At 44.2% G+C, this 144,179-nt stretch overlaps 3 protein-coding genes across 10 annotated transcripts in view; 2 read left to right on the top strand and 1 right to left on the bottom strand.

Moving 5' to 3' along the window:
- The window catches only part of LOC116823200 (mitochondrial uncoupling protein 4-like), a 42,130-nt gene extending 434 nt beyond the window's left edge, over nt 1-41,696 (bottom strand). Inside the window, exons 1-11 of one of the 7 annotated variants that reach the window (XM_032777612.2) lie at nt 41,343-41,694; nt 38,274-38,465; nt 34,140-34,224; nt 29,215-29,337; nt 27,392-27,504; nt 23,758-23,842; nt 19,464-19,556; nt 18,896-18,998; nt 3,855-3,944; nt 2,917-2,962; nt 1-324 (exon numbers count right to left, since the gene is read on the bottom strand). The exon at nt 1-324 is cut by the window's left edge and continues 434 nt beyond it. In XM_032777612.2, coding sequence (XP_032633503.1) covers nt 245-324; nt 2,917-2,962; nt 3,855-3,944; nt 18,896-18,998; nt 19,464-19,556; nt 23,758-23,842; nt 27,392-27,504; nt 29,215-29,337; nt 34,140-34,224; nt 38,274-38,465; nt 41,343-41,457 — 1,125 coding nt within the window. In that variant the 5' untranslated portion in view covers nt 41,458-41,694 and the 3' untranslated portion in view covers nt 1-244. Of the gene's footprint in view, nt 325-1,990; nt 2,140-2,809; nt 2,963-3,854; nt 3,945-4,812; nt 4,932-5,465; nt 12,244-16,955; nt 17,085-18,895; nt 18,999-19,463; nt 19,557-23,757; nt 23,843-27,391; nt 27,505-29,214; nt 29,338-34,139; nt 34,225-38,273; nt 38,466-41,342 lie in introns of those variants that run through there. The other 6 variants (XM_032777613.2, XM_075063625.1, XM_075063626.1 and 3 more) reach the window with 6 other exon arrangements.
- Nucleotides 12,989-66,981, top strand: LOC116823201 (24-hydroxycholesterol 7-alpha-hydroxylase-like). Its single transcript, XM_075063631.1, is given in 14 exon segments — nt 12,989-13,006; nt 17,056-17,142; nt 47,349-47,459; nt 51,168-51,303; nt 54,582-54,756; nt 55,246-55,383; nt 55,462-55,555; nt 56,151-56,246; nt 59,758-59,848; nt 60,821-60,954; nt 63,086-63,181; nt 63,582-63,670; nt 64,425-64,512; nt 66,882-66,981. Coding segments are annotated over 14 exon segments (1,425 nt in total). The 3' UTR covers nt 66,954-66,981.
- A 6,570-nt stretch (nt 66,982-73,551) lies between these two features.
- LOC116823202 (24-hydroxycholesterol 7-alpha-hydroxylase-like) lies at nt 73,552-122,744 on the top strand. 2 transcript variants are annotated; one of them, XM_032777615.2, is made up of 12 exons: nt 73,552-73,842; nt 91,064-91,199; nt 94,227-94,401; nt 96,826-96,975; nt 97,838-97,931; nt 99,130-99,228; nt 102,303-102,393; nt 106,416-106,549; nt 107,382-107,477; nt 109,740-109,828; nt 118,789-118,876; nt 120,434-122,744. In XM_032777615.2, the coding sequence occupies exons 1-12, from the start codon at nt 73,660-73,662 to the stop codon at nt 120,503-120,505; spliced, it is 1,407 nt and encodes a 468-aa protein (XP_032633506.1). In that variant the 5' UTR covers nt 73,552-73,659; the 3' UTR covers nt 120,506-122,744. The 2 variants fall into 2 exon arrangements, with proteins under 2 accessions (XP_032633506.1, XP_032633507.1); XM_032777616.2 differs by lacking the exon at nt 99,130-99,228.
- Nucleotides 122,745-144,179: the final 21,435 nt, after the last annotated feature.

Genomic DNA, 144,179 nt, shown 5'->3' with positions numbered 1-144,179 from the left:
CAATTTTAAGAAGCTAGATGCCAGCACTATCAAAATATCTACAAATTCCATGTAGGCATTTTGTTGTCTTACACAAGTGTGAAGTGCTATTATAGAAATATGGCATACAAGTTAGACATTATTTGCTCAGCTGCTTGAAAACGATGCTCAAAATACTTTTACAATGTATAACTCCATAATCTCGGGAAAGTCACGTTCATAAGACTTTGCTTCTCCAACACGTGATGCTAGTGAACTAGAAGCCTTACTCGGTGGCATTTTCAGGACTGCCGGACAACATATATGGATCAACCATTACATCTGAGCCACAACTAGCCCTTTTTTCTAGGAAAAGAGGAAAAAGACAGACAGAGGTAAGAATAGGACCATGAAGATCCAAAAACATACTTACGCAGTAACAGTCACTAAAGAGTGTGACCTGTATGTTTTTTGGTAGTCTGAAAGACTGTAGTACAATTTCAGACCAACTTTATCTACTTCATGGTCCTGTACTAAGTTTACCCTAACGATTACACGTTTGAAAGACTCTTGTGTACAATGAATAACTATTAACTAAGGCAGCTGGAACTTTAGTCAAAGGTGAAGTGATTCAGCTGGACGCAAGTGTGCAACGTTTACAAGACAGTCTCCACTTGTGTTGTATTGTTCAGTTTAAGAGCTAACCCGTTCTACCTGCAGATGGAACATGACAGTCATAGTAGGTATTTTAAAATGTAGTTTAAGATAGTGTTTTATCGATAAAACGTTGATTCTGGTAACATGTACAGTTTATAGCAGACATTCAAATACTGTGACATTCTGCGGATAGATCAGTTTGTATCTGAAGGTTTTTTAAAGTTAAAACAGTCATTAACAGGACTGAGTGAAAGAGAATCAGCCACCATTTGCAGACTTATACACATTTGACTTTAAGATATCCTGATCAGAGCTTGCTTGCTCTCTCATATGCACATGCATAATTTTTTGTAAACACAGAAGAACTATTAATAGAACATTACAGTTACAAAGTCAAGCACTCGACAGTCAGGAAATACCAGCATGATGGTTATCTGTGCACTTTCTGCATATGCATTCCGATGGTCTAATTACATGATAACAGGACCTTTGCTTCATTCTATGCACAGGATGGATGGTGCTCAGTGATCAGATATTCAATATTTTATCTTATCCTTATATAATGCACACTATTCATACCCTGCTCTGAAGACAGGATTATTAATTCCTCTATGGTACTCTCGGGGAGGTGGTAATATCCCCATTTTACACATGGGAAGTTGAGACAGAGAATAAGGTCAAAGGTATCAGCTAGTTTTGGGTGCCCTCAGCCACCTAGGATCTGATTTTTCAGAATACTTAGCATTATATAGCACTCTACAAGTTGAAAGCACAGCTCCTATTGAGCATTCACATCTCCTACTGAAATCAACACATGAGAAACCAGGGCCTCAGTTTGGGCACCCAGAAAATGAGGACCACAATTAGTGACTGCCTGTGGAAAGCTTGGTTTAAGAGCATCCCAGTGTAACCCCAGCATCACATATAGGAACTCTATGGCACAGGCAAAGATAGAATCTGGTTCTTCAGGGTAGCATTCACTTCTCTCGACCACCAGACCCACTTTCTCTTCCTGCAATGCACTGCTTCATTCACTACACACCTTTCAACTTCTGCAACAAATAATGCAGGACCTTACAGACAACAGTCTCCTTTACCACACAATCCTAATTCATCCCCAGAGCAAGACCATCCTGTACACTGAATGAGGCAAAGGATCTGTAGAAAAAATAATCTGTGATCATGTAATTAAAGACCGTCAGAATGCATATGCACAAGGGGGCCAAATTAAGGTTGCACCTTAATCATGGCATTGCCTCACTTTTGGGGGCTTGACAGTGTAGACTCAATAATTTTTTCAATGTAGCTGTGTGTGTAATTTCTTGGGTTTTCAGAAAACAAACTAAAAAAAAAAAAAAGGCAGAAAAGCCTTCACATGGCATGTGACGCATCTAGGTGTCAATAAGCAGTGTTGGAACCTTTCAATCCACCACAGATCTCTGTCACTTGAACTAATGGAGTGCCTGATAGCAGTAGTAGGTTGCCATCCTCAATGTGTACATTACAGTACTGAAAAAAAGAATCCTGGCAATAAACCAGACAAACTTAAGTAAACCAGTGCTAGTTGTAAGAAGGTCTATTACACACCTTTGACTCAAATGCGAAAAGCAGATTAGCTAATAGCTTTTTCAGGCACTGTAAAAAGGCAGGAAGAAAGTATCACCAGCTAAGCTTTTTATTTCTAGTATCAGTCTACAGGTTGGCAAGTTAAACCCCATCATCTCAGAGAAAAAACAGAACATAAAAGTTTTCTTGTACTCTTTTTTGTAAGAACGAACAAAAATAAGAGAAGAGCTACAAAGAGACCACATGCCTCAGGTGATCAGTAATGGATACAAAGACTTTCATGTGACAGTCACTACCACTTTACAAAGATTTGGGGGCCTACAAGACCTGACTTGATGATCACAGTTCAATTCTCCAAGTGGAAAAGTACTGAAGAGATGAGCCACAACTGGTACAACTCAGCAGAAAGGCCAAGGATTTGACCAGGCATGAAAACAGAACTATTATTTCCCCTTAGGGATAGTCCTTCCAGACAAGGCAATATGGGGCGTCTTGCACTGTTACTGCCTGTGCTGTACCTGCTAGTGAAGAACCCAAAAAGTTATTCTATTGTTACTGGTTAATCCAATTGCATTTTACAGCTGGAAATTATTCTGTTTATAATATACTTTATTTTATATATAATATACTATATCATGCTTTTAGCCTTTTGAAGCAAAAGACAGCTACTTAACATCCAACTAACAACGAACTCTTCAAATGGTAGGAGTTTAGAAAGTAAAATTGAAGTTCTACCTTTCAATTCTGAGCCCTCCGCTGATAAGGAGTGCAAGTTATCTGCCTAAAACAAAAACAAAAAATACAGGTTCTGTTGAAACGGACGAAAGCACAACTGCTGAAAGACTTCTTGTATCTGCATCTGATTTAAAAAAGTAGACTCATTTTTACATTAACATTCAGATATTCACTCATGCTCAGTATGAACATAATTTTCCTATCTCAACCCACTAGAACTGGCTTTGTGTCCATCTTATTTCTTCAAGCCAGGCTTCTGTTGCAGGAATGAAGAAGAAGAAGAAGAAAATTGATTCCACCACCTTCTTCACAATAATCAGCATCTGTGACAAATTACTCTGGCATAATTCAAGATTAGCTTCCTGGACGTAATGCCATAACAGCACTGTCCTCAAAGCAAAATACAAATGCAAGACCTCTTTAAGATCATTTCTATTACTAAATAGTTACGAAATATTTCACATTGTTCCTTGTGCAATGTTTCTTTACGTTCTTTGTTAGCACTATATTGTCAGAACTGATGCACCAATAGCATTACTCAAAACTGCCAAGTCTGACAGCAATAAGCAGCTTTCTGCACTTGCTGATATTTCTTCTGCCTAAGACTGTGTTTATTCACTTCAATATCACCTGTTTTCTGGAACTGGATTTCACACAACCCAAAACACTATTCCTAATCAAAATAACTAGCTGAGGGCTAGCCAGTTATACTCCACTCTTCAGGTTTTAAAAAAGGAGGGCCACAGAGGTCACGAAGACACTACAATGTATCAGGCAGTTTGATGAACTTTAACATTCAGATATTCCAGATAAAGATTGGATGGGTGAGGGTGTCATCCCTCATGGTCACACAAAGATTACAACTCATAATTCCAGACACTCGATATTTTATCTCCACTAGGTTTCCCCAATATTTACCAAGAGCTATAACACCGTACCTCATATGGACTCTTAGTCACTTCAGGAATGCCATTCCAAACATTCTCAGGATTCACTATCTCCTCATGACCAGTAGAGAGATTCAAAACCTGTACAGATAAGACATTAACCTTAGTCTAGCAGACATTACCCGTTAAACAGAATACAGAGAACACAAACACAACACATTAGTGGAAAAAAGTCCACAACTCGCATATCATGTAAAACACTAAGCAGACAATCCCTGTAAAATGAAAGGGAGAAAAGAGTATGTAGTGTTCGGTTCCTGGTTTAGACATTTATTCGTCTAAAGCGTATAATCAGATATCTGCAGCTACTCTTCCAAACCATTCAAAAATCAAACTAGGAACAAAGATTGAATAGAAAGTTCTTGAAAACCTTTACACGGCACCTCCTGGCATCCACTTACCAAGTGAATTTCCATTAAGTCAATCTCCCAACACAAGAGGCAACTGTAACTCTGTATTCTAAAAGTCCAGAAGGAGCAAGCAATGCTAACTACAGTAAAACCTCAGTTACACTGAGAACAGAGGTCATTTGTGTTTGTAACTCTGAAAAATCGTTATGGTTCTTTCAAAAGTTTACAGCTGAACATTGACTTAATACAGCTTTGCAGCTTTTCTATGCAGAGGAAAAATGCTGCTTTCCCTTTATCTTTTAGTAGTTTGCGTTTAACCCAGTTCTGTACTGTATTTGCTATGGTTTTTTTGTTTTGGTTTCTGCTGCAGCCTGATTGTGTATTTCCAGTGCCAAAAGAGGTGTGTGGCTGACTGATCAGTTCCTAACATTGGTGTTCGTAACTCTGAGGTTCTACTGTAGCTGTTTTAATCTCTGTAACTGGAACCCCACTAGTAATCTGAGTCTGGAGAACATGGGATGCACGTGGAGCAACCAAAGCATTTCTAACATACTTGGAATCTTTTCTACACATGGAGAGAGCTTTGAAGTCCTACTTACCTTGGTGCCCTCATCAGATATCTCCAAAATCCGAGCCTCACACCACTTCAGACATGTCCACACCATACATTTGGAGCCAACAGCAAACCCCTCTAGATTACAGGCATGCTCACTTTGCTCTACAAGATTTGAAATGTCACCAAAATTTGCTGTAATAGTTTTAGACTTGATTAAAAACTGTCAGTGTATTTAGCTGCCTGTCTGCCTGCTGCCTTTTCTGTCTCTGTTTGCAGGTAAGAAACTACTCCTATTTGTCAGAGTTAGTAATGGACAAATTTTACAGGAGACATTTGCAGTGTTAACTCATTACTAAAACCCAGGAACTTGAGAGATTTTAAGGGTGGAACAAATCTAAATCAAGAGTGTCTCATGGACCACAAGACACTGTTCAAATATTATTTCTTTAGCAACTATAGCACTTTTTATGCACCTTACCTCACAGTCCTCATTTCCCAATCCCCTCCCCACATCTAATCTTAAAATGTAGACTTAACATTACAATTAATTTCTTTTCCAAAATACACCCCAAGTCAAATATTTTATGCAAAATTTAGCTTAATTTTGCATGTGCAACTGATTTTTTTAAAACTTAAAATGTTACCGTGCTGTACAGTTTGAGTCTATAGCTCTTTAAAATAATTAAAGGTACATACCTGCACCATGACCAGCTAAAGTCACATCCTGCTTTTCTCTTATTTCAATTTCTTCTTCATCTGATGGTTTATGCCTCAAGGACTCCCCAATCACAAGAGTAGTTTTATACTCTCTGAACATTTCATGCAAGTCTGGTTTCATCTGTTCTGCACAACTCTTCTCTTGCAATGTTAGCCATTTCTTACATTTTTCACCTCTGCTATCAGCTTTTCCTACACCACACAGCTCTACAGGGCAAGCAGACACTTGCTTTTTTAAGTCAGTTTTGAGGAATGAAAGCTGATCTGCACTATCTACAGAAAGCTCTAAAATAGATGGTTCCAACTCTAACGGGTCCTTCCTTGTTTTATCACTAAGAGAAGCCTGCACTTCCGATGGCACCAGTTCCAATACCTCTTTTCTTTCCGCACCAAGCAAAGACTGGACTTTGTGCATCTCTGGTTTGTGCATCTCTGGTTCCAGCTCCTTCCTGGCTCCATTACTAAGTAAAGTTTTTACTAAGGAAGACTCCACTTCTAACTCAGTTGGTGCAGCTTTCATTTGATGAACTTCAAGCAAGTCCAAGTCCCAATCCACTCTCTCCTTTGTTTCTTCTCCCAAGGAAATCTGTACCTCACATGGTATCAGTTCAAATAGCTTCCCTCTTTCATCTTCGCATACAGGCTGTATTTCAAGTGATGACTCCATTTCCAACCAATTCTGTCTATTACTAAATGAAGGTGACACTTCAAGTGATTTCAGGTTCATTACCTCCCCCGTTTCATCGTCCAAAAGCTGTACTTGGAGTGATTCCAGTTCTGACAATTTTTCCTTTGTTTCATCAGTCCAGGAAGTCTGCATTTCTAGTGACTCCAGTTCCAGCACCTCTTCTTTTGTTTTGTCACCCAAGGAAGGGTGCCCTTCGAGTGACTCTAGCTCCAGTAAGAGCTTTTTTAGTTCATCAAGTGAAGAGTGCATTTGTAACTGCTTCAATTCCAACAGCTTCACATTCTCATCCAGGAAAGGCTGCACCTCAGCTGATGGAAGTTTCAAGAGCTCTTTTCTTTCTTCACCCAGGAAAGACTGTACTTCAGGTGATAATTCTAACATCTCTGCTTTGAGTTCATCATCCTCCAAGAACTGTGCTTCAAATGGCTCAAGATCTAAGCCCTTTGTTTCACTACTGGCAAGAAGCTGTGGTTCAGATGTTTTTGGTTCTACATATATCTTTGTTTTGCTATCACTCTCTTTTTTCAATAAAGGAGTCTCTGCTTTATTAAGTATTTCAAAATTGGTCTGTTGCTCATTAGCAGTTTTGAGAATCACTTTTTCTTCAATTTCTGCAGTATTTTGACATCCATTGTCTGTCAGGTGGAATGGTTCTGCACAAAGTAAAGCATCCTGCAGAGTACTATTTTCCTGCTTGGCATCTCCAGTAGAAGCCACAGCTTTTTCAAGGCAAATGGCATCTATATTATCTGTCCCTGGACCCTCATTCTTTTCACTTAAATCGTTCTGAACATTTGCCAAAGTCATGTCAGTGTTATACTTCCAAAAACATTTCATCTCCTCATTGATGTTTTTTCCGTTACATTCCACTTTAACAACAGATAAGGGAATTTCAGAAGAGTTATCCTTTTGTATTTCCATTACTGTGACCGCTACTAAATATTCTGCAGTCATGTCATAGAACTTGTCTTTTGCTTCATTACTCCATGAACCCTCTGGGGAATTAAATCCAGATAGACAGCATGGAAAAGCTTGCATAGGTATTGTAAGCAACAGATCAGGAATTTGTCTAATCATCTCCCTGCCAACAAGTTCCTCAGATCCATAATCCACATGTCTGACAGTTAGGTTGTTATCTTTTATGCTGCTAACTTTTGCTCTGTAAAATTTTCCATCTTCACTATACTTTGCTATGCAAATATCACCACTTCTAATACTAGATCTGAAGTCATCCACATTGCTTATTTCAAGTTCTCCAGCTTCCTGTAGTTTTTTTTCTAAGTAGTTTATATTTTCTGGGTCAGCCATCTGACACCAAAAGTATTCTGGGCCCTTTACAACAGTAACATATGTTTCTACAGTCTGAGCTACCTCTGGAGTCTTCCAGAAGAATGATTTAGTGTCAATTATACTAGAAGCTTTATTGTTCTCATCAAAAGGCAGAGGTTCACACTGATTTGTCACATCAGCACCACTCTCTCTTCTGTCAAGTGCTTCTGTTGACTGAGATTCTTCTCTCATTCCAAAGGTTTCATTAATCAAATCCACTGCTATCACACCTTTCTCGTCATAGAGAACAATTTCCCATCTGTCTCTGAGTTTCTCTACAAATTCACAGTTTATTTGAACTTCACTTGTTCTTTCTGAAAAATAACTCACTGCTTCCTGCGTCCAATTTGTAAACTGTTTAGACTGAACTCCAGCCAACGAGGAATTAATACTCATCATTGGAACTGACGAATATTTTTCAAGCAGTCTACTTGTTTCACAAATATTAACTACCGAAGTGTTGCCATAATCTATATATTGTACACTTATCTGTTCATCAGATAGTTTCTCTTTTACTACAGCTCGATACCACAAACCATCTTCTGAAAAAACTGCACAAATTAAGTCTCCTACTTGCACCTGTTGTTGACCGAGACCCTCTGTTCCTGTTTTATTGTTTAATCCTTCTGAAATACTGTTAAGTTGAGGCTCATCACTTGCTAATTGAATATAAAAATCTGAAGGGTTATTTACATGAGAAATGTATACTAAAGTTTTCAGACCAGGCACTAAGTTCCTTGCAGGCAAGTCACATAAGCTTTTAAGTGGAAAAAGTGTACTATTTTCTCCTTGATTTCTAGTTTTAACAGTATCAGCTTTAACAGTATCAGACTTTATCTCTTTCTTTATAAAGAGCAAAGATTTATTTTCACCTACTTTTTTATCTACTAAGGGAGTACTTGCTGATGGAAAAACGTTGTTACTATTAAATCTTTCCACAGATCCTAGAAACTTGGTTGATAACTCTCTTTTTGCAGCAGGTTGGAAGTGTTTTACATCCTTACATACAAAACTAGTCTTGGTATTGCACTCTTCTCCTTGGAGTTCAGACCTCCAAGTTTTATTCTCAGATTGTTTCATGTACGGTGCTGATGACTTCATGTTTTCATTCCTCTCTTCTTTGGCATTTATGTTTTTAGAGTGTAGAGTTTCATTTTCTACATAATTGTTAGACTCTCTATTTCTTGGTAAGCTTAAACCCTCTTTCATTTTTGCATTAATTTGAATATTGCCATCATACAGTTCAATTATCAGCTTTCCATCAGATTCTTTTGCTACCACTATCATCTTTAAAGGCTTATCCAAGACAGCGGTTTCAAACCATGTGGTAGCTTCTTTTGGTACGTTAGAGATATCAGATAGTGAACATTTTATGGCTTGCATTGGCAAAAGCAAGATATCATATGCATCATTGGGTACAGGAATCAAATCTTCTTTCTTTACCACCTGTGTATTCCCAAAATCTACAAAGAAGACTTCTTTATTAGGCTTGGTTTTCAAAACTGCTCCTCTGTACCAGTGATTGTCAGTATACCTTGCAAGATATAGGTTTCCAGGGTTTTGTGACATTTTTAAACTGTGCAGTACTTTGCTTAGTCGACCAATGTTATTTGTGAGCTGTTCTAGGACATCTGCACTTCTGGCAAGTTGGCAGTAAAATTTCCATGGATTGTCAACATGTGTTACATAAATCTCTTCTTCACTTCCAATTTTGATGTCATGTGAAGAATAATAGTAAGAGTGCAGCTGAATGGAGGATGCCAGAGGTTTTTGAGGTGGTACAGGTCTGGCCAACCCTTTCTCGGTTAAAAAATGGCACACACTCTGAAAAGGCGTAATTAAGTCCACAACATTAAACAGCTCTTTATTGTTTATGGCAGCTAGAGCAAATATTGTACACTTCAGTTCCAAATGATCTGCTCTGCGATCAACAAACTCCTGAAAAGCTAGGATTGCTTTTTCATCCCAAACAAAAGGATCCGGACCATTTGGTTGGATTAAATTGTAAAGGCTGCATCGGAAAGCCTGAGCCTTTAATTTCAGAAAGTTTGCATTAATTGAGCAGAGATTCTCTACAGAAACCAGCTCCTTGTTCCCATAGTCAACATATATTACTTCTACCTGTTCTGCAGAACACTCTCCACTAATAATCAAAGCTCTGTACCATTGCTCATCCTCTGAATATTTAGCTAAACACACTGGACTTGCCCAATGATGTGGCTGTGCTGAAGTCTTGCAATAATCCTGAATTTCAGCCATTAATGACTTAAGTTCTTGATTGTTTCTACTCAACTGACACCAAAAGTAGCCAGGACTTTCAGCATAGGATATTACCACCTGAACTGTACTACCAACTTCCAGCTGACCTTCATAAGAAGATCCTGGTTTTATTTCCAAGTAGTACTGTATAAGAGAGGAGGGCAGATTTAGGTTTCCCTTAATTTTTTTTCCATTGGGAGCTGAGTCACTTGATAAATGGCAAGTTTCTGCAGTAGGCTGGTCTTTGACTGTCAAAGGCACAGAGGGATTCAGCACTATATTGTCTCTTACTGTTTTGGTTTGCACTCCACTCTTCCTGGCTGTTGAACTCACTAGCTCCCCCTCACCAGCATGTTCTTTGGGATCCTGCCTCAGAGACTGAGCAGATAACTTCTGAAGAGTCTCTGGAACATCAGCCCCTTGGAATTTTGCATAGCCTCCTTGAGACAAAATTTTGCTTATATTTTTCTCCCCTGTTTGAGACTGATCAAAAACTTCAATCACATGCTTGTCACCCTGCGTACCCAACACCTGGATCACCAGCTCTTTGCTCTGCACTGTCCTTTTAAAGTGAGCCACCGCCTCTTTACTCCATGTCTCTCCCAGGGGACAGACATCTGCCAAACAGCACTTCAGAGCTACAGCAGGCAGCTCCCTGAACTGAGGTAGCAGCTCCTTCACCTCATACCAGTCCAAGATCTCCCTGTTGCCTCTATCCACCAGGTGCACTTCCACCCCGTTCCCCAGCACACTGGTGATAACGGCCCGACAGTAGGCATTCTCCTTCCACTTGGCGCAGCACAGGGCTCTCGGCTGAGGCTCCAGGACAATGACGTCCAGCTTCTGGGCTCGGGAGTAAAAGTCGCTCATGCTCCGCATCAGCTGGCTGAAGGGCAGGAGGTGCTCCTTCAGCCGCAGCCAGAACTCGGACGGGTCTCTGATGAAGGACACCCGGGCATGGTAGAACACTCCCACCTTCACCCGCACGCCCGGCAGGTGGGCAGCAGCTGGGTCCCTCGGAGCCGCAGTTGCAGGGAGCGTGTCCGGTGGTGGCCCCAACTCCTTAGGAGGGATGGCGTCCTCCTCTTCCGGCCGCTCCTGCGCTCCCTGGCCGCCCTGCAACAACCGGTGGGCCAGACAGCGGGTCTGCACGCCATAGAGGCAGTTCAGGTTGAGGCCGTTCTCCCCGTACAGGTTCACGTAGTAGAGGTGCTCGAAGGGACTGTAGGCTTCGATGCGGGCGCTCACCGCCTTGCCCAGCAGCAGCGCCTTGAGCCCACTGAGCTGGGAGCGGGACCAGCCGCAGCCCCCGTCCGAGATGCCCTGCAGGGAGCACGGGTAGGTCACTACTGGCATGCGGAAACACTCCAGGGGTAGGCAGCGGAGGTTAGCCCCGGTGACGAATTCATTCCTGCCGTAGTCCACGCAGATCACCTGGGCCACCAGCCGACTCTGCTCCCCGGGGAAGATCTCCAGCAACAGCGCGCGGTACCAGCGCCCATCTATGCCGCGTGCGGCGCAAGGGGAGCCCGGCTTGGGGAGCGGATCCTGCTCCTGCCTGGCCGCCATCTCATAGATCTGGTGCAAGGAGTCCGAGAGGCGCTGGATCTCCTGAGAAAGACTCTGCAGCTGGCAATAGATGCGGTGGGGGTCAGAGATCTGGGTCACCAGCACCGGCTCAGTCACCCCCAGTTGCAGCCGTGGGTAGAAGAAATCCAGGGCGGCTGGGCCCGGCTGGGGAGTGGTAGCAACAGGATATTGCTGAGCCGAAGTAGGGCCGGGGGGCTCCGGCTTGGGCTGGCGGGGCATTGCCAGGCAGCGCTTGGCCAGGGCTCGGAAGCAGCTGGGAGTGACCTGCTTGGCCAGGCCCAGGTGGTGCATCTGGGCCAGCAGCCAAGGCAGCTCAAGCAGGACCAGGCGCTGCGGCATCAGCACCTCTCGGACCAGCCCCGACACCTCCTTGGCGTTCAGGTAGCTCAGGAACTCCAGGGCACCCACCGACCAGCTGGCAGCCGGCTGCTCCCCGCCACCTGCCCCAGCCGCCCCGGCCCCCGGCGGCACCAGGTCGGCCAGCAGGCAGCCCAGCACCTCCGAGGGCAGGTGGAAGAATTCGTCCCTGCCCCGGGCCAAGTAGTAGGCGTCGGCCGCCACCGTGCGACCCTCGTCCAGCAGGAAGACTCGGCAGTGCTGGCCTTGGCGGCTCACGACCCGGCAGCGGTGCCAACGGTCCCCTAGTTCCACCAGGCACAGATCCCCGGAGCACAGCTCGGCCCCCGCCGCCGGCCAGACGGCTCCCGGGGCGCCGACCAGGCGCGGCCCGGCCTTACCCTGGATGTCCTGGTGCAGCCGGGCATACTCCTCCCGGCGCTCGCCCAGCAGGCCCCACAGCCGCACCAGCGGCACCTCCGGGTGAACGTCTACGAAGGAGACCCTCAGGCTGATGGTGGTGCCGGGGCTGGGGATCCCCTGCACGGAGCACATCCCGCAGCGCGGCCGCCCTGGGACAGGAGCTAGCGGCCGTTCCTCAGGTATAGAAACACCTGACCTCCCCCAACTGCCCCGCACGAAGCCGACCGGCTACGCCTATAGCGCTGCACGGTCATAGGCTGTTCTTCCTCACGTGACCCTTCCCGCCGCCGCCGCAGCCGCCGGGTGGACCGTGTGCTTCGCTGGAAGGAAAGTCCGTTAAACGAACGAGGTTTGTGTGAGGAGGGAGGTCGCGTTGGTCCGGTCCATTTTGCCTGGGAGGGGGCTAAGAACAGGCTGACGGCCCTTGTTGTTAGCAGGGGGCGGGGAGGAAGGGTGTCAGGGCCAGGAATACCCCTTGGTGCGGGATGGGTGGGGTAGGTCTGCGCCTGGCAGCTGTACTCCCCAGGCTCCGGGTCACACACAGCCTGCTGGGCTCTGTCTCAACCTGTCACCTTCATGGGCTGCACCTGGATGCTCAGGGTGACGCATTTAATGCCGAGGTGTGAAACGTGACACGTGGGTCTTGTTTACATGCTACTTGACGTCTGGGGAGAGCATTGCATGCTGGGAGGGACCTGCTTTTACAGGCTGTTTGGGCTGAGGAGCAAGCATTGCATTCTGGGAGCTATCTCTACAGGTAGCTCAGCCTCAGGATGAAGCATTACTCAATGGGACTTGCCTACAGACTACTTGAGGCCAAGCTGAAGTGTTGGATGCTGGGACCTGGCACTGCATACTGCTCAGGGTGAAGCATTTCATGCTGGGACCTGTCTCTGTAAGTTGCAGCTTGGGCTCAGTGTTAAGTGCTGGGAATTGTCTGTGGGCTGCACCCAGGTGCTCAGTTCAAACAGTGGTTGTGATGCCAGTGCACAGGTGGGAGCACGTTTCTGTGTGGATGCAATCTGTATTACACCTTTACTAGCAGGATCACATGGTTAGCATGTAAAATTTCTCTAAAGCACACAAGATAAGGGCTGGGTGCTAAGCTCAGCTCCCCAAAAACACAGGACAATAAGATCCTAAAATTAGCCATTAGTTGTCATAAAGTAGTTTTGCAAATTAGCAGGATAGGGACAGCTGTAATTTAAACAGCTTCCCACATCTGTCTCTGGGCCACTGCAACAGCCCAGAATAGCCAATGCACAAAACAAACTGTCTGTACCCCAGAGCTGATACACCCCTGCAGCAGGGCTGAACTGGGGCAAGTGAGTATAAGGGTATTACACCATGCCTATGATCTCCAGGGAGTCATCCTTAACCTGGGGAATTCCCAGATAGGATGATCTATCTGCATTTCTGTGGCATAAAGGAGAGGGAATGCAGCTCAGAAATGAGGCCAGCAGGTCTAAACACATTTTAAAATGTACTGTTTCAAGAAATTTGATACACTACATAATTGGCAATGTTGACCAAGTAATACGAATAAACAAAGTTAAGATTTTGTCACAGATATTTTTAGTAAAAGTCATGGGCAATAAAGAAAAAATAATGGAAGCCTGTGTCCTGTCCATAACTTTTTCTAAAAATATTCGGTAGGGGTTCGGAGTTCCAGGATCCCCCTGCCACTCAGCAGCTCTGGGGTACTCCCACTGTCTGCAGTGACCCAAGGGTTCTGGGGGGCCCCCACTGCCTGCATTTCCCTGCAGGCAGGGGGACCTTGCAGCTCCAGGCTGCTATGGGCTGATCATGGAGGTTGCTGGAAGTCAACAGATTCCATGACTTCCACGACCTCTGTGAAAAAATCGTAGCCTCACATATAAAGGTACACCAAAAAAATCAAACGTAGGTGTTTAAAACAAAACACCTAAATAAGAGTGGCCTGATTTTCAGAGATGCTTAGTTTCCCACTGAAGTAAGAATTATGGTCACTTTACATGGCTGAACATCAGCAGTTTATTCAGATGTCTAATGGATTTAAGTGTCTAACTTTGGGAACCTACGTTTGAACATTGTGGCCTGGGTGTTTATTACTATGCATTAGTGTATTTGACACTTAATGTACTTACAACTTTTAATACTTACACTTTAATTTATTTGTAAACATAAAGTATCCCAGATTCCTGCCATCAATATTAAACTTTATTAAGCATTATGCTTCTTCCTTAAATATTTCTTCCCTAGGTACAGCTTTAGTAAGAGCCAAACAGTGCTTTCATCAAAATGCTGTAATACACTGAAAAGTGACTGTAAACATAGCATCTGAAGAGATAGCTACCTATGTGTATCCACAGATACGTCTATTTGGGTGGCCAGACTTGCAGGGCCATTGAAGGTGAGGGCAGAATTTTCCTGCAGATTTATTATTGATTGTGATGATGTGTGAGAAATAAGGAACTCAGGTTGAGTTTTCAGGACAGTTAGGAAAAAAAATTCTACTTATGAACAGAAAACATTTGACATCAAAGACACTGAGACATGAACACAGGACCTTACATTTTTACAGAGCAATATTTCAGAGCAGGCTTGCACTTCGTGTTCCAGCACACTGTCCAAATGTTGGCCAGTATCAGCTGGTTGTATCCTCCCCTCTCCTCTGCAATCCAGACAGCATTTGGAGGATGTCTGGTTAGACAGGCTATAGTTTTCATCCTCCAGTTGCAGGATGTTGTTCAGTTTCCATCCGCCCTGATTAAGATACTCAAAATGTTCATAACATCATTGAACAATTTGTAGATTGAAAACATTTTGTGTTTCTGATCGAGAATCCAGAAACATGTAGGCCAGAGGTGGGAAAATGTGGCCCGCAGGACCCTCCTGCCCAGCCCCTGAGCTCTTGCCCTGGGAGGCTTGCCCCCAGTCTCTCCCCTGCTGTTCCCCCTCCCCCTCAGCCTCAGCTCGCCCCACCGCTGGCACAGTGCTCTGGGTGGCGGGGCTGCAAGCTCCTAGGGCAGCGCAGCTGCAGAGCCGCAGCCTGACCTGGTGCTCTGTGCTGCGCAGTAATGTGGCTGGCTCCAGCCGGGTGGTGCGGTGGCTGCCTGTTCTGCTACTCTAAGTGGCACAGCTGTAGCACCGCCAGCCACCGGTGCTCCAGGCAGTGTGGTAAGGGGGCAGAGAGCGGGGGGGTTGGATAGCGGGCAAGGGAATTTGGGGTCGTGGTCGCGGGGGTGTGGATGGGGTCGGAGTGGTCAGAGGGTGGGGAACAGGGGAGTTGAATGGGGGCAGGGGTCCCGGGAGGGCAGTCAGGAAGGAGAGAGGGGGTGGATGGAGCAGCGGGGGGCAGTCAGGAAGGAGACGGGGGGTTGGATGGGGCGGCAGAGGGTCCGGGGGCTGTTGGGACAGGGAATGGGGAGGGTTGGATGGGGCATGAGTCCTAGGGGGCCGTCAGGGGGCAAGAAGCGGGGGGGGATCGGATAGGGGGCAGGGACCAGGCCACGCCTGGCTGTTTGGAGAGGTACAAACTCCCCTAACCGGCCCTCCATAGAATTTTGGAAACCAGATGCGGCCCTCAGGCCAAAAAGTTTGCCCGCCCCTGATCGAGGCAGACTGAGGGCAGGTACTATACATGTTTTTACACAAAGTTCTGCTGGTATAAATTAGTTCTGACCTGCTAACTTACCACTGGAGTTCTCAAAAGACATCTCCGTCCAAAAGACCTGCTGTGGGCCTTAAGCAGTCTCTAGTCATTGTGATTCCCTCTGTACTGGTGAATTTCATCAATAGCACAGTAGTGTGTCCAAACAGGTAGTGGTGGTTTGAAATGGGTATACATCCATTGAGAAATAAGTTGAGCCTATCAATTTCTTTCACGTGTTATATCAAACGTATCTGAGGCCAGGTCTGCACAGCTGAATTTACTGTATTAACCTATTACAGCACCTAGTACTTAATGCTTGGTTTGCTAAGAAATGACAGACTTCTAATGAAGAGGTAGCTACACAAGATTTTCCTTTATTGTGTGTGTGTCTTATTCTAATGAAAGGCTCCAAAATTTACACTCGAGTCTTTTATTTATCCACAGAACATGTATAATGCACAATTAAAAAAGTACATGTTCTATAGAACTACCTAGAGCTCAGTCATGTCTCATGCTCAGCTACAGGAACTCTCTCTAGGATTAAAAAAGTAATTTGTTTTGCCTCTGCTGAAACTTCCAGCACAGTTGGTACTTATTGCTAGTTGGGAGTAGTGCTTTTTATGATGGACACTTATGCCATGGAAACCACCAACTCTATATACTGCTTTAGCAACCACCTCTGAAGAGAGACCACCTGTCACATGTGACCACTTGCAGAGGCCACAGAAAGTTTTTCCCCTATAATTTAACTGCAAAGAAACTGTAAAGAGGGATGACCTGTCATCTGCAACCAGCAACCACATTTTCTTTACTCCCATTCATAAACACAAACCTGTAGGAGAAACTGATCTTCACTTATCAGTCGGAGTCTAGTGTACCATACCAGGCCACCCTTACTTCTGCACTTTGTTGGTGATGGCACTGCTGGTGAGAATAGCCAAGTAGGGCACCCAGCCAGCAGCCAATGCTCTCCTGTGTGCAAACCTCTGAAGAGTGACCACCTCTTACAAGAGACCACTTTTGATAACTCCCATGAGTGATTGCTCTTGGCAGGTTTTACTGTACTATAGTCTGTCAAGTGGCAATCAGAAGGTAATATTAAATCACTATCACCAAGACTGAATTTGAAGTGATGACCTAAAGGGGAGAGAATATTGCCAGCTCCTAAAATAACCATTTTCCTTAGGGATGGGGTGTTTTATTGATCTACTGGATTTCCAATTCTGTTTTATTTGTTATGTGATTATTAATATATGCTTTCAAGATCTTAAAAAGAACTAACTCCGCAGATCCTTCTGATTTGTTCATAGGTAAGCCAGAATACCAGTGACCAAGGAGCCTGCAAAAGTAACCACACAAATGATTACAAACTTAGAACAGAGGAAACATTTTAGTAAGTATTCATTAGCTAGTTTAACAGGGATAAATACATAACTATATTGAAGTGTTTGTCTTAGCTAGATTATAAGAAGTTTATGGAGGGTGTCGCATTGTATGTTGCCTATAGTTAAAGTTGCCCAGCCTTTCCAATAAAGACCCTCTTTCCAATTTATTTTGCTAAAATGTAACCCTTTGGGCTGAAATCTTCCATGCCAGGCATCTGCTGCAAGCTGATTTTTTTCAGGAAGTTTCAGCAAAAATTGTTCAGGTGTTTCCAAAAATGAAATTAGGGGAAAATACATAGTTTTGTCCATGTCAAAGAAATTCTTACAACTGTTTAGATGAGCAGCTCTAAACCAACATACTTTGGAGAAAGGAACTGAAATCTGACAGGGTGCTTGTCTGTGTCAGAGATGTGCTTTTGGTTTTTTCTATGAAAAACTACCCAAAATTGGCCAAATTATAAACCTTTGAAAAAAATCTCAGTTGGCACATGCTCAATAGAGACTTGTTAGAGTTTGGTTACTAAATTCTCTGAAGATTCCATCTGTACTGGGCATAGTCTAGCCCAGGGATACAGTAGCTGAGCAGGACTTTCTTTGCAATTGTTCTTTCTAGCTCCTGTGATACCAGACACAGGAACTGAGAGCAGAAAGATCTTCTTTCCTGTGCTCTCTTTGCTGGTGCCCAGGTACCCTGAAAGAAGAAACTGCTTGACTTGAATGCAGAGAACAAGAGTCAGACTGGGTGGGAAAGGAAATGGGGGGAGCAGATTGGTGCCAGTGGGACTGGGACTAGTTGGCAAAGGAGACTGGGAGCTGGGGAAAAGGAACCAGGGGATTGAGAATAAGTGGGTGGGTAGAAGACTGACATTGGTAAAGGACCCAGAAGAGGGGGAGACTGGAACAAGGAGCCTGGGGGAGGTGAGGAGGTGAGAATGGTTGGGCAAGAAGACTGGGGCAATCAGAATAATAAAATCACATTTGTTTTGGAATATAGTATCCACACAGAGAGTTACACTGAGATGGCTTTAGCAGAATCATTATCACACTATAGCTATGCCTGTCTGCTTCCCTGTGTAGACAAGCACATGGCTTATAAGATTTGAGAACTTGACAATTCAGGATGGGTGAAGGCAGGCATATAACCAGACACAAAGCTCTGTCAGTACACATCAATCTCGATCTGCAACATCCCTTATTCCAGGCCTGGAACCTCTTCTGAGCAAACACTAATGGTCATGTCAGCCAATGTGGTTGGTTGATGGAGTGGACAAATGAGAACTCTAATCTAGCGAAGGCGTTTTTATGGTGCCTGTTATGAAGGTATTTAAACACAGAGACCAGTCTTTCCCATGTAACCATAAGCAAGGCTTGGGTTCATGCCTCCATGACTAGTAAATGACTAGTGTACTAAGAATGCACACTAATTCACTTTATTTTAAAAACCTCATATTAATATTTTCCAAGTTTAATGATATTGTAAATGCAACAAAGGACTATGAAATACATATTTTAATATCAGTATTGCTATAAGACGTTCTTTGTAGTTCTCTTAATTGTTTTAGGACCCAATCCTGCAGGGTGCTGAGTGCCTCCTACAAAACGCTCCAACTTCAGTTCCCAGCAAAGTCAATGGGAATTGAAGGCATTCAGCACCTGGCAGGATAAGACTCTTAACGCATCGAAGGAACCCCTGTAGTTGTACAACACTGCATTACAAACTATCTAGTTGTAAAGAATTTATACTAAAAGAGGAAAAGTCATTTACCATTCGCATCCAGGTTGGTAAAAAGCCTTTGTATAGAGACATGAATCCTTCACCTTGTATGGCCTGAATCAAGCAGTCTGCAGAAGACTTATACAGCAGTCCTCTAGAAATGAGGAAGGAGAACAAAATGAAGTTGGTGTTACAAATACACAAGTAGACTGTAGGAAATGAAAGTATTTCAGCACCATCATCCCCGCCCAATATAACACCCCCACATCTTCCATCAGGGTAGTTCCTATGAAAGGTTACATTTAGAAACAAGATCCCTGGCGTAGACTCACTGAAGTCAATGAAGCTATACCAGAGATTAATTCAGCCCAAAAAGTAAATTATATGTAAAGTTCTCACTTAGTTTAAAGTATAATTATGGACCATTACTACAAAAATATCTTTTAAATGCAAAAATAAACACCAAGACTAAAGCAGAATGATAAGAGTAGATTAGAGATCCAAGGCCTGATGTATCGAAGAAATCAGTGTGAATATTTCCATTGACTTCATAGGGAGTTCAGTTCGGGTCTCAAATTACTACTGAAGTTGGGAAATATCCTCTCAGAAATATCCATACCTTCCCTGTTTATCTCTTGGTTGGTTCATTATCCGTGTTTTGACAACATCAGCAGGAGTTCCCAGGATAGCAGCTACCAGGCCAGAACATGCACTATCAGTAAAAAACACTATTTGAAGGAAAAACATATCAAGGTTTATCATCCCAATTCAACCACCTAGATCTCAGTTTCAAAAATAAAGACATTTTCAGGGCTGTTGTCATTAAACCATGATTAATGCCTCATAACTTAATGTGGGTTTCCCAGTTAGGACAGAGCTGGGAAAAATTGCCTCAGCTCTGGCACTCGTGTATCTCCACTCAGAATCAGTTGCCCTGGCTTCACTGGCACAATGTGAGGCATGCACAATGTGTAGGGGGCTATGCGGGGTCAAGTGCCCCCCTAGATTTCTGCTTGGCCTGCTTGGTGGAGGAAGGGAGAGGGGCTCCCTTCTCTTGCTGTGCCTGCGCCCCGGCAAGCTCCACCCCTGTCCCTGGCAGCCGAGCCTGGGCGGGGAGCAGAAAGAGCAGGACCAGCAATTCTGTGCAGCACAGCAGCTGCCTGTGAGAGAGCCTGGCTAGGGCAGTGGCCTGCCCTGTCCCCTCTGCTCCCCACTGGGCTAGGCTACCAGGGACTGGGCCCAAGCAAGCCAGAAATGTGATGGGGGAGGGAGGGCTCCAGCTTCCTCAACCCTTGTCTTGGGCAGCCAGGCTGGGTAGGGAGCAGAGGGGGTCAGCCAGCCTGGGCTGCCGCCCCAGCCAGGTTCTCTTTGGCAGCCACTGTACTGCACAGAGTCAGCGATCCGGAGTGGCCAGTTTCAGCTGCTGTGAGAAGCAGGTCCATCCCGCTCCCTGCCTGGGCCCAGCTGCCAGGGACAGGTTCTGAACATGCTTGGGGAGGTGCACCAGGAGAAGGACCGAGCCCCTTACGTCCCCACAAATAACTGTTGGGGTGGGGAGAGCAGGGTGGCCCCAGGTAGGGTGCAGGGCAGGGAGGTCGCTGGGCAGAGGAAGCACATGGGGTGGTCATGTGTCCTCCCTTTAGATTGTGCCCCCTCCCCCCACAGTATCAGGAGGCACATGTCATCATGAGGTAGTACATATCCTTGAAGTACAGCTGGAAATCTTGTGGAGCATGAGACCTCCTTAAGGGAACTACATGCACAAATACTCAAACACCAGGAAACTCTCTCTGGGAAAATAGTGTGTGTAGGTACTGTAGAATCACACCATAATAGTTCTATGGAGCCAAGAATACAACAGAATAGAACAGTAGGTTATACTGGGACAGAGGAAAAATGAATATAAAGATCAGATGGGATAATGGAAGGAAACTGGTACAAATTAGCATTGCTTCACTGACTTTAATGGATCTATACTGATTTACAGTAGCCAAGGATCTGGCCCAAAATGCAAGACTAATCCATTTAAAGTCTTGTAGTTTTGGATATGTGCGACTAGTGAAATTAAGGCAACCATCGGGATTACAGTGCATCACAAACTGAATGAGCCAAAAATGTCATGCAGTTGTGAAAAAAGCTATTATTTGTTCAAGTGTATTAACAGAGTGTCATGTGTAAGACACATAGGAGGTAATTGTTCCGCTCTACTTAGAATTGATGAGGCCTCAGCTGCAGTACTGTGTCCACTTTTGGGCACCACACTTTAAGAAAGAAGTGGAAAAACTGGAAAGCCTCTGAAGGAGAGCCACAAAAATCATAAAAGATTTAGAACACCTGACCTATGAGGGAAGGTTAAAAAAAGAACTGGACATGTTTAGTCTTGAGAAAAGAAGACAAAAGGGGGCCCTGGTAAGTCTTCAGATATGTTAAGGGGCTGTCACAGAGGACAGTGATCAATTGTGTTCCCTGTCCACTGAAGGTAAGACAAGAAGTAATCAGCTTAATCTGCATCAGGGGAGATCTAGTTAGAATTTTTCTCCTAATATAGTTAAATACTGGAATAGGTGACCAAGGGAGGTCGTGTAATCCATCATTGGAGGTTTTTAAGAACAGGTTAGACAAACACCTGTCAGGGATGGTTTATGTATACTTGGGCTCACCTCAGTGTAGGGGGAGACGGGAAGAGACTAGATAACCTCTCTAGTTCCCCCCTCTATGATTCTGTCAGTCAAAGTGGAAAACACCAGAAGTGAGATACTCTGTGAAACTGATGGTCTTTCTAGTTTAGGAGCCAATCTTTGACAGGGCCAGATACTTCAAAGGGAAATATAAAAGCACCATAATGGACAATTATGGAATATCATGCCTGAAGGAGAAGTTTCTTCCTAGTCCCAGGGAATTAGTGTTTGTTTTATATCCTGACATATTAGGGTTGGTATTCTTCTGTCTCACTGTTCGGCACATATAAAATTAGACTGAACAAAGCACTAGAAAAATCTAGAAAAGGGAACAATCCTGCACTGGCAGAGATGAGGGGACAGATAATCTTTTTTTTTTTAATGTTATGGGCCATATTCTTTGCTGGTTTAAATTGTCATAGCCACTGATGTCAATGTAGCTATACCAGTTTTCCCCAGCTGCAGATCTGATCCTATGGCCAGGTCTACACGACGAGATAAAATCGATTTTAGATACGCAATTTCAGCTACGAGAATAGCGTAGCTGAAATCGAATATCTAAAATCGATTTACTCATCCGTCTTCACCGCGCGGGATCGATGTCCACGGCTCGCCATGTTGAATCCGGAACTCCGTTCGTCTTGCTGGAGTTCAGGAATCGATCTAAGCGTGCTCTGGGATCGATATATTGCGTCTAGATGAGACGCGATATATCGATCCTCGAGCAATCGATTTTAACGCGCCGATACGGCGCGTCGTATAGACGTGGCCTATGATTCTAGGACCTAAATTGTGCCAGGACTGAAAAAAAAACACAATTTAAGGACCAAATAAAATCAACTGGAAAGAGAGTTATCTGCATGATACATTCACGATTTCTATAACTGGGGGGAACATGCTGCTACTGAACCTGTTAATACCCGGGTCACGAATTGATTACATATACATATATAACGCAATTCTGCTTAGGTCAGCCACAGCACTGAATGTAAGAACTGGGGATGAATCCCCGCCAAGGAGAATTTCAAGGTGGGTAAAACAGTAAGCAAAAGAAACCACAAATTTCCTAAGCCCTGGAGGGGGCTCATGTCCCAGAAATAAAACCCTGTGTGCTTATTATGAAGAGTTGCCATGTACATGTAGAGGGCAGAAGACGAAATGCAGATAAAGTAGCTTAGGACCTAACCCTACCAGACCTAATTTTTCCATACACACAGATATGTTGGTCTCCAGAGAAGCAGCATATGTGCATAGTTAAAAACAGCCTATGGAGAGAGGCCCAGAGAGCCATCTGCAGTGTGTCTGATTTTAATATTCCTTCCATTGAGCAGATGGAATGGGATGGGGAGAAATAGATTTCCTGAGTCCCTGACCATTGTTTAAACTGCAAGACTATCCCTTCTTTCCTCTCCCCTTAGGATCATTTCGGATACTGACACCTTTATTGGAATATTATTTGTCTTGGTGTTCAAGAGGCAGTATACCATCCTATTCTCTACATCAGTGGTCTCCAAACTTTTTTGATCGCGTACCCCTATCAGGAAAAAAAATTTGAGCATGCACCCCCTGCTGCGCCAGCTCTACCATTTTTGCCAAAGCCAAAAAAAAGGCGCTCGGACTCCTGCCCGAACTGACGAAGCAAAAAAAAATAAAAAATACTCCTCCTCCTGTGTACCCCCAAGGATCGTCTTGCGCACCCCAGTTTGGAGACCACTGCTCTACATCTGGCCCACTTCTGCCTAGGATCAAGTTCTTCACCATGGAGACACCTATCAACACTAGGTGCATCTCCTGTTCTAATAGTTCCCTTTCAGTTCTTGCTTTTTGGTTACTGGTCAGCTACTGACTGTTCTCTGTCTGCTTGTGCTCTACCTCCAGGTGGAGTACTTAGTCACAGAATTACAGATATAGTGTATAATTTAGCACTTTCATATGCAATCTCAAAGTGCTTTACAACACTGGGTAAGTACTACATGGGTAACTGAAGCAACAAGAAGCAAAGTGACTTGTCCACGCTTACACAGCAAGTTACTGGCAGAGCTGGGAATAGAACCCACGTTCCCAGGTCGCAGTTGAGTGCCCTGTTATGGTTACCTCTGAAGAAGCAATAATTGGATGACAGAGGAAAGCAGCAATGTGACTGTCCTGAAAATTATAACATCACTGAGTGATTAGCTTGTGGCTAAAAGTTATCTCCTTAGAGATGTGGGAAGAGATAATAAAATAATAAGGCACCTTGCAATGCTGTGAGTCACACTATTGTCCTGAAGGGATGTGTTCAGAAGTAAAAAGTGTTTCACTGAGTCATAAGTAGTCAGATCTGTAAAGAGAATAATTAGTGGAAATAAGCATAAATGAGAAGTTACATGGTATTCAGGCTCCTTGTTATTGATTTAGGTGATAAAGACCTGAGCTAAATAAATCCCTGGTGTAACCTATTGACTTGCACCAGGCTGGTATATACCCTGTTCCCCTTTACTACTGCCATCAGCTACATCCAGCACCTCCTCTCTGCTTTCCCACTGCCTCCATCACAAAACATATTATTGGAGTATGCATATAGAGTAACTGAACTCTCTCTCTTCCTGAAACCACCCACCTCTCCTGTTTAACGTGAAAACAGTAACTTGGAAAACAAAATTCCAAGGGGAAATTGGGCAAAAATGTTGTCAAACAAAATTGGAAACATTCACATAACTCTAAAAAGGATTTTTTTCCCCGCTTCTCTATCACTTTTCTTTCCCTGGGTAAGCACCATTATCTCCATTTTGCAAATGTCAAAAATGACAATAGAGGGCATAAGAGAGTCTAAATTGGGATAACTTGAGGGGTTGGAAGGAAGAGTAAGTTAAAGTGACTAAGGATTTAAATGAAGACCAGTAGTCTCCTAGAAAATTAATGGTAGATTTAGGAATAGAAGACAGGTGTCCTGACCTTAGATTTGGTGCTTTATCTACAGAACCATGCTGACTTCCTTAGTACTTTATAGTAGGGCTGTCAAGCAATTAAAAAAAATTAATTGCGATTAATCACACTTAAACAATAGAATATCATTTATTTAAATATTTTTAGATGTTTTCTACATTTTCAAATATATTGATTTCAGTTACAACACAGAATACAAAGTGTATAATGCTCACTTTATTTTTGATTACAAGTATATTTGCACTGTAAAATAAATAGTATTTTTCAATTCACCTTATATAAGTACTGTAGTGCAATCTCTTTATCATGAAAGCTGAACTTATGAATGTAAAATTATGTACAAAAAAACCTGCATTCAGAAATAAAACAATGTAAAATTTTAGAGTCTACAAGTCCACTCAGCACTACTTCTTGTTCAGCCAATCACTCAGACAAACAGGTTTGTTTACATTTTCAGGAGCTAATGCTGTCTGTTTCTTGTTTACAATATCACCTGAAAGTTAGAACAGGCGTTGGCATGGCACTGTTGTAGCCAGTGTCACAAGATATTTAGGTGCCAGATGTGCTAAAGATTCACATGTCCCTTCATGCTTCAACCACCATTTCAGTGGACATGTGTCCATGCTGATTGTGGGTTCTGCTTGATAACAATCCAAAGCAGTGCGGACCGATGCATGTTCATTTTCATCATCTGAGTCAGATGTCACCAGCAGAAGGTTGATTTTCTTTTTTGGTGGTTCGGGTTCTGTAGTTTCTCTTTAAAATGTCTCTTTTAAGGCTTCTTTAAGACTTGCTCTTTTAAGACTTCTGAAAGCATACTTCACACCTCATCCCTCTCAGATTTTGGATGGCACTTCAGACTCTTAAACCTTGGGTTGAGTGCTGTAGCTATCTTTCGAAATCTCACATTGATACTTTCTTTGTGTTTTGTCAAATCTGCAGTGAAAGTGTTCTTAAAATGAACATGTGCTGGGTCATCATCTGAGACTGCTATAACATGAAAAATATGGCAGACTGCAGGTAAAACAGAGATGGGGACATACAATTCTCCCCCAAGGAGTTCAGTCACAAATTTAATTAATGCATTCTTTTTTTAATAAGCATCATCAGCATGGAAGCATGTCCTCTGGAATGGTGGCCAGAGCATGAAAGGGCATGTGAATGTTTAGCATATCTGGCACGTAAATACTTTGCAATACCAGCTACAAAAGTGCCATGCAAATACCTGTTCTCACTTTCTGGTGACATTGTAAATAAGAAGAGGACGGCATTATCTCCTGCAAATGTAACCAGACTTGTTTGTCTTAGCGTCTGGCTGAACAAGAAGTACGATTGAGTGGACTTGCAGGTTATGAAGTTTTACACTGTTTTGGTTCTGAGTGCCATTGTGTGACAGAAAAAGAAATCTACGTTTGTAAGTTGCACTTGCAGGACAAAGACTGCACTACAGTACTTGTATGAGGTGAATTGAAAAATACTATTTTTCATGTCTACAGTGCAAATAGTTGTAATAAAAAATAATATACACTGATTTCAATTACATCACAGAATACAATATATATTTATATGAAAATACGGAAAAACATCCAAAATATTTAATAAATTTCAATTGGTATTCTGTTGTTTAACAGTGTGATTAAAACAGCAATTCATCACAATTAATTTTTTTAATCACAATTAATTTTTTTAAGTTAATCGTGTAAGTTAACTGCAAGTAATCAACAACCCTACTTTATAGTGTTTTTCAGGCCAAAATGTGTAAGGTGGTAGAAGTTACATGTTAGTAAACAGATGTAAGTAAATGTAAGGAAGTCTGAATTTGTATAGCTTTTGTTATGAGGGATGGAAAGACTAAGGTTAAAGTGTGTATGTGTGTGAGAGACAGAGAGAGAGCGCAATCCTAGACATGAGCACCCTCCAGTGACCAACCTCACCAACACAAGCATAAATTGCATAAAACATTTAACCACAGGTAAGGGTTTCTAGACAAGAATTCCACCACTCTTTAGCTGTTCTGACAACCAACCTGGTTGTCTTTATTGGCACAATTTTACCTTCTTACTCCCACAATCACAGGAGGATTTCCCAAATTCAAACACTCAGTGTACAGACACAACAACAGGCTCTTCTTCCCCAGAGAGTTCTTCCAGTCCAACCATTACTGGGCTCTTCTTCCTTAAAACTGTCTTAAACCCAGTCCTCAATAACTGTACTTCCAGACTCCCTCCACAAGGTGGTTCCTCTCAGGGCTTTCACCAGAGGCAGACTTCTTCCCTAAGCCCTGAGCACTTTTCTTTCCCCAATTCAGGGATTCTTGGTGCCCCTCACAAGGCCCACCCTGCTGGTCCTTCCAATATCATGCTAGCCTCCTTCTTCCTATTAACTATCACATGATCCCCCTTCTAAACTTAGAGGTAATTAGTTGGTCACAGGTGGACAAGGCCCACACATTCTTAAAGGACCAATTTAACCTGTGACACAATGGATACTTTAATACTTTCTTGTTAGTTGTTATCCTTTCCCTAGCCCTTACAACACCCTTAGTGATGTGTAACTTATGCCACCTCTGACACTGGCCCATCAATCTTAAAACTGGGATTTACATACATCAGCAACAAATACTTAAAATAGCCTTGGGCCAAGTAGCCTAGCAATTACCAGCCATTCTGCTAAGCAAATTCAGACAGGCCAATGAAAAAATGACGAAAGGTCAAAAGTAAACTGATGCAGAGAAAGAGGCCTTCTACTGAGCATTGGGACATTGAGGGACATGCTTCTGGAGGGAGTTCCTTAGGCAACATCCCTGAACCCAGAAGACCTCACCATCCTACAGATAAAACCTCAGGAAGGATGGCAAAGACAACACAACTTATCTCAATGGTCCTGGAAGGACAAAGGAAGAGAGAATCACTTAAGGAGCTCAGACCTACTTTATTATGTTTACCTCCCATGTTTACCAGAGCAGCTCTTTGGATATTTGGCACCCAACCTGCCCAAAGGCCCCGAATTCCCCCTTCAGACAGGATCTTCACAAATGCATGGTGCACTCCATGAAATCTGAAATAAATAATATTTGATATTTCTCTAGCATCTCACGTCTTTACAACCATTCATTCATTCATTCATTCAGCTAGTGAGTAGAGAATTCAGTTATGGACAAACTTCTGTTGTACATATACCAGGAGGACTTCTTGTGCTTTCTATAGCACACATTTAAAAAAAAATTCTTAGGAATGTTTAATGCTAGTAAAGGTTATTGACTTAACAGCCCTGAAGACTGAAGTCCTCTATTTATCCACAGAAGAGATCCTTTACATTAAGGGCAGTGATAATGCAAGCTTCCCTACACTGTCCCACCAATGTGCCTCAACCATATCTTCAAGAAACTGTTTTGATGGGAGTTCAGTCTCCAGTCAGATCCTTAGCTCATATAAATAAGCACAGTTCCATTGATGGAGCTATGCTGAAATACACCAGCTGAGGATCTGGGCTTTGTGTCCATTTAATCAGTTAAGCTCTGTGTAACAATGTTCTCCTCTGTAAAAAACAAACAAACAAAAACAAAACACCTTACCTAACCATAGGGTTTTGTGCAGTAATGGTGTGTATAAATTAGGTGCATATATTTTTTGCACATACAGTAACTCCTTGCTTAATGTTGTAGTTATAGTCCTGAAAAATGCAACTTTAAGCGAAACGATGTTAAGCAAATCCAATTTCCCCATAAGAATTAATGTAAATGGGGAGCGGGGGGGTTAAGTTCCAGGAAAAAAAAATTTCATCACACAAAAAACTATATATTATATAGCTATACACACAGTATATGTTTTAAACAAACAATTTAATACTGTTCACAGCTATGATGATTGTGAAGGTTGGTGGAGGTGGTGAAGTTAGAGGGTGGAAGAGGGAGGGATATTTCCGAGGGAATGCCTTGCTGCTAAATGATGAACTAGCACTCAGCTGAGCCCTCAAGGGTTAACACGTTGTTAATGTAGCCTCTCACACAAGGCAGAACGAACAGGAGGGAGGGGAGACAGCACAGCAGACAAAGACAGACACACCTTGTGTGTGGGAGAGCAAGAGAGATGCACACTGCCCCTTTAAGTCAGCTGACCCACTTTTAAGTACATCGTCTTTTTAAGTGGATCAGGAAGTTGAGACAGCAGCGGCTGCCCCAAGCTCTCTCTGTCTCTCTTCGTCCATCCGTGTCCCCTCCCTGCTCTATATGGAGAAGGGGTAAGCAGGGTGCAGGAGCAGGGGGGGGAGGGGGACACCTGACATTAGCCCCTCTCCCCCTTCCTCCCCACACAGCAAGCAGGAGTCTCTGGGAGCAGCTCCAAGGCAGAGAGCAGGAGAAGCACATGGCAATTGGGGGGAGGGACAGCTGAACTGCCTTGATAGCCTGCTGAGCAGCAGCAGCACACGGAACTTAGGGGAGCAGGGAGCTGATAGGAGGGCTGCCGGTCCTGGTTACAAGTCCTCACCAGCTAGCTGCAACGGGCTGCCCTTCCTGCAAGCAACAGACAAAGCAGGCGGCTGCCAAATGACGTTAGAAGGCACGGCACGACTTTAAACAAGCATGTTCCCTAATTGATCAGCAACATAACAACAAAACAACGTTAACCCGGGACGACTTTAAGTAATGAGTTACTGTACAAAGTCCTAAAAATCTGTCCCACACTGCATGACAATTGTCAACATCCACAGAATGACCACTGACAACAAAAAAAATGCCAATTAAAATTAGCTTACTTGAGAACTCACCGTAATGGTTTCCCTTCTAGTCTCCTCTTTCCTTCCATTTGCATCTGCACCTTCACCAGATCAGTTGGACTGGCAAAAAACTGACCAATGGCACCAGCTGCCATCCCTCCAACTACAGATTTCCTGTACAAAAGTAAAGTGGGAACTAAGCTCTCATTTTTCTCCAGAATACATTCAAGATGTTAACAACTATGAAGCCACAATGCCTGTTTCCCCAGTGAAAATAAATGCCTGACCTAACAAGCTCTGTAGCATCTTCCAGGTGAAATGGAATCTTAAACAACCACTTCTCACATGAACAACCAGAGCTTAATCAGTGATTGTAGTAACTCCAGATGGCTAATATAGTCTGTAACGTTCTTCTCAGTTTTATACAGTGTTAAAGGTAACTTGAAAATAAAATATTTAATATACATCACCAATATGTGCTGGTTGCACTCAGGAACCATAGAAATAGCCAGAAGTTAGTTCCTTCCCCTTAACTGCACTTTCTCTTTGTGATTTCTCTTTTTTATTTGGGAAGAAATTGGTATCAAATACTTAAAGTCAATATAGTCTTTTTCTGTTTTTTGTAAAGTGAATTTGCACAGCAGTGGGATGTGGGGCTTAAGAATGGTCTTCTTGGCAACTCTTGCTATTCCCATTGCATTCCAAGTTGTTACTTTCATGGTTACACCATCTGCAGCAGCTCCTCAAGTTCTGAGATTTTTGGAGGTAGCCCCCAGAAGTCTGAGCTTAGGCAGGTAATGCAACTAGCCAGGCTGAAAGGGAGGGGCATTCAGCATATTAACACTTCAAAGGGAAAACAGTGAGGCATCCTTGTGGTACTTTAGAGACTAAAAATTTATTTGGGCATAAGCTTTCGTGGGCTATAATCCACTTCATCAGATGCATGGAGTGAAAAATACAGTAGGCAGGTACAAATATACAGCACATGGAAAGATGGGAGTTGCCTAACCAAGTTGGGGGGCAGTGCTAATGAGGCCAATTCAGTCAGGATGGCCTATTCCCAGCAGTTGACAAGAAGAGGTGAATATCAACAGAGGGAAAATTACTTTTTGCAGTGACCCAGCCACTCCCAGTCTTTATTCAGGCCTAATTTGATGTTTGCAAATTAATTCCAGTTCTGCAGTTTCTCGTTGAAGTCTGGTTTTGAAGTTTTTTTTTTTGAAGACAGGCCACTTTTAAGTCTGTTATTGAGTGTCCAGGGAGATTATAGTGCTCTCTTACTGGTTTTTGAATGTTACAATTCTTGATGTCTGATTTGTGACCATTTATTCTTTTGCATAGAGACTGTCCGGTTTGGCCAATGTACATAGCAGAGGGGCATTCCTGACACATGATGGCATATATCACATTGGTACATGTGCAATTGAACAAGCCCCTGATGGTGTGGCTGATGTGGTTAGATCCTATGATGGTGTCCCTTGAATAGATATGTGAACAGAGTTGGCAACGGGGTTTGTTGCAGGGATTGGTTCCTGGGTTAGTATTTTTGTTGTATGTTATGTAGTTGCTGGTGAGTATTTGCTTCAGGTTGCGGAGCTGTCTGTAAGCGAGGATTGGCCTGTATCCCAAGGTCTGTGAGAATGAACGATTGTCCTTCAGGATAGGTTGTAGATCCTTGATGATGTGTTGGACAGGTTTTTAGGGAGTCTTTGTTTGGCTGTTTGAACAGTCATCCTAACTTGTGCATCACTGAATCTAGTTCCATTGAGATACCCCTGAATGTTTCTACTGATTTTAATTGTGCTGAAGCATGAGAGATCAGGCATGTAGTGATTTTTAGCATATGATGCCCTTTTCTTTGTCTCAATAAAAATATTTTTATACCCATACTCCCACTTACAAAAGGAAGCTGGTTTCTGCGGTGGAGAGGAAATAAAATCCTCTGAAAAACCTCTTATATTTAGGGTTTTTCCCCCACTTACGATTTAAAGGCAAGATAAAAATGAACATATAATTTACAAATAAGTCCTTACTTGTGCTCCATATATTACTAGTATAACTGAAAGGTATTACTAAATCTAAATTACTCTTACCAGAAAAGGTGACCTTAACAGAGAGTTAAATGTTAGGGTGGGGGGAGACATGGAAAATTATAATAGGGTCAAAGGAGCAAGAAGAAAGAAATGAGTAGGGGAAAATATTGATATAGGGGGTGTGGCTTGTTCAGAAAGCACAGGCAGGAAAAAAGGGAGGAGGGTGGCATTATGCAAAAAGATAAGGTCCAGAACGTGGTGGGAAACGGACCAGTTGAGAGTCTGGATAAAGATAAAAGGATTAAAATAGGGGTAATGTCATGAGGGGGGAGGTCTCTACTATCAACCACCCAAACAGAAAGAGGAGGTGAACGAGGCATTTCTAAAAACAACAGAAATATCCAAAATACTGAACCTGGTAGTAATGGGGGACTTTAACTACCAAGACATCTGTTGGAAAAGTAATAATGGTAACATACACAACTTCCAACAAGTTCTTGAACTGCATCAGGGAAGTGGAGGAAGTAACCGGGGAGATGGCCATTTTAGACTTGATTCTGACCAACACAGAGGGATTGGTAGTGAATCTGAAGGTAAAAGGCAATTTGGGTGACAGTGATCATGAAATGACAGATCTTGTAATTCTAAGGAAAGAAGGGAGTGACAACAGCAGAATAAGGACAATGGACTTCAAAAAAGCAGACTTTAATAAGTGCAGAGAATTGTAACTAAGGTCCCATGGGAAGAAAATCGATGTGAAAAAGGAGTTCAGGACAGCTGGCAGTTCCTCAAGGAGACAATATTAAAGGAGCAACTGCAAACTATTCTGATGCAAAGAAAAGACAGGAAGTATAGTAAAAAGCCAATACAGCTCCATCAGGAGTTCTTTAGTGACCCAGAATCCTACAAAAAGTGGAAAGATGGTCAAACTGATAAGGAGAAGTATAAAAGGACACCACAAAGATGTAGTGACAAAATCAAAACAGCTAAGGCACAAAATGAGTTGTACCTGGCAAGGGACATAAAAGGCAATAGGAAGAGCTCATTTAAATACACTAGGAGCAAGAGAAAGACAAAGGGAAGTGTAGGTTGTCTACTTAGTGGGGAAGGAGAGCTGAAAACTCCGCAGCTCCCCATTTTGTCATGCCCCTTTTTAGTAAAAGTCATGGATAGGGAAAGCCCCTGGCAGTCCGGGCCGGTTTGTTTACCTTCCGCGTCTGCAGGTGCGGCCAATCGTGGCTCCCACTGGCCGCGGTTCGCCATCCCAGGCCAATGGGTCTGTGGAAAGGGTGGCCAGTACATCCCTTGGCCTGCGCTGCTTCCCACTGCCCCCATTGGCCTGGGACGGCGAACCGTGGCCAGTGGGAGCCGCAATCAGCCGAACCTGCAGACGCGGCAGGTAAACAAACTGGCCCGGACTGCCAGGGGCTTTCCCTGAACAAGCGGTGGCCCGACTTTGAGAAGCACTGGTCTAGATGAAATTACTATAAGGGAGGTGCACAACTGTTCGGAAGATAGTACTTGAAGAGTATCAGAGGGGTAGCCGTGTTAGTCTGGATCTGTAAAAGCAGCGAAGAGTCCTGTGGCACCTTATAGACTAACAGACGTATTGGAGCATGAGCTTTCGTGGGTGAATACCCACTTCGTTGGATGCATGTGAACTTCTTGAAGAGTAGTTATTAGTGGTTTGCCTTTAATTTGGGAGGACACACCAAGTGGGTTCTTGCAGGGTCTGTCCTCAGTCTGGTACTATTCAATATGTTCATTAATGACTTGGATAATCGAGTAGAGAGTATGCTTATAAAATTTGCCAATGACACCAAGGTGGGAGGGATTGCAAGCACTTTGGAGGACAGGTTTAAAATTGAAAATGACCTTGACAAATAGGAGAACTAATCTGAATTAAACCACATGAAATTCAATAAAGACAAGTTCAAAGTACTTCATTTAGGAAGGAAAAATCAAAAACCACAACTAAAAATGGGGAATAACTGGCTGTGCAGTAGTACTGAAGAAGAGGATCTGGGGGTCATTTAGCACTTCTGCCATTTCCACATTTTCTGTTATTGTTTCCCCTTGCTCCCCACCATTGAATAACAGGCCTACCCTGTCCTTGGTCTTCCTCTTCCTCATAATGTATGTGTAGAATGTTGTTATTCTTTATGTCTCTAGCTAGTTTAATCTCATTTTGTGCCTTGGCCTTTCTTATTTTGTCTTTACATGCTTGTGTTGTTTGCTTCTATTCATCCTCTGTAATTTGACCTAGTTTCCACTTTTTGTAGGACTCTTTTTGGAGTTTCAGATCCTTGAAGAGCTCTTGCTTAAGCCAGGGCTGTCTCTTGCCATGCTTCCTATCTTTCCTATGCAGTGGGATAGTTTTCTCTTGTGCCCTCAATAATGTCTCAATAATAAAATTGCCAACTCTCTTTAATAACAGAGAGATTCATTGCAAATTACTGACTCGCAAGTTAGTGATTTAGGGTGAAATTCACTCTGTACAAACAACCAATGCAAGGACTATGTACCACTTAAATCTTCAAAGTAGAGATCGAATAGTACCTTACATGTTGCAAAGGCCTTGTGTTAGCCAACTGCGTATGAATGAATTTCACTCCAGGCCCTAGTATACACAGGAAAGTTGCACAGGTTTTTAAACTAATTTGGTCAAACCTGTGGAAACCCCTGTGTGGACGCTCCTATTGCAGTTTTGCTCAAACCTGTTCCCAGTCAACTTAAACCAAGGGAAGCTGCTCTTCAACTGAAATAAGAGTTCCTCACAGATGTTTGTACTGGATTTATTAGATCAATTTAAATTCACACCTTAGTTAAACCAGTGCAGCTTTCTTCTAGACAAGCTGTGAGAGACATTTTTCCAGGGCCTACAGAACTGCTGTAACAACGACAACCCCAACAGTAAGCAGTAGCACATATATACAGAATTACCAAAGAGGAAAGCTCTCGTCTTCAGCTCTGCCAAGCACAGAGTCACGAATGTGCTCATATGTAACCATCCGCACTCCAGAATACACTACAGAAAACAAAACCACAAGAGAATTTTTAGAGCAGCCCTCTCTTTTGTTTGTACTATAATAGAAAACCAAGAGATTAATTGTAAAACACCTACCACAATGGGACCATTGGTCCTGACTGAGGCATTTGGTTGTTACTGTAATAATAAATAATCCAAAAGGGGAGGAAGAAGAGGCTGAGTGGAATATTTGCCCTAGCCATGAACTTATTAATGTAACGGAATCTCTTTTGCTAAGTGGTATTTCCTGTCACAGATACAAGGTGTCTCAGCACTTTAAGACACTTTACTTCACTGGCCATCTCACCACCAATCTGTGAGATTTGTTTCATTTTCAGCAAACTAGCCATTAATGAATCCTCTATGTGCGTTCCCTCTCACAGGTGGAATCCCTTTAAGATTTGCTGCTGTCAGTGTATTTGCAATTAAAAAAAATACAAACCAGCTATCTCTGAGAACCTCTTCCTGCTAACGAGAAAGGAATGTGGTATAATGGATGGGGCACTAGACTGCAGTTCGGATTGCATGGTTTGAAGTCCTGGCCCTGCCATGGACCTGCTGGGTGACCTTGGAGAAGTCACTTCCCTTCTGTAAATTGAGGGTAATGATACTGACCTCCTTTGTGAAGCACTTTGAGACCTACTGATGAAAAGTGCTGTATAACTATCCACTTCAAATTCCAACCTTTAGTTAATTTGGATTAATTTTCTTGGATGTCCCCATGTAGACAAGCCCTTTGAGTCCTGGACCTCAATAGAAAAATAGGGGGTTCCATTGAAAATGTTTGATTGTATGATTTGACTGCACATTCCAACTCAGGCAAGGATGTAAGTAACAGCAAAAAGGCTCAGAAATCGAGCGCTTGGGTCTCTCTACAGGCTATAATTAAAGCTGTGAGTCTGTCACGGAGATCCCGGATTCCGTGACTCTCCAGGACGTTCATGACTCCTGCAGCAGCTGGTATGGCTGACCCCTGGGGCCAACTGCACCGGCTGCTGCTCAGGTAACTGGCCCCAGGGGCCACCAGAGGAGCAGCAGTCCTAGGTGCTGCCCCGAAGCAGCAGCAGTGCCCTGAGCTGCCTCCCCTCTGGAGCAGCTGCAGCGCCCCTGAGCAGCAGTGGTGCCCCAGAGCAGGGCCGGCTTTAGGAGGTGCAGGGCCCAATTTGAACAGTTTCGATGGAGCCCCAGCAGGGATGACTATAAAAAAAAACAAACGTAAAAAAACACGTGGGGCTTGTACTCACTGGGTGGTGCTCCAAGTCTTTGGCGGCACTTCGGCGGCGGGTCCTTCACTCATTCCAGGTCTTGAGCAGCACTGAAGGACCCACCGCCAAAGTGCCGCTGAAGACCCGGAGTGCCGCCAGGTGAATAAAAATTAAAAAGGCGCCTCTAACTAGGGAAGGGATTTTCACTGGGCACGGGGCCCTCTTAGGCACAGGGCCTGATTCGGTGGAATTGGTGGAATAGGCCTAAAGCCGGCCCTGCCCACAGCCCTCCCCGCCCCTGAGGAGCAGTGACGCCCCAGGCGCACCTAAGATCTAGTCAGGGGTATCTATAGTACAAGTCATGGGCAAGTCACGGGCTGTGAATTTTTGTTTATTGCCCGTGATCTGTCTATGACTCTTACTAAAAATACCTGTGACTAAATCTTAGCCTTAATTATAATGTTGTTTACTCATAGTTCTACATACTGCATTGGAACGAGTTTATATTTTGATTGCATGAATGATAACACATTGTAAAACATGACAAGTAGTACAGTCTGATTAGGGAATGCAATTCAAGTTCAGCAAGGTAGGGTTGGGAGAACTCCACTCTAAAGACGAGGAGCTTTATGCCAGCAAGCACGACTCTGTCTCAGGGTCTAGTGTTCCTCTCCATTCCCTACCTGGAGATTCCAAACCCTGTGCAGAGTGATTCTGTAGGACTGGACTGATGGCAGTGGCAACGGCGATGAAGCCACACTGTAAGGCCCGACTAGACCAGCTGTGGCAAAGGTACCAGAACTGATTTCACAGGAACACCTCACCAAGACCATCTGTGACAGGTCTGCAGAACTGACTTCACAGTGAGGCCCAACTGGACAAACTGCGGTGGGGATGCAGAACTGACTTCATGGCAAGACCCAACCAGAGCAGTCATGTTAGGCAGGCCATTCATCCAGTTTTAGGTCAGACAGCCCTGTTTTTAAATTGTCGTCCCCTACCCTGTTCTGAGACAACACAGGATATGATTTTGTCTGGTTTTATGACTAGGGGATGCCATTTTGAAGAGCACACTGCCCCACCCCGCCTACATGACCTGACATGCACAATGCATGCCAGTCATTCTGATGAGGGTGGAGATATGCAAGCGGGGGAATGTCCCATCTTCTGGGGTTGTGTAAGTAGCATTCTTGGCACTCATTCAGGGCACATCTTCACTAGCAACATTAAAGTTGCTTTAACATGGCTTGTGTAGTTGCAGCAGAGCACTGGGAGAGAGCTCAGTGGTTTGAGCATCGGCCTGCTAAACCCAGGGTTGTGAGTTCAGTCCTTGAGGGGGCCACTTAGGGATCTGGGGCAAAATCAGTACTTGGTCCTGCTAGCAAAGGCAGGGGGCTGGATTTGATGACCTTTTGGGGTCCCTTCCAGTTCTAGGAGATAGGTATATCTCCATTAATTTAATTTAATTTAATTTAGCTCTCCCAGCACTATAAAAAACCCACCTCCACGTGAGGAACAGCTCCCAGCACTGGTGCACTGTCTACACTGGCACTTTACAGTGCTGAAACTTGCAGCACTCAGGGCAGTGTTTTTTCACACCCCTGAGCGAGAAAGTTGCAACACTGTAAAGTGCCAGTGTAGACAAGCCCTCAGACAAGCCCTAATTACAGCTGGGAGCGAGGTTTCAGGTGGGTGAGAACTGTTGTGCGATTAAGGGTCCTCAGTAAGCTGGGCAGTTACTGTCTCCAGGGTTGACTGAACAACTGACACACTAACTGGGTTTGGGTTGTTGTGTTGCATGTAAATATATGTGCAGTGATCATGCTTTAGGACTTTTTTCTTTCTCCCCCCAAATAAAAGGAACCAGTGGCTCCAGGATCCAAAGGATGCTGAGTGCCTGTGAGTGGGGAACAACAACCTGCAAAGGTAACTGGCGAAGTTTTACTTTAACTTCTCAGAGCCAGAAGTCAGAATACGGCTCTGGGTGATGGCTCAAGCCACAGTTTAAGAGGACCTCTAGGCACACTGAATGAGCCCTTGTGCTGCCATTGGCACTTGCCAGAAGGGTTACAAATAGACATGGCAGGATTATGACACAAGACAGTGTAGCTGTGGGATATAGCACACAGCAGTGGTTTTCAAACTGCGGGTCACAACCCAGTACTGAGTTGCTGAATGTAAGGCACTGGGTTGCAGTGGCTCTGGTCAGCACCGCCGACAGTGCCATTAAAAGTCCTGTCAGTGGTGCTGCCCGGCTAGGCAGGCAAGTTTCTACCTGTTCCAATGCCGCGCTGAGCACTGGAAGCAGCCAGCAGCAGGTCTGGCTCCTAGGTAGCGGGGCCACGGAGCTCTGCAGACTGTCCCCACCCTGAGCACCAATTCTGCACTCCCATTGACTGTGAACTGGCCAGGGGGAGCTGGGGGGCCGTGCCTGCAAGTGAGAGCTGCGTGGAGCTGCTTGCACGCCTCTGCCTAGGAACTGGACCTGCTGCTGGCCACTTCCAGGGTGCTGTGTGGTCTGCGGGTCCTCTGCACCAGCCCTGAGTCCCCCCAAACCCAGAACCCCCTCCTGCACCCCAAACCCCTCATCCCCGGCTCCACCCCAGAGCCTGCCACCCCAGCCCAGAGCCATGACCCCCTCCTGTACCCCACCCTGCAGTCCTCAGCCCTGCACCCCAACCCTCTGCCCTAGCCCTGAGCCCCTCCCACACTTCAAACCCCTCATCCCCAGCTCCGTTGGGTCGTGGGAATCAATAGTTTTCTTCAGCTGGGTCACCAGAAAAAAAGTTTGAAAATCACTGGCATATAGCATTCTGACTCATTGCTATGGGACAAGATAATCACCTATGTGTCTGTAGACAGCAGGTGTTGCTCCTTGCCAGAGTTTTAGTAAGCCTTCCTCTTGAACAATCCCTGCTGCAGTACGCAGCATGCCACGGTAGGGTACAGCTCTTCTGTCAGCAGCTCCATACCAACGAATGGCAGCTTCACCTTGGATCTGTAGTCGCGTTTTCGTGAGATCCAGGGGAAAAGTTACTAGCAGAAAATAACAGGGAACACAGCTGAACCAGGCCACATCCTGCAGAACACAATGTTGCAAAACGCAGGCTGGCAGCGTTTGATTTGCCACAAGCGCTGTTAGCAGGCGCTCATCCTGACTGAGGCAGGAGGATCATTATTCATGGCGCCTTTTGACAAGATAGCAAAAATATATCAATTGCTTTTCATTCTACCCCAAGTTCTTGTCATTCCAAATCCAATGCTTACCACCTGCCCTGCTTTTGAAGTTTCTTTGGAGAAGCATTTGGAGTTTCTGGAAGATGCTGGAGCATGTTAAATCCTTCTCAGTTACTTCCACCCTTTTACATACTCTGTGACAAGACTTTGGTGTGCACAATGCAGTGCACCTCATTCTCAAGTGGCCACTCTGAATTTCCAGAGGGAAAGCACACTTTGCAGAGCCAGTAATCTCCTCATCCCTACGCAGGGGAGCATGAAATGGGAGGATGTTTGACTGCTCCATCCCACAATGTGGGGGAGCTGCTTTGAGCAGAGGGGGAAGCAATCTTCTGTTGGCGTGAATCAGGGGTTGGCAACCTCTGGCACACAGCTTACCAGGGTAAGCACCCTGGCGGGCCAGGCCAGTTTGTTTACCTGCCACATCCTCAGGTTCGGCTGATTGTGGCTTCCGCTGGCTGCGGTTTGCCGCTCCAGGCCAATGGGGGCTGCAAGAAGCTGCGGCCAGCACATCCGTCAGCCCGCACCGCTTCCTGAAGCCCCTATTGGCCTGGAGCGGCGAACCGTGGCCAGTGGAAGCCGTGATTGGCCAAACCTGCGGATGCAGCAGGTAAACAAACCAGCCCGGCCTACCAGGGGGCTTACCCTGGCGAGTCGCATGCCAGAGGTTGCCAACCCCTGGCGTGGATTAATAGAAGATTACTTTTTCCCATTGGAACAAAGCAGAACCAGAGAAGAAAGTGTCCCTTAATCTATTCCCTGTGTTGCTTCTGGGGCAGTGCAGTTACACACTGCCCTTACATAAAAATAAACTTGACAACAGCCAGGCTGCTGGTGTGCTGAGACCACCGCCATTTGTGCTAACCAACACTGCCTTGTATTTCCCAGGCTGCCTATATCCATCGGTTGTCTCTTGTTTTATACTATATTGTAATGTCTGTGGAGTACGGACTATCTCTTGGTTCTGTGTTTGTACAGAGCCTAGCACAATGGGGTTCTGGCCCATGACTCGGGCTCCTAGGCACTACGTTATACAAATAATAAACAAAACTAATAATAATACTTAGAGATGCTGATAAAGTCACAGTATAATCTCATTATTATTTCTTGTATTGGATATCTTTAAACAATAAAGAGCCCTTAAATCACTAGGACATTGCACCAAGTTTGCATGTACAAATTAATCATTTACACTACACAGATATTACAAAATATCAAATTATTTATCACAGTGCAGCATTGTATAGGCATTCCCTCTTCCTTAAATATCTGCTATCTCTTTGTTGCACTGACACGTCTCTAAAGACAGCTCTGCTGTAATTAGAAACACGAGCTTCCCAACTAGATTAGATCTCTTTTTGGAGAGAAGGGGGAACGCTACTCTAAACTAACTGTAGAAGGCAAATTACTCACACAGTCAACTTCAACTGATTATTCTGCCTTTTTGATGTTCTATCAGAAATAAGAGTACGTTGCACATTTAAATCACTCAGAACTTGTCCTGATTCACTATTGCATCCCACTGTTCTCAACGGCAAAGATTTGAGGCTAGTCTACACTGGCAATGCTAAAGCGTTGCTCTCCCAGCACTATTAAAAAAACTCACCTTCACGAGGGGCATGGCTCCCAGCACTGATGCACTGTCTACACTGGCACTTTACAGTGCTGAAACTTGCTGCACTCGGGGGTGTTTTTTCACACCCCCAAGCAAGAAAGTTGCAGCGCTGTAAATTGCCAGTGTAGACAAGCCCTAGATCTGAAATACCTAACGCGGAGCAATACCAAGTTTGCAAAGCAGCAGACCCGGAGAAACCAAGTGATCAGCCAGTACTTCCAGACCAGCTTCCTAGAGCAGCCAGAGCCCCGGCCCTTTAAATCGCCTCCCAAACCCCAGGTAGTGGCGGCAGGGCTTCAGCAGTGATTTAGAGGGCCCAGGGCTCCAACAATGCAGGGAGCCCCGGGACCTTTAAATCACCGCCGGAGCCCTGCCGCCACTACCCTGGGGCTCCAGCAGTTGGACTCAGGCGGCACTTTAAAGGGCCCAGGACACCTCCTGCTGTGGGGAGCCCTGAGCCCTTTAAAGCGCCACCGAAGCCCGGCCGCCCAAGCCCTGGGGTAGCAGCAGCAGGGCTCCGGTGGTGATTTAAAGGGCCAGGGCTCCCCACAGCGGCTGGAGCCCCTGCCCCTTTAAAGCGCTGCCTGAGCCCCACTGCCGGAGCCCTGGGGTAGCGGCGTCAGGGCTCCATCAGCAGTTTAAAGGGCCTGGAGCTCCACTGCTGTAGTGGTGGCTGGAGCGCCAGGCCCTTTAAATCACCCCTGAGCCCCAGGGGCTCCCAGCCGCCTCTGCAGCTGGTGGCTCCTGGGGTGATTTAAAGGCCATGCCTCTTCCAGGTGAGGCCATATCTCTTCCACTTGTGGTCAGGACTCCAGCATGCTGGTAAGTCCTTTAAGTTACTTTCACTCCTGCATGTGATGTAATATATTTTGTAAGTTGCACTACACAGAAAAGTATAAAGAGGAGACACCAGTGTAACAAGTTCCCTGCGCCAGGAAGTTGTTGAATGTTAAAGCAGCAGTGAACAGAAAGCTGAGGGAATGGGGCTGAGCATTTTCCCTACCCCCCACCCCAGTGAACCACGACTCCCTTCCCTCTAATAAAATCAAAGTGGCTGGTACCTAGTTCTGCAACAGCCGCTGCACAGGCTGACAGCGCGAACTTGCTGGCTCGGGGCCATCTCTCTGGTAAAGGCAAACTTCTCTCCTCCTGGGGATAGCATTCAGCATGTAACATAACAGGCACACTCACCCACCCACCCAAAAGAATCTGGAAAGAATTAAAAGTCAGTGAGTCACTTTCTTGAGGTCATTTTCCTGAAGTTCCAGCAGCACCAGGGAGCACTCACTCCACACCGTCTCCCGATAAGCAGGCTCCAAAGTCTCTGCTCAGTGACATAACTAAGTCCTACAGAGAGGCTTCTGGGAAATGTAGTCTTTCATCCAATCGCTCTCACACATGCGGTAGTGAAAGTTGGTTTTAAGCAGTTATTTATTGCCAATAGCTGATATTCAAAAATTATTAGTCAGGTCCCCAAAGTCATGAGATCGGTTTACACATAATGAGACTTTTAAAAGATTATATTTGCCTTTAGCTATTTGAGTGGTTAAAGTTCATGTTTTCAAACTTTGCTCTGCAATCATAAGGGCTAGAAATTTTTTTTTTCTAACTGAAAGCTAAGATTCTCACATAGCCAGGACTCCAGGACAGGGGTGCCATTTCAGATTTTAACTGTAATTTCAGAGGCTACTTAGGCACCTGAAAGCTCTAGCTGTGGTTGTTTTGTTTTGCAGATAAGTTAGAAATTAACTGATGGGAACACTGTATCTAATTCCTATATAAAGAAAGAAAAAAACACTAATTAAAGACATATTTTAAGTTTATATGTAAATTTAGAACAATCAGGCGATAATACAAGATATTTCCAAACCCACGCATTGAGGTATCCATTTTGGAGCCTTAGCACAGATATCAGAAACACACGTTTGATACTTTGTACACCATCTTTAGTAGAGATAAATAAAAATAAATGCAATTTGCCTAATATTTGCTTACTTTCTCTGACACACTCTGTGTTACTGCCATTATCCACTCTGTTTTGGTCAATTGTTTTTTCACTCCACTAAAAACATATTTACTTAATTTTAACGTGCATGATTAAGTTCCTCCCCCCTTATTCAGAATGGGAATTTATTTGTTTAATTATTCTGGCATTTCTGTTTACTGAACACAAACATATATGTGACTCTAATATTTAAATTCATAATTACTATTAGTATCAGACTTGAAACTGCATTTATTTTCATATTAATTTTAAGTTATTTTACAGATATAATTAAAATATAATTTGAAAATAAGCAACCATCATCTGCACAGTGTTTAGCATTTTTTAAAAAAAAAAACAGGCATTCCTAAGGTGAGTACCAGCTAAATTTACATTCTGAAAGGATACTATTATTTGATTGTGTGTGTGTTGGGGAGAGTGTGTGGGAGACTGAAGGTGTGTGTTGGGGGAGTATGTGTGTGAGATTGTCTATGCTGAATGATTGTGTCAGCACACTGTCTCTTTAAGCCAAGCACACAGGAGTCTGAACACTTGTTCAATACAGCAGCAGCAGCAGCTCCCACTCCTGAGCCAGAGGCACCTGCACAGACAGGTGTCCTGTCCCCACCTCCCCAGCTCAGAGGAGACCCACTTTGGGCACGATATGTCCCCATATCTACTCTAGGACACCATCAGAGGACCGAGCCACGTCAGCCACACCATCAAGGACTCATTCACCTGCACATCTACTAATGTTATATATGCCATCATGTGCCAGCAATGCCCCTCTGCCATGTACATTGGCCAAACCGGACAGTCTTTACGTAAAAGAATAAATGGACACAAATCAGACATCAGGAATGGTAACATACAAAAGCCAGTAGGAGAAATCTTCAGTCTTTCTGGACATTCTATAACAGATTTAAAAGTAGCCATACTGGAACAAAAAAACTTCAGAAACAGACTTCAAAGAGAAACTGCAGAATTAAGGCCTGGTCTACGCTGCGGGGAGGGGGAGGGGGGGATCAATCTAAGTTATGCAACTGCAGCTACATGAATAACGTAGCTGAAGTCGATGTACTTAGATCGACTTACTGTGGTGTCTTCACTGCAGTGAGTCGACTGCTGACACTCCCCCGTCGACTCTGCCTGCGCCTCTCACCAAACTGGAGTACAGGAATTGATGGGAGAGTGCTCGGGGGGGGTCAATTTATCATGTCTAGACTAGACATAAACACGATAAATTTACCCTCGCTGGATCGATCTGGCAGGTAGTGCAGACATACCCTAAAATTCATTTGCAAATTTAACATCATTAATTTGGGCTTGAATAGGTTGAAGAAGTTGGGGTTGACTAGGGACTGGCTCATTACAAAAGCAGCTTTGCATCTCCTGGAATTGACACCTTCTCATCAATTATTGGGAGTGGACTACATCCACCCTGATCAAATTGGCCCTGTCAACACCGGTTCTCTGCTTGTGAGGTAACTATCTTCTCTTCATGCGTCAATATATTTTTGCCTGCATCTGTAATTTTCACTCTATGCATCTGAAGTGGGTTTTTTACCCACGAAAGCTTATGCCCAAATAAATCTGTTAGTCTTTAAGGTGCCACCGGACTCCTTGTTGTTTTCACTCGGGAACGGCCATCTCTATTATCAGACGAACTACTCCAATGCTGCACCAGCCATAGATCAACTTCCAAGAGAAGAGGAGACTGGCAGGGTGGCGGAAGCTGGGCAGCGGAGTGTGGCGGCTGCTGGCTGGGCAGCCAGCTCTGGGAGGGATGCTACGGGTGGGGCTGAGACAAATTTTGGGGTGGCTATAGTCCCCGCAAATATCCCCTTGCACCACCCCGTTTGTAAAATTATAATGTGGTATGAAACTCAGGGGAGGGGCCAGGTCCCCGCTTCCCTCCCTAAATGGTGCCCTGCTCCAGGAGCTGGGGCTTCAATAAAACGACCCAAAATTGCGAGGCTCATGAAAAAACTAACAAGAGTTGGCAACACTATTGGACCAAACTCTATAATGGAGATATGCAAAACAATAAACAGCCATACTTTGCCCTTTACAACCATAGATCTGAAAGTACTTTACACATAAGTATAAGTATTACTATTTGTATTTTAAAGATGGGGAAACTGAGGCACAGAGCAGGTGAGTGAATTGCCCAAGGTGACACAATAAGTCAGTAGCAGAACCAGGAAAACAACTCAGGGCTCTGACTCTCACAACCACATTCTTGTACTTCACCAAGCTGCTTCCCAGGAAGTAAGCATGCTACAGAAAGCATAAGATCTCTAGTTCCACTGACACCCCTTCCTGCCTCCAAAACTGGGCAGCCCCGCCTTGCAGAAATGATACAAGAGACCCAGAAAGGGGACATGTCATGGAACCGTTTCTCCCCTTCTATGCCCCCAACTGAGTTCTCCTTGCTTTGTATCCTTTCCTGCCATAGAAACACTGTGGAGAATCCTTCCCTTTGCGATTATGTGCCTTTGATTAAATAAAACATTCTGATGACATTAGGGTGTGGCTCTTACCAGCTGCCTTCTACACCCCTTACTTAAGATGAACCTGTATTTCGTATCACTGGAATTACATGGGTGGATAAGATGTTAGCATCAGTGGCAGAATAATAATTGTATTATTATTTATAATTTGTATTTATCATAGCCAAGCCAGCCAGTCTAGGATTCTAGTTATGGACCAGGACTCCATTGTGCTAGATGCTGTATACGCACAGAGCAAAAACACAGTCCCTGTCCTGAAGAGCTTACAATCTAAGTATAAAGTAGAAGCAACAGATGGATGCAGACAGATGGGGAGTACAAGGAAACAAATGAGACAGTACTGCCAGCATGATAGGCTGTCATCTCAGCACTCCAGCAGCCTAACCATTACCAATTTTTGGTAGGGATCTTGATCAAGGAGAGTTAAAGGGGTTTTGAAGGAGGACAATGAGTAAGTTTTACGGATGTTTACAGTGAGCTTCTCCCGAGGGTGAGGGGCAGCATGGGAGAAAGCACAAAAGTTGGCGGTTTGCCCTTACACCCAGTTCCTGCATGCACTTACACATACACCTCTACCCTGATATAACACTGTCCTTGGGAGCCAAAAAATCTTATCGCGTTAGAGGTGAAACCGTGTTATATTGAACTTGCTTTGATCCAACGGAGTGCGCAGCCCCGCCCCCCCAGAGCACTACGTTACCGCATGTTATATCGGATGGCGTTATATCGACATAGCGGTGTATTAAGAGCTTTGCACACGAGTAGGCCCACTGAACACAATGGATCTACTCACACGTGTAAAGTTACTCACATGCGTAAGAGTTTGCTACCGTGGTGGCTTCAGGGCAGAGATTGTATCGCCTGTATGTTCTGCAAAGCCCCTTGCTTTACATGGGTCAAAAATGTGCTAAAAGCCATAATGTGAATATTACATTTCTGCTGCTCAAAGGGGTATACACTAAAGGAATTTGTTTTAAAAACTCTGGCCCAATCCTTCACCCACAGAATTCACTGGAAGTTTGTAAATGACTTCAGAGAGAGCTGAATCCAATTGCAATGCCAAACGAAACTAGCAAAAGGTTAGTTGTCTCAAAGGGATGCTGTGATGTATTTTGCAATGTTTTACTGTAGAGTGTAATCATTACTCTTCGCCTCGAGTGTTGCCCTCTGTACAGTATTTTGATGTACTTGTAAGAGTTCATTTTGATTCTCCTCTGCTGTCCTGTTGAACATGCATCCGCTTACCTGAATAACAATCCCATTAAAGTTAATTTGACACCTTGTTTGCTGAGATTTGCTAAAGGACATTTTTCTCTCTTCTGTACAGACAAAAAAACTAAACTCCTCAACCCAAAGCACCTCTGAGTGATAAACACACAGTGCCAAATTCTTATCTAATTTATACTCCCTGCTGCCAACATCAGCATCAACATCTCTAAATACAAGGCACAGAACAGGTAACAGGGTGAAATTTTATGGTCTGTAACATACAGAAAATCAGATTAGATGATGTAATAGTTCCTTCCAGCCTTAAACAAATCTATGAATCTAAAGTTTGTCCTTTATTCTCTATCCCTGTTCATTTCTCATGTTGATAGCTATAACCTCCTCTCTCTACTCCTCAGTCTAGTCTATCCAAAATGGGCTTGGTACAATCATCTTCTTCTCCTGTCATTCTGACCTTATTTTTTTATGGTACTTATATGGCCTCCATCACCATTGAATCTTAGTACCTCACCATTTTTAATACATTTACCTTCGCAGTGAGGTGCGGAAATGCTATTATTCCCGTGCTACAATTGAGGCATAAAGAGACTGAGTAACTTTCCTAAGGTCATAGAGGAAGTCTGTGAGAGGGCTGGGAACTGAACCTCGCTCTTCAAACTCCTAGGCTGGCAGTGTAACTACTGGTCATCCTTCTTCTATTTGCTCTAGCTTACTTAGCCAACTTCTGCATCAAATCCAAGCTCTTCATCGTCATTGCCCAGACTACAAAGTTCCTTACATACTTGCACATTTTTCCTTCTACTCCCCTACTACTATTAGCTTCTCCCTTTGGACCTGGTCTAAGGCCCATGAAATTCAAAGGGAATCTTTCCATTGACCTCAATGGACTTTGGATCAAGCTATATCCGTCCTCCATCCACACCTACTATTATGTCTTCTTCTAACCCATAAATTACAATTGGAAGAGTTTCTGAATGATCAACCAACCCTCCTCCTCTTTTACACTACAAACATTTTTCACAGACCCACCCACTCCATCACACATGCTACATAACAGCCACACCCCATTTTTTATTTATCGTATTCAAAACAGTTCTTCAGTTCAGATACATTCAACACATTTACCCTGTGTACAGCCCCAAGTACACCCATGTACACTATATAAATACTACAATACATCAATAAGGGAGCCTCAGAAGCAGCAGCAGAAGCCAGTTTGGAATCAACAGCAACATTTCTCTACATCATCAGTCATTGGTGTTGGGGAGGAAATGGACATAGATGTTACTGTTGTCTTGGCTTTAGTCCTTGGGCTTCTTATTATTATGTATTTTTTGTTTCAGCCAAGAAATCCAAATTCCCCACCTTTAATCCGCGGCTGGATCCCTTGGTTTGGAGCTGCATTTCAGTTTGGGAAAGCTCCTCTGAAGTTTATAGAACAAGCCAGAATCAAGGTAATAAGCTTGTAGAGTGTATGAATAAGTAATGTATTATTGGAGAAATGGGATATTACCATATAACTGAAGATTATGTTGTAATGTATAAGCAAAAAAAAGCAGACTTCAGGTTGAATATGTAACCTTCATTTTTGCATTTCCTGACTTTTGACCATTTAAATTTATACGGTTAGCTTAGCTTTTCTATTCTAATTTCCATACTTTATTTTTAAGCCTATTTTTATTAATGCTGAGAATACAAGGCTCCCCCTCCCACTGATCTTACAAGCCATACTTTGAAACGTACAGCAGTGGTTTTCAGCCTATGATCTGCGGACCCCGGGGAGTCTACAGACAAAGTCTAGAGGGTCCACAATAGGTTGTCATTATTATAGAACAGTGGCTTTCAACCTGGGGTCCACAGATCCTTGGGGGTCCGCAAACTATGCCTAAGATTTCCAAAAGGGTCCACATCTCCATCTGAAAACTTCTAGGGGGTCCACAAATGAAAAAAGGTTGAAAACCACTGCTGTATTGGTTGGAAGTAGATCTGATGAAAATTTTTCAGCTGAACAGTTTTTTATTGGAAAATGATGTTTCGTCAACATCAATTTTTTTTGAGGGAACATGTCAATTTTTATTAACATATTTACCAGAAAACATTTGAAACCTTTAAAATCAGAATGCACTATTCTATTTTGATTTTGTTGTTTCATTTCATTTTGACATTCTTGTTCAGTTCAGCTCTAACGGTCATTTCATTTAGACTTACAATTAAATTTTTTTAAAAAAAACTTTGTTATTATACTTATTAAAATTACACATGCATATATTATATTTAATAGTGTAATGTTTCAAGGTTATCAAAATGAAAACTTTTGATAAGGTAATTGCAATGTTTCCAGATGGAAATAGTTTGAAATTTCCATTCTACAAAATATTTTGAGCTTGCAACTGTTTGTTCTGATTCGGGATGACCCCCCCGCAGCAACACTGGTCTAGACAGTATTTGGTCCTGCCATGAGGGCAGGGGACTGGACTCGATGACCTCTTGAGGTCCCTTCCAGTCCTAGAATCTATGAATCTATTAATTGGCATTTCCCACTGGACAGAAGTTCTGTTTTCTGACCAGCTTAGAAGCCATTTGGGCAGACTTTATAAAATCTTCCAATGGCATCACAGCCAGGCACATACTTAGAATTGCCTAGCTAGAAGTTAGGGGGTCTGTTATAGATAACTTGTTTTGCCTCCATCCTGGGGGGACACAAGCTAAAGGGGAGGACAGATGACCACCCCACGTGTCTCCTCTGCCCAGAGACCTCCCTGCCCTGCACCCAGCCAGTTGCCTCACCGTCCCCACTCCACGCTACCTACGGGGGAGGGGCTCTGTCCTTCTCCTGCTGCACCCTCCCCCGCACGTTTGGCCGCTCTCTCTGGCAGCCGGGTGGGGAGCGGGAGGGAGCCGCTTCTGATGCGGCTGAAGCAGGCTGCTCCGGGTCACTGCTCTGTGCTGTGCAGCAGCTGCCTGAGAGAGCCTGGCAGCGGCCCACTCCCGGGACAGGGGCCGAGAGATCCAGAAAAATACTTGGGGGGAGAGGCGACTCTGGCTCTCTCAGCCCCTGTCCCTGGCAGCCGGGTCCAGGCAGGGAGCTTCCTGCAGCTCCCACCGAGGTTCTTGCAGGCAGCTGCTGTGCTGCACCGAGCCGCGACCCAGCGCTGCCGACACCAGACAAGGCTGGTCCCGCCCCCTCCATTCCCCGCCCGGGCCCGGCTGCCAGGGATGGGGGCCGAGCATGCCGGGGACAGGCGCAGCGAGAGGACAGAGCCCGTCTCCCTCCCCAACCTCACAGGCCAATCGGGGGTGGGGGAGCACTTAACCCCACATGCCCCCCACTCATCTACTCTGGGGGCTGTTGCCATTAACCACAACTCCATCTGTATGCTTCACTTTTTGCCTCGCCCAAACTTTGCAGGGTATAATATAAGCACACATAATGTCCTGTATGCTGACACTCCTCCTCCACTGATTTTTTCTGAAATGATGCCCCCGTTAGAGATTTTTTTATGTGAAGCTCAGGATCACCACAAGGAAGAGTGAGTTTCTCTCCATGTCCAGCACAGTTCCACAGGAGAGGGGATCTTCACCTACAGAGCTCTTAATTCTGCATAAGAGTGCAGGCAGATTTGGGTGAAGACTCTGTTCTTGCACTGAAATCTGTCTACGAAAGTTATTATGGGTCACCTCAAATCCTGCCCAGTTATGCAGTGAATGAAAATTGTTACATTCTGCAGTTTATGTGAAAGGAATTGATTAATACAATTCAGCTACTAGTGGAAAAGTATTTAAATCACAACTATACTCTTTTATCAGAGGTGTAGCCGTGTTAGTCTGGATCTGTAAAAGCAGCAGAGAATCCTGTGGCATTTTATAGACTAGATGCATCTGACGAAGTGGGTATTCACTCACGAAAGCTCATGCTCCAAAACGTCTGTTAGTCTGTAAGGTGCCACAGGATTCTCTGCTGCTTTAACTATCCTCTTAATTGACTTCCTCATTTGGAGTCTTAGGAAGTCCAAGTACATAATTTTGATCCCAGAAGCAGATCAAATTTGTATTAGTATCATACCTCACAGTACTGTATACACTGATAGAATATAAAAACACCTGATGTTATTAAAACATCATGAAGCCAGATTTTTAGAAGTCGGCCTCGTTTTTGCAATTTAGGTTATTCAGAGGCCGAAGTAGCAGATTGTGTTACAAATAATTGTGAAAGCAAAATAGTATCCATAAAAATAGGCCTCATAAAGATCAGGCTGAAATTTATCCTAATAGTTGTAGCAATGCATAATTTGAGCTATTTTGGCTTTTTAAACCTTTTTTTAAGTTAACCCTCAACCCAAGTCTCAAATATTGTTGGCCCAAAATTTTGAGTGCAATTAAATTGTTCTCACAATTGGACCCAACCCTCTGATTTATGGATGCAGTCAGTTAAGTAGTATAAATGTGGTCACTTCATATTGTTCAGTGCTGGAAATCAAAACACAACTGCATGGTGCTAGTACAAGAAAACAAAATACACAACTTATTGCATTATCCGTGGAAATATAGAAGGTAAACCCAAAGCATTCTGGGCTGATTGAAAACCCCATTACTAGTAATAACATGGGTAAGAACTCTATGCATCTGAAGAAGTAGGTTTTTTACCCACGAAAGCTCATGCCCAAATAAATGTGTTAGTCTTTAAGGTGCCACCGGACTCATTGTTGTTATGGGTAAGAACTGATTTTAAATATTCTCCATTCCATTAAACCACTTTTACATTGGTGCAACTCCACTGAAAATGTTAACTCTATTGAATGGAATATTTTGTGTGTGAACACTATCATGTTTTTGTGGACATTATTTTGCACTCAATTATTTGTGGATGCAGTCTGCTATTTAGGCATCTAAATGACCTACATTACAAAAAAAAAATAAAAAAAAGGCCAACTTCTAAGATATCTGGCCTCATAATGTTTTAACACCATGTTTTATTAGGTAAAACTGTAATAACAGAGTGCAGAATCAGGCTCATAATTTTCATCTTGACAGTGTCCATTTGAAGTGGGTTTTAACTCTTGCTTAATTGGCAATTGCTGAAGTTATGGGAAATATCTTGGTCTTCTATAAAATACACTAATCAGAAAAAATCCTGACAAATGTTGTATTATTGTTTGTTCTAGTATGGACCAGTGTTCACCGTGTACATTCTGGGAAAGCGATTGACCTTTGTGACTGAGACAGAGGATGTTCTTGAATTTCTGAAGTCTAAAGAAACAGATTTGGATGAAGCGGTGCAGCAAGCCATCCAACGCACGGGTACAGGATATTCTCTTATGTAGACCTCAAATCTAGTCACATATCAAGATTAAGAAGCTTATTTGGATCCGTGGTCAAGTCACAAACTTAGGGAGAAGAATCCAGTACACAGAAATACTGGGCTAGATCCTTGGTTGATGTAAATTGGCATATCTCCATTGGCTTCTAACCCATTATTTTAGTAATGCCCAAAACCTCAATCAAGGCCTCATGGGGTACATCTACATAGCGATAAAAAACCTGCAGCACTTGAGTCTCAAAGCCAAGGTCAGCTGACTCAGGCTCACAGGGCTCAGGCTGCAGGGCTATAAAACTGCAGTGTAGACATTTGGGCTTGGGCTGGAGCCCAAACTCTGAGACCTTTTTAGATGTAGATGTTCTATAGCCTTGCAAGCTCGAGTCTGCTGACCTGTAGCCAGTTGCAGCCATGCCATGGGTCTTTTATTACAGTGTAGACGTAACCTTGATGTTAGATGTTGAAAAACAGAGGAAACAGTTTCCCAATGAGCTTTGTTCTGGTCCTCTACATGGAGTGGATATAACCTTTTGAGCACTCTTTATAGAATCATTGAAATGTAGGGAACCTCAAAAGGTCATTTAGTCCATCTTCCCATCCTGGGGCAGGACCAAATATACCTACACCCTCATTGACAGATGTTTTGTCTAACCTGTCCTTAAAAACTTTAAATGACAGTGACTCCACAATCTCTCTCGGCAATCTATACCAGTACTTTATTCATCTTACAGCTAAAAAGATTTCCCTAATATCTAACCTAAATTTCCCTTGCTGCAGATTAAGCCTATTACTTCTTGTCCTATCTTCAGTGGACATGGAGAACAATTGATCATCATCCTCTTTATAACAGCCGTTAACATATTTGAAGACTATTATCAGGTACCCCCCAGTCATGTTTTCTCAGGACGGAACATACTCGAGTTTTTTCAACCTTTCCTTGTAGGTCAGGGTTTCTAGACTCCAATTTGTTCATATTTTTCTTAAAGAGTGGCACCCAAATCTGGACACAATACTCCAGTTAAGGCCTCACCAGAGTTTAGTAGAGCAGGACAATTACCTCCTGTGTCTTACACAGGACACTTCTGTTAATACACTGCAGAAAGATATCAGCATTTTTTGCAACTGCATCATGTTGTTGGCTCATATTTAATTTGTGATCCACTATAAGCCCCAGATCCTTTTCTGCAGTATTACCACCCAGCCAGTTATTCCTCATTTTGTATTTGTGCATTTGAGTTTTCCTTTCTAAATGTAGTACTGTGCACTTGTCTTTATCAAATTTCATCTTGCTCATTTCAGAGCTATTCTCTAATTTGTCAAAGTCATTTTGAATTCTAATTCTGTCCTCCATAGTGCTTGCGGCCCCTCCCAGCTTTGTGTCATCCACAAATTTTATAAGCATACTTTCTATTCCATTATCCAATTCAACAAAATTTTGCTTTGGTGAGTGGCTGGGGAATTAACTTGCTGGCTTCCAAAATATGCTATATATCAGGAGTCCGCAACCTACAGCATGCATGCCACCTTTGGCACACAAGCCAATTTTGCCTGGCACACGGCTGCCAGCCCACTCACTGTGTGGCCGGCTGAGTTAATGGAACCCCAAGCCCGCAGAAGCTGAGTAGGGTCAGTGGCTGGGACCCCAGACAGGCAGCAGGCGCGCACCTCCGGCTCCCCCCGTCACCGCGCTCGGGTTCTGTGGCTCCCGGGAATGTGAGCTGCCGGGGCGCGGGGCGCTGAGCCTGCTGCAGGAGGGGCGGCGACGGCGGTGGCTCACGCTCCCGGGAGATGCAGAGCCCAAGTGCCGCGGGCGGGGGGGGGAACCAGGGGGCGCATGGGGACTGCCGCCCGCATGCATCTGCTGCAGGAGCCCCCCCCCAGGGGGGGCACCGGGCCACAGCCTAGGCAGGCGTGCCCCTCAGCTCCCCCCTCACCGCGCTTGGGTTTTGTGGCTCACGGAAGAGTGAGCCACCATCAGCGCTGCCCCTCCCACAGCTCCCCCCCTCCCACTGCCTCAACACTCCACGTGGTTTTGCCTCCACGTGGAGCCAGCATCTGACCAGCATGGGCGTGGTAAGGGGAGTCCTAGAGGGAAGTCAGGAAGCAGGGGGAGGGCTGGATGAGTTGGGAGTTCTGGGGGTCCTGTCAGGGGATGGGGAGTGGTTGAATGGGGCGTGAGAGTCCCTGGGGGTCTGTCTGGGGGCAGGGGTGTGGATGAGTGTTGGGACAGTCAGGGGACAGGTAGGGGGTAGGCTCCTAGGGGGGCAGTTGGGGGGGTCTCAGGAGGGGGCAGTCAGGGGACAAGGAGCAGGGAGGCTTAGGTAGGGGGTGGGGTTCTGGGGGGCAGTTAAGGGCAGGGGTCCCAGGAGGGGGCAGTCAGGGGACAAGGAGTGAGGGGGGTTGGGGGTTCTGATGGGGGCAGTCGGGGTGCGAAGTGGGAGGGAGTGGATGGGGCAGGGGTTAGGGCAGGGCTCTCCCCTCTTTTGATTGTTGAAATATGGTAACCCTAGGCAAGGAGGGAGCCGGGGGGTGAATGGAGGCTGGCGCCCACATACATCCACTGCAGCCTGCAGGAGCCCCCAAGGAGGCACCAGGCCACAGCCTGGGTGGGGTGGGGGCACAGCTGCTCCCCACTAGCAGCGCCGCTGCTTTTGCAGGGCTCCTGCCCCCGTGCACTGCGTTTGCTCCTCCACAGCTGGGGCTCGCTGCTGCTGCAAGCAGGACGCTCTGGCTCTCTGGTGCCTCCAGAAGGCGGCTCCACCCTGCTTGGGTGGGGTGGAGAGGGCTTGCGGGGTGGCTGTCCACCCTCCAGGGGAGTTCAGGGGGCAGGGAGGGGGGAACCTGGTCTGGAGTGCAGCCCCTGGGCATGGCTGGCCCCTATAAAGGCTCATTGGGATTTGCCCCTCAATGAACCGATGTGCAGGAGGGTGGCGGTGGGGGCAAGGTGGAAGTTTCTCCTAGGGCACAAAATATCCTTGCACCGGCCTTGCCCCAGGGGTGCATGCACCTCAGGTTAAGAACCACTGCACTAAACTGATAAGATCTGCATTTTAATTTAATTTTAAATGAAGCTTCTTAAACATATTTAAAAACTTGTTTACTTTACATACAACAATAGTTTATAGACTTATAGAGAGAGACCTTCTAAAAACGTTAAAATATATTACCGGCACACGAAACCTTAAATTAGAGTGAATAAATGAAGACTTGGCACAACACTTCTGAAAGATTGCTGACCCCTGCTATATATTTTCTGTTTAAGTTTCAATCTCCAAAGAAAGCTTTCATCAGAACCGTAGCATGTTCTTCAAACTGATGGTACAACAACTGAATTCCTCTAACCTGCATCAGTTCTCTGAGACTCTGTGTGAAGAATTCCATGAGCACGTGGAGCATTTGGGCAAAGAAGGAACTGAGGATCTCAGTGACCTAGTAAGGTTCGTAGATTTACAATCCAGCTTTATTGCACAGATATCCAGAATGTTTATTAAACACGTAAATATTTACTTATTGTGTGTGAAATTCACCTCTGTGTTGAGGGTCAACACAAAAATCTATGTGTCACCGAAGTCCCATATAAGACTGATCTTGGGGGTTTAATGGGGACTGATGTGATGCAAGGCCCTCTGGAGCCAATTTCACCCTGAATGAATTGTGAGCCAGAATGGGATCTAGCTCACTTTCCCATGGCAGTGTTGGTTCTGCAGGGCTTACAGGAGTAAAAAGTTGTTAATGTATTTCAAGTCAGCAGATCAAATTCTATTATAATCGAGCATCAGATCTGCCGAGTAAGAAGATTCCATTTTACATAGTCACTATTCTCACCAGAGTCACTCTTAAATACTCTCATATTGCTAACCAAAGAGATTACATTCTTGCCTTAAAAAATGCTCGAATGAATAACTTTTAACCTTCTGTTTTCACAGGCGTATCATGTGTCCAACAGTAATGAAAACCCTATTTGGGAAAAACTTCTGTCCAATAACTGAGGAGTTTGAAAGGCATTTTCAGAATTACGATGAAGGATTTGAACTCGGGTCCCAGATGCCTGAATTTTTTTTAAGGTGAGTTTTATGCTTCATAAATTGTTCCTTAAGGTGCATTTAAAATCCATTTCCATCTATTATCTCCCCCTCTCACAGGAACTGGGCTAAATCCAAAACCTGGTTACTTAACGTATTTGAAAAGATTGCAACAGACATAAAGAAAGACAAATCTTCAGAAAGTGGCTCCAAGGTAAACCTACCAAAGTATTTTTTTTTATAAAACACCAGGATAGCATTGGTATAGTTAGGGGCTAAGTTATGGACATGGGCCAAGATTTTTAAAAATGACTAGTGCTTTTGGGTGCCTCCATTTTAGGGTGCTCAAGTTGAGACACATTTGTAAGACCCAAAGTTCTGAAAACTTAAAAGGATAGAATTCTCTGCTACTCCTATAGGAGAAAAGTCAGCTCTGACCAGCTTCAATTACACAAATTTAATGTTGCTTGCCCATAATTCCACCTACCAAGTTTTGTTGCTTTGGTTGGAATTTCTGTGTGATTTGATTATTATTCCCATACTCATAAAAGGGGATGAGAATTGTGCAGGATATGCCCTGGAGTGAGTGGTCTCTCTGATTTAATAAATAGCGCCCTTTGGAATGGTAACAAAATTCAAGTCAAACAAGAGGGAGGGGGAAAGGGTTCTATCCTCAGACCCGGGACTGTTAAGTAATAGGACTTTTTTCTTCAGTAAACTAATGTGATAATCCTGCAGGCAGAGTATGTTAGCAAACCATTCCTTTAGACAATCTCTAACGTACATATTCATTCTCTTGTTTATGAGAGACACTAATACAGCATGTCCTGGACAATTTGCATGGAAATGGAGCTTCCGGTTATTTGCTGCTCTTGTTCTGGGCTTCCCAAAGTAATGCTCTTTCGGTAAGTATATTAGCTGAGAAATGCTTTCTTGCATCTCTGATTTGTTGGGAAAAGACAGGAAAAAGTAATAGTCAGCATCTGGCAGATTTATTAAGGAGTGAAGAAGCTTGTAATGTGTTCACTCGAGAGAGAAACTGAGGGCTTGTCTACACGAAAAATGCTACAGCAGCGCTGCTGCAGCTGCACTACTGTAGTGTTTCAGTGTAGACACTACACTGATAGGAGGGATTCTCCTGTCGGCACGGGTAATACATCTCCCAGAGAGGCGATAGCTAGGTCAATGGAAGAATTCTTTCCTCAACCTAGTGCTGTCTCCACAGGGCCTTAGGGCGACTTAACTATCCAGGGTTGTGGATTTTTCACATCCATGAGCGACGTAGTTACGCTGACCTAATTTTCTAGTGTAGACCAGACATCAGCAACTGATACAAAGGAATTCAAATTCAGTATTGATAAGGAAAGGGAATATTTTTTTCCCAAAATTTATTTCTTCCTGGCACCTTCCACATTTGACAGCCAGTAACAGGCACAAAGAAGTAAAGGTTGGCAGGCAGCTTGTGCACAGGAAACACTCAGGACTTCTCCAACTTCCCCTGGTAGAGCAGGGTCTAACTGGCTCACAGGCAACAGCGAAATCTCCCAGGAGGTTCCTGGTCCCCAGCCAGACACAGCTGCAACAGAATAGCTGTGCTGTGAAGGCAAGACCTGACTCTTTACTATTGCTAAGAGACAGGCCAGTGCTCTTGGCACTCCTCCCCACACTTTTTGATGGTGCTAACACTGCTGAAGACATGGGTGGCCGGTGAACTGACTATTGGGGCAGGCTAGCTCCCGGTCCCTCCCCTTCTGCCCAAGGCCCCAACCCTAACCATCCTCTTCTGCCCCATCTCCCCTGCAGGAGCCCAGAGCAACCCCTGCACCAAGCTGCCCCCAGCCCTGAAGCTCCAGCCAGGCCCCCAACCCCATCCCCAGAGTGCAGGGCAGGCAGCCCCAGCCCCACTTACCCCTAGTCAGTCTGCGGTATGGAAGAGCAGGAACCAGGAAGGAACTGCAGGAAAGGGCCTAGGGGTAGAGTGTGGGTGGAGCCATACCAGGCTGTTTGGGGAGGCACAGCTGAAGAGCACTGCATAATGCATTGTTAGTGCTGATACCAAGGAAGGGAGGATGCTGTTGGTGTCTCACAATTTTTCCACCACATCAGAGGTAGCTCCACAGGCCACGAACTTGAAAATCTCGTTCTGCATCTTATGCGGAATGCCTTACGCAGCAGAACAACATGTTGCCTGCCATCAGAATGGCTGGTATAAAAAGAACATACAACATGGCTTGCTCACTGGGCTCAGTAGGTGGCAGCACATGGAAGATGTTGCAGTGCGTGCTCACGCTCTCACATGATACATTGGTCAGTGTTGTGAAAGCCTCACTGGAAGCAGCCACTATTTTTCTGTCACCCCTTTTTGACCCGAGTGACTAGTCAAAGTTCCGGGCCTTGGGGGTGTTCCAGCTGGGAGTAGAAATTGATGATGGAGTCTGGTATTTTCTTGGATACAATCTTGTTTATATGCAAGGAATGTATAAGGTCCTGCTTCTTCAAACTCAGGCCTTTTTAGCTAGCATCAGATCCAAAAAGCTCTCTCTCTATCTTCTTCCAGGGCCATGCCATGCTTACGGACTTCTGCTTGGATTTCTTCAGGCTCACTCCATTGCATACATGGCCTTATCCAAAACAAAATTCAGCCCAAAGCCCTCCCCCCAACACCATCCAAAACTTCTGGGGAGTGCCACATAATCCTTTTGTTTTACATGGGGGCATGTGATTAATTTAGCCTTGTACTTAACGTTAATTGATGAATGCATCCTTCAATCTCAATGAGGTTTTAATTCAACCTCTAACAAGGTTTCACCCAGCTCATAATATTTCCATCACATGTCTCTTGGAGATCTGAGAATGTGAATAGTTGAGTACCTATGGGGGAGGATTGCTGCTTATTCTCTCTTTTTGGTATCAGTGTCTGTTTATGTAGGTGTTGATACTGTTCTCATCTGGTTGCCAGGTGTACACACCCTCCAGAATTAAAGAGATAATATAAAGTGAATCCATCTCTGAGCTGGGATGTAACTGGATCTTTAATTAGGCTGTAATTAGATACATATTTCTAATAGCTCAACCTTCAGTGGTGGTTGGAGCCTCAGTTTTGTCAAAACCCTTAAAAAGATAGGAGCCATATGGAAAATTCATACTTGAATTGAGATTTTGAACAGCCCCAGGGTTTGGGGGCATACAGGCTGTTTGGTTCTGGCCCATCAGTAGTTTTGGATGGTACAAGTAATTTTCTCATGTGAAATAAATGTGTTGGAGTAGGTGACTTTCCTAATTGGATTCAGGGCCTATAAACCCCTGCTGTTGAAGCTGGTGGCAGTAAAGCTATTGATTTCAATGGGAGCAGGAATGGGACCTAGTTTTGCTATCCACAGATCTGTGCAAAAACTTGGCAGTTTCATTTTACAAGCTGTAACAGAGTCAGGTGCCTCCTGAGCAACTGCTCATGGACAGAGGTTGCTTTGCAGTTCCCAGCCTCAATTTTCATTCTTGGACTTCCCTGGAGGAGCCTCTCTCACTCACTGCAGCTCCTGGTGCTAGTATAGGGGAATCACCTGATGTCTGTCAGGAATACCTCTTCAGTAGTCAGGCTTGGCTGGCCCCAGGCCTCTAGGTCTTAAATGGCCAAGCCCCCCTGTTACAAGAGAAGATTGTGGGACAGATTCACCAATACTCTCTGGCTGCTGTACACCATTCTAGTAATGCAAAGCAGCCATAAACCCTGCTAACCCTTTCAGAGGAGCATCCCAAAATAGTTGGAGCAAACTGGAGAATCTGGCCCTGTGTTTGGTTTTGATGCCTGCGCTTTTGCATCACTTGAGTTCTGTTTTGAGTTCTGCATTTGTGCAGCCTGCAAAGCTCAGAGAAAACTGTTGGGTATCAGCTCGTTTCACACTGAAACCATGAAAAACTGTGAAATACTCCATAACACCCCCTCCCCCACCAAGATTCATCTGAAACCAGGCTCTGGTTCACTGTAGTGGTTTATAATCTCAACCTTTGGTTCACTGCAATAGTTTATAATCTCAACCTTATGAATCCAGATAAGTGACGTGGTGCTTCATTGTGAAAACACCGTTCTAGCTGCCAGCTCCTCTTCTTTTGTAGACATTGAATGCCTGATTTTCACAGATTCTGGCTTCTCACTATGCAAGGGGAAGGTAAAAGGGGTTATGGGTTCTCAACTCCTCTGAAAACCAGATCCATAACATACTGCTTTCTTTTAAAATATTTTAAATAACATAGTATATTTAATTGCATAACCAACTCTGCCCACCTTACTCACCTGCCCTGTTAACTAGGTGAGGATTACTCATATGAGTAAGGTAAGCAGGCTCTGACCCATTATAGTGACCTAGTTTTAATTTACCAGAATTTAATATTGCAGAGGTAATTGTTCTCTCTCTTTAGGGTGCCTTTTGGACCTTCGCATTTATACTATCTAACCCTTCTGTTTACAAGAACATCATGGAGGACATAGGTTCTGTTTATGGCAAAGCAGGTAATAAACCAGAAATAAGTGGCTGCAGTGGTATGGAACAGAAAGTAAAACCACAGTTAACATACGACCAAAACCCTCAATCAGTTTTTGCTCTGTTGTTACTCAGCCTGATCCCACTGAAGTCCATGTGTCTTTGGCCACTGGCTTGTTTGACAGTTTGCCTGAATAAGGTCTTGAGGCCCAGATCCTGAAAAGTCTTCAGGTGCCTCATTTTCCTTGATTTCAATGGGAATGAAGCATCTAAATACCTCTCAGATTCTGGGCCTAAGTAAAATCAGAGTAACTATTTCTGGATTTAGCTTCTAACGATTTGGCCTTTATATTTGTGTAATATCTTCAACTAAGGCTTTGTCTATACTACCGACTGGATCGGCGGGCAGTGATTGATCCAGCGGGGGTTGGGAGGGGTGTCAATTTGTCGCATGTAGTCTAGACGCGATAAATTGACAGCTGAGTGCTCTCCTGTCGACTCTGGTACTCCACCGGAGTGAGAGGTGGAGTCGATGGGGGTACATCAGCAGTCGACTCACCACAGTGAAGACACTGTGGTGAGTAGATCCAAGTATGTTGAACTATGTTACTCACGTAGCTGAAGTTGTGTAACTTAGATTGACCCCCCTCTCCCAAGTGTAAACCAGGCCTAAATGATATTTCTTTCATGTGTGCTGTTCCATGACCTTTCCATGGGCTTTCAGGGATTTCTGTGAGCTTCAACCTTACTGGAGTTAATAGGACCCTTGCGGTACAAAACTCAAACAAGAGAATGGGATAGCCACAGTGGGTCATTATTATGGGTTTGGACCGGGTACCCCAATGCAAAGTGATCTCAGCACCAAAGTGAAATATCTCTTCTCCCCCCATGAGTACAAAGTGGGTTCAAATCACTCCCATTCTGATTTGAAATTTTCTAAACTGAAAGAGGGCTGATGTACTACTATTGTCTATCTGTGTCATGCCATCTTGTTTCAACAGGTGAAGTTAAGATTGAAGTCTTTGAAGATGACCTTAAGAAACTTCCATTAATTAAGCAGTGTATTTTGGAAGCCTTACGGCTAGCGGCCCCAGGTTCAATCATGAGGAAAGCACTGAAGCCACTAAAAATTCAGGTGTTGTATTATTTTAAATGGACTTTGTATTTTCTTCTAAGTCTTCTGGAAATAGATGTCACCAGTTCATTCAGATTGTCAAGCCAATTATTGAGAACTCTGCTGTAGTTACCGAAAAAAAACCAACCAAAAAAACCCCAACCTGACAATAAAAATGGGTCATGGTGAAATAATCCAAAAATTTGTATTTGTTTTGACCTGACTCAAAATTTTCTTCAAACTTTTCAGTTTGCTTAACGTAAGACCAGCCATACTAGGTCACACCAATGGTCCATCTAGCCCAGTATCCGGCCTTTTGACAGTGGTCAGTGCCAGATGCTTCAAAGAGAATTAACAGAATGGGGCAATTATTGAGTGATCCTCCCCAGTCATCCAACCCCAGAATCTGTCAGTTAGAGACTTAGGGACACCAAGAGCATGGGGTTGCTTCCCTGCCCATCTTCGCTAATAGCCATTGATGGACCAATCCTCCTTGACTTATCTAATTATTTTTTGAATCCAGTCACACTTTGGGCCTTCACAACATCCCCTGGCAACAAGTTCCATAGTTTGACTGTACATTGTGTGGTGAAGTTCTTCCTTTTGTTTGTTTTAAACCTGCTGCCTATTAATTTTGTTGGGTGACCCTGGTTCATGTTTTATGTGAAGAGGTAAATAACACTTCCTTATTCACTTTCTCCACACCAGTCATGATTTTAGAGACTTCAATCATATCCCCCCTTAGTTGTCCATTTTCTAAGATGACAAGTCCCAGTCTTCTTAATCTCTCCTCATATGGAAACTGTTGCATACCCATAAATCATTTTTGTTGCCCTTTTCTGTATCTTTTTCTAATTCTAATATATCTTTTTTGAGATGGGGCAACTAGAACTGCAGGCAGTATTCAAGATGTGGGCATACCATGGCTTTAGATAGTGGCATTCTGATAGATAATAAGATAGAAACTATCCCTATCCTAATGGTTCCTAGCATTGTTAGCATTTTTGACCACTGTTGCACACAGCAGATGTTTTCAGAGGAGTATCCACAATGACCCCTAGATCTCTTTCCTGAGCGTTAACAGCTTAGTTAGACCCCATTATTTTATATGTATAGTTGGGATTATGTTTTCCAATGTGCATTCCTTTGCATTTATCAACATTGAATTTCATCTGCCCTGTTGTTTCCTAGTTTTTCAAAAAGTTCCCCCGCAATTTTTTTTTTTGGAATTGCCAACAAATGGAAAAAACCCTTATTCACCCAGATAATTATGATAGCATGTAGGAATGCAATCACGGATCCCATTGTGTGAAGTGCTGTCACTTGACAAGTGCAAACAAGACTGCCCCAAGATCCACACATTCTATATTTTTCATATTCATTATATCCTCAGACCTAGTCCATGCCTCCTACCCACCATCAGCTTCATTGTTAAGGTGAATGAGCCATGCAAAAGGAGAGCACGTTGATGGTATTGTTTGTATAGCACGCCAGGGGCCTGAGATTCTGTACAGTGGTAAAGTGTGCAAACTGCCTGGAAGAGTTTACAGTCTACCTGTAAAAGTGTATAAAACAGTGAATATACATTGCCTGTTCTTGATGAAAATACTGGACACATTTCAAAAGAGACAGGAGGATGCATGAATTATTTGGCCACTTTTCCTTAAGTCAAGGAGGTCTTTAAAAAAAATCCCCTTGTTTTCTAGTACTGTTTTGTTTGACTCTTAATTAGTCACGTAAGACAGGAGTGTCTCCTGTTGGCAACGCTTCAGTCCTAAAAGAAGTGCCAGAACACACTTCTGGTATTTCCAGTAAGTGATAGTACTGCAATACTGTCACAGACGCCCCCGCACCCAAAAAAAAAAAGTGCCAGAATGGCGTTCGGGAGCAGGACTTGAGCCCAGTCTACAGGTAGTCTTTAGTCCACACTTCACTATAGTAGCACTAACAAGAAAATGTATGGTTGATCCCACTCCCACTGAAGTCAATGAGAGTTTTGCCATTGGCTTCAGTGGGAGCATGATGAAATATTCTACATATCATTCCAGGATTTCCTTCCCTTGCACAATTTTTATTAGACAAGATGTTCTGGTAGCCCATTGGGCTTGTAGTTATGTATTCCTTTGCTGAAGATTTTTTGTTTCTCATTTAGAATTTTGTCATTCCACCTGGTGACTTTCTGATGGCATCACCGTATTGGTTGCACAGGAATCCAAAATATTTCCCTGAGCCTGAAATATTTAAGCCTGTAAGTTGTTTCTTTTGGGACATGTATTTTGCTCTGTTTTGCTCTGGGCTAGAAAGATGGAGCCATGTGAAGGGCTGAAAGGTCAGCAAACAGTGGTAAAGTGTGCAAACTCCCTGGAAGAGCATATAGGCTCAGTATAAAACTGAATAGATATTGCCTATTCATGACAAAAAATACTGCAATACCTCTATAATTCATTGGTCAGACCTTGCTACCACCCCTCCCTCTCCTCTTGAGAGAGGGAACTGGAATTCATAACAGATTGACAATAAACCCCAGCAACGATACAGTTTCATATCCAAGGATTAGCTGTGCAAGGTCATTTTTAGCTTGGAGAAATAAAGTTAAGCCTATTTATACAAGGCTTATTTGGAGAAAAAAAATGGTTTTCTTCCCACAGGATCGTTGGGAAGAGGCAACTTTAAAGAAGAATGCTTTCTTGGACGGCTATTTGGTATTTGGAGGAGGAAAGCACCGGTGTCCAGGAAGGTCAGTGAAAGAGCTGGGGTTTGTTTATTCCTTAATTCAGTGGAAAACAGATCCGCTGGAGGGGACTCCTCCTTTGTCTCCAAAACATTCTCTTTTTATACCGGTGATCAGTAGCATGCCATTTCTGGGGGTCTGTCCAAGGTCAGTCTATTAAAAGACTGTACACAAAGGAAGTCTTTTGATGGATGGAAAAGCAGGGTAGAAGATCAGGAGATAGGAGTTTTGCAGAAGAGGAGTCAGAAGTCAGCCCAGCTCTGCTGTTCTCCCAGCGTCTTTTCATCAGTGGAAGGTTATTTCAAATACAGGATATGCCAGTTTGAGCTCATGGCATTGGAGTGGCCATAAAACATTCTCTGCCCTTGGAGCAAGGAATAATGCACTAATCTAAGGGCTTTTCTTCATGGGAAAGTTTTACAGTTATGGTTTACTAGCTTGAGTGTCCACAGGGGAGGTTATACTGGTATTGGGGGGGCTTTTTTCAGTTTAGTTTAAACCCCTCCCCAAACGGCATAAACTAACCCAAAACCAGCCCTCTAACGTGTGTCATTTGAAATGAACACCTAAGGTAGCACTGAAAAAACTCCTCTGTTTAGACCTTTAACTTTCTTATCCCTTATGCCCTTTGTACAGAAAAGGAAGTAGAATTTAAATAAGTAAAAGATACCAGGAAAAAAACATACAATATAATATGATAATTATACAGAAACAGTGCTAGGATCACGATGGATAAGCTTTTTCTTTCTTTTTCTTTCAGGTGGTTTGCTCTAATGGAGATTCACATGTTAGTTATTATACTCCTTTATAAGTATCAGTTTACTCTTTTGGACCCAATGCCAAAGCAGGTAACATTTAACTGCATTTGACACTGTCAGTATCTAGATCCACTTTCTTTAGATACTTAAATCTTGTACCCTCAGAGCTCATCTACATGCAAAAGTTGCATTGCTATACCAGCATAGTAAAAGCAGTGTAGTCACCCCATAGCACAGATGCAGTTTTACCAATATAGCTTATTCCATAGCAGGAGGAGAATAAACTATACTGGTATTGGGCACTTTTATGCTTGTCTGACTGCGTCCACTACGGGTAGTACCAGTATAACTATATAAGAATAATAATAAAAAATCACACCCTTACCCAAAATAGTGATGTTACTACACAACGCATAGGCCAGGCCTCAGTTGGAATGCTTATCATTTTTGTAAAAAAAAGAACTATAAACAAAACACATAAGGCCAAATCCTGCAGCAGGCAGAGTCCCCCCCTGAGGGGGAGGCAGTAGGACAAGCTGGCCCATTCCCACACTCCTTTATGCAGACAATCTAGTTGTGTCTGGAGCAACTGGCCAGCTTCCTGACCCATCCACATTCCCCTTCACAGTGTGTAACTTCTCCACAGCCTTCCCTTCCACTCAGTGTCAACATCACTGTGACCTTTTTGGAGCATGAGTGGCTGGCCTGCACAGGCTATGTCTGATAGCAAGGGATCTAGGCAGCTAGTACAGGTGGATGCTTGAAGCAATGTGGCATTCAAGTATAATTGCTAACTGCTTACTGCTGCCCCATGCCAAACCTCTTAAGGTTCTTAGTAGAGCAGCACATGTACCATGATCTGGGGACAGGTGTAGAAGGCACTTCAGTGGGTAGGCCTCAAGAGGTGCTAGCTCTGTTGGGTCCCAGGAACAGCACCTCCTAGCCCTTATATAGCACTTTTCATGAGTAGATCTCAATGCATTTTGCAAAGGATGTCAGTATCACTATCCCCATTTAACAGATGAGGAAGCTAAGACACAGAGGTGAAACAACTTGCCCAAGGACAGCAGTGGGAGGTCTTGGAATAGAACCCAGATCTTCTGAATCCCACTCCATTGCACTATCCACTAGACCACACTGCCTCCCACCTACTAAACACTTAGACACACGCCTAAGTGAAGGGACATTTATCAGGGCTGGCAGAAAAGGGAAGGATTGCAAATACCCTAGGCATGCAGAGGCTTAAAGAGTTACATTTCAAGGTAAAACATTCCTAGTCTGGGCCCTGTGGGTATCTAGTCCAGGGTTAGGCCTATTTTCTGGGGTGTCCTCTCCCTCCTCTGCTGCCTAGTCACCCTGCAGCCGCTGTCTTGCCCCAGAGCAAGGAGATTTCCTGGGACAGGATCTTTCAAAGAGTTTCTCCTCTGTTGGCCAGGGGAGGAAGATGTGCCTATGTCCAGGCTGGAAGGTCAGCAGGGAGGAGGTTGATGGGAATTCATCATACAAGTCTTTAATGAGGAGTTTAGAAGGAAAATTTTCAGCCAACCCTATTTACAGTAAGGAAACAAACTTGTGTAGGCCAGAGATGGATTTGGATTTAAAAATCAGTGTCAAATCTTGTCATGGGGAACTATTAACAAGTTCCGCAAAACACTGCTCTGTCAGACTATGGTTATAGAAACCAGAGACTAATGACTAGATCTTCAGAGGTGTTGGGTATCCACAATTTCACACTGACTCCAGTGAAAATGGTGGGGACTTGGCACCCTTGAAAACCAGGCCTTTTTTATTGGTCATCCTAAATAGGGGTTTCGGTGTCCAGTTCTAAGACACCCAGATTTGAAAATTTTGGCCTAAAGTGTTAGTCTTATGCTTCAAATGGTATCAGAGAACAGACACTAACCCTCAAAGTTAAGCTCAGTAAAGGCTCATGAACATAAATAATTTGCCAAACAAAACAGAGAATGTAAATGTACTGTATCTTCAAATTCTGATTGACTAATAAAGGGCCCTAATCTCATGCTCGTTTTATGTATCCTCAGTGAAATTACTCTTGATAACATAACAGAGCAGAATCCATCCCAAGGGGGACAGATTCTTACAGAGTAAGAGAGTAAATAGTGCACTGGACTGGCACTCTGGTGACCGTGGTTCTATTCCCAGTTTGCTCCGTGGTAAACTTGGGCAAGTAACTTTCCTTTCTGTGCTTGTTTTCCTATCTGCCAAAGGGGGGTAATGATACAGACATTCTTTGTAAATTGCTGAGACCTGCTGATGAAAAGCCCTATGTAAGAGCTAGGTATTATCATTAATTACACTAAGGCACCTTTACACCACTCCATGAAGTACTGTCAAATGTCATTTATTCCCACTTTATGGATCCTTTACCCTGACATTAATTTGTGTAAGCTTCATCTGTATGTATATTTATAGGTTTCTATTGCTTGTGATTTCTACAGAGTCTTCTCCAATTATCAAGTGTGTGTCACCCCGACGGACCATGCAGAGTGCAGTATAAACGCAGAGAATGAAAATTTTATTTTATTAACTTGGTTTCCTGTATCAGCCATCTCCAGAGTGATGGACCATTTGGCTTTTCTGATTTGGCATTTCCTCTGTCCTTAATGAATTCACAGTTCTAACACTTTTCATAGGAAAAGGTTCATATGCTGAGAATGCTCAGAGTCATATCTTCAGATGGTGTAAATCCAGGGCCGGAGCTTCCATTTAGGTGGCCTAGGCAATCACCGAGGGCAACAGGATTATTGAGGGGCAGCATTTTGCCGGGGGGGGGCAGCAGGCGGCTCCGGTGGACTTGCCTCAGTCGTGCCTGCAGAGGGTCCCCGGGTCCTGCGGCTCCAGTGGAGCTGCCGCAGGCATTCCTGGGGACGGTCCGCTGCTCCTGCGGCTCCAGTGGACCTCCCGCAGGCACGGCTGCGGCAGCTCCACTGGAGCCGCGGACCAGCGGACACTCTCCGCAGGCCAGCATGCGGGGCGGCGAAATGGCTGTGCGTGTAGGGCACTAAAAACACTAGCGCCGGTCCTGTGTAAATCTACGTATCTCCATTGATTTCAGTTGCGTTCAGTGAAAGCTTTGTCAGTTTGCACCAGCTGAGGACCTGGTCTTTAGTATCTAACCGAAGAACAAATTATTGTGAATGGAATGTTTTTGTGAACAGATTAATAGATTCCAAGGCCAGAAGGAACTGCTCTGATCATCTAGTCTGACTTGCTGTCTAAACGTAGGCTGTAGAATTTCCTGGAAATACTTTGTTTGAACTACAGCATCTCTTTTAGAAAAACATCTCATCTTGATTTAAAAGTTGTCAATTATAAAGATTCCACCATGACCTGGTAAATGTTCTAGTGATTCATTACACTCATAGTTAAAAATGTACTCCTCATTTCCAATCTAAATTTGCCTAACTTCAACTTTCAACCATAAGATCTTGTTATACCTTTGTCTGCTTAGATTAAAGAGCCCCATTGTCAAATGTCTGTTCTCATGTAGGTAGTTATAGACTGATCCAGTCACCCCTTAACCTTCTCTTTCTCTGAACCCTCTCCATTTTATCAACATCCTTCTTGTTGAATTATGGTCATCAGAAGTGAACATAACATCCTAGCAGTGGTCATGCCAGTACCAGATACAGGTGTAAAATAACCTCTCTACTATTCAAGATTCCCCTGTTCAAGATTCCCAACCCAGGATCACATTAGCTCTTTTGACCACAGTGTCACACTGCGAGCTCATGTTCAGGTGATTATCCACCATGACCCCTAAATCTTTTTCAGAATTACTGCTCCCCAGAATAGAGTCTCTCGTTCTGTAAACATGGCCTACATTCTTAGTCCATAAAAATATTACAGAAAATTCCCACTTTTGACACATACGCATCTCTGAACAATCTGAAGGAATCACTCTATCACAGTCCGTCGGCAACCTTTCAGCAGTGGTGTGCTGAGTCTTCATTTATTCACTCTAGTTTTAAGGTTTCGCGTGCCAGTAATACATTTTAACATTTTTAGAAAGTCTCTTTCCATAACTCTATAATGTATAACTAAACTATTGTTGTATGCAAAGTAAATAAGATTTTTAAAATGTTTAAGAAGCTTCATTTAAAATTAAATTAAAATGCAGAGCCTCCCGGACCGGTGGCCAGGACCCGGGCAGTGTGAATGCCACTGAAAATCAGCTCGCATGCTGCCTTTGGCACCCATGCCATAGGTTGCCTGCCCCTGCTCTATCACTTCAGCCTTGCTGCTCATTGTGGAGAAGATACTGGTTTTCTCCCTGTGACATAGGAGATCGGCTAGATATTTGAGACATATAGCTACTAGGACTTCTGCCCTGAAATCAACACATTGAATGGAAGACCCTACAGAGTTGAGGAAATTCCAATGATAGAAAATTAACACCTCGCTGCAGAGGCAGCTAAACTTGTGAACATGGCATGGCTGTGTCCAGAGAATGACTACAAGGGGGTTGTGATTGCCCTTTCTCAGCAGCAGCCCATCTGTGGCACCTTTCTGACATGATAGGCCCCACTTGTTCTTGCACAGCTGAACCTGCTTGCAGTCAAGGGGTGCCTGATGTCTGTGTTAAGACAATCAGGGCACATCCAGCAGGACCCTGTGTGTAACTGGGAGACAAAGGAGACTGGGTGGGCAAGGATGGCTCAGAGAGCAGAGCATTATGACTCCCTGGCTTCTACCAACAGGACCCATATCACAATTCTGCCTCTAATGCTAGGTGCCTTTGGGAATGTGAAGATCATGTCTCTGTAATGCACATAGACAGAGACTGTATGCAGCAGAGAATAGTGCAAAAATGGCTTGTGATATGGTCATGGGGCAGAGTACCCACCACTTGTCTGATACCTCCTCCTGGTCACTCTTGGAATTAGCTCTTGAGGCTGATACCCCTTCCCATGGTCACACGCTATTATACCTCATACCTTAGCTCTCTGGCTAGGTCACGCAGCATGTTTCCCCACTCCCAGGGTACAGTCCTTCAAATTCTCTGTCTCTCCCACCGTGACTCATTCACTGCCCCACTAGTGCCATTTCCACAGTGGCAGTTAGGAGAACCCATGTCCACCCTTTACTCCACGTTCTAGTCCAGGGACCCTCAACCCAGCAGTTCTAGGCAGGGCTGGCTCCAGGCATCAGCGAAGAAAGCAGGTGCCTGGGGCAGCCAATAGAAAGGAGCTGCACTCTGTCCGTTATTGGGACGGCACGTCTGGCGGGTCCTTCAGCAACTCAGTCTTGGGGGGCAATTCGGTGGCGAGTCCTTCACTCCATCTCATCCTCGTTGGCAGCGCTTTGGCGGCAGCTCGATCGGGTTTTTCTTTTCCCTCTCTCTCTCTTTTTTTTTTCACTGCTTGGAGCGGCAAAAAAGCTGGAGCTGGCCCTGCTTCTAGGCTTCCTCACCCAGCCCTCACTGCTCCTTCCCTGGACTGCTTCCTACCACTCCTGGCTCTGGGCATACCAACTCCAAACCCTCCTCCCAGGGAGGGCCTGCAGCCTATGTATCTCAGCAGCGACCCAACATGCCTCCCTCTCCCAGGGCAGGGAGTGATTGTCCTTTCCCAGTAGCAGCCCATCTGTGGCACCTTCCTGACATGATAGGCCCCACCTGTTCCTGCACAGCTGAACCTGCTTGCAGTCAACACCCTGCTCCCTGAATCTCCTTCCAGGTGCAGCCTGTAGAGTTAATAGGCCTACCTGGCCATCTTAACCCCTTCCAGTCCTGTGTGGGATGGACACTGCATCACAGATACTTATTAAACAGATAGGACCATGATAAGTGCAATAGAAAAGCCCCTCAGGAAATTAATAATTTGGTGTTGGTAACACTGACTGACCCTGGTCCTTGGTGGGCAGGATTGCACTGGGGACATCTGGAGCTAAATGCATGAGCCTCTACTGCATGAGCTAAAAGCTATGTGGCCCTTAACTAAGGCTGTAGCAGACTCATTAATCTCTAAGTGGTCTTGGTGCCACTAAAGGGGACCGAGCACTACACCCAAGAGGTGTGTGGGTTACATGTTCACAGCAGGTTTAAATACCTTTCCACGAGTACCATCCATCCTGTGCACTGAATGAGGCAGAAGTCCAATGGACAAAATGTATCTGAACATAGAATTAAAGGTTGTATTATTATCCATATGTACAAGGAGGATGAAATAAGCTTGCACAGAAAACTTTAATTCTGGCAGTTCCTCACTTTTGAGTGTTTGGGGAGAGAAGGAAGCATAAGTAGGAAAAACAGCCCATGACAGCGCCATAGCCCCCATGTCTTTACTATCATTTCATTAAGCAAAATTTAGTAAAATATTTAGAATGGGTAATACTGAGGCCTTGTCTACACTACAGGGAAAATTTGATTTAAGTTACGGAATTTGAGTTACATGAATAGCGTAACTCAAATCAAAGTAGCTTAGATCTACTTACCACGGGGTCAACACTACATGATCTCAACAATAGACAAGCTCATGTCGACTCCCCTTACACTTCTCAATCTGGTGGAGTACAGTAGTCAGCAGGAGAGTGATCCGCAGTTGATTTAGCGGGTCTTCGACCACCAATACATCGATTGCTGCTCGACCATCCCCCAGTAAGTGTAGACAAGCCCTGAGAGACACAGTTTCACTGTTCCTACCCACAGCATGAGAAAATACAAATTGTAATTTATGAGTGCGAGGCTATTATCAGATTACAAATATGGAGTAAATTCCCTGAAGCCATTGGACGTGTTCTGAATTTATGTTGTCTTAGCGTAGTTGAGAGCTCTCTCTACAATTTTGGATTCAGCAGTGAATGAGGTAGGTCAAATAGTAACCACTGATACTGTGGCACCTTCCCTTGGAGAAGGGGTTGCAACATTCCCCTGGTGTTGTCTGGACCAGTGATCTGCTAGGTCACTCTAATCCTTGACTCTGGGATCCAGCCTTACCCTGCTCTGCTGTGAGAACCCCCACTCCTGGGCTGTTCACACACAGCCTCTAGCATGTAAGCTACTCCTTGGATTGCACAACCAAATGACACTAGCCAATGTCTCCGGTCCCAGACACAACCCTAGGAACCTCCATCTTGCAGTGTCCAGTTATGCCCGCTGGATGCTGCAAGCTTGTATGAGTTTGTCAATTTAACAAAGAAATAGATATGTACCAGGCTTGTTATCCCAAGGGGAGTCTCTGACATGCTTCACACCAAACACTGCTTCAGGTAGAATAAACAAACATCTATTAACTACAAAAGATAGATTTTAAGCAACACTTTCACTGCCCTTGCAAACTTAGATGCTTCTCACCACAGGCTCGCTGGTTGCCCTTCAGCCAGGCTCTCCCCTTTGATCAGCGCTTCAGTCGCTCGGTGATGATATCTGTAGATGGACGTGGAAGAGAGAGAGGAAGAGCATGCCAAATGTCTCTCCCCTTTATCATGTTCTTTCTTCCCTCTTGGCTTTAGCTCATCGTAGTCCCTGACTGACCAAGGGAAGGGGAGTGACTCACTCGAGAGTCCAACAGATCCTTTGTTGCTGCCTAGGCCAATGTCCTTTTTTCCTGTGAGGCTGGGCTGGATTTGTCCCAAACATGCCCTGATGAGGTGTGAACTACCCCTCTGTTCCTGGACCATGTTGCCTGAGCTTGTTTTAAGCCATGAGGACACATTTTCAGCCTCATAACTCTATACATGAAATTACAACCTATACCATTACTATAACAACAATGTGCAGTGCATAATGAGCCTTCTGAAGACACCCAACATGACAAACTTTGCATTGGATACCACACAATCATATTATAAGGATGAACATGGGGATGCAGGGTGTTCCCCTGAGATACAGCGTGTCACAGGGCTGTAATCCTGACCCAGGTCAGGTGACAGGAATCAGAAATAAAGTTCAATACCACTGTCACATGGCAGGTGCAGTATCCATTGACTTCAATGACCAGTTGTACATCAAGGGTCTGCTTAGTGGGCAGCAGGTGCAGTGAATGAGGCAGGGGTCCAACTCATTCATCAAAAACAATAAAAATAAATGAAAATTGGGCTTCAAATAGTAATTTTATTGCAACCTTAGCTATGGCACAAGTTTAATATAATTAAACCATATGTTAAAGGAACATTATTAGTTTGCAATGTCAAGCACTTGTAATATAGGAAATGCTGGAATTAAGTGCTGGGCAGCAAAGTATTTTCATTTATTCAGAGTTTTTTTAAAGTTTTTTTTCCCCACTTAAAACATTTCAATCACATTTGACATAAATTTGCAAACCATTTCTGTGTCACCAAATCTGCATTTTTCAGTGTAAAAAGGTTTACCTGAAAAATTTCACCCAGCTCTACAAGCAGCTTTAATGCTAGTGCTCCAGGTATCCCATTCATTGCACAAATTCCGACTTGCACACTGAATGAGGCAGCAATGCTGCGGAACTAATAGGAACTTTTATCCTGTAAAAAGTCCGTGATTGTGTAACTAAACATGGGCTCGGCATGCAGAGTTAAATCTTGACAGGCTGCCTTAACCTCCCTTCTGAGTACTTCACTTTGCAGTCTTAACATTCTTGTAACATCATTTAGTTTAAATAGAAAAATAATAAGCCACCAACTCCCTCACAACCTCTGTGCCACTAGTTCATAGGTGTTCTTGGTCTCATGGTCTGGTTCTCTGAGGTTATTTTCCTAAAGTTCCAACAGCTGCATCAGCACAACCTTTGTGCAACTACAAATCTGACTGAAAGCTGCTCTCAAGGCTAACTCTATGCAATAGCGTCACTGAGTGCTGCAGATGAGGCTTCTGGGAAATGTAGTTCCTCAGCCACTTGTTATAGACATACACGCGCAGTTTGCTAGGAAGTTTCTTTGTATATATTTGTGATTGAGTAGCTCGCAACTGTTGAAATAAGTTTCTAACCCCCTGATCTGAAGATAGATAACAACAAACGTTTGCAACCTGAGCCGATTTAAACTGTTTTAAATCTCTCCCCCACTGATTAAAAAGCACTCCCCCCCACCCCCCTTTCCAGAGTGGGCAGAACAACCCGGCAGTGTTTCTTGCCTTGGAATCTTTCCATGGCAGTGATCAGCCAGTGGCATTGCCAGGACAGATAGGCCTTATCATCTGTCTGACTTGGACTGAGCCTGGGCAATCTTTCAAGCTGCCCTCCTCAGTACAGCAGCCGGTTCAAAGCAGTAGGAGGAGCAGCTCCCCTGTCAGTGTACAGGAAAATGGACATAACTATGGCTGTTCTGTTGGCCTTGGTTCTGGGACTTCTTATGGTCAAGTTTGCTTTGTTTCAGCCAAGAAACCCAAATTCCCCACCTTGCATTAGTGGCTGGATCCCTTGGTTGGGAGCTGCATTTCAGTTTGGGAAAGCTCCTCTGGAGTTTATCGAACAAGCCAGAGTCAAGGTAAGAATTATAATAGGGTGCATGCATCTGTGTGTTGGGGGAGGGGGTGCTCGGGGCAGTATAGGGAGACAGATGAGGAACCTTTTTGCATTAAATGAATCCCTTACAACATTAAGAAGATTTCTGTCATTTTTATTGTAACTCAGAAGCCCCTGGCTGAAAAACATATTTGTGTCAACTGATCGACAGGTTACTCTAGATACCTTGGATTTGATATTGCAATCGCTGTTTTCACACAAGAGTACCTGAGCATCTGATCAGGACACACAATGCGTGCAGCTTTTCTTCATCAGCTGGGTACTGACCTGGGTTCTACATGAGGGGAAACACGTTGTGAAATGCATTCGGACTGTAAAAGTTTGTACGAGCTAATTGAATGAGGTATCACCTAATACATAGTCAGTAGTGCCAGCTGCATGTGTTCACAAGCCATGGGTTGCCCTCCCCCCGCCCAAGTCATGAAATTTAAAAAAAAAATTGGGGCGGGGAGTTTTTTTATTTGCTTCCTTTTTGAGTCTTTAGGGTTCCTGTTTTCAAACTGTTCTCTGCAATGAGTTCTAGAAACTTGGTGGGGTTTGTGTTCCCTCTCGCCCGTCCACCCCATGAAACCTGAGATTAAAACATAATCTCATGACTCCAGGAGCTGGAGCTTTAAGAGAAACATCAAATCTCATAAAACTTGCAGTAAAATAAAACTGGCAACAGTGATAGTTCAGGATGAATCACACAACAAGTGCATACAACCTAGCTGAGCTGCAGAAAAATTCCCTGGCTTCTGAGTGCATAATATTTCAAGCTTAGTGTTGAATAATTGTAAATCTCTCCTTCAGATCTTATTATTACATCTAATGTAAATCAAAGGGCAATGTTAGAGCAGGTGCCTGCTGCCATCCAGAATGATTCATTTTGCAAAAGAGTTATTTCCAAAACATTCACTTTGAGGACTGAATTTTTCCCATGGTTTATTTCTTGCTGCATGTGATTTCTTTTGCAGGAAGTTAGAGCAATATCCCTTTAGATACTTAAGGTTGAAGCTAGAGATTGGGCGTGGATTAGACCTCATTGAGGATTAATGATTTTGGTTGAAAAAAAAAGTTGTTTGAAATTAACAAAGGAAATTCAGACCAAGAAATTGCATTAAAAAATGTCTTTAACATAGAGCAGGAGTTGTCCTATTAGACTCACGGGCTTGATACTTATTTACACCAAGGCCATTTTACTCCACTCTGGCATTGCAAAAGGGCCTTAACATGGAAATAAATTACATTTACACTTGGTTTAAGGCTCCTTTACACTGTTAGCAAGGCGTAAAGCATCCTTCAGGTAGAGGAGAATCAGGCCCATTGGGACTACATTAAAGTTAAGCATATGCATAAATCTTTGCAGGATCAGGGCCGTAGACACAATGCGCTGTGCATTCCTGCCCAGCTTGCCAAAGGGATACTGGTAAAAAAAAATTCTGGAATAAAAGTCATGAAAATTTAGTTCAAGTTTTTCACTTTTATTGAAATTCAAAGCTATGATGCAAACTTTCAGTTTCAGAAAAATTCAGCATTTTGTAAAAGGTCTACTGTCAATTTTCAGATACTGCCCCTGCCAATTTCTATATTTCATAAGCACAGATTTTTGTTTGTTTATTTTAAATTGGAAAAACCCACAAAAATAAGGTTGTCATCTGTCTAGGTTTTCCCAGGAATGTCCCTTTTTTGAAGTAACTGTCCCTGGAAATTTGTAAGGGTGCTCAGTGTAGTTTTAGGGGCTCAGGATCATCCCAGATGACCCAGTTTTTTGTACCTCACAATGGCAACCTTACACACAAGCAATAGGGGAAATTGACTATACCAAGGAAACAATGAAACTGACTACCCCAAGGGCTGTCAAATGCACAAATTAATAAATAGAGAAATATCCTTTTCTTCTCTACTCTCTTCCAGTTAGAGTGATCCTGGGTGCTATTTGTAACAACGCTAGATATAAAAAGTGTAGACAGATTTGTAAATTGTCAATATCCTCATAATTACATATTTAGATTTAAAAAATGATGAAGATACCTGCACATAGCTCTTGCTGCCTTAGAAATAGTATAGCATAACCTCAGCAGCATTCAAACAAGAATTCTGCCAGGCAGACGCTTAGACCCCTTCATCCATCGGCGCTGACTCAATGGATTCTCCAGGGCTGGAGCAACAGGGAAAAAAAAAATTAGTGGGTGCTTAGCAACCACAGGCAGCCAAGCTCCCCTGACACCAAAAGTGCTTCCTGCCTGCCAGTGTCCTCACCGTCCAACTCCTCCCACTCCCTCCCAGTGCTCCCTGCATGTGCAGGAGGCATTGGGAGGGAGAGGGAGGTGTGGGGACAGGGTGGGCTGGAGGGGGTGTGTAGGAAAAGGCTGGGCAGGGGTGGGGGCTTGGAGGAAGGGGTGGAGTTGGGGCAAGCCTGCGGTAGAAGGGGTGGGTTGTTCCCCCCTCCACCCTTGCATATGGAGAGGAAGTGAGTGCCAATGTCTTCATCATTCTGGGAAGTATTCCTCAGCCCTCTCCAGAAACCCTATGAAACAGATGGTCTATTGCAGCATGCCTGGAAGATCACCAACTTAATCAGGCTATTTCAGATCAAGGGAGAGAGAGCAAGTTCCAGAGTCCTGGTGCTTTCCCAGGGAGTGCCCTGCTATTATCCCCCTGCCCCTTTTATAATGATAGGGAGTGCATTCACTTGGTAACTTCACTAAAAGTTTTGGGGGGAGGGATAGCTCAGTGATTTGAGCATTGGCCTGCTAAACCCAGCGTTGTGAGTTCAATCCTTGTGGGGGCAATTTAGGGATCTGAGGCAAAAATCTGTCTGGGGATTGGTCCTGCTTTGAGCAGGGGGTTGGACCAGATGAGGTCCCATCCAACACTGATATTCTATGATCATAGGAAGGCATATAGTCTCTGGTAGGCAGGTTCCAGGCCAGTTAGACCTGTCTAGGTCAGAACTTTTAAATGCATTATTAGGTGCACACTGATTTAAAGAATGTACAATTTCTGCAGAGACAAGGTGGGTGAGATAATATCTTATACTGATCCAACTTCTGTTGGTGAGAGACATAAGCTTCCAAACTATACAGAGCTATTCTTCCTGTCCTGTTGGGTTCTAGGAAGTGAGTGGATATAAGCGCACCCCCCACCCACCCATGGCTAAGGCCCCTTGCCCAGCCTAAGTCCAGGACTCAAATAGATACCAGGGACAACAGAAAAAAAAATAAGGGCAGGTGTGAGGATCAAAGAGTCAAAACTAGGGAACCTGAAAGGGACACTGTGCAGTGAACCTCAGACAGCACCCACTACTCCTCAAAGCTGTCAAGGGAGCCAGCAGACATGGCTCAGGGCTGGTCTACACTAGGGGAGGGGATCAAACTAAGATACACAACTTCAGCTACGTGAATAACGTAGCTGAATTCAAAGTATCTTAGATCGAGTTACCTACCGTCCTCACGGCGCGGGATCGACATCCGCGGCTCCCCCTGTTGACTCCGCTACCGCTGTTCGCATTGGTGGAGTTCCGGAGTCGACAGGAGCTCATTCGGGGGTCGATATATCACATCTAGATGAGACGCAATATATCGATCCCCGAGAAATCGATTGCTACCCGCCGATACGGCCGGTAAGGAAGACGTATCCTCAGAGGAACTCTGCCCAGATACCTGAGCAGAGAGAGGAACAGAAATAGGCCCCACAGTCACAGAGAACCCCCTCAGCCAACATCCTCTCCCTGCCAGGGGAAGGTACTAACAGCATCACAGCTAAATACAAGATCAAGCAGATAGTTTAGCACAAATAGTTAGCACACGTTCTAATCTAAGGGACCATTCAAGATGGAGTGGCCCATTAACACCCTGTAGTCATAGGACAAAAAGGAAGGTCAGTGGGCTACTGATGGCTGTAATAAGCCATAAATCCAGTGCGTTTATGAAGACCATGATTTTTAAGGCTAATTTACACTGTCAACACTAAAGCGCTGCCACAGCTTGTGTGGTCACAGTGCAACCACCTCCACGAGGGGCATAGCTCCCAGCACTGTTTACAATGGCGCTTTATAGCACTGAAACTCGTAGCACTAGGGGGTGTTTTTCATACCCCTGAGCAGGAAAGTTGCAGCACTGTAAATTGCCAGTGTAGACAAGCCCTTAGTGTCTCACAAAGTTATGAATTGAAGCCCTAGGCTCATCTTTTGAAAGTGTTTAGTACCTTCTGGCTCTCCTCCCTTCTCTGGCTTTGCCATCTGCACAACTCCTTCCTCCCAGGGAGTAGACTGTAGGCTACCTGCCTCTATAATCCCAAACAGACCTCCCTTCTTACTGGGAATGACTACAGTCTAATTCCCTACATGCATCCGACGAAGTGGGTATTCACCCACGAAAGCTCATGCTCCAGTACGTCTGTTAGTCTATAAGGTGCCACAGGACTCTTTGCTGCTTTTACAGGTCCAGACTAACACGTGTACTCCTCTGATACTTCCCTACAGTTCCTTTCTGCTTTCAGCTCCTGAGCTTTATACAGGCCCTCTCTGTTCCTGTCCACCTGAGTCACATATGATTAATCCAGGGGTAGGCAACCTATGGCATATGTGCCGAAGGCGGCACAGAAATTGATTTTCAGTGGCACTCACACTGCCCGGGTCCCGGCCACCGGTCCAGGGGGCTCTGCATTTTAATTTAATTTTAAATGAAGCTTCTTAAACATTTTAAAAACTTTATTTACTTTACATACAACAGTAGTTTAGTTATATATTATAGACTTAGAGAAAGAGACCATCTAAAAACGTTAAAATTTATTACCGGCATGCAAAACTTTAAATTAGAGTGAATAAATGAAGACTCAGCACACCACTTCTGAAAGGTTGCCAACCCCTGGATTAATCCCTGCTCCCTGGCTTCTCTTCCAAGCGCAGCCTGGGCAATTAATTGGCCTACCTAGCCACCCTAACCTCTTCAGATCTTGTTTGGGGTGGACACCCCATCGCACCAGTAAAAGATATTACCTCACACAGACCTTGTCTCCAGGGCCTGCTCTAGCAATTTCGCCGCCCCAAGCACAGTGGCACGCTGTGGGGGGCGCTCTGCCGCTCGCCGGTCCCGCGGCTCCAGTGGACCTCCCGCAGGCTTTCCTGCGGGGGGGTCTGGTGGTCCCGCGGCTCCAGTGGACCTCCTGCAGGCGTGCCTGCGGATGCTCCACCGGAGCCGTGGGACCAGCGGACCCTCCGCAGGCACGCCTGTGGGAGCTCCACTGGAGCCGCCTGCCGCTGTCCTGGCAACCAGCAGAGCGCCCTCCCCGCCCCCCTGGCATGCCGCCCCAAGTGCGCTGTGGCCTGGAGCCGGCCCTGCTTGTCTTGCTAATATCCTGGGACCAACGTGGCTACAACAACGCTGCATACAGTTCTGCAGATAAGCCAGGACAGCTTGTGTTCTGTGCAAGGTGAAACCAGTGGCTGGAGAGGAAGCTGCACATGTTCTACTTAGGGTCATCTTAGCAATCATGGTGTTAACTTTTGTGTGCTTGATCTTACAACCTTAGTGTTGTCTAAATGCTCATTTTTTTTGCATTGATTTGTGGCACAAGTCAAATTAACAAGCACTTCCTGTCTTCAAAGTGTCTGAGCAAGCTCTGTAATTAAGCCTGTCTAATATAGTGAAGGAAGGTCACACCTTTGAGGATGTTTAAAGGGGTTGTTGAAATAAGCTGTCACATCTTAATGCTACTGTTAACAAAATTAAATACAATATCCACAGTGAGTGACGCAAGAGCCTTTGCAGAGCTCTGACTCAGTCATGTAACAATAAGACACATATTATCAGTTCATAGAAAAATGCTATGTTATTGAGAGGGATAGCATGGCATTAGGTAATTAAAGACTGTGTTGCAGTTAGGACTTGTTGGAATTTTTTTTTCCTTGCAGGAAATTTTGACTTTCTGTCAAACAGTAAGAAACACCAGACTGAAAACTGTTCTGTTTTCAGCTACCAACAATGGAAGATTGTCACCCCAAACCAAAACATTTTCAGCTAAAAACTGAGAATGTTTCAGCTGAAAATTTTTGGCTTCTGGGTTTCTGGGGTTGTTGCTGGTGGAGATCTTTGGTTTTTTTTAAATAGGAAAACAGGCATTTCTGTGAAAATCTTTGATTAGTCAAACTCCCATTTTCCATATAAAAAAGGTTGTCAATGGAATTTTTTTGTAGTAGTTCTAATTGCTGTGCAGATGTGCAGGATAACACAGCTATGGTTGCACATGCAATCTTAACTTTAGCACTTCATGCCTCAAGTGCTTAACTATAGGAACGTAACATCGTCTAAATATATGGGGCAGGGAGAGGCAGTTAAAGGGAATTTTGCAGTTTTTAAAGAGAAAAGAAATTACATATGCAAAATGGTTTGGCTAGGCTGCACTGGAATACCTACCCTCAATCATGGCGCATCACCCAGACCAACGCAAAGCCTAGAGAGCTCATAAATTGCACTTAAGCTCACAAAGGCCCTGTCTCATTCCAGGCAGCTCAGGCGATCTGTCCGTTCATTACCCAGCTGAGTCAGCCAAACATCCTTGCATAACACAAGCCTTCTTCTGGCAGCTCAGACACAGGTACCACCAGAGCTCCAGTTTGTTTAGGATTGTCCCTGGCAACGTCTGGTGGCTCTAGATCTCATTTGTAAAGGACATAGCTATGGGAAATGGGAGAGCGAATCAAACCTTTTATGTGGTGGTTGCTTATTCACTGGTCATTCTCTTACAACCTTACCCATGGAAATCTGTGTCAGAGGAAGGGCAACGGAGCCAAAGTTAATCCTTTGTCCACTAGGGCTCCATAACCCTATCACAGAGGTATTCTGGGTGAACACCTGGCTTCATTGAAGTCAATGGGAGTTTTACCATTGACCTTTGTACCTTTTCTGAAATTTTAAAAGAACGAGAGGTCTAGAGCAGAAGTATTATGATAAGGAAGGCAGGTGATCCAATGTAACTATTCCTGCTAATGCCCAGCGCATGTTGCAATTGTAATACATAAAATTGCAATCTTGGCAAGTCACGGATTATTATAACAAGTGTCAGCAACATGCTCTGGATGCCATAAAAGGCATAAAAGGAAACACTGCCCCTCTCTTTAATAATTTACAATCTAAGGGCCTGATCCAAAGCCCATGGAAGTCAGTGGCCAGGGAAGTCAACAGGAGTCTTTCCCATTGACTCTAATGAATGGATCAAGACCTAAAAATGCAGACACAAATGCGAAAATTCAGGCTGGGAGACCCAGAGGCAGGAGTTTTACCATTGACCTCAGTGGGGTCACCCTTAGATTAGATAAGCAGCACAGGGGTAAAGGGTAAAAGCACCAGTATGGTATTTGATGAAACAAAGTTTGTTTGGCAGCACACTAACTATATAGTCCAACTAATTCAAGTATCAAGGTCAACACCATCATTTTAATTATAAAAATGATCTTTCCCCCACCCTAATCAGTGAGGTATCCTGAAATGGAAAATTCTGTAAAATCTAGTTACAGACTGTACATCTGCCAAACCCTTTTATACAATAATCCTGAAACTTTAAAACTGGACATGCTGCCAAGAGATCACGGTGTATGTACAGCTGTAACTGTTATGCCTTTGCTTTCTAAGAATTTTGCTTGTGTCCAGTGACAGGAACCATTTTGTCCTCAGAGTTTCTGAACCAGGTTATAAAGGAGACACACACACTGTGCTTTTGTAACTTACTGTTCAGTGTGAAGTACATGCTCCATCCTTCACCCAATCAATAGAGGATGTGAGTCTATTATGGGCCCAACCTACAAGACATGATTTTTTTGCTCAAACTGTAGTAGGTCCAAGTTTTAGCTATGCAGGGTCCCTCAATTCAATTGCCAGCCACAACCCAGACTCACGGAGACTTTATTTTTGTTCCTTCTTGGTTTGTTGTTTTCCTTACATTAAAATAGAAGACATTCAGATGGAAAGCATATGGTTTACTGAAAAAGAACCAATGGTAGCTCTTGTAGAGAGGGGGTTGGGGCACTGCCCCATCAAAGTAGCAAGCCCACATATTTTTATATATTTGTGTGTGTGTCACTCACAAGTATGACGTAAACAAAGAAAATCTATAGCAGCCATGGCTCATTCTCCTTCACCGCCCCCGTGGCACATGCATAGTGATGATTTACAACATCTGAGTCAGGCGTGTGTTGCAGTGATTTCAATGGGGTTTGGGGAGCACTGGTTTGTCACCAGAAGAAGTCAAGCTCCCATTTCAATGTTAGGACTCTCCTGCAGCACCCAGTGGGTTCCCCCTTTTTGCTGCTGCTACTGTCATTGCTTGAAGCAGGCTCTTATTTCAGGCAGCAGCTGCAGGAAAAGGAAGACCACTGGACAGCACAGGAGAGAAAGAATTGGTACAAAAATGTTTTCATCAATATAATGTTATGATTTTTTTCTGCTACACTCCTCCTGCCCCAAAGTTCACCCTGAGAGAGGCAGCCCTAGTCTGCTCCGCCCCCTGCCAAGATGCCCCACACGCCGCTTGTCTCACGTTGTGCCCACTCCCCTTAGGTGACATTTGCAGCATGCACAGAATCCTTGTCCGAGGGAGGCAATTATTTTTTTCTGCAGAAAATGTGCTGCAGTTCTGCCTTTTGCCTACCAGAGGCAGCTGTGGCACCAGAACAGCCTGAGCTGGCTGAGGCTGACTGGTCTGGTGGGTGGTGGCAAAGAACTAGCAGGCAGATGGTGGGTGGATTTTTTCTCAAGTGAAAAGTCACAGCAGCCTTCTTGGAGACAAAGTGAGCCACACAGGGCTGCTGGGGTCACAGGGCCACATGGGAACGTGGGGGCTCCAGGCATGGCCACCTGGAGAGGCAAGGGGGGGGACTGAAGATGCTGTGTTAGGGGCGTGTAAGGTGTAAATCCATCCCTGCCAGTAGATGGCTGTTTGGTTGCTTATCTGAAGTGAGTTAGTGGCCCCATCCACATTTTTGTGGACAGGTAGACATCAGCTTTAGCTGAATTCTCACAAGAGAAAAAAGGGCCAACTAAGCCTGAAGACTTAACTATCTTCTCATCCACAGGGTGGCCTGGAGGTAGCGTGTCCTGCTGCTAATTTTTTTAGATGTTAGAGCTGGTCAGAAAATGGGGAATAATTTTTGCTCTTTCTACCTTTTGTGGGAGACAAGTGATAATTTTTATTTGTGGTGGGCACCAAGTAATTTTACCCCCAAAATTACCACAAATATTTAGTGTAGAGAAACAAGAAATGATTGGCCAGTCTTACTAATTCTCTCTCTCTCATTGACAATTCAGGGATCTGACTCCACTCTTAGTTACAGGGGTTCTTTTGCATACTTTAGGGGACAATAAAAACCAAGCAAAATAGCCATCATTCATAACTGTGATTATTTTATTATTAGAGAAAGGAAAAGAAAACATTAAACAAAACACAAATGACAGAACACAAATGATAAACTGGCTAACTCCGTTGCAATCTCTTCTTTATGTCTCTGTGGAGAGATTTTAACAGAGATGACACTTTTGAGAGTGAGCCCACCTCTGGTAGGCATTTTGCTCTTGGTAAATTGAGGCCCAGGTCATTTTATTGTGAGTTCAATCTTAGTATCTCATTAGAAACTACAAGTTGTTTATGGATGGACAAAATTTTAAGACAGATGGATCCTGTCAGGTTGTCAGAGACACAGGCACCGACTTCTGCTGGCCGCTTGACCACCCCTCTGCACCTGGCTTGCCCTGACTCCACCCTGTCCTGCCCCTATTCCAACCTCTTCCCCAAATCCCGGCTCCACCTCTTCCCTGCCTTCTCCCCTGAGCGAGCCGTGTTCACACTCCTCCTTCCTCCCTCCCAGAGCTTGTTATGCTGGGAAACAGCTGTTTTGCAGCTGCAAGCACTGGGAGATAGGCGGAGAAGCAGGGGTGCGGCGCGCTCAGGGGAGGAGGTGGAGGTGAGGTAAGGTAAGGTGAGGTGGGGCGGGAGACGGGGAGGGGAGGGGAGCTTGGCTGCCGGTGGGTGCAGAGCACCCACCAATTTGTCCCCGTGGAGTCAGCACCTATGATCAAAGATAACCTAAACTAGTTTATAGAAAGGCGGAGTAAGACTCTTAACTAACTCCGATCAAAGTTGTTTAAATCAGTTGCTTAGAAGAAACCATTTAAGGAGTTCTCTTAAGATAGGCCATTTAGCAAATATCTTAAATCCAGTTAAACCCACTATTTCTCTGTTTACAAGTGTTTAGCCTCTGTCTCCTGTCCAGTAATACATGGTCTAACCATTTGGTGATTAATAGGAGAAGCTGTCAATATTTTCGACTACAATATCATTTCAATATCCAAATAAAATCATTACAAGAGTTTTCTAATCTAATCCCTTGGCAGTGTTTTTGGCTGCTTCCACCTCATCTGTGATGATTGCCTTTAGGTTGGAAGGTAGCCTTCCTTTGCTACATACTGTGTGATATAGTTTTCTGCTTTTTCTTAGTTGTCTGTGGCCTCTTGCTTGTGGCGGGACAGGATGAGTTAAGGAATGCTTCAGCATAGTAGCAGAGAGTGAGTGAACAGTGCTCACTTCAGAATTTTATACTCTTCTCCTTCCTATTTCCATGAAATTATAGGAAAACACCTCTTTCAGACTTGTTTAGATTCAAATTTGGCTGCTGTCATCCTTTCGTTGACTCCACACTTTTTTGGTGGTACACCTCTACCTTGATATAATGCGACCCGATATAACATGAATTCGGATATAACGTGGTAAAGCAGTGCTCTGCGGGGGCGGGGCTGTGCACTCCAGTGGATCAAAGCAAGTTCAATATAATGCGGTTTCACCTATAACGCGGTAAGATTTTTTTGACTCCTGAGGACAGTGTTATATCGAGGTAGAGGTGTATCTTCAGCTCCTGAAATTGAATCTGATTAATGAATGTGCAACACACTTCAAAATGTTTTTGTTCTTCTGTGGATCAGAAAACTTTTAAAGTTTTTAAATTCTTTTTATTCAGTCTATTTTCTGAGATATTTTTTCAATTTTATTAAACAGGAAATGAAATTCTGTTTTCAAAAAGTCCAAACACCCCTGCTCTTTACATAAATCCTTTAATTCTCAAAAGCAGCAAAGAATCCTGTGGCACCTTATAGACTAACAGACGTTTTGGAGCGTGAGCTTTCGTGGATGAATACCCACTTTGTCAGGTGCAACATGCTCCAAAACATCTGTTAGTCTATAAGGTGCCACAGGATTCTTTGCTGCTTTTACAGATCCAGACTAACACGGCTACCTCTCTGATACCTAATTCTCAAAGCAATCTTTTTAGAAAGCACTAATTTTTAAAGAGAGTTTTTTGCTTAAAATTGTTATTAAATAATTGTGTGATTCTTCATAACAATTTTTGTAGAGATTATTCTTGTTTTCCTGAGTTGGGTGAGTAGCTACATAAGTTTGCTAAATAGCTAAATAATTAATTCCCCAATAATATAAGCACCCTCTATTTAAATGGCCTTTTGCATTAGTAAGCAATTTATCAAGGACATTAGATTCCATGATGGTCCGTCAAGCATTTTACCATTTACAATGGTAGCAATTATATTGAGAAATAACATTAGAAGATTTGCATTTAGTAAGCATTTCACAAGAGCATTCCATCTCCGCATTAAGAAATAAACAAAGGTTTTCTATAATCTATTTCTCAACTATACATGTTTTTCTTAAGGTTTCCAGGAGGAAGATTTTACAGTGATTACAAAAGAATCTACTTTACTGCCTATTTTATGGTTCTGTTAACACAACCTTAGGTATGACTCCTTTTTACTCTTAACAGCCTCTTGAAGTCTGGACCTAACTTTTGTGCAAGGTCTGTTATTTGAGATAAACCCATCTCTTTGCCAACTGATGTTTTAGGTAGGATATGTGTCCTTGTGAGGGAGTGCCCATTCCACGCAAATCTTGAATGAGTTATTGTGGGCCAGGAGGGGTCAATTAACCTTAGATGCTGAACTTAGAGGGGAGCCAGGGATTGATAGGGCCTAATGACATATGAAGCCCTGCTGCCTGAACATTGAAACTGACGGCAGGGGTGGAGGGTGGGAGTTGCCTTGGACAATAAAGGAGGAGCAGCAGGGGATGAGGAATGGTTTCTGCTCAGGAACAAGAAAAAATACTAGATATATCAGGATCTGAAGATGAAGGAATCTATAGAAATGAAAAACAAAAACAGGGGGGTGGGGAGAGAAGGCAATTGCCCAGGGGCCTAGCGATTTAGAAGGGTCTGTGGGCTCCCGGCTGTCACCGCTGTTGTGGCCCAGAACTGTTGTCCGCAGGCCTGAATGAGTGTCAGGAGATGTGAACAGAGGAGACATTGACTCTCTGAAAATGGCGGCAAGGATAAAGCAAATGCTGGTGACATACAAATAGCTAAAAGCATGCAGGTTGGAGAGCTATTGATTAGAATGTAGACATATGGAGCAAGATGAAAAACTTTAAACAGTAACCTTAAGGAAACTGAAAGTTATTTGTCAACTGCCTAGCATCAGGGGTTACGTTTGAAGCATCAGGGGTTACGTATGAAGTGCTGCTAGAATTGTCTGAGGATGATACCAAAAAGGGTATAGGTAAAGAGAAAGTATTGTTTTTAAAATGGCTACTTTAGTACAAGAGATGGAGAAAACTGGCCTTCTATGGCTGGATGTATAACATTTATAGGTGAGACACTTCTGAATAGGATCCAAATTGGGCGTCAGTCTTGTTGGGTCAAATCATAAGTGTCTCCCTGTCTCCCTATCCCATGATGTGCTATAATTGTCCAAGGTTTGGACATGTGGCAACGATTTGTAAGGGAACAATGAGGTGCAGTAAATGTGGAGGAAATCACTCCTATGAGAGAGGGAACAGAATCTAAATGAAGCAAAAGGTACCCACTGCAGCGAATAGAAAAAGAAAAATACTCAAGTAAGAGAAAAGATGTACAAGGGCTGCAGAACATGAGCAGAATGGGAGAGCATGCATTGCTTATAGGGATAGAGATGTTTATAACATTCATTACAGAAGTATTTAACTGCACCTTGCAGATCGAGGTGGCAGAGGTCTGAAAAGATTAAAACCATAGCAAAAGCAGCAGAAAAATGTCTGAAGATAGACAACCTCTCAATAGACCTCGTTCATGTGATTTTAAATGAAGGCAATAAAACAACTTAAATAACATGGTCTTAACAATCCTTAGCTGAGGTGCAAAAGTTTAATAATGCATGGACAGGAATTTAAGAAAGCTATCTTTGAAATGGGAAAAAAGCATGACATAATATATGTGCAAGAACCATGGCTAACAAGTAAACTTGTTTTCAGTCTATGGGGATATGATATACTGCCACAGCATTTCTCAAACAGAGGTCGCCGCTTCTGTAGGAAAAGCCCCTGGCGGGCTGGGCCGGTGTGTTTACCTGCCCTGTCTACTGGTCCGGCTGATCGCGGCTCCCACTGGCCGCGGATCACTGCTCCAGGCCAATGGGAGTTGCTGGAAGCGGCAGTCAGTAAATCCCTCAGCCCATGCCACTTCCAGCAACTCCCATTGGCCTGGAAGAAACTGAGGAAGCCAAATACCACATATTCTGCCCAATGACATTTCTGAATATATCAACAGCTTTGCCAAGTCTTTATGGAAGGATCAAAAGGGAACAGCATGGGTTGAGTGGGAACAGGCTTTTGTGTACCTAGTCTTAGAATCCAGGAATCTAAAAGGCTGTTGAATTAAGAGACTGTTCTGACAGCTTAACTAATGAGGATATTGTTGGCACTAACCTTGGTAATTTTATCTGATTCCTCATTAGGCATTTTGACAATCAGAACAGGGGCTTCGGGAAGCAGAAATGACATAGTAAGTGAAATAATGTTTCTAACCATGGAAATAATGCACGTAGGTATCTGTGTAAAAATAGCATGTAGTACAGTGCATTTCAGAATATCTGGAAATGAAACGGCTCACGAAGCAGCAAAGCAAATTAAAAAACAAGGAGGTGGATATTAAGATTTCCTTAAGCAGATAAGAATTTAAAAGCATGGTCATGAAGGAGCTTGCAAAGGAATGGCAAGAACTATGGACTAAGGAAACATAAGGACAAAGGATTTGTGATGTACGCTCAAAAGTCAGATAATAGTATACTCCACAGTCATGATAGAGAAAGTGAAGTTTTCATTTTTAGAGTGTTAGTAGGTCATTGTGTCTTAAATGATAAGTTCAACTTATTTAAAAGACAAAGATGGACCGTGTAATGTGTGCAAAACCAAAGAACCCATTGGTCATGTTGTACGGCATTGTGGGCAATATTCCTTGGAAAGTAAGTTTCTTTATGAAAAACTGACTTGGCTTGGAATCAAAGACTACTCCCTAACGGGACTAGTGAGACTGGAATAATGCAAAAAAGCCTTGGTGCATTTCCTTAAGGATACTGGACTGAGTGAAAGGACATAAACAGAAAAGGCTAAACATGAATGAAGAAAATGTCGGTCATTGCCTTGTATGATGAGGCTTCTGTGCCAAAAAAGAAACAAAGACAACAACAAAGGAATGGGCTTCAGCGAAGGGGCCTGAAGTCACTCTCTACAGGGAAAGGGGATTGGCCAGGGAGGAAATCCAAGGGGAAAGTAATCCCTGGGTCCTGCCCTTGACTAAGGAATTCAACAAAAGGGGTGAAGTAGCCACATGGGAACGGAGGATGCTCCAATGGTGAACCCAGAGATAGGAAAAGCAACAGAGAAGTGAGATAGGAAGGAGCTCAGGGAAACAGCAACGGGGTCTGGGACTGAGCAGACCTAGGTTGCTAGTCCTAGAGTCCCTGGGCTGGAATCCAGAGTAGAGAGTGAGTCCAGTGAGTGTGCCAAAGTGGCACAAGACCTGGAGATGGAAGAGAAGAGTGCTGGAAGTGGTATATGGACAGCTTGTCCAATGGGACTTTGTTACTCTGGAAGAGGGCACTTATATAGTCACCTGGCCAGAGGGCTGAATCACAAAGAAAGTGAATCTCGAGTCACTGGGAGGGTGGTAGGGGGGCTACAGAATGAGCAACTGACACAAAGGGGTGCCAAGTGGGACAAAAACCTAATTCTCAGCCCCACCCCCAAGGAAGTGCACTTGCCATGAGTGGACCTCTTCGCAGTCCTGTTCTGTGATAAGATGCTCTGGTTGGTTGGTTAGTCTTTTGACCCAGCACTTCTTACAGCGTTAACAATTTGCAGTTAAATATTTTATACAAAACACAAATTGCAGTAAAACAGAGCATCAAAGCAAAGAATCCAGCGTCAAAGTAAAATAGGAATGATAAACGCTGCAATTTAGGGTTTGTATAAATACAGTGTTATCTTCCTTGACTCTTGTGGAGTTTGTCATATTGACAGACAACAAAATTCCTAGGAATTTCCTTAGTTTGGATGTTTCATATAATTAAATAAACAAAAATATGTGCAGGTGAGGTACTTTTCTCCAAGCACCATATGTATGAAAGTAATTATTTGTATCTCCTAAGACTCAGTAAATGTGCAGGCATGTTTGTAATGACCTAACATTATACAAATAAGTTATAATAATTTTTCTAATAACATTTTTGCATCAATATTGAGGTCTCTTCCCTACACTTTCCACCCACTCTTTGTCAAAACAATGTTATGACCAACTCCAGTGGATAGTGAGGACTTCTTTAATCTTTGTCTGGTATCTCACAAGCACTGAATTCATGTTGCTACTGCTCTCTTGTGAAATCTATTTTATGTGCTTCTATAGTCTCCATTACCAAAGTCATCTGGGCACCACACATCCTTTAATGCAGTGATTCTCAAACTTTTGTACTGGTGACCCTTTTCACACAGCAAGCCTCTGAGTGCAACCCCCCTTATAAATTAAAAACACTTTTAAATATATTTAACACCATTATAAATGCTGGAGGCAAAGCGGGATTTGAGGTGGAGGCTGACAGCTTGCGACCCCCCCATGTAATAACCTCATGACCCCCTGAGGGGTCCCAACCCCCAATTTGAGAACCCCTGCTTTAATGTGTTTATCCTCACAACATCCCAGCAGAGGAGAACTATTATTCCCATTTTACAGATGGGAAACTGAGGCACACAGACTGTGTTTTAACAAGGGTTATGCAGGACATCTGCGATACAATGAGGAATTGAACTCAGTCCTCCCAACTACTAGACTAGGGCCCTAACCATGGGACAATCCTTTCTCTCTAGAATTCAGTGTGTTGGTTATAAGTCTACTTGAAAATATTTTACCTGTCTCCCTTAGGCTAATTTACCTGTCTCCCTTAAACTTAGGCTCTCAAAGACAGCTCTGCCAAACAGACCACACAATAATTACAGCCCAAATGAAGTTCAAAGTCAAAAAACTGGTGAAAAGTAATGTTTTAGATTCTAAACAGTTGGGAGAGTTTGGATTGTGAGTGTAGTGAGTTCTCTCATTGCTGGATGTTTTGGGAAAGAATTGAATTGAATAGATATGGGATATTAGAGAAGCTAAGTTCAGAGAAAAGCTACAGCAATGATTTGTGGGATGGAAAACACATCTTACAATGAAAGGCTTAAGGACATCGATCTATTTAACTTAACCTTGTCTTTGATGAGATGTAGTCTTTAAATATTTACACAAGAAAAACATATTTGGTATTAGGGGGCTCTCTAATCTAGCACAAATGCATAACAAGATCCAATGTCTGGAAAGTTTGTTATAAAAATTCAAATTGGAAATAAGATGCAGCTCTCTAACAGTGAGGGTAATAACTATGGATCAGATTACCAAGGGATGCAGTCATTTTTCTGTCATTTGGAGTCTTTAAATCAAGACTGGATGTCTTTCTAAAAGTTATATGATAGCTGAACCATAATTGTGCTCTGTGCAGGAATCACTGTGTGAAATTCTGTGGCTTGTGCCATGCAGCCGATCAGAGGAGATGATCACAAGGGTCCCTTCTCACCTTAAAATCTATGAATTCAATCTAATTTATTTACATGTCTGTATGCTCTTGAACAAGGATTTTAGATAGTGAAGCTGCATCCCTCTACCCCTGCTTTGGTTTTATTTTCTTTCTCTCCTATGCTCTCTACATTTTTATTGTACTGGTGCAATTCCTGTTGCAGGATCAGAGCTGTAGTCTCCCATAAAATGGCTTTGCAAAACTCATTAATTTTTTAACTCTTTGTTTTTGCAGTATGGGCCAATATTCACAGTGTTTGCTCTGGGAAATCGATTCACCTTTGTGACTGAGGAAGAGGGGATTGAAGCATTTTTTACATCTAAGGACACAGATTTTGAGCAGGCGGTGCAGCAAACGGTCCAGCGCACAAGTAAGGGATATCTCACTTTCAGAGGAAAGCTAATCTAGCTACCCATCAAGGTTAAAGACGTGATCTATAGCCCATAGGTCTTTGGATCAGGTCTTAAATGCATATCTTAATCCACAGTCAAAGCACAAAGTTAAGGGGCAAATGCAATACGCAGTGTCATTGCCTGGGCCAGTCCTGCTCTCTGGATAGACACCAGTCTATTGTGAGGGGGTCCAGCTGCATGGGCCACTAGACTCCCTGGATCTGGGTAGTGACAGATCACTGTTCCCAGTTCTGGGACACTCAGGGGCACTCTCAAGGTGCAGACCCCATGTCTGACATCCCTCATGGCAGTGGAACCCTGCATTCCAGCTCCTAGACCCTGGAACCTGTGCCCCAGTCCTCCTGAGCCCCCCAGCAGCAGTAGATAAGAGTCACTAGCAAGCTCATATTCCTCTGGAGCTGGCTGGATGACACTTCTTCTCAGGGGTGGTTCTAGGCATTTTGTCGCCCCAAACATGGCAGGCAGGCTGCCTTCGGCGGCTTGCCTACGGAGGGTCAGCAGGCAGGCCGCCAAAGGCAGCCTGCCTGCTGCCCTCAGGGCGACTGGCAGAGTGTCCCCAGTGGCTTGCCGCCCCAAGCAGGCACTTAGCGTGCTGGTGCCTGGAGCCACCCCTGCTTCTTGTGTTAGCTCTCCCCAGATTGAGAAATGTCACTACCAGTCCTGTCACCAGGGCCGGCTCCAGGCACCAGCTTATCAAGCAGGTGCTCGGAGTGACAACTCCGGAGAGGGGCAGCAGTTTCACATATTCGGTGGCAATTCGGCGAAGCGTCCCTCACTTCCGCTAGGAACGAAGGACCTCCCGCTGAATTGCCGCAGATCGCGATCGCGGCTTTTTTTTTTTTTTTTGTGGCTGCTTGGGACGGCCAAACCCCTGGAGCCAGCCCTGCCTGTCAGTACCCAATCCCATCCTCTCTGGTTTTGTTATACATCTGAAGCAAGCTACACATACGCCAGTTCAAAATGGTGCTCAGCGCCAGATATTCTAATCTACAATGCAAGTTACAATCATAAATGAGCCTCACAAAACTAAATGAAATTTATAAATAGATACCAACATATTCCCCAAACTGTCACACGCAGATGTAACTATTTGTTGTCCAAGGCCCCAAACATGTTTAATGACCTCAGAACATGTCATGAGTAGATTTTTGAACCAACAACCTGTATTGTTGTTTGTATTGCAGTAAAACTTAACAGCCCCAACCAGGTATCATGGCCTCTTTGTGGTAGGCACATGTAAGAGCTTCAGAGCCATAGGACAGACTTCTACCACTTGAACAAAAGGAGAAACTGTTAGCTGGTAGCAATAGTAAGCTGTTCTCCTGTAGCAGAACAGACAGTAGAGGAGAATGCAGGACACACTTTGCTGGTGTGTTATGCCAAACTTGAATCCCATTCACACATCCTTTAAGCTATGGAAAGTGGACTACGGGAGTAAATTCTCTCATTGCTGGGAGAGAAATGAGTTGATAGAAGATTAGATGTTTTGCATGTTTGCAGTGATGAGAACCAAAATAGGGTAGTTCTGATCCCCCTAAAAATGGGCTTGGATGGTGCAGCCAGCAGTTGTCCACTGCAGGCTTCATTTTCCACCTCCAAATACATATGGTGCAATCTGACTTTGCTAGCCGTAAAATCACCATGTGCCAATGGATAACAGTGACAGTCCTCCCAAGAGTTTCCCCGGTGTTTAATCACCTATCCCAGTATTGCCAATCTCAGACTTTCAAAATCATGAGTAAGGCCCCTCAAAATCATGAGATTATTTTCAAAATAATACATTTCAGGGTTGGGAGGGGTTTGCTGCCTTTTGGGCCACTCACATTTTCAAACTTTTATTCATAGCCAGGAGGGCCAGAAACTTACTTTGTTCTCAAATAAAAGCTGAAATTCTTATACAGTCATTTGACTCCAACACCTGGGGCATCAAGATATTGTGAGAGTTGGCAGCACTGTTAGACACCATGAAATGAATTCCCATATATTGGCCCTGCCTTTTCCCTCACAAATACCACACAGGGGAGAGAAGTGAAAACCATGGGAGAATGGAATCACACCCATTTACTATTACAAATATTGACAGGCACGTACATTGCTTAAAACCCCCCACAGAAATGGTACTCCATATAGGAGCCTGGGACCTGCTGTGATGACACCTGCTATTTAATACAAGGCTTGAATAAAGTGACTAGATTATCAAAATGGAGAAATGACACCTCTCACACCACACCCATTCAGGAGTCTGCTCTCCACACTCAGCCATTACTCTCACCTTAGTGAGGCTGCTGGCTAGAGCTCACGCCTACAGGCCTGGTGGTGTTAATGTCCTCAGCTGGGCCCTGGTGATGGTGGTGTCACCCCCGGACCTCCATCAGGCTTCATCTCAATGCACTGCTGTCCCCAAGGGCTGAGACTAGGGGGAATGGCTTCCCAGAGTGCACAGCGGCACCTGCTGTGGAGGAGAAAGTGCAGGGAACAGTTGCGCAATAAACACTTAGATCCCAAACCACTTACAGCTTTATAGATTAACACTAACTCCTTGAACTCCCCCCTTACAGCCTCATCCCCCAAGCCTAGCAGGTGCTCAGTGCAGGTAATGGACCAGCGATTCTATATGCTTTTGACATGAAGCTCCAAAATGTGCTTTGGAACTGCCTGGCACGTAAATCAGGGGAAGTGTCTGGCATATTTATTTACAAGACTGAAGCTTTATAAGGCAAAAGGAGGAAGTTCCCTACTGAGCAAGAGAAGTAAAACTTAGTGAGGTCTGGGTGTTAACCACTGCTGATCCCTTTACATGGTCAGAAATGCAGGCTGTGGGAATAAAATCTTCATGGGTATGAATTTCACCCATAGAGAATAAGATTACAGTAAACTGAAACCAGTATCACAAGTAATATACAAAACAGACACTTTTGACATTTAAAATTTACCTTGGCTAGTTTCCAAAACCTTTACACTTCCTCCCTTTTTTGTATTTAAAGCTTCAGTTCCTGCAGAAATCTTTTATCGGAACCATAGCAGACTCTATAGCATGATGAAAGGAAAAATGGGTACCTCTAGCCTGTACCTTTTTGCTGGGACTCTGTGTCAAGAATTACATGAGCACATGGACTGCTTGGGCACAGCAGGAACTGAGAATCTCTGTGATCTAATAAGGTATGTGACTTTTATAATTGTGCTCTACTGAACAGATGTCCATGTTCTTTGCTAAATAAATAGTAGCTGCAGCAGTGACAGTATTATAAAGTCTGCAGGTGGAGATTGGGCTGTGAGATCCCAGAAGAAACTCCTCCAGGAATGCAGAGCAAGCCATTCATTGCCTTGCTGTGCCCGGTGGCTTAGAGCTGGCTGGTGCAGCTCATAAAGTGATTGGGTCTGGAGAGGGTGGAGGCTGGGACTGGCTGCCATGGAGAAAAATCTGTTAAAAGTTTTGAAAAAAGGTAAGCACAGCCGCCTCTACTTACCAGGGTATTTGCCAAGGGGACCTCTGGTCAAGGCTTCACATGTCTAGGAAGCTTCTCAATTTATATTGGCAAGCACTGGCTCATGCACCCCTTGGCAGAACTAAACAATTCCCATAAAAATCCAGGATGATAAAAATCCTGTTCCAGTGAAGTCAATGAGAGTTCTGCCATTGATTTTAGCGGAGCCAAGATTTCATGCCAGGTACACAAGAAGTACCTGGCTGATAGTCTAATATTCTGCACAGATTTTTATACCGCACTCATGACCACAGTATCTAAGCACCTTCTTATAGTTGCATGAAGCAATGTGACTAACATCTGTTACGTGTGTTTGTTCTCTCATCCTCTCCTCAAGGGAGAAGCGTGTGCAGTGGAGTGTCTTTTTGGGAGGGAGTGGGTTTTTTTGTCTGGTTTTTTTTTCCATACAAATATACCTGTTGCCATATTAAAGAAGGCAAGGTCAAAGAACTACACCTTGCACTTGGAGCGGAAAGTGATGAGGTTTATGATGGATCTCAATTCTTGGGGAAGTTTATTCCATATTTGCTTGGGCAGAGCCGTACACTTCTCACTTGTTGATAATGCAGTGCTTTCCCCCCAGTTGTGCAGCTTATATACACTTTGGCAGACCTGTGATTATGTGGAAATGAAGCTGATCCATATTTGTAAAGTGAGGCATTCAGATGTTGTAGATCCAATGCCATTTGCCACAAGGTACGTCAGCTCTGCACAAAACTTCAAGTGGCCTGTAGAGTACAGCTGCCCTTCCCCCCACCCCAGCCTGGGGATAAATAGTAGTGTGGATGGTGAAGCACTGCTTAGACTCATGCCTGAGCCCTGTGGATATGTACCCTATTTTTAGTGGTGTACTGTCCCATTGCTGGAGCATTTCCCCAGCACCAGGGAAATGCTCTGGCATGGGGTAGGCAGCCGGGAAAGACTCTGGCAGTGGGGAAAAGCTCTGGCATCTCCCCACCTTTGCCTCCTTTTCCCCACCACAGGTAGCTGCCGGGGCCTTTCCCTGTTTCAGGGAAAGATTCTGGCAGAAAGAAGGCAGGGTGGAAAGGCATTTCCTCACTGCCTCCCCTCTGCCAGAGCCTCTCACTGATGTGTGTAGCTTACTCATTGCAGTGTGGAAATGGCTTGTTTTTCACTGAGGCTCATAACTGCACATATTCTAGCCACCCCTGCCAGAGGTGTGCAGTGCAGACATATCCTAAAACTTAACAAGCCAATTAGGTCATAACTAAGATAATCAACTGCAGAAATACATAAGGGGAATATAATAAATCTTGTGCTGTACACCTTTATTATGCACCTTTTGGTTGATTGGTGATAAAATGGGGGCTGAAAGAACTGAAATACACACTGGTTGAAAAATCTTTATATTGCTGACCTGGAGCTGAAATGCATTCAGCCAGCAGATGGCGCTAGAGAGACAGCAGGAGAAATGTTGCTTATGCTGTTTAGAAAGACAAACAAAATGAAACCATCCCTGTCTCTAATCGTCATTAAACAGTAGCTGGAGCTCAGGGGAAGATGTGTTAGGAAATCATAGATCTAATGACCCTCAGTGAAATCCACTGGGGATGTGTGCAGGGGGAAGGAACAGACATGAGCAGGCTGGGAGGGAGGCGGAGAGAGGGGGAAAGCATCCCCTAGCCCAGCAGGACTCAGGATGGGAATGTAATGCACCCAGGCATGGAGTTACTTTTCTAAGTCCCTGCTGTGGGTATCACAGAGGAGAAGGGGTTCTGATGCAGCCACTGACTGGGGAAGTCCTAGCAAGGAAGCTCATTTGGAATCAGACTGATGGATAATGGGGATGGGGAGAGGGTACTCCAATGCACAGGCCATCCTGCGGCTACTCGGGAGAGTAAGTGCTCACTAACTGGTAAAATTTGATCACAAGCTGAGGGCTAGTGCAAGGGTTATCGATCACATAGGTCTCACTTAAACTCTGTGTTGAGGGCTTAAGTCCTGCTGGCCCCTCCACACAGGGGAGAATTTCATCCCAGCATGGGTTAAGGTTCCACAGTTAGGCCCAAAGAGTTACTTTTCTGTTGGTAATAAAACATGGCTGACAAGATGTCTGTTGTTACTTCTGTTGTTACAGATCTGTCATGTATCCAGCAACCGTAAATATCTTATTTGGAAAAGGCGTCTGTCCAACAAACAAGGGTGACATCAAGGAGTTTGAAGAGCATTTTCAGAAGTATGATGAGGGTTTTGAATATGGGTCCCAGATGCCTGAGTATTTTATGAGGTAACGGAGAGGGTGAGGGAATGGGGCAAGTCTTGCAAACCTATTAGAAGTGTCTTATCCTGGTAACCTAGCAGCATTTCCCTGGAAAACAGTTTTCTACCTTTGACTCCATTTCAGTCAAATGCAGTGTTAGTTGGGCTTTAAATTTTGTCCATTAAAAATTAGACTCCTGATTCTCCTCTAACATATACTGGTGTAAAACAGGGATAACTCCACTGAAGTCAATGGAATTACATCACTGCATGAGGAGAATCAGGCCTTACACGCTGGTTTTGTAAAAGACATCCTATCCTGTCATTTTATTCTCTTGGGCCAGCACTTCAGTATTCAGTGCCCAACCTGAGACATCTTGGGCCTTATTTTTAGTTGTAAGCACCCGCAGACCTCATTGCCTTCAGATGGGAGCTGTAAGTGCTCAGCAGCTCCAAAAATCAGACCTTGTTTTCTCAGATTGGACGCCCAAAGACTGAGGCACCCAAAGTTAATGGTCACTTTTGGAAAAATTTGGCCTAAGTAACCTGTCCAAGATCACACAGGAAACTGGTAGTAGAGCTGGCAGGAAAATCCAGGAATGCTGAGTGTCAGGTCCCTGTTCTGGCCATCAGACCATGTGTTTAGCTATTATGGGTTTCAGAATTGCTGAGTATCCACTGCTGGTGTTGACTCCACTTGACTCAACAGTACTGAAAATCAGCTTGGTACATCTCTCCATCAATGGAATAGTACTGAGGTGTTCTGAGAAGGCTTGGAGAAAAAGTGAGGAGTCCTCCTCCGTCAAAGTGATATTGCACTGTGCTGCCTGAATTGTTTTCCCAAATGCATTTCAAATCATTCCTATTTTATTGTTGTTTTTTCTTCACAGAAACTGGTCTAAGTCCAAAAAATGGCTTCTAAAAGTGTTTGAAAAAGTGGTATCAGACGCTGAGAGAGCTAACCTGTCAGACAGTGATTCCAAGGTAGATCTGTCAGAGGATTTTAAATAAAGTGCTGGATCAGCGTTGCTGCAGTTATATTTTGTATGCAGGGATAAAGGACATAAGGCATTTCAGAGCAGGAAGAGACCATTAGGCCTGCCAAGCCCATCTTAAAGATACACTTTAAGAATGTGATAGTGACTTCAAAGGCAGCAGGTTCAGGCTCATCATTTTTAACCTCACCAATCAGCTTAGTTTATTTTACTAGACTCTTGACTTGCCTATATGGCGATTTAACATGTTGTAAATATCCACCACACCAGCCTGCTGTGCACAAACTGTCCATGTGGACCCTGCGATTGCACACTAAAAGTTTTGTAGTGCACTTGCAGTCGATCAAAACACACTATGGAATTTTTAGTGCGAAGTAGCAGGGTCCACACAGTCAGTTAGTGCATGGCAAATGCAGCTCTGTAGAGTCACATCCCAGCTTACTGCACACTAAATTGTTGTTTAGACAAGTCCGTAGATGTCACATGCTGCTCTTGAGAGTTCTGAGCTGAGTTTGGCCATCAAATTTACCTCCCCACTTTCAGAGGTCACCAGCTGAAGGAGTCAAAAGAAGGGGGCTCTGGGTTGTGAACCATGTACAATCTTTTACAAGGTATTTTGTAAGTGCTGCACAGTAATTGGCCTTTTGTTTTTGAGAAAACAGTAACAATTTCAAGATGTGGATCTCCATTAACAGTAACAAATACTCATGTGCCAGTGGACATCTGGGCATCTCAGGTTATCATTGACATATACCAGTGGTTGCTAGCTTTCATGTCTCATAATATATCAGACCAAGAATTGTGAATTTAAGCTTGACTCCCTTGCATGTCCACCATCTGCTGTGTAGGATCTTGGCCTCTAAGCCAGGCAGAAGACTTGTGGATATATACATTGTCTCAGCATGAAATTAACCCCATACATGTATCAGCACAAGACCTCTGCACCATATAAGTCACGTAGAGTCCTCACGAGACCCTGGAGTGGTGCAGAGACCTCATGTTGGCCTGCTGCACTGGAATGAATTTCACTTCTTTGGAAAGCTCTTGTCTATCTAATTTGGCATTGAAGATTGTTAACTAGCTTCATTTTTAATTGCTAAACTAGTGGAAGGGTGTACCCAATTTTTAGAAAACTAAACCCTAAGACCCAACATGTGTGTGTATATTTATGCTTTTACTTATAACAGACACTGCTGCAGCATCTCCTGGATGACTTGCATGGAAAACATTTAGCTCCCAATTACGCTCTCTTATTGCTCTGGGCCTCCCAAGCGAATGCTATTCCTGTAAGTATGATGGCTGCGGGAACACTTTCATTCTCTTTGATTGGACCAGATCACTCCATATCTGATTTTTTTTTTTTCAGTATTTGTCCTCAAAGAAAACCTGCCCAACACCTTGTTGGGGCGAGGGCTCAATACCAGTCCTGGCAGCACTGTCTGGTGGCAGTGCTCTGGGTTATGTTGCCCAGTGGCGAGCGTCAATAGCCGGGGGTAGGGGAACCGAGGCCACCCCTGCTCCACCAGGTTCCAACCCAGGGCCCAATGAAACAATAATTCAAAATGTGCAGCCTAGGGGGTAGAGTGCCCCTGTGCATCCTCCCTAGGCCACTTCCTACCCTGGCTTCTGTTTCTCTGTTGCCATCACTGGGAGCCTCTGAGTCCTTCCTGGAGCCCTCTCTGTCCGTGGTTCAGTGGGTCTTCCTCTTGCAATTGCATCTCTGTGACGTTATTGATATAATCTGGGACCATATAGAACATTGTTTCAACTAAGGCCCTGTAGTGTCACCAAATCTGGTATAAAGGAGGTCAAATAAGGTGTCTAAGACAAGGTGATGGTTTGCTGGTTATGATTATGCTATCTGTATGCATATATCATTTTTGTATTTAAAGTTATAAGTATTGGCTCTATACTGTCTGTATTTCAAAATTATGCTGTGCTTCTGGGTGACACCTCAGACAAGTTGGTGTCAGCTCTGTCTAGCCTGCTTGATGGCCCATTTAAGGACCATCAGCTATACCAGGGGTCTCAAACTCAAATGACCATGAGGGCCACATGAGGACTAGTACATTGGCCCGAGGGCCTCATTATGGACACCTCCCCCCTGCCGCCTTCAGCCCTGCCTCCACCCCCACGCCACCCCTTCCATGGGGCCCCACCCCTGCCCCGTCTCTTCCCTGAGGTCTGAGGTGTCTCTATATACCAAATCCTGAATCTTATTTAGCACTGTTTAATGTACAGTGACTGGGTTATGTTTATACCTTTTGGCCTATATATTCCATCTAAATTAATACAACAGCTCCCAGAAAGGATTGGTGCTTGGGAGGAAAATCCATCACTGTACCTTTAAGGATCCTGGGCCAGGAGTTTTGCACTGAGGGTGAGCCAAGATTCCTCTCTCATCCAACCCTGGGGGCATGAGCTGGAAGAGAGGGACTAGTGTATATACTGCCTATTCCCTCCAGGGCAAATGCCAGGGATATCAGCAGAGAAACACTGGCCTGCTGAGTACCTTGAAGGCTAATTAAGGAGAAGGGGGGCAGCAGAGGGAGCAGCTGGCAAAGGCCTTACTACAGACTAGCCCACAACTCAGCTGCAGGGAGGAGAGCTGTGTACAAGACAATTTAATTAACAGGACCCAACTCCAGAGAAGAAAGCTGTTTAAGGGGACAGAGTGAGAGGGTAAATTAATGCAGCCACACTCCAAGGAGGAGAGCTTAGGGAAAGACTGAAAAGGAATAATCTTGGCCTAGTCTGTCCTACAGTTAGATTGATATAAAGCGTCATACGTTGACCTAACTCTGTAAGCATCTACACTACAATGCAGCATCCACCGATGTTACTCGTCCACTACACTGACTTAATACCTCCACCTCCCTGAGAGGCGTAGTGCACAAGTCAATATAGTTAGGTCAATGCAGTGTCAGCATAGACACCGCGTTGTTTACATCAACTGTTGCTGCCTTTCAGAAGCCAGCCCACAATTCCCCACACTGACAGTTAAACCGGTGCAAGCGCTTGTGATGAGGACGCACACGCATAGCATGGGACATGCAAAAGGGTTTTAATTACTGTATGTTGATATAACTTAGGTCGACTTAATTTTGTAGTGTAGACATGCCCCTGGAGAAGGAACTGGGAAGGGTTCCACAAACAGGCTGGTTATAGATGCAGGAAAGAGGAGTCTCATGAAGGAAAGAAACAGAGATCACTAGCTGGACTAAGCCTGAGATGATGAATGTTCCCAGGTGTATTTGTGCCTATGGTTACACTAGAGGGCTTAAAATGGAGCAGCTACACCGATGCAACTGCACCTCTGTAAGCTCCCTAGTGTAGCTGCTCTAAGCTGTTGGGAAAGAGCTCACCTGTTAGCTTAATTAATCCATCCAGAAAAAGTGGCAGTAGCTATGTCCGTAGGAGAAACTCTGCTGCCAACATAGCGCTGTCCACACCAGTGCTTAGGTCGGAGTAACTTACGTCACTCAGAGGGGTGGCTTAGTCACACCCCTGATCGACGTAAGTCATACCACCATTAGTGGCTGTGCAGTCATACCCTGACTGAGCTCCTACTTAGGCTGATGGCTCTTGTTAATAATAAATGTGACCCTTGAAAAGGGTGTGCTCTTTGTTTAAAAATATTTGTATGCGCTTGTTTATAAGCTGGGTGAAGGGAAGTGTAGTGCCACTTCTAACTGAAAGGGGGTACCCCGCAGTGACTCCACGTCATCACACACGCACAAAAGGAATTAGATAATTGCGCACAAACATTCATTTTGTACAAGGAAAGCTTTTTAAGCTCCTGTTTTTTGAATGCCCAACAGTTTTTCCCTTCCCTGCATTTAAAACTTGAATTGCAACTCATTGGTTTGCAAATGCATTTCAGCATTATAATCTCGCTAATCACCTGACTCTCTCTTGCACTGGCTTTCCACTGACTTCAGTAGCCACTTCCGACTGACGAAGGTGTAAGTGGGATGAGACTCAGGCTCATTGCCAAAGGCCCTAGGATAATCTCTCAGATCACTTAGCAGTTTTTGAAACTCCTTCACATACTCTCCATGTCCATCATGAATCAACAGAAGTCACACATTGTTTTACAGCGTCATCCTCATCTGCTTTCCATGAGGGAGGGGCCCACTCCAAATACCCCTTAAAACTTAGGGTGGTTTGGATCTGGACTTGAGCTTTGTGACTTAGAATCACAGATGTGGGGCTGGATGAGACCTCGAGAGGTTGAGTCCCATCCCCATAAGTATAGCAAGATCACCCCAGGCAGGTCTCTAGCCTGTTCTTATGAGTAATACAAGTTTTAATGCAGCTCTATATATCTGAGGTAACTTCTTTCAGTCTCTTTCTTTAGGTGGCATTTTGGACCCTGGCATTTATACTATCCCACCCTTCTGTTTACAAGAACATCATGGCGGACATCGGTTCTGTTTTTGGCAAAGCAGGTAATAAACCAGAAATAAGTCACTGTCATATTCTAGAACATACATTTAAAAAATAACAATTTGTTCTGAATTTGTACAGTGCCAAGCCCAGTGGGGTCCGGCTCCATAACTGGGGTTACTAGGCATAACTGCAATACAGGTTATAACTAATATAGGGCCAAGCCCTGAGATCTTTACTCAGGAGTTGCTCATTTCTTACTCAAGCAAAGCTAACTTTTGATGTCAATGCAAGAAATAAATACAAATTAAGTCAGAACTCAGGAAGGATCTAAGGATTTGGCTCTTCAGGCTCAGGCCTAGCATTTGGGTCAAATCTTCTAAGGGTTTTCTTGTCAAAGGAGCAAGGCTTGATTCTGACTTCAAAGCTCTTTCAAACTGTTATACTCCATTGATTTCAGTGGAGTTAGTTCTGGAAATAACGTTTGAAGCATTATTAGGGCCAGTGCCACAGAAATGGAGAGAATTCAGGACCTCCTTGCTCCAAGCCCCAGGTTTAATATATAATCATAGGTCTCTTAGAAAGCACCACTCACTCCTTCTCCTCCAGTCCATGGAAGGGTGGACAGATCTCTCTGTAATGGCTGTGCTCGTTCCTGAAGGCAAATTCCTTGTGTCCCTATTGTATTTGGGCTGAGATTGCTCTGATCTTGCTTCCATTGACTCACTCAGGACTAGAAAGCAGGACTTTCTTAGCCCTGATCTGCACTACGAGTTTAGGTCGAATTTAGCAGTGTTAGATCGATTTAACCCTGCACCCGTCCACACAACAAAGGCATTTTTGTTGACTTAAAGGGCTCTTAAAAACAATTTGTGTATTCCTCCCTGACGAGGGGATTAGCGCTGAAATCGGCCTTGCTGGATCGAATTTGTGGTAGTGTGGACGCAATTTGACGGTATTGGCCTCCAGGAGCTACCCCAGAGTGCTCAATTGTAACCGCTCTGGACAGCGCTCTCAACTCAGATGCACTGACCAGGTAGACAGGAAAAGCCCCATGAACTTTTGAATTTCATTTTCTGTTTGGCCAGCGTGGCGAGCTCAAAGGTGACTGTGCAGATCTCATCAACAGAGGGGACCATGGAGTCCCAGAATCACAAAAGAGCTCCAGTATGGACCAAACGGGAGGTACTGGATCTGATCGCTGTATGGGGAGAGGAATCCGTGCTATCAGAACTCCGTTCCAAAAGACGAAATGCCCAAATGTTTGAAAAAATCTCCAAAAGCATGAAGGATAGAGACTATAACAGGGACCCGCAGCAGTGCCACGTGAAACTTAACGAGGTCAGGCAAGCCTACCAAAGAACCATAGAAGTAAACAGCCACTCCGGGTCAGACCCCAGACATGCCGCTTCTATGATGAGCCCAAGCAACAGAAGCTGGCATTCAATAAGTTTTGAAGTGCAGTATGGCGTTGTCCTTCCCTCCTCCCCTCCTCCACCACCCCACTCTGTGCTTCCCTCCTCCCCCATCCCTCCTGGGCTACCTTGGCAGTTATCCCCCTATTTGTGTGATGAATTAATAAAGAATGCATGAATTTGAAACAATGACTTTATTGCCTCTGCAAGTGATGATCAAAGGGTGGAAGGGAGGGCGGTTGGCTTACAGAGAAGTAGAGTGAACCAAAGGGGTGGGTTTTCATGAAGGAGAAACAAACAGAACTGTCACACCGTAGCCTGGGCAGTCATGAAACTGGTTTTCAAAGCTTCTCTGATGCACCGCACACCTTGCTGTGCTCTTCTAATTGCAAACAGCCGAGTCAGCAAACAGCACCGGCAAGGTTTTAAACATCCAAATGCCCATTCTACCACCATTCTGCACTTGCTCAGCCTATAGTTGGACTGCTCCTTACTACTGTCCAGGCTTCATGAGCCATGGGAGCAAGGGGTAGGTTGGGGTAGGTGCGACTGTGCGGTGTTGCCGGCTGGGAGAGCAGCCTGAGGCAGAACCCTCCAGCTCGCATGATATTCCAGGCAGGACTGAAACTCTATGAGATGAAACTTAAAGAAGAGAATGACCTGGAGTCACTCCCATTTATGTCCAGGTGCCCCTGACTGACCTCACCGAGGTCTGCCAGGAGCACCCATGTCTGTCCAGGTGCCCCGACTGACCTCACCGAGGTCGGCCAGGAGCATCCAGGAGACGACGACGATGGCTAGCAGTCATACTGCATCGTCTGCTGCTGCAAAGGCAAGGAGCTGCTGCTGTGTAGCAGTGCAGTACTGCGTCTGCCAGCAGCACCCAGGAGACATACGGTGACGGTGAGCTGAGTGGGCTCCATGCTTGCCGTGGTATGTCGTCTGCACGGGTAACCCAGGAAAAAAGGCAAGAAACGAGCGTTTGCCGTTGCTTTCACGGAGGGAGGGGTGCCTGACGACATGTACCCAAAACCACCCGTGACAATGTTTTTGCCCCATCAGACATTGGGAGCTCAACCCAGAATTCCAATGGGTGGCAGAGACTATGGGAACTGTGGGATAGCTACCCACAGTGCAACACTCCAAAAGTCGACACTAGCCTCGGTACTGTGGACACACTCCACCGACCTAATGCGCTTAGTGGGGACACACACAACCAACTGTATAAAATCGATTTTTTAAAAAATCAACTTCTATAAGATCAACCTAATTTCCTAGTGTAGACATACTCTTAGTCAAAGAAATTTACTTTTGGAACTCCCTTGTGTTGGAGGTCTACCTGTGTTCTTTGTTGGCTGCGATCAGGGCATGCTACAAGTCTTACTTGTTTTGGTCTGTTTACCGTGAACCATTTATGCCCCCTATCATGTTTGATTTATTTAGCATTTGCCAAAGTCTCTACCCATTTTATGTGTGCCCCCAGTGGGAACCTTTGGGTATGGGTGGTTTTCCTGAAGGTTATTGTGTGCCATTGGGCCACAGAGTAGTTCTGTGATATTGCCTTGTTGTGCATTTGATCTGGCTTCCTTTCCTTTTTAGATGTTTTATCATCTCGTGTTGTCATTCCTGCAAAGTGCTTCATTGCCTTCAATAGGCACCTTAGAAACTGCTTACATTTTTAAAACTGTCCTGAGAGTCTGTGAGCCTAACATAGTACGTAAAAGTAAGAGCTATAAACTTACCCAAGTGCCTATTGTCATACAATGGACTTTGTGAACATACAACAAACCTAAGGAAATCAAATAAAGAATAGGGTGGGGACTGAAGTGCTTAATTATTATTCGTATTTTTAGTGCCCATAATTGTGCTTGGATGCCTCACAGAACAAGTCAAAGCTGCTGCCCCAAAGAACATGTCATCTAAATTCAGTGTGACACAGAAAGTCAGGGTCATAACTCAGATACAATAAATGAGTAGAGGAGCAGAAACACACCGATAACAGAGTCATGATTCGGCAGTAAGAAAGGTTCTGTGAATTTAGATGGGTTTTAAAAATAGATTCAGCGAGATTCCACACAGCAATAATACCTTCTATAACACTTTTTATCAGCAAATCTCAAAGCACTTTACAAAGGAGGTCAGTGTCATTCTCCCTATTTTGCAGGTAGGGAAACTGAGGCACAGAGTGGTGAAGTGACTTGCTGAATGTCACCCAGTGGGCCAACTGCAGAGCCAGGAATAGAAGCAAGGTCTCCTGAGGCCCAGTTCAGTGCTTTATCCACTAGGTCGCAGTATCCATCTACACACATCGTTTAACATGGTTTAACACTAGAACTGGTCAAAATTTTACGTACACTTCAAAAATTACCATTTTTCATCAACATTTTATCAAGTTTTTGTTGAGCTATTACAAGTTTGAAACTTATTGACCAGATATATTAAAAACCCTTACATGCTAAATATCAGTATCAAAGTGGCTTAGGCAACCAGAGTATAAAATCATGTTAAACTGTTTGAGGAATGCATTCTAGACAACTGGAAATTCTAGAGGCACTCTACCAGAAGTCCTCAAGCAAAATGTTTGTGCATGATGAAATCTCATAACCTATATGAAATCTTGTACTTCTCACTGTTTTATCCATACAATATTATTTCTTATAATGCAACAGGTAAAGAGAATATTGAAATATCTGAAGATGACCTTAAGAAGCTGCTCTTAATTAAATGGTGCACTTTGGAAGCCATACGGCTAAGGTCTCCAGGTGCAATCACTAAGAAAGTGGTGAATCCAATAAAAATTCAGGTGAGGTTTGTTTTTACGTGGCTGTCATAGTTCATTGTAACCCTTCTAGAAGTCACCATCCCAAATGTATCTGGACATAATAAATTCGGCACATGGAACCCCAAACTTTATTTAAATCAGCTGTTTAAGAATGATTTTGCTCCCCACACCCATCTTCACTTTCTGATTGAAGGAGCTGGGGAATACTGCACTGATACTGTACAGGACAGGCACCACCAAGGCAGGGTCCAGCAAACAGATCATCAGAGTCCCATCAGCTGTTGGAGGACTGAACCATGCTTTACTTCCTCTAGCTCTTCTTTCTCAGTGCATTTTGAGAGAAGGAGTGAGGATACCCAGGAATCTCCTAAACAAACATTTGGGAGAAAAGCTTTCTTGGTTAAAGAACTGGCATTTCCTCCCATTTAGGACGTAATCCAAAGGTCACTTGACTTCAACAGGAGTGTTTTTGTGGATTTCGCTAGGTTTTGGATCAAGCTCTTAATGAGAGGATTACCTAGAGTTTACAATCCACTTCTGAATACAGTCCTTCAGCAGGAGCCAGGAAAAACCAAATTTAACATTCTGGTTACATCTAACATTAAAAAACCACTTCAGGCCATATATTTAATAAAGAAGCAGCAACAACAACAAAAAAGGTGCAAACCCATTTTTCCCTTGCATCACACCCTTAATACACACAAGAGTGCTTTACCAGCTGCACTTCCTCTCTAGCAAGTTCTTTCATTCTGTTCTTGGTGAACCAGCAGCATTCATGATAGTATGTTTTGGGAGAAGACAGAACTTGCAATTTTCTATTTCTTTGCTTCAGAATTTTTTCTTTTGCTTTTAGGCTTTCACCATCCCTGCAGGTGACATGCTGATGTTGTCTCCATATTGGGTGCACAGGAATCCAAAATACTTTCCGGACCCTGAAACATTCAGACCTGTAAGTTGCCTCTTCTGATGTATTTATTTTGCTCTCTTCTCTTTTTTGCATGTCATTAGATCCAAAACATATTGCGTACATCTTCCTTTAAGGTTGCTTTCAGCAGGATATTTATCCTCCCCCTAGGATACCCACTATAAGGGTTTATGCCCTAGTATTTATAGGGGAAGAAAGCATGCACAAAGAGGGACCTGCTGGAATGAGCAAGATCCTCCAGTTCAAGAACATATTTATGTTTAAAATATTTTTGTGTAATCACTGCCACTCTGAAGTAGCAAATTGTATGTTGCTGGTAAATTGCAAATACATATAGGACTTGATCCAAATCCCATTGAAGTCAGCCGATTAAAAGACTCCCATTGGCTTCACTGGGCTTCAGACTAGGCTCAGTGCATTCCTCCACTTGACGTTTGTTTTAGATCTTATCTCTATGTATTTTACCCATCTGCATTGGCTTCAAGTCCCTCCTCAAAACTCTCCTTTGTCATGATACCTACAGAGTACTTGCATCAATTCAGCTGCTGGTATGCTGTGACCACTGCCCATCACCAGTATGAGTGACAAGGTGGGTGAGGTAGTATCTTTCATTGGACCAACTTCTGTTGATGAGAGAGACAAGCTTTTGAACTTACAGAGAGCTCTGGTCCATGACTCTTAGAAGAGGAATCTTTTGTGGCAGAACCATTTTACTTCTTTTTGAAGACGTGAAAGATTTACTTAACCACAAGCTTTCCCTCTAGCAAACCTTTTCTACATGAAGGCCCTCTTAACAAACCACAAGTCAGGTTTGAACCATTACCTTCTCTGATGACTTGGAAACTATCAAATCCAAGCACTTTCCTATCATCACAGAAGGCATTCCTGTGTGCCTTGAATCCAAAAGTCTTCACACATCACTTGGTTGCGACTACTGACGTCCTCTCTTCTCCTGTGTTGGTCACTAGAAGGATCCCCAGGAAGATCACCAGCCTTCATTTCTCTGCCAGGCGCTGTTCTTGATTCCATTGCGTCTGCTTTCACTGGTGTAACTTCCCACATGGAATATTAGTGGGAACTCTCCAGCTTTCTTCTCAGCAGCCCTCACCGATATTGTCATAACGCTTGAACGAGCATTCCTGGAGGCAGCCTCGCACCCTGTTCCCCTCACCTGCATTACGGATATCTTAGGCCAAGTTCTTCAATGTATAGTCACCAGCCAGGACGGTCTATTTCAGTGTCTCTCTTACAGGGAATACATCTGGAGGTATGGTCCAGTGATTACATCTGGAGGTATGGTCCACCTCAGTCTATTTTTCCCTTAACAAATACAGACTTCTTGTTGAAGCTGACTAGATTGAGTGGATCTATAGATTTTTACCCTGTTGTTCCATAACCATCCTATCTGTGGTCTTAGATCTCAGTGTCTGTGGGAGTGCTATCCAGTTTAACTTTATTTTGCCTGGTGACCTCAACTATTGTGTTAAGCCTCTCCACCTACTCCAGAAAAAAAACCCACTTTGTTGTTCATACATATGGAACCTCATTGTCTTCACCAGAGAATCTGGACAGTACGCAGCTTCCACATTGGATTGCCTTGGTCTGTTACTTCAGAGACATCTCGTCACTTGTTAGGATGTCTTGATGCTACCAAGTTTCACCTTAAGAACACCCCTACTCTTGAATGCTAAGCTATATGGCTGTTTTGGGTCTTTTTCAACTTCTGTCTCTGTCAGTCAGTACCTTGATTTACCTAGTGAGCACCTAATGCTCACTCACTCAAACACTACTTTTATTTGGACTCATTATCCTTGCCCTCCTCTCATCTGGACTCTGTTAAGTGTGTTGTTATTTTTCTCTGCAAAACTTCTTGGGACACAGCTTGTATGAAAGATTCTATGAATAATTCAATTTGCATTGCCTGGTAGGATCTTGCAATTCAGGGAGAACTAAGGACAGACTCTGAATCAGTTGGCTTCTGTGGGGTAAGGGCCAGACTTTTAAAGGCAGTTAGGTGCCTAATTCCTACTAGGTACCTACCTGCTCCTTTAGGGGCTTAAATATCTTTGGAAATCTGGGCCTAAATTCCTGTCTTGAAATGGGCTTGACTAAATTACCTTGTTTACAAATCCATGTGCTAGCAACGCAGTGACCAAGTAATATTAACAGGTTGAAGGGAACTTTATATGCCAGGATTAGCTGTCCCAGGTCATTTTTAGCCTGGAAAAATAATGTTAAGCTTATTTATACAAGGCTGATTTGGGAAAAAATGTTTTCTTCCCACAGGATCGTTGGAAAGAAGCAAATTTAGAGAAGAATGCTTTCTTGGACGGCTTCGTGGCATTTGGAGGAGGGAAGCATCAGTGTCCAGGAAGGTCAGTGAAACAGCTGGGGTTTATTTATTCCTAAACCCTGCAGAGAACAGTTTCCTCACTGTGGGGCTCTTCTTACTTTGTCTCCAGATATATTGACATTGGTCAGTGATCAGTAGTTCAATACTCTTTGGGCCTTGCCAGAGTTGGTGATAAGAAGTTGCACACATAGGAAAAGTAGAGTTAGCTATGAGATAAAAGTAGAGTGTGAGACCAACATTTTCAGGACTCTGCATCTTGGGAGACAGAAGTCAGCCCAGTTCTGCTGCTCTCCCAGCATCTTTTCATCAATGGAAGGTTATTACAATTACAAGGCATGTTAGTCTATGTACGTGGGATTGTGGTGGTCCTAAATTCTGTCATTTATCTAAGGAATGTTTCTCCAGTCTAAACTAGACTCTTTGCCCATCAGTCCAATCATATCACAACCCTCTTTGAATCTTGTGACTGGCTCCTCTAAGTTTAAATTTCTTGTACTTGACTTCAAGGCCCCATAAAACTACGTCTTGTTCCATGGCACAGATATCATCTCCATCATATCCCCTTTCACTCCTTCAGCAAGCCTTCATACCTCCTTCATGCCCACTTCTTGGTTCCATGCCATCCCCCGCCCCACATTCATGGGACAGCCCTCCCGTCCCAGTAAGCCACGTGCCCACCATTTGATGATGATGATCTTCAAATAGGTAAAACATCGTTATAAAGAGGATGGTGATCAATTGTTGTTCATAACTCTGAACAAAACGTTAAATGATTCTTTCAAAAGTTTACAACTGAACATTGACTTAATGTAGCTTTGAAACTTTACTATGCAGAAGAAAAGTGCTGATTTCCCTTTTTTTCCCATAATTTACATTTGGCACTGTACTGTACTGTATTTGGGGGTTTTTTGGTCTCTGCTGCTGCCTGATTGCGTTCTTCCAGTTCCAAATGAGGTGTGTGGTTGACTGGTCAGTTTTTAACTCTGGTATTTGTAACCCTGAGGTTCTACTGTACATACATTTCACCATGATATTATTGACTAGTGAGTTATTAGTTTTCAAGGTATATTTTTTACAAAGATTATTACAATAGTGTGTAGGGTGTGAACACAGGGTGCATGTGCTCACAATGTAATAATGGCTGTGCTTGCTGTGAAACAGCTAATATTTACATATCATTTTTATCCACATATCTGAAAGCACATTCCAAAGTATGTAACATTATCCCCATTTTGCAGATGAGCAAAAGGATCCTAAAAGGTTGTCCCATGTCACAGTCAGTAGGTGGCAGAGGCAGGAAAATAACTCAAACTAAAGTGAATCTTCATTTAATTTGACACTGGCATTTTATAGTTTAATGATGTGTTTATAATTTTTCTGTCTTCCCACATTATAGAAGTCCAGCCTCAAATAAAATTCCAGTATCAACATACATGAAAATAGCCCACTTGTTAAACTGTCAAACGAGCACCATTGTGCTTTCTCCCAGGCTGTTCACATGTGAGAGGAGCTCTTCATAAACACCCACACAGCCACCTCATTGTTCTCATAACTCCTTTGCTGTGATGTCTATTAAAAAATGACAACAACTGAGTCAGTGTGTCTCAGCACACCAGCTGCCTACAAATACTGGTCAGCATTTCTCGTTGTTTCTTTGTACTCTCCATGTCTTTCTCTTGTGTCTTGTCTTCTACTTAAATTGCAGGTTCTTTGAGGGAGGGACCACTGTTTTGTTCTGGGCTTGTACAGCACCTAGCGCAATGGGGTCCTGGCCCATGACTGGGGCCAGGTTACAAATAGTTAATATTAGCTTAAGTGTTACCCAGGGTTTTCAGAACCCACAGCACTGGTAACTTAACTGTTTCACTCCAGGCGATGCCAGGAATAAATCAATGGGAACACAGTGCTCCGGCTGATGAAAGATTAACACAAGTAAGCATGCTCTTAGCTAAAACTAGAATTTATTATATTTAAGCACACACAGCCACAAGCAATAGGTTTAGAACATCCCAAATATTTACCTAAAATATGGGACAGTATTGAGTAATTACAGCAGTCCTGCGATGGCCAATCGTTTCCCCGCTGGGGAGTAAGGTGTCAGGAAGAATGTCACTCAGGATGGCTTCAGAGGACAGCTCCAAAATACAATCTATTATCTAGTCCTTTTTATAACTAAAGTTTACAAAACACACAGATCATAGTGACCCCAGCTAAGTCATCACTTCTCCTAATATCAATAAACTACTTGTCAACAAGCATTCCTTACAGTCTTAGGTATAATAAGCTTCTGTGTCAAAGGCACCCACACTCCAAGGTTCTTGTCCACTTATTCCCTTTCTATCTCAAATTGTTGATTCTTTCTCTCCCCTCCTCCCATTCTGATTAGCAGAGTCTGCAAGCTTGCAGCTTGTTTTGCCTTCAGAAGCCCTTCTTTATTCAAATTAACCCTTAACTATGCGGTGTTCTATTTTATTAGTTCATGGTGGCTGAATGCACATGATATGGTTGCAATTGACTCAATTACATTCTGAGGTACACGCACTTTTTAAATCCAGGGTAACACAAGAAACACAGAACATCTGATAGTCTTTACTAAGCACATATTGTCACTATGTAAAAACAGGAAGGAGTGAACTCTGTGCAGAATTCTCAGAGGAAAATCGCTCTGGAGCCCTATCCTGTGAGGTGCTGAGTACAACCTGGAAGAAGTCAGTGGGAGCTGAGGGGGGATGCTCAACACTTTGCAAGATCCGGCCCACCCAGGTACAGAACTACTTTGGTTTCGCCTCACAGCAGTGTGGCCTACTGGAGAAGGCACTGGACTGGGACTCAGGGGATTTGGATACTATTCCTGTCTCTGACACTGGCCTGCTAGGTGACGTTAGGCAAGTCACTTCACTGCTCTGTGCCTCAGTTTCCCCATCTGTAAAATGGGGATAATGATACTGACCTGCTCTGTAAAATGCTTTGAGATCTACTGATAAGCATGCTATAAGAGCAAAGTATTATTACATGAGACTCTGATTCAGCAAGGTCCTTACAAATGTGCCTAACATGAATTTCCCATTGACTTGGCTGAAATGTGAAATGGGCCAGAGTGGGTAGAGAAAATTCTTGTACAACTCCATGGAGGAGAAAACACAACAGCCAAGACTGAGGCTGTCTGAAGTCCTCTCCAGACTGACTAATGGAGAGCTCAGTGATTGTTAGGGCACATGGGAACGGATCCAACTGTTCATACCTCTCACCAGGTTTTGATACTGACATGCTAACTAATCAGCTGCATTCTCGTCGTTACTCTGTTGTCAGGCTCCCAGCTGTACTGTACAACCTTCTATGTCACAGTACCCATGTAGTATTTTTATAAGTCATTCACCTCTCGATACAGTGTGGTTCCTCCTGGCACACACCAATGTGAGAGGAGAATAAGGGCATATGCTGCCAAATGAGTAGGGCCCTAACAAATTCACATCCATGAAAAAAATGTCACGGACTGTGAAATCAGACCTCCCCCAGGAAATCTAGCTGTTGGAGGGGAGAGGGAGAGAGAGATGCAGGGGCAGGCTGGGGGCTCCTACTGCACTGGGCTCCAGCTGCTAGTCCCAGCCAGGCTTGGGAGAGACAGGACTTCCTCTTCCCCTGCATGGGGGGAGATCATAGAATCATAGACTTTAAGGTCAGAAAGGACCATTAGGATCATCTAGTCTGACCTCGTGCACAGTGCAGGCTATAGAATCTCACCCACCCACTCCTGTATCAAACCTATGTCTGAGCCATTGAAGTCCTCAAATCATGGTTTAAAGACTTCAAGGTGCAGAGAATCTTCCAGCAAGTGACCCGTGCCCCACGCTGCAGAGGAAGGCGAAAACTCCTCAGGGCCTCTGCCAATCTGCCCTGGAGGAAAATTTCTTCCTGACCCCAAATATGGCAATCAGCTAAACCCTGAGCATGTGAGCAAGACTCACCAGCCAGAGCCCCAGGAAAGAATTCTCTGTAGTAACTCAGATCCCACCCCATCTAACATCCCATCACAAGCCATAGGACATATTTATCGCTAATCGTCAAAGACCAATTAATTGCCAAAATTAGGATATCACATTTTACCATCCCCTCCATAAACTTATCAAGCTTAGTCTAGAAGCCAGATATGTCTGCTTCTCTTGCAAGGCAGTTCCAGAACTTCACTCCTCTGATGGTTAGAAACCTTCATCTAATTTCAAGTCTAAACTTCCTGATGGCCAGTTTATATCCATTTGTTCTTGTGTCCATATTGGTACTGAGCTTAAATAAGTCCTCTCCCTTCCTGGTATTTATTCTTCTGATATATTTGTAGAGAGCAATCATCTCTCCCCTCAGCCTTCTTTTGATTAGGCTAAACAAGCCAAGCTCTTTGAGTCTCCTTTCATAATACAGGTTTTCCATTCCTCGGATCATCCTAGTACCCCTTCTCTGTATCTGTTCCAGTTTGAATTCATCCTTCTTCAACATGGGAGACCAGAACTGCACACAGTATTCCAGATGAGGTCTCACCAGTGCCTTGTATAATGGTTCTAACACCTTATCTCTACTGGAAATACCTCACCTGATACATCCCAAGACCGCATTAGCTTTTTTCACAGCCATATACATTGGCGGCTCATAGTCATCCCGTGATCAACCAATACTCCGAGGTCCTACTCCTCCTCTGGTACTTCCAACTGATGCATCCCCATCTAATAACAATAATTTTTGTTATTAATCCCTAAATGCATGACCTTGCACTTTTCACTATTCAATTTCATCCTATTACTATTCCTCCAGTTTACAAGGTCATCCAGATTTTCCTGTATGATATCCTGGTCCTTCTCTGTATTAGCAATACCTCCCAGCTTTGTGTCATCTGCAAACTTTATTAGCACATTCCCACTTTTTGTGCCAAGGTCAGTAATAAAAAGATTAAATAAGATTAGTCCCAAACCCGATCCCTGAAGAACTCCACTAGTAACTTCCCTCCAGCCTGATAGTTCACATTTCAGCATGACTCCTTATCCACCTTTCAGTTTTCATATTGATCCCCTTCTTTTCCCATTTAGCTACTAATTCCCAGGGGCGGCTCCAGGCACCAGCACGCCAAGCTCGTGCCTGGGGCGGCAAGCCATGGGGGGGCGCTCTTCCGGTCGCCGCGAGGGCTGCAGGCAGGTTACCTTTGGTGACATGCGTGCAGAGGGTCTGCTGGTCCCGCATAGGCGTGCCGCCGAATCCGCGGGACCAGAGACCTCCCATAGGCAAACTGCCGAAGGCAGCCTGCCTGCTGTGCTTGGGGCGGCAAAATACCTAGATCCGCCCCTGATAATTCCTCATGATAATTCCATATCAGATGCCTTACTGAAATGGAGGTAAATTAGATCCACTGCATTTCCTTTGTCTAAAAAATCTGTTACCTTATCAAAGTAGGAGATCAGGTTGATTTGGCACGATCTACCTTTTGTGAAATCAGGTTGTAATTTGTCCCAGTTACCATTGACCTCAATGTCCTTAACTACTTTCGCCTTCAAAATTTTTTCCAAGACCTTGCATACTACAGATGTCAAACTAACAGGCCTATAGTTACCCGGATCACTTTTTTCCCCTTTCTTAAAGATAGGAACTATGTTAGCACTCTCCATCATACGAAGTACAACCCCTGAGTTACTGATCATTAAAATTTCTGCGCAATGGCTGACAATTTCCTGTGGCCAAGTTCTTTAATATCTTGGATGAAGATTTATCTGGCCCTCCAATATAGTCCCCATTAAGCTGTTCGAGCTTGCTTCTTACCCAGGATATAGTAATATCTGCCTCCATATTCCTCATTCCCATTTGCATCCTTCCTTAATCTGTAAGCCTCATAAAGTCTGAGGCAAAGTAATTTGTTTACATACTTGCCATACCAGATTAATCCTCAACCTCCATCCCATCTTCAGTTTTAGCGGTCCCCCCACTTCTTTTTCTTTTGTTGTTTTCTTTTATTTATATGCTAATAGAACCTTTTAACTAGTGGTTTTTAATTCCTTGTGCAAGTCCAGCTCTACCAACTCTGCTTTTGCCTTCTCACTTTATCCTACATGTTCTACCCTCAATAAGGTAGCTCTCCTGCTAATCTCTCCCATCTTCCATCCTTAGCCTTTCTGCTTTCTTAATCACCGTCTCTGAGATGCTTGCTCATCCAGCTTGTCTACAAACTCCTGCTTAGAATTTTTCTCCTCTTCTTAGGGATGCAGTCTTCTAATAGTGTCTCTGCAACTTTGACTTGAAGTAATTCCAGGCGTCCTCACTTTAGATCCCAAGTTCTTTAGTCCACTCCACTTCCTTAATGAACTTCTTAAGTTTTTTTTAAGTAGCCCTTTAAATAAAAACCCTAGTCAGAGATCTGTTTTTGTTTATCCTTCCATTTAGTTAAAACTGAATTAGCTCATGATTGCTCAAACAAGGTTGTCCCCTCACCATTCTTCTATTGAGGTCCTCACTACTCACCAAAAACCAAATCTAAATGGCATTCCGCTCTTGTTGTTCAGCAAACTACTTGGTGAAGGAATCCACAGCTATTGCAATCTAGGAAAATCTGAGCCCTGATTATTATTACTAGGCACCTGTCCTCCATTCTATACTGGGAAGTTAAAGTCCCCACGATCACACAATTCCTATTAGTATTTACTTCATTAAAAACATTAAAAAGCTCTCTATCCATATCCAAATCAGATCCTGTGATCTGTAGCACACCCTAAGCACTATCTCAGGGGAGGCTCTAGTATCTTCTTCTTCCAATTGATTTTTGCCCAGACAGAGCTCTTCATCCATTCCATACTTCTTATTTCTACAATCTACCTCATCATTGATATACAATGTTACTCCACCACCTTTGCCTGTATTCTGTCTTTCCCAAACAGAACAGTACCCTCAATACCTGTACTCCAGTCATGGCTATTATTCCACCCGGTTTCTCATCCTTTAATATCCAGTTTCACTTCCTGCACCAGTAACTCTAGTTCCTCCATTTTGTTACTAGGTCCTCGATTAGTGTGCAAACATCTTAATTCTTGCTGTGTGGCTTCACTCACATTTTTACCCGATTAGCCAAACATTCTACCACCAGTATCACCTATTAGACTGTATCTACGCTACCCTTCCTCCATATGTCCATTCTCCTACCCACGGCTGTATCCTTTCTTACTTTGTTTTCTTCCCTCTTAATGTTAAAATCCAGCGTGAAGATTACCTGGACATCTCCCAACATCTCCCCCAATTCCTAGTTTAAGCTCTCTTAATAGTTGTTGCCAGCCTCCATCCTAGAAGTCTATTTCCCTCTCTTTCAGGTGAAGTCCATCCCGATGGAGAACAGTTCTCTGTTCCGTGAATGCCTCTCAGTGGCCGTACATCCCAAAGCCCTTCTATTAGCACCACTGCCTGAGCCATCTGTTGATCGTCATAATCTTGTCACACCTTTGTTGCCTTCTCAGAACAGGCAGAATCCCATGAAATCATCTGAGCCTTGATTTCCTTATCTCTCTCCGCCTGGCATAGTCTCCCTTGATACGTTCCAGTGAAATCTAGCCATATCATTCCTTCCCACAGAGGAAATCAGTGGATTCGTTCCCGCTCCCATTAGATCCTCTTCAGCCTCAGGTCCACATCCCGTATCTCAACACCTGTCAGACACGCACACCCTTCTGTCTTCCGGATTCAGCTCTGGTTACAGGCCTGTCTATTTTTCTCATAGGAGTCCCCAATCATGACCTGCTTTTCCTGGTGACGGATGCGATTCTCCGGTTATCCCCTTTCCTCTGGCTGCAAGTCCTCTTGATTCCTATTCACCCTTGCAATCCTCCACAACCCATCTATATCCTCCTGGTTCATGTTTTGTTGAATTTCCATTGATTCTTCACCTCTTATAGGACTAGCTGCTCTTCTCTTCTTCCTTGCCTCTCACATTCAGCGACTACGCTGCTGTGCCCCTTCTCATTTTCCAACTCGCAAACGTTGTCTTGAGCTCTATTGCTCCTTCACTAGTCGGTCTTTTCCTCATGCCTGGTTCTCTTAGTCACATGCTTCCACTGTCCACTTCCTCACCCACAGTCTCTCCTCAGCAGTTCTTTGGCCTGCTTCCATCTGCAAGTCTAGCTTTTCCCTTTCAGACTTCTCATGGCTTTGCTCCATCATCCGCTCAAACTCCCTTCTAAACTCAACCAGAGTTTCCACCTGCATCTCCAATCCTCGGATCTTTTCTTCCATCAGCTCTATCAGATGGCACTTCATGCAGACGAAACTCTTATCAGGTACCCCCTCCAGGATCATGTACATGCCGCAGCTTCCACATCCAGTTCCCTTTATTGTGTCTTCCACTGCTTGGGTCACTACCACTGCTGCCTCTGTATCTGTGAAGGTGAAGGCAATCCCGTGACCCCCCTACAACAGCTTTGCAACACCCCCTCCGCTCCATGATCCCCTTTTGGATCAGGACCCCCAGGGTTATATCACTGTGAAATTTCAGATGTAAACATCTGAAAACATGAAATGGACTCATTTAAAAACCCTATGACTGTGTGAAATTGACCAAAATGGACTGTGAATTTGGTAGGGCCCTACAAATGAGCATACAGACCCTATTTTAAAACAAACTCTCATAGCAGAGGAGTTGAGGACCGCAGTGCAGTAGTTTTAGAGTTTCACAGATAGGAAGGGGAAGCTACAACAGTCATACCCTTTACCTGCTAAAAGATCATCAGCATCTTTTTCTGTTGGAGGTAAACTTGTATGCACATGAATCCGACAAAGTGGGTATTCACCCACGAAAGCTCATGCTCCAATGCATCTGTTAGTCTATAAGGTGCCACAGGACTCTTTGTTGCTTGTATGCAGAGACAGGTGATGGACTCTAAAGTGTACAAAAGGGATTGTATGTTTTTTTCTGCTAATATGGGGTGGTCATGCCAGATAAACGACTGTTTTCTCCTTTGCCTTTTTTAGGTGGCTTGCTATTATGGAGGTTCACATGCTAGTCGTTTTGTTCCTTTACAAATATGAATTTATTCTTTTGGACCCAGTACCAAAGGAGGTAAATACTTGTATGTTTAATCCGAATCTTTAAACCCTATTTCTTTCCTCTCAACTGTAATGTTGTTTGTAAAATATGTAAGGGGCAAATTCTTCCCTCACTTCTAGCTGTGTAAATCCAGAGTAACGCCATTGAAGCCAATGGAGCTACTCTGGATTTACAGCAATGCAGCTGAGAGGAGCACATTTTGGCCCCTAGATAGATAGATGGCTAAACCTCATCATAGCTTCTTATTTAATGACTTTGTGCTGTTCGCCTGTGTCCTGGTACTTAGCACAAGGTAGAGGATATAGAAATGTCTTCTGACTGTCACTTCATACATAATCTTATCTATGCCTGATGGGCTGGACCCTTGCTACGTTACGTGCTCAAAGGTGATTTCCAGGTAAGGGACTGGAAACTCCAAGGGTCTGTTTCTCCATTGCCTTTGCACTCATGTGGCAGAGGGATAAGGACCAGACGTAAGTCGATATATCAGTACCAAAGAATTCACATTCTTTCTGATTCCATTAGGAGGTGAAGGGATTGCTCTCCGCCGTAGAATGGGCAAGAAGCTCAATGTACAGAGTCCTGGTTCCACCAGAGGCTACTCCCTCTCCACAGGGGCCCTGTGTCTCTGAACTCACAAACAGGGTGCGGGATGCAGCATGTTGGGAGCAGCCTGTGCATCCCTGTGTTCAGCACCCCCAGGGCATCCGATGGCACAGTAGGACCATTAATTATTAAGCCTGAAATATCCCTTGCTAGTGAGTGACTGGCTACGAGCGGCACTGGCTGCAGCTGTTCCTTGTCCGAGTCTGCATTCCTCCCCACCTGGCTTGTTGGCTAGCATTTCCCTTCACAAACATGGTGCTCTGCATAACAAACACATATGCCTGCTACGACCCAAATGTGCTACTTGCCTTTATATCTAAGCCACCGTAAGTGAGGTATCTAACACCAGGAGAAGAGGTGGAAGCTTGCAATGACCCAGGATTGATAGGAGTTGCCCATTAGGCTGGCATATCAGAGGACTGGCACTCCTTGGTTCTGGTGGAAGAACCTGGCTGTTGCTCCGCAGTGGTGGAAAGTCCACCCAGGATGTGGGTTGTGGTCAGCACAGCCCTCAAAATGGGTAGGGCAGCCAGGGGAAGGGGCATGGCCACAGTATGTCAGCCAGTAGCTCCCTCTTCATGACTGGAGCAGCACCGGTGTCTGTACTCCCACGGAAGAGAATTGCACCCTCTGTCGGTCACCACAGGCCATCGTGCCACTGAAAGTAAATTGAGTCCCTTAGAGTTCATGCTTCATACTATATTAGAGCCAATTCTGACTTAAAATGAAACATGGGAGCCAAAATCTGGGCCAGCTGAAGACAACGACAACTCCGATCAGCTTCAGTGGGAGTAAGAATTGGCCTTAATATTGGTTCTCAAGTCTGTAAGAAGGCAAAGCAAATCTCTAAGAAACAATGCTGATAACATTAAGTCAAAGCAAACTGAGACAAGGGCTGTGTTCACTAAACCAACCCAGGTGCATATTTACCATGTCTTTTATTGCTTTTCTATCTTTTTGCAGAGCCTTCTCCATTTAGTGGGGACACAGCAGCCCGTGGGAGCATGCCGGGTTCAGTATAAACTCCGGCAATGAAAGCTGACTTGACTAACTCTGCTTCCTTTGCCAGCCGCTGTCTTTGAGGGACCATTGCTCTGTTTCACTTTGGCATGTCCTATGTGCCCAAATGTAGTCAGTGCCATAAGCAGTTGTTTAAATAGTTTCAAAGGCTGTATGTATTCTGAGTAGTTTTTATATTATGCCCAACACTGTGGTATCTAAGCCCCTGGGCCTGTGTGTCTAGGACACAGTATTTAAAACCCAGCCTTCCTTTATGCATCTGCAATTTGTGGGTGCAATGACTGGCAGTGTGTAGCTATCTAACTTGCTGGCTGCACCCACAAGTCAGGCGTTTAGGGGCCAGATTCATTATGCTCACTATTACTTTGGGGCACCAAGTGGGAGGCTGTGCTGGGAGCTCTTTGAAAATCAGGTCCTGTTGGCCCAATTCACACTTTGTGCTGCATGTTCACTTAGACCAGTGCAAAGTGACTGGTAAGCGTTAGCAGGTCAGAACAGTAATACTTTGCACTGGTGTAAATGAATACACAAAGTGCAGGACAATAGTGAATTGGGCCCTCTGGATCAAATCCTCAGCTGGTGTAAATCAGCATAACTCCTCTGTCTTTGCTGGAACATTCCTGATTTACACCAGAGGAGGAGCTGACCTGTGTCTAAACGAAGGCTAAATGATTGTAAATGAAATATATGAAAAGTGAAAGTGATTCTGCACCCTTGGTGCAGCCACAACTCCCACTGACTTTTCTCGAGCTTTGGTTGCTCCAGCAATTCAGAATTGCCCCCTACCTTATAGTCCAATGAAAGCCTTGCCGTGATGTTTATTTTCCATTTTATACTTTGCAGGAACTTGCAAGAAAACTTTGTCTAAGCTCTAGAAGACTTTTTTGCTTTCTTTTAATGATTTACAGTATGTGAGATGCCAACCTTTTTTGGCTGTTGCACAAATCTAAAAATATCTAAAAAGAAAATCTGGAATAAAGCACTGTTTGAGGAAGCAGTTCAACAAATTAAAAATGTCTTTTAGAATATACAAAATTTTAACTGCTGTCAGATAATAGCCTTGTTTGTATATCTTTAGTTTTAAGTAAAGACTACTGATCACTTTTACAAATATTTGCCCCCCAAAAAGGACATTTTAAAACATTAAGAACTACAGAATAAAGTTCCATAGGAAAAAAATATATTACAGCTGTAGCATGATGCGCTAAATTGATGACCAGATCTTATCTCGCTTGATTTATGGATCTGACAGTGTTGCAAGCTAGCCACATGGTTGGCTAGTGATTTTGGTAGTGGTATATTATAGTGGTCTCTAGTTGTGTTCATTATAGTTACATCTGCAAAACAGTTTCCACTCTCTCACCTCCTGTTTTTAGTTGCTTAAGTGGTTCTGAAACACTTATTTTTTAGAGCTGATATTTTCATGTGTGGTCACTGCCTAAAAGTATGTGTCTTTATATATTTTTAATTTTTGAAAGTTTGAGCAAAATCTGTTCTGGTATTTTGCAATTGTGAGCGTGGAAAATGTCTTTCCTGTTGCTTTAAAATAAACACTCTCATGGTTTTCTACCCCAAAAGGGCAACATCACACTTGATACACCTGTAATCCCGAATGAGCAGTAATGACACTATGTGCTATGAACATTTTTTTTTGCAGCAGAGTTATGTGTTACCAGATTTGCCTGTTACTTTGAAGTATGCTCATTTATTAAGGTTACTTTTCTGCAGGGGTGGAGGAGGTTTCTGTAATTCTATCAATGTACTGCTTGTGTCACATGTGTTCTCATATGGAGCTCTACTTCCTTCTGCAAGTCCACTCCCAGTGGAGCTACCCTGCAGGACCTAGGTTCCCCAGGGCTGGGTTCCTCCAGCCCCAGAATCAGATGAACATGCACACACAGATTAACAGAGTGCATCTGAGTGGACCAGGTCAATCAGCACTCCCAAGCTGACCCTTTATATGCCCCTGGACCCAGAAGGCTGGATCAAGCAGCACTTTCAAGCTGCCACCCTCCTATGCCACAGGTTCAGCATGTCCCTATCCCCAGTTTGACAGTACAATTGTTCTGGTAGTAACCCACTTGATGAGAAAATCCCACGGGATTTTTGGGCGCTACAGGGATCTTCAGCTTAGGTAAGAGGAGTGTTGCTGCAGAGCAAATGGGGAAGCCAAAAATACAAAACAGAGAGAGAGGGAGGAAGGGAAGCAACCAACTTAACCATAAAAGTTATTTATTGCTAGGTAATAACCATACAAGGGGAGCCAAAAAACCAAAACAGTTTACAATAGAAAGTCTAGCTTAAATTTGATTACAAAAGTCAGGTATACAAAACTATAAACTGATCCCACAAGTCAGGGTTAGAAAGCAATACCTGATCCCACAAGTCAGGGTTAGAAAGCGATACCTAGAGTAGAAAAAAATACAAGAGAGAGAGATTTGGGTTCTCACCACTCCAGGAAGCTTGAACTGGTCAGGATTCCCAGGTGGTGGTGGTAGCTGAGGGTCCAGGGTGCTGGAGACAGGCAGAGCCCTCAGCACAATCAGTCAGGAGAAGATGAGGTCCCAATGGAACTGATGCAGATTTTGGATCCAGGCATCAGAACGCTTACTTGAGCATGGGTAGGGGTTTTTGTAGGGAAATAACAGTGGTTCAAGGGAGAACACTAGATTTGTTTATGGGTCAACTGATGACTCAAGGGAGTATACTAAAGTTGTTTTGTTCAAGATAGACAATAGGAACTGGTCATTCCTGGCTATGGGTGGTGTTCCTTCGAGGGAGCTCACAAGGTAATTAGGCAGCTTCAGTATTTTGGATACCAATCAAGGATTTATTACTAGAATTGTTCTGATAACTAGTGAGCTGGGTGTGTGCAGGCCTAGGTTCACTAATATCTGGAGCAGAGATCTCCCATGATGCAGTGCTTCCCTGCTTTTCTGGTCCCAGAGTTCCCTGCAGTTCTTGCCTTGGAATCTCTGTTCTCCATTCTGTATGCTAACGAGAAGCCTCCCTGTCCCATCGTCAATGCAAATGAGGATGGGGAGTTACCTTAATCCTATCACCTTTGTCTGGAGGGGTTTAGATGTGTCTCCCACTGCCTTTTCATTGCTTTTTGTAAGTCTTTCTTCTGATCGGCTTTGGTTCAAGCTGAGGCTGGGGAGGGGTGTCTTTTGTGAGTTAGACAGGCTGTATACTGTGCCCTGGTTCCCCAAGAAAACAGAGCTGACAGGTAACATACGAACATTTGAAAATATATGCACGAGTTCCGATCTGCCTCGAGAGCTGGGATACCTTTGGGTGTCAACTTCAAACCTGCATAACACACGCCTGGATTGTTTATTTTTTAAACTTCACTTGATGTCTAGGCCTCTGAGAGCTTCAAATGCTTTTCTTCAAACCCTCTAAAAACAACCTCTGCGCTAAGATCAGATATGAGAGGTTTTGTCCTATGAGAGTTTCTATTTGTTCTCGAGGGTTTGAGTGATTGCAAATAGGGGTTAAGTAGCAAAGTACTAGCTGAGCCTTAATTGTGCTATCAGTATTGTAACTCACCTGAGAATTGCTAAATAGTCTGATTTATAACGCAGTGTGCAATAACTGCATCACATCAGTGGGATCTTGTCAGGCACACTGTGCTAATTTAATCTGTCTTGGTTGTATAATTTAGGCCCTGAAGTTGCCAAGGGAACTGTGTGGGCATATTCCTACTTTTATGTGGAGTCCAACTGTCTGCAATCGGGACATAAGGTTAGATTGTGAGGCCCTCTGGGCAGAGACCATATCTGTGTTCAGTACAACATGAAGCACACTGTTTGCACTTAACAAGCAATATAAATGGTTTCTAACTCTTTCCCTTTTAGTCATTCTAACAGTAAATGTCCTCTGCCTGTTGATTTTTGGCCTTCCTTTTGCCTAATATTTTCTGTTGCCGTTTTTCTCAACAACACAGGCACCAAAGCTGTAGCGCTTTATTTGCCTGTACCAGTCATGTGGCACTTGAGAAGGAATGTAGAAAGAGCTGGGACACTAGTTGCATCTACGCACTTGTGCTCATTGTTTCTTTTTTAATATGAAAGTCATTTGCTAGGTCCTGGTCTTAGAAGGTGATGGGCACCTACAACTTCCCATGACTTCAACGGAAGTTGCAAGTGCTCATCATCCCTTGGAATCAGGCCCTTCCTGAGGATACATAGCCTGTATGGGGCCTTGAAAAGACTCTTCTTGACTTCAGTGGGCTTTGAGTCTGGGTCTTCATTTATTGCTGTAGCGGTAAATATTGTGTGGGGGTGTTCAGGTAGCCAGAATGCACACTGAGCCAAATTCTTTATGTTTTCTTCCAGGTCATTGATAAACATGTTAAATACCATAGGGCAGAGTTTCCCAAACTTGGGACGTCGCTTGCGTAGGGAAAGCCCCTGGCAGGCCAGACCGGTTTGTTTACCTGCCATGTCCACAGGTCAGGCCGATCACAGTTCCCACTGGCCGCGGTTCACTGATCCAGGCCAATGAGATTTTCTGGAAGTGGCAGCCAGTAAGTCCCTCGGCCTGCGCTGCTTCCAGCAGTTCCCATTGGCCCGAAGCAGCGATCCGCGACCAGTGGGAGCCGCGATCAGCCTGACCTGTGGACGTGGCAAGTAAACAAACCGGTCTGGCCCGCTTCGCCAGGGTCTTTCCCTACATAAGCAGCTTCCCAAGTTTGGAAAACTCTGCCCTATGGTATTTAACATGTTTATCAATAAAAGCAGCAAAGAATCCTGTGGCAGCTTATAGACTAACAGATGTTTTGGAGCATGAACTTTCGTGGGTGAATACCCACTTCGTCAGATGCATGTAGTGGAAATTTCCAGGGGCAGGTATATATATGCTAGCAAGCAAGCTAGAATAACGAGGTTAGTTCAATCAGGGAGGATGAGGCCCTGTTCTAGCAGTTGAGTGTGAAAACCAAGGGAGGAGAAACTAGTTTTGTAGTTGGCAAGCCATTCACAGTCTCTCTTTAATCCTGAGCTGATGGTGTCAAATTTGCAGATGAACTGAAGCTCAGCAGTTTCTCTTTAAGTCTGTCCTGAATTTTTTTGCTGCAGGATGGCCACCTTAAGATCTGCTATAGTGTGGCCAGGGAGGTTGAAAGTGTTCTCCTACAGGTTTTTGTTATATTGCCATTCCTAATTTCTGATTTGTGTCCATTTATCCTTTTCCGTAGAGACTGTCCATTTGGCCGATGTACTAGCAGAGGGGCATTGCTGGCATATGATGGCGTATATTACATTGGGGACGTGCAGGTGAATGAACCGGGGATGGTGTGACTAAATCTGGTTAGGTCCTGTGATGGTGTCGCTGGTGTAGATATGTGGGCAGAGTTGGCATCGAGGTTTGTTGCATGGATTGGTCCTGAGCTAGAGTTACTATGATGCGTGTGGAGTTACTGGTGAGAATATGTTTCAGGTGGCAGGTTGTCTTGTGGGCGAGGATTGGCCTGCCACCCCAGCCTGTGAAAGTGTGGGATCATTGTCCAGGATGGGTTGTAGATCCCTGATGATGAGTTGGAGGGGTTTTAGCTGGGGACTGTATGTGATGGCCAGTGGAGTCCTGTTGGTTTCTGTCTTGGGTTTGTCTTGCAGTAGGAGGCTTCTGGCTCTGTTGATCTGTTTCCTTATTTCCTCGTGCGGGTATTGTAGTTTTGAGAATGCTTGGTGGAGAATGCTTGGTGTACCTCAGTGCTTGGCTGTAGACCAAGCACTGTAGACTGAGGTACAACCGCATCTGCTCTAACTCCTCAGACAGAGACCAACACCTACAAAATCTCCACCAAGGACAGGTCACTGATACACAGTGATTTGGATCACCTGCTAAACTGGGTGCAAGTAAACAATATGCATTTTAATACTGTTATATGTAAATGCATACATCTAGGAACAAAGAATATAGGCCATACATACATGATGGGGGACTCTGTCCTAGGAAGTAGTGATTCTGAAAAAGATTTGGTGGTCATAGTAGATAATCAGCTGACTGAACTCCCAGTGTGATGCTGTGGCTAAAAGGGTTAATTCGATCCTTGGATGCATAAACACGGATCTCTCAGAGGAGTAGAGAGGTGATTTTATCTCTGCATTTGGCACTCATGCAATCACTGCTGGAATACTATGTCTAGGCCTGGTGTCAACAATTCAAGAAAGATGTTGGTAAATTGGAGAGGGTTCAGCACAGAGCCACAAGAATGTTTAAAGGATTAGAAAACCTGCCTTATCCTGAGAGACTCTAGGAGCTCAATCTATTTAGCTTAAGAAAGAGAAGGGTAGGGGGTGACTTGATTACAGTCTATAAGCACTTACATGAGCAACAAATATTTAAAAATGGGCTCTGCTCTTTAATATAGCAGAGAAAGGTATAACACCCTCCAATGACTGGAAGTTGAAGCTAGACAAATTCAGACTGGAACTACGACATAAATTTTTAACAGTGAGAGTAATTAACCATAGAATCATAGGACTGGAAGGGACCTTGAAAGGTCATCCAGTCCAGCCCCCTGCACTCATGGCAGAACTAAGTATTATCTAGACCATCCCTGACAGGTGTTTGTCTAACCTGCTTGTAAAAATCTCCAGTGATGGAGATTCCATAACCTCCCTAGGCAATTTAGTGCTTAACCACCCTGACAGTGAGGAAGTTTTTCCTAATGTCCAACCTAAACTTCCCTTGCTGCAATTTAAGCCCATTGCTTCTTGTCCTATCCTCAGAGGTTAAGAAAAACAATTCTTGGCCCATCTCCTTGTAACAACCTTTTATGTACTTGAAAACTGTTATCACGTCCCCTCTCAGTCTTCTCTTTTCCAGGCTAAACAAACCCAGTTTCTTCAATCTTCCCTCACAGGTCATGTCTTCTAGACCTTTAATCGTTTTTGTTGCTCTTCTGTGGACTTTTTCCAATTTGTGTACATCTTTCCTGAAATATGGCACCCAGAACTGGACACAATACTCCAGTTGAGGCCTAATCAGCATGAAGCAGAGTGGAAGAATTACTTCTCATGGCTTGCTTACAACATTCCTGCTAATTCATTCCAGAACGATGTTTGCTTTTTTTTGCAACAGTGTTATATTATTGACTCATATTTAGTTTGTGGTCCACTATGATCCCCTGATCCTGTTCCACAGTACTCCTTCCTAGGCAGTCATTCCCCATTTTGTATGTGTGCAACTGATTGTTTCTTCCTAAGTGGAGTACTTTGCATTTGTCCTTATTGAATTTCATCCTATTTACTTCAGAACATTTCTACAGTTTGTCCAGATCATTTTGACTTATAGTCCTATTCTCCAGAGCACTTGCAACCCCTCCCAGCTTGGTATCATCTGAAAACTTTATAAGTGTACTCTCTATGCCATTATCTAAATCATTGATAAAGATATTGAACAGAACCGGACCCAGAACTGATCCCTGCGGGATCCCACTCATTATGCCATTCCAGGATGACTGTGAACCACTGATGATTACATGCTGGGAATGGTTTTCCAAGCAGTTTTGCACCCACCTTATAGTAGCTCCATCTAGGTTGTTTTTGCTTAGTTTGTTTATGAAAAGATTGTGCAAAACAGTATCAAAAGCCTTACTAAAGTCAAGATATACCAAATCTACCTCTTCCCTCCTAGCCCTAAGGCTTGTTACCCTGTCACAGAAAGCTATCAGGTTGGTTGACAAAATTTGTTCTTGACAAATCCATGTTGACTGTTACTTATCACCTTGTTATCTTCTAGATGTTTGCAAATCGATTAATTATTTGCTCCATTTTACCAATGGTTGTGCCGGATTCTTCATCTCTAACAATTTTTAAACCGAGATTGGATGTTCTTCCTAAAGCTGTGCTCTAGGAATTATTTTGGAGATGTTCTCTGGACTATGTCATAGAGGAGTCCCTCAATAGTCCCTTCTGGCCTCGGAATTCATGAAAACCAAGGGGCAATACATGTGGACTGATTATCTGCTGCTCAATAAGCCTTAAGGGAAAGCACCTGGGCTTATAAAAGGGGAAAGAAGCGGGCTTCTATAGGGACCTGAGTTAGGAGTGGGAAGCAGAAGAAAGAACGCTGAAGAGAAAACTGCTCCTTAGGGAGGCGGGACTGGGCCCAGCTGAAACTGGGATGAAGACTTTGTAAGTCTGTGTTTTCTTGTGAAAAACGTAAGAAATTGGACCCCAGAAGATGGAATGTTTTTAATATCTAGGCTGTGTGGACTTTGTAAGGAAATGGAGGCGGGCCTATTCAGACCCACACTTGGCCAGAAAGGGGGGTGCTTTGGGGCAGGCCTCTGCCAGGTTGCTAATTACTATGAATTCTGGTTTCCCCATAGTCATTGTCCCGTTTCTCAAAGTTTGAGGCTGGGGTATTTTTTTTTTTTTTGGTTTGTTTTTTTCAGGGCAAGGCCTTCCTGTGTGTCTTATTTCCCCATAACTTACCAGAAGCCTTGCTTTTCCTTCATCCACCCGAGAGACAGAAAGGGAAAGAGGTGTGGGGTCCGCCCAACTGTATGCCTAGATTCTGGGAAACAGGGAGATATAAGATGCCTATTCCATACTTGTCAGGTCTGCTACATTGCACAGGGCCCTTGGGAAACTGGGGAAAGCCCAGACTCTTAAAGATGCCGTGTTATGGAGCGATACTACCCCAGACTACTAGGGGATTGAAACTAAGGAGTGTGGGAATCCACTTTGGATGAAGGCAAAGTGAGTCCCCAGAGGTAATATGATTTGGGGGACACATGAAGGATTTGCCCTAAAAAAATCTCAAAAACTTTAGGAAGTAGGATTATCAGTGTGGGGAAGCCAGGCTTCATAGGCTCTAGCAACCTTACACTGTGTCTTATGGCAAAGAGCATAGCTGCCCTGTAGTGCCCCCTTCTGCCCAAGTATGGTTCTGCTGAGGCCTACCTTAGTTTCCTCTTAAATCAGGCTCCCTTAAAAAGTCAGCAAGCCAGATATTCATAACCTTTCCCCTTGCTGGAGTCCAATTTATTAAGTCCTGAACCAAATCTTTCAAAAGAAAACTCAAACTTACAAGTCTTCATCCCACTTGCAGCTTGGCCCAGTCTCTTTTGCTGGGAATTTGGCCATCTGTACAGGCCTTCCCCCTGCTGGCTCAAGAGCCTTCTTACTCCCTGCAGGCAGCTGCCAACAACCTGCAACTGTCTCTGCTCTTTTAAGGCCCAGCTGCTTTCCCTTACAGTCTAGGGAGCAGCAGGTAATTAGTCCAGGTACAGTGAGATCCTGCTTGTGAATCTAAAGCTGGTTGGAAAACAATTTTTGTTCCTGCGGGGAAAAAAATTGTGAAAAAGGTTCTGCTTTCATTGAACTGTTGGGATTTTGTTGAAAAAGGAAAAGTGTTTCAGCTGAAAATTCATCCACTGCTGATGAATTAAAAAAAATCATGGAAAACATACACTTCCTCTAGAAATCTAACTTGTGATGAAAAAGATCCCTCTCACCCATGCTTGCCAACCATGCATTCCCAGTGGGCAGGGATGGGGCTCTGTCTTTACTTCAGTGATGTTCCTTAATCCCTTTTCTGCCCTTCTACACATAGTCAGAGAAACCAGAAGATTAGGTTTACCAGGTGGCTCCTGAAAACAGGCTGCATTTGGGGACGAAAAGAGATGACACCTGTTCGTGAAATGAATTATGTTAAGATAACAATGGCTGCCTATAAAGAAATATTGCCAAGGTCAGTGGTGTTGAGCACTGAGCCAAAGCGAAATGGACTTAGGCACCTATTTTACTTTAAGCAGATGTGTTAAGTATCTTGGTTCAGGGCCCAATTGCCTTAGATAGCTAAATACAGATAGACTTGGTATTTGCTGTAGTCAGCGTATTTGTTATAGCAGTTTTACAGAAATCCAAGGGATTACGTAAAATACTGAAGTATTTTTGTTGATCTTTGGTGCAGCTGCCCATAAATTACATAACAGATTAGGGGGTGGGTGAGTCCTTAATTCTGCTTGCTTGTTTCAGAGTTACAAACATTATAAGTGGTGGGTGCAGAGATGATCCGTGCCTGCCAATAGTGGGGTTGGGGAAGAGATGGGGCAGCCGGCTTCAGCAGTGTTACTGAGCATGCTCAGTACAAGCCCAGTGGCAACCCTGCATGTCCCCCTCCTCACCTGTCACCTCTGGGAGGATGCATCTCGAAAATCACCAAAAAACGTGTTACATAGTTTATAGGCAGCCCCATGAAACTACCAAAGGTTAAGAGCCATCGCTGTTTGAGCAAAGTAAAGTTTTAAACCATCACATTATATCTATATCTATATAAACATTAGGCTTTCTTGGCAGCAAGCATCTTTCCTAATTATTTGGTGCATTCTACACATGTGGCTTATCACATGGCCAAAAATATTTCCTCTCCACTGGTATGCAGTGGAAGGGGAATTAGGGACAAGAAAGGCTTTCAGGAGACAGCAAGAGTTAAATTGAAACAACCAAGGAGAAGCATTCACCGTGTATCTATGCTGAACAACACTGGACGTGCCACTGACTGGCAGATCATTATTTATTTCTTCACTTTGATCATAAAATTACCAGGAAAGGCTTAATGGAGTTATAAATATCTTGTTTCCATGAAAGTCGTGGGAAGATAATCATAGCACTGAAGTCTTTACAAAGATAATATTCTGTACATACACAGTCTGAGAAGGCACTTCCCATGAAGTATATATGGAACTAAGAGTCTGGAATCCTGGGTTCTGTTCCCAGTTCTGTGGCTGACTTCCTGTGTGCCTTTGGGCAAGCCACTTCATCTTTCTGTGACTCAGTTTCTCCTCTGTAAAATGAGGATAATGATATCCACTATTGTGAAGCACCTTGCAGGCTATAGGTTAGAAATGCTAAGTATTATTCTTATTTAGCAAGGCACTCAAGCATGTGCTTAAGCTCTGTTGAAATCTATAAGACTTCAGTATGTCCACGTAGCTCGCAGCATTGAGCCTCCCAGCCCGGGTGGACAGACTTGGGCTTGCGGGAGGAACCGTCCCTAGGGTACGGTGACTCGGGATGACCACCCTGGGCCCTGTGCTTTGGGGGGGTCCTGCACTTCGTGAGGAGGTGGGTGGGGAGGTAAGGCGGAAGGCAGGGCGTTCAGGTGGGTGGGTGGTGAGGAGGAGCCCCCCCAGCCAACCTCCCCCCTAGCATCACCTGCCCACCAGCAGGCCCCACTGATCAGCGCCTTCCCTTCCCTCCCAGCACCTACTGCCGATCAGCTGTTTCATCTGGAGGCACTCAGGTGGAGAGAGGAGGAGGGGCAAGGGTGCAGCGCGCTCGGGGGAAAGAGCAGAACTGGGTGGGGAAGAGGCGAGGCAGGGTAGAGGTAGGAAGAGACAGGGTGAGGCCCTAGGGGTCGGGGCCTGGGCAGAGCCAGCGGGAGCATCACCCAGCAGATAGAAACTCAGAGCCTATGTCCCGGGTCCCGCACCCCACTATGGACAGTCCTGCTTGCAGAGCTCACACTGGTGCTCTAAAAATAGCAGTATAGACAACATTTGAAGTCGCAGGTTGGGCCAGAGTTCGGACTCTGAAGCCTAAGGAGGTGTGGGCATCAGAGCCCAAAGTGCAACTTCAAAGCATTGTCTACGGAGGCACTTTTAGAGTGCTAGCAGGAGACCTGCACACCGAAGTCTGTCAGCCCAAACTGGGAGGTTCTTTGCCGCAAGCTATGTAGACATACCCTAAGTGCTTTGTACAACAGGGGCATACAGGTCTCTCGCAACTTACGCGCATTTAACATGCGTGATTTCAGCTTTACGCTGAATGGCCTGGAGTCCGGGAGGCGGCCTCAAGTAGAAGAGGCATGGCCTCAAGATTTAAAGGTCCTGGGGCACCAGCTGTGGCTGCAGATGTGGCTGGTAGCCCCTGGAGTGAACAAAGGGTCTCGAGGCCTCTCAGCCACCATGGAGCTTCGGCCTTTAAATGCGCAGCACCACTGGCTGCGACAAAGGTGTGGACGATTTAGGGGCGTCCACGGCACTCCTCACCGTGGTGATAGCCTGCGGAGCCCTTTTTAATCTGTCGCAGCTTTGGCGCTGGCTCAGGGCGAGCTTTAAATCCACGCCCACAGCTCGGTTGCAGAATACCAGGGGGGGCATTTAAAGGGCTCACTGGCTCCCCACTGTGGGAGAAGCCTGGCGAGCCCTTTAAAATCCCTGCAGTCCGGCGGCCGGCAAGAGTGGGGGGATCCATTTAATCCACCGCAGCTTCTGGGTGGGACCAGACGGAGAATTAAGGAGCTCAGAAACCGCATTTAAATCCGCACCCGCAGCTTAGCCGGCGGAGGACCGGGGAAGCATTTAAAGGGCTCCACTAGCATTTAAATCTCCCCGCATACCGCGAGCATGGCGGGATTTAAAGCTTGGGTTTTTGACTATAGTGTTTGAGCTTACACGATAAATTGCGGACCAACCCCTGCACATGAAGATCGACAGACTGTATAGTATTTGGGACTCATATTTAGCATATACAGCAGCAATAAATAGGCTACAACTCTAAAAATAATTCACAAAAGATTTTAAAACTTTGGTGCTATTAAGGAATGATACTGGTAGAATAATAATTGTCTATTTATACTCTTCAAAATTTTTGTATGTAATTTATGAGTTGCATACTGAAAAATGTAGAAAAGTTTAGGTTGGACAACAACTACACTCTCCTTTTCGCAACAACATTAGTAAAGAATGTTAGCTTGAAATTGGGCACATTTGTTCTGCATGTTAATTTGCAAAAACAAATTTGGACCATGCTATTATGTCAGTGTATTATTTCTCTTTCATACAGAATTTGGTACAGGCGCATACCCATTACCAGACAGTGGCACAACACAGTACACACAACCACAGAGCATAATGAGTCTATTAATGCAATTGTTAATTCTAATCTCGTGAGAAGCAGTGACTCTGAAAGGACTTGGGGGGGTCATACTGAGTAATTAGTGAAGCATGAGCTCTGAGTGTGATGCTGTTGCCAAAAGGGTAATGTGACACATTTGGATATATGAATGGCATATCGATGTAGGAATACAGTTATAATACCTTTGTATTTGACAAAGGGGGGGTTTTTGGGGCGTTTTGGGAACTTGGTTAAATTGGATCCTGTGTCAGTCTTGGGTCCACAATTCAAGAAGGATGTTGCTTAAATTGGAGCGAGTAATCAGGGACTAGCACAAATGCTAAGTAAAGGTTGGAAGTAATGCCTTAGAGTGAGAGCTGAATCTATTAATTTGATTTAAAGATAGAGGTTTAAGGGATGATTTGATCCATTTATAAGTACCCTATATGGTGAGCAGAAATTTTCATAATGGACTCCTCTGTCTAGAGAGTAAGATACAACAAGCATCTAATCAAGAAAGAGTGGAGAAATTGGAGATTGTCAGAGAAGAGCAACAAGAATGATTAAAAGGTTTGAGAACATTGACTACTGAAGAAGGTGAAAGAATTGGGTTTATTTATTGGAAAAGGAAGAACTGAGAGGGGAATGATAGGCGTTTTCAGGTATTAAAATGGGTGTCATCAGGAGTGAGGGAGAAAACTGTTCACCTTAGGCTCTTAATGATAGAACAGCGAAGCAATTGGCTTAACTGCAATGCAAAGGAGATTTTAGGTTGGACATTAGGAAAATTCCTACTGTCAGTGTGGTTAAACACTGGACAGAAATTGCCTCGGGGAGGTGTGAATCTCATCTCTGGAGATATTTAAGAGTAGGTTAGATAAATGTCTATCAGGGATGGTCTAGACAGTATTTGGTCCTGCCATGAGGGCAGGGGACTGGACTCGATGACCTCTCGAGATCCCTTCCAGTCCTAGTGTCTATGAATCTATGAATCTATAATGGCTGGAAATAAGGCAGTTTTTCAATAGTGAGGGTAACTAACCATTGGGACAACTAACAAAGATTTGTGGTGGATTCTCCATCACTGGAAATTTATAAATCAAGATGGGATGTTTTCCTAAAAGACAAGCTGTAGTTCAAACAGGAATTAATCCAGGGAAGTCCTATGGCCTGCGTTATGCAGGAGGGCAGACTAGATGAACCCAATGCTTTCTTCTGGCCTTATAACTTATTAATACTGTAAATCTTTTCTCAGGCCTAGATTCTTACACCCCTACTCATGCTGACTTGTATCTTACTCTGTCTTACTGAAATCAATGTAATTAAGAGTGGCAGAATCTGTCCGTCAGTTTGTACTGTGCTCTTATACAGACACTTCAATGAACATTTGGCTCAAGTAAATGCTGAGTAAAGACCTTAGGATGTGGTTCTTTGTCCCTTAGTACTTCTGTTTGCCTCTTGATATGCATGTGTGCTCTTGACCTGGTGCAGTGAGCTCTGAACTGAAGAGATGCCTCCTGTCATCACTTCTCATGTCAAAGGTCTGTGTTAAAACCACTCGACGTATTGTATCTTAAATTAATTAAGCACAAAAGCTTAGCTTGAGCCTTTGTTCCCTGGAACATCCTTGATCATCTTTGATCAGCCTCAGTCAGCCTTGTGATCACCCTCCCCCTGTGTCATTAACGAGGGAGTAGGGCTGACCTAGGAAAGAAGGCTTTAAAAGCCAGAGGCTAAGCCACCATGGGGACCATAAACAGGGGAGTTTGAGACAGAGTTTGAGAGAGGAAGTCATAATATAATTGCTATGGTTAGGAAGGGCCACATCGCCAGTGCCAACACTGTCTCCAAGGGCAGCTCTAGGTATTTTGCCACCCCAATCACGGCAGGCAGGCTGCCCTGGGGCATGCCTGCGGGAGGTCCTCCAGTTCCGCAGCTTCGGCATACCCGCCACCGAATTGCCGCCAAAACCGCAAAACTGGTGGACCTCCTGCCAGCAAGCCACTGAAGGCAGCCTGCCTGCTCCCCTCACAGCGACCGGCAGGGCGCCCCCCGCGGCTTGCCGCCCCAGGCACACGCTTGGCATGCTGGTGCCTGGAGCCGCCTGTGCCTGTCTCCTCCACCTGCGCCTGTATCCAGACAGACAACCTAACCATGGATGCCTCTACCCAGATCCTGGTGTGGATTTGAGCCAGGCTGGAGGGACCATCCAGTGTGAAAAGTGCTTGCTGGTGGAATCTCTCAGAAGCAAGTGGGAGAGCTACAGGAGCAGGTGGCTAGGCTGAGGAGCATCTGTGCCTATGAGGAATTCCTTGAGTATTTCACATGGAAACATCTAAGGCTGAGGAAGCTATCCAGCTCCAGAGGATTGCTGTCACACCACTGGGGGAGGAGGATATGGCTCTGTCACAGGGAGGACACTGGCTGCTGATTACTTCTGGCAGCAAGCAGTGTTCCACCCCTACTCCCAACCCACCCACCACAGTGATAGAAAACATGTGCTGCTCTGGCAATGAGTGATGAGGAATCACTCACAAAGGTGGAGGAGGAGAAGACAGGTACCCCCAATGCTGGGAGGATCGCAGCCACCATTCCCAATGTAGGGTAGTGGTGGTTGGTGACTTTCTTCTGAGGGGGATGGAGGCACCCATCTGTTACTTGACATGGCATCCCAGGAGGTATGCTGCCTTCCAGGACCTGTATCCAAGACATTACAGAGGGATTGTCAAGGGTCATCTGGCCCTCTGACTACTACCCTATGCTACTCATCCATGGAGGCATTAATGATACTGTGAGGTATGACCCTCAGCAGATCAGAAGTCACTACAGGGCTCTAGGAGTAAGGGTGAAGGAGCTGGGGTTGCAGGTAATGTTCTCTTCAATCCTTCTGGTCAAGAGTAGAGGTGCAGACAAAGACAGATGCATCCTGGTGGTGAATGCCTGGCTGTGAGGATGGTGTCACCAGGAGGGCTTCAGCTTTCTTGACCATGGGATGCTGTTCCAGGAAGAAGGACTACTAAACAGAGATGAAGTCTGTGGCAGGTTCCCCTCCGCCCTTCTTCAGGGTGCTACCTGTGACTGGGGTATCACTGAGTCTGCCTAACCCACCAGCCTTGGCTCCCTTTACACTGTATTGCTGAGGCAAGCCAGCCAAGCCCCCCCATCAGGCTTCAGACTGCACTTTACCAGCACACATACTGGTAGGGTCACACCCAGCCGCAGCTTTACACACAAATGCTGAGATCAGCACTGCATGGGAAGGCTCAGCTAAGGAACTGCCCAGTACTCAAGTGCACTCCCACTCTAGAGGGTAGACCCAAAATTGTACCGTCTTGCACTGCACGGAAACTTGTACACCGTAAGCACATGAAATCTGCCCCCCAGTTATGAATTCCACACACTGGGTTTTAGACAAAACACAAACAAGTTTATTAACTACAAAAGGTAGATTATAAGTGATTACAAGTGTGGCAAATTGCCGGTACTGTTCTGCTGGGTCTCACGCTTTCTCTTCTCTGGGGTAGGTTCAGGGCGCTATTGCTTGCCTCTGAACCGGTTCTTAATTACTCCACTAGTGTCCTTGGAGGAGGGGAGTGGAGAGGGAGGGACCTGGGCCTGCCCTCTACTCCAGGTCCCAACCCAGGGGCCCTGGGGTTGTGGTGAACCACTTGACTAGCGGTTTCTTCCCCTGGGTTACTTCCCTCTCATACCCGTCAGCTTGTGAAGGGCTTCTCGCCTCTCTTCTATACAAGCCTGGTGCCCCTTACCTAGGGTTTCTGTTGGGCTTCCCAATCCACCGCAGCACTCCTCCAAACCTTCTATTTCTCTCTGGACAAACTCTTCTCTTCTGCAATCTGCACTCTGCTCCAATCCAACCTTTCTCCTTCAACTACCACCCCCTGTCTGACTGAAGCAGGGGTTTATATCCCATGACTGGAGTCAGGTGCTCTAACTGGAGTCAGGTGCTCTAATTGGCCACAGCTGTTCTAGTTAATCTAAAGCAAACCTTCCTCCCTTGGCAGGGAATAAGGCCCCCTGCTAACACTCTTATGCTGCCTTCTGGCCATGCTGTATCACATAAGGCATAGCAAACAGATCAAAGCAGATTCCCCAGCACATAAAACAAAATTCAATCTAAGATTAATATTCTAAAGAAATTGGTTACAAGTAGTAAATTCTCATTCTAAATGATGTTGTATGCAGATTGCAGAGATTTGCTGGCAGCTTAAAACTCACTGCAGATATTCCTCTCACAGGCCAGACACCCTCTAGCTCGGTCTCAGCCACCGCCATCCCTGCCCTGCCCTCGGTCTCTTTGTTTCTCAGGTGTTTCCAACAGCCTTCTTTTTTGGGCGGGGAGTTAGTGAAGAATCAACCATGATGATGTCACTCCGCTGCTTTAAATATTTTTTGCATATAGTGTGAATCCTTTGTCTCCCAGTGTGGTTCCCACCCCTCGTTAGCGGGAAAATACTAGTATTATCATGGAATTCAGTACCAGGTGACTTAGTCACATGACCATGCAGCCATAACTCAGAGGCTGTTTGTAGCGTCTACAGGAAGACTTCTCAATGCATGATTAGCATCTTCAAAGACCTATTGTTCTCCCTAATGGCCCTTCCCAGCTAGACATCTAGACTGACTGTATTCTGGCTAGTGGGCATTCCCCAGGTGTAAACACCTTTGTAATAGATGCATAGACAATATTCCTAACTTCAGATGCAAAATGATACATGCATACAAATAGGACAATCATATCCAACAAATCATAACCTTTTCAACGATACCTCACATGACCTATCTGGTATAAAATACATCATAGTTATGCCATAATCATATCATAACAATATGAAGACTGGGGGCTTAATGTCACACAGTCCACCTATCGAGGAAGGGGAAAGGCATATTTGGATACAGACTGACTAGTGAGGAGGGTTTTAAACTAGGTTCGAAGGGGGCAGGTGACCAAAGCCTACAGGTAAATCAAAAACATGGAGACCTGGGAGAAGGGTTGGAATTTGGGAGTGGGGGGGGGCATATGCTGTTATAGCAGGGATAAGGGAGAGACAAGACAGAACTATGGAGTGGAAATCAGATCAGAATCACAGATGTCTGTATACTAATGTGAGAAGTATGGGGAATAAGCAGGAAGAATTCAAAATGCTAATAAATAAATACAACTATGATATAGTTGGCATCTCAGAGATTTGGTGAGATAATACACATAACTGGAATATTGGTATAGAAGGGTACAGCTTGCTCAGAAAGGACAGGCAGGGAAAAAGGGAGGAGGTGTTGCCTTATATATTAAAATGTATAAGATAATAAGGTGATAAATAACAGTCAGCATGGATTTGTCAAGAACAAATCATGTCAAACCTCCTGATGGCATTCTTTGACAGGGTAACAAGCCTTGTGGATAGGAGGGAACCAGTAGACATGGTATATCTTGAGTTTAATAAAGCTTTTGATACTGTCTTCCCTGACCTCCTCATAAACAAATTAGGGAAATGCTACCTACATGGCACTACTATAAGGTGGGCACATAACTGGTTGGAAAATCATTCCCATAGAGTAGCTATCAGTGGTTCACAGTCATGCTGGAAAGGCATAACAAGTGGGGTGCTTCAGGGATCAGTTCTGGGTCCAGTTCTATTCAATATCTTCATTAATGATTTAGATCATGGTATAGAAATTACACGTATAAGATTTGTGGATGATACCAAGTGGGGAGGGGTTGCAAGTGATTTGGAGAATAGGATTAAAATTCAAAATGATCTGGACAAACTGGATAAATGGTCTGAAGTAAATAGGTTGAAATTCAATATGGACAAATGCAAAGTACTCCACTTAGGAAGGAACAATCAGTTGCACACATACAAAATGGGAAATTACTGCCTAGAAATGAGTACTGCAGAAAGGGATCTAGGGCTCATAGTGGATCACAAGCTAAATATGAGTCAACAGTGTAACACTGTTGCAAAAAAAGCAAATATCATTCTGGGCTGTATTAGCAGGAGTGTTGTAAGCAAGCCATGAGAAGCAATTCTTCCATGCTACTCTGCGCTGATTAGGCCTCAGTTGGAGTATTGTGTCTGGTTCGGAGGATCACATTTCAGGAAAGATGTGGACAAATTGGAGAAAGTCCACAGAAGAGCAACAAAAATGAGTAAAGTTCTAGAAACCATGACCTATGAGGGAAGATTGAAAGAGCTGGGTTTGTTTAGGCTGGAAAAGAGAAGACTGAGAGGGGACATGATAACAGTTTTCAAGTCCATAAAAGGTTGTTACAAGGAGGAGGAGGAGAATTGTTCTTCTTAACCTCTGAGGATAGGACAAGAAGCAATGGGCTTAAATTGCAGCAAGGGTGGATTAAGTTGGACATTAGGAAAAGCTTCCTAACTGTCAAAGTGGTCAAGCACTGGAATAAATTGCCTCGGGAGGTTGTGGAATCTCCATAACTGGAAATTTTTACGAGCAGGTTAGACGAACACTCTCAGAGATGGTCTAGATAATACTTAGTTCTGCCATGAGTGCAGGGGGCTGGACTAGATGACCTTTCAAGGTCCCTTCCAGTCCTATGAGTTTATGATTCTATTATTCTAAAAAACAAAAGAAGATGCATCGTTTCCAAGAGTGAGGCACATGGGATCTGGGGGTAACATGTTTTAAATTCTCTGTGTTGTAAATATGGGTAACAGGCCACTGGCTGGTAACTCAAAGATTTTGCATCCCCCAGCCAACTGACTACTGACGTATTCAGTAGGGTTTGCAGCCCTAGTCTTTGTTACTGCTAATTCAGATCTGGGGTGAATTTAATGTATCTGGCCCAAGTTCAGGAAAAAATCCCAATTCAGCAAAGTGCTACGTGTGTGCTCAATGGACCATTGACTGCTTTCCTGAATTTATTTATATACAGTAGATATATGTGTTTTTCTGAATTGGGACCTATATAGATAATATGACCTCTGCCCAAATGTCACATCCAGCTTAAACTTAATAGCTAGGTAATGCATGATAAAATGTAAAGTCCCGTTGAGGCCACTGACCTTTATTAAATAATGTCCTGTGGCTTGATATATTGCTATGTGACTCTCTTCCGCTGTCCAAATCACCTGCTATTTTAAGCTTGCTTACAGAACTGGAATAAAACATGGATATAAAAAGGTGATTACAGCAGTGCAAGTCTGAGCTTTTAAGTTCCTCTTCCATGAAAACAAACCAAAGAATGTTTTATCCAAAAGACAGACAACTGGCTGTTGCTTGTCATGGACTTGAATCACGTACCACTTATTTAAGAGTTGAGTCTGATATTCCTCTAAAAACAACCTGCCTCCCCCCAAAACTGGTCATGCTTTTCCTTCACGTGTAAGTCCGTATATTTAGATAGAGTCTATGGGCCAAATTTTCAAAATGGCGCCAACCTGGCCACTAAATTTGCAGTCACGGTTTTGTGGATATGCACATTTTTGCATATTGAAAATTTTGGATTTGTGTGACTGGATCAAGTAGCAATTAACTTATTTGCCAGCACAAATTCAAGTGCCAGGACATGCAAAAATTTGCAGTCACTAAAGCCTCTTGGGGACATGGACCCTGACCCTGAAAGGCATTTGGGTGCCTAGCTCCCACTGAAATCATATACCTTTGAGGATCTGGTGCATAGTGTATGGATGGGCTGACCATCTCTTCTGAAGTTCTCTTGTACGTGGTTGGGAGATTCTGTCCTGGGGTTTGTGCAAAAAAGCAGAAGCTCCCTTTTTCTTTTCTCACTTCACATTGGCACATCAGTGCAAGAGAGGCCAGGTTTGACCCCATATTGCTTAACAGCAACTCTGCACCTGTGTCAGGTCCTGCTCCCTCACCTCCACTGTTCACATTTCACTAGGGACTGAAGTCTATGTGTTATGGCACTACCTCAGGGCAAACTTCAAGTTGATTCATTTAATTATAGGCATTTCTACCAGGGTAGGCATTGTAGTAATTAGCTTTAATTCATTTTTTTAATCCTGAGAGTTAGCAGCATGGGCTCTGCTAGTAAATTTGTAGCAATAATCCCAGTCTGGAGCAGACTGTGCATGAGTCCCCATGTCTGTGTTAACTTCAGGGATACTGGTATAAAATGTGATTGTTGTTACTTGTCTGCTCATACTGCTTATTTTCTATTGGCTGTACATAATTGCAGTGTCATATAAAGGACTAATAAGTTAACCATAATAACTTATCATCCACACTGCTCTGCTTCTGAAAGCATAATTATTTCTATAGCAATCTTTTGGAAACAACGGCATATTTAGGCCTGACAGAATCCTGCTGTGCATTTTAAGAGTTTCTTTGGAAAACATTTAACAGCATAAGCATAAGTAGAACTGCGCATATGCAAGAAATTGTAGAGTAGTCATGTTTGTGAGAAAAAGAAATGATAAAGTAGCTAAAAGGCTAGAAAAGACTGGTCTGAACTAACAGTAAACCTGTACTGATGGGGAAGAGGAATTAATGGGGAAATGGGACCCTAATACATAGATATAAGAAAAGATAAAAAATTATAAATAAGTTTGTGTAACAAAGGATGGCTGAAGCTGTATTGTCCAGTGATGGAGGTGACTGTGATGAGATCATCCCAATGAGCTTCCCACTTGTGAGTAATTGATCCCTGCTTGCTGATTGTTTTGCCATAATAGAGATTTGTTAGACCCATCTGCTGAGTGAGTCTCAGTCCTACACAACCCACCGATGGTATCATCCTAATAGTGAATGAAGATATCAGGAAGGAAAGAAGCAGATAAAAACTTAAAAGCAGGGATCATTGTTTCATGTAATGAAACAGAGGCAGAGCAATTCAGAAAATGATCTCCCAATGTAAGCCAAAATGTCTCCTAGGATGCTTTTCCAAAACCTTGCAATGAGGGTCAGTATGTCCTGAAGCACTTTCATTGGCAAAGGCAATCATAAAGGTATCCACATCATTCTGAACCAAACATATCTAGCACAAGGGGCACCTGGTCAATGCCTGGGGGTCCTAAGTGTTATTGCAACACAAATAAGTAATAATACACCGCTACCCAGCTACAACCTGACCCGATATAACACGGGTTCGCATATAGCGTAGTAGCAGCGGGGTTCCAGGAGCTTTAAAGGGTCCAGGGCTACAGCTGCTCTGGGGAGCCCCGGGCCCTTTAAATCACTGCTGGAGCCCTGCTGCCACTACCCCAGGGCTGCGGCAACAGGGATCCGGCAGCACTTTAAAGGGTCTGGGGCTCCAGCTGCTGCAGGGAACCCTGGGCCCTTTAAGTCACCGCCGGAGCCCTGCTCCCACTACCCTGGGGCTGTGGCAGAGGGTCCGGGCTGGTGCTTTAAAGGGCCCGGATTCCCCGAAGCAGCTGGAGCCCAGAGCTCTTTAAATCACCGCTGGAGCCCTGCCACTGCTTCCCCGGGGCTGCAGCAGTGGGGCTTCTCTGGCGATTTAAAGGGCCTGGGGCTCCCCATGGCCAGAGTCCCAGGCTCTTTAAATCACTGCTGCAGCCCTGCCATTGCTACCACAATATAACGGAGTTTCACTTATAACACGGTAGGGATTTTTGGCTCCCTACGACTGCATTATATCGGAGTAGCGATGTAATAATAATTCATAGTAAATTCACTCAGACCTTCACTTCTCAGACATGATCTGAATGTTGCAGCTCAGGCCTTTCTCTTGTTATTGACCTACTAATGGGCATAAATAAAAAAACATACTCATACTACAAATGTTTTCCTAGTAGTTTTTATCTTTAAGCAGATTGACCAAAAAATTCAAAATTTATGCAACTAAATCTACATTTAGACATGAAAATGCTATTCAGAGTTCCCGTGGGTTCTAGAGTTGCTTGGCACCTGTGGAAATCAGACATCAATGGGAGCAGAAATGGGCCTTGCTTTTTGTTCATTCCTTTTAGACACAATACTACAACTCTGAGAGTAGGGTGACCAGAGAGCAAATGTGAAAAATTGAGATGGAGGTGGGGGGTAATAGGAGTCTATATAAGAAAAAGACCCAGAAATCAGGGCTGTCTCTATAAAATTGGGACATCTGGTCACTCTATCTGAGAGTCTGAAGATTAGGACCATTGGGCAGATGGTGTCTACATTTAGGGCAGGTACACAAGTCTGAAATGTTCAGATTGAAGTCACATTGCAGTGACCCATTGTGTTCGTAGGTCTTCTGATTTTAGGTTTTAACCAATAAAACACCCTGATCCAAAAAAATGAAATTGGTGTTTATCTAAAAAACACTGGAAAAACACCAGAAATGGTTATTTGTATCAAAGGGCTTGTCTACAAGGAGCAGTGATGTGGCTCACAGGGGTATGATTTCTAAAGTGCACTAATGTGTTGTGCTTTAATTGGTCTGGAACTGGGTAGACCTTGCTGATGCCCACTTTAATATAGTGCTGTTTGAAACAGTGGGTTAAAGCCGTCTAGGAAACATCACAAAGATATTACTCATTACAGTATAGACAAACCCAAGAAAGAAACCAACAGGACTCCACTGGCCATCACATACAGCCAAGACAAACCAGCAAGACAAACCCAAGAAAGAAACCAACAGGACTCCACTGGCCATCACATACAGCCCCCAGCTAAAACCCCTCCAACGCATCATCAGGCATCTAAACCCATCCTGGACAATGATCCCACACTATTCACAGGGTCTTGGGGATGGAGCGCCAGTCCTCGCCCACAGACAACCTTGCAACCTTGAAAACGTATTCTCACCAGGCAACTTCACACGCACCATAGTAACTCCAGCTCAGAAACCAATCCATGCAACATAACCTCGATGCACACTTCCC

Source organism: Chelonoidis abingdonii, chromosome 3 (genome assembly GCF_003597395.2).
Source record: "Chelonoidis abingdonii isolate Lonesome George chromosome 3, CheloAbing_2.0, whole genome shotgun sequence".
Taxonomy (NCBI): Eukaryota; Metazoa; Chordata; order Testudines; family Testudinidae; genus Chelonoidis; species Chelonoidis abingdonii.
The sequence above is the reverse complement of the archived record's forward strand: the minus strand, read 5'-3'. Positions and strand labels throughout refer to the sequence as shown.

Excerpts from the sequence above, each read along its gene's own strand:
- LOC116823202 (XM_032777615.2), top strand. The coding sequence starts at position 73,660 with ATGGACATAACTATGGCTGTTCTGTTGGCCTTGGTTCTGGGACTTCTT. Across the intron at positions 97,932-99,129 it reads TGTCAGACAGTGATTCCAAG|ACACTGCTGCAGCATCTCCT; the intron begins GTAGATCTGTCA and ends TACTTATAACAG. Across the intron at positions 106,550-107,381 it reads TGAATCCAATAAAAATTCAG|GCTTTCACCATCCCTGCAGG; the intron begins GTGAGGTTTGTT and ends TTTTGCTTTTAG.